The following is a 144,179-nucleotide window of genomic DNA, read 5'->3' on the forward strand; positions in this document are numbered from 1 at the left end:
TAGCCGGGCTACATTTGTGACCCAATGGGGTGATCCACTTGGTATTGACTCAATAGTATACTTGCTATGTCTGGGCAGATGAGTGTATGCAGGTTTGCAGATTGACACAGTGAAATATGATATAATAATGCAGTGTTGGTTGTATGGAGTCCTATTATGTATGCAGCACCGTAGAAATGGATCCACAAGGATCTTGTTATAATCTTCAGCGCTATTGCACAAATGCTGGCAACTCAGTATGCAATTATTAGGACAGGTTCATAGCGCTCTAAAAAGAACTATGTTATACACTTCAGCACTACAGCGCAGGTGTTAGTAATTCAGGACGCTTGAGCATAATATTCCTCAACCAATATGGCGATTTATAGCGTTACTGGGCATGCGCCGAGAAAAAAAATGCCACACAGAGCGTCTGATTGGTCAGAATAGCGATTCTGCTTAGTGATGCGTCTGAGACATGTGCAGTAAGCGGCAAGGAACGCAGACTTACAAACAAATCCTCCTCTATTAGTCCACGTGTGTAACAGGGGTAAGTGGACAGTAATGTATGTAAAACAGATATTGGGGTACTTATTTCAATAATCATGGGTAGAATATGAGGTGAATCTAAGGTTTATGGAAGAGGAATTAGTTTTTATCTGCACAGAAGCACAAGTCACTTTCAGGAACATGAGCACAAGATGATAATATGAGCAAAGGATGAAATATATTTTTAATACATGAGCACAAATTGAATGTAAATTATAATTGGATTAATTAGAAATGTGTTGAGACACGTATAAATGGATGTTAGGTATGGTTACTCACTGCTTGAAAAAGGCTCAGATGGAGCTGAAACGTCGCCCGGCTATGTGGGTTGATTAAAACCTTCCACTTTTTTTCACTTTATGATGGAGTGCTGCCTCTTTTTTTCTATGTGAATTTGGTGCAATCGTTGGACTGGTTGCCTGGGGCCCTGCACCCGAAGTTAAGTACAAGTGTTGTGCTGTTCCTTTTTTCCTAATATATATATATATATATATATATATATATATATATATATATATATATATATATATATATATATATATATATATATATATATATATATATATATATATATATATATATACACACATATACACACACACATACACACATACAGTATTTATGTTTTTACGATTTTTTTGAGAACATGGATCCATTTTATGTCCGTATGTCGGTTTTGCAAGTCTGCGAGAAAATCTCGCAGTACGGATTACATACGGAGGATCCCATGCGCAAAATACGCTGACACACCCTGCCTACGGATGAGATACACTGAAGCTGTAGGTAAGGACTGGCAGCTTATAGAGAGATCATTTCTGTTAAATGGTACAAAACACTTTTTTTTAATGCTTTATTTAAATATATAAAATGTGCCATATATAACAAATATACAGTATCTGCAATTATGATCATAATATTTTTGAACAGTCCACTGAAAAGCATTAACAAAAAATAAGCTGGCAAGTGGTTACAGTCACTGCAGAACTATAAGTTCCAGAATGCCTTGATACAAAAACATGTCCTAGAAATGTATCAGAACAGATTAGTTTCATTGAAGGTAAGGTAAACATATAGGATGAAAAATCCTGGAAATGTGTTTAAAAAAAAAAAATAGAAATAAGGAAGTTACTCAGCTGGTTAACATGAGTCCGCACCTTTTCAAAAATTACAGTACTTGTTATTTTCCAATTCCTCTCTTAAAAATCACCAATAAAAGTAAAAAAATAAATTTGTTTCGTTATATAGTTATTGCTACTTCTGAGAAACCTGGGTGTCAACCAATATGACCTGTATTCGAGCTCAGTGGAGCATCCACCCAGCATTCTAAGACTCCTGAAAAAGCAAATGAGCCCAGTTATGTAGTGAGTGTCAGGGAATCCTGCATAGCTCGGCATGTATGCCATTTAGGAGTCTAGCCGCTCTAATGGAGGCTTTATTGGGGTTGCTCTTCTTACTGAATAGAAAAGAGTTAAAATAAATAAATAAAATGTATAGGTAATTTTTTTTTTATTCTGGAGGGAGATGCTCTTTATATTGCAAATATGCATTTAACGCAACCATGTAGTAAGTAATGCTAACATTAGTTCCCATTACCAATGTCAATAATAATAATAATACTTGAGCATTGTGGTCATATCCCTGTGTAATGGAGATTAAAAAATAGATATCAACCCTGCTCTTATTTTACCACCTCGTTCCCACCAGCACGTACAATTGTGGCATACAACAGAAAACTTCCCACATATACTACCAACAAGATGTAATCTGTAATAAAGAGTGCAGGATGTTGGCAGGATTGTCCTATGAATTCACTTGGTATCTGCATGAATAGGGGTGTTGGTAGGTGATCATGGACAGAGTGGGACATAGCTTAAAAGGAATCTGTCAGCAGGTTTTTGCTACCTCATCTGAGAGCAGCATAAGGTAGGAAAAGAGACCCTGAATCCAATGATGTATCACTTTTCTGAGTGCAGCAGTTATGACACAATCAGAGTTCTGGGATGTAGAAAGCAGCAGAGCTGTGAAAGCTAACCCCATCCACACCAGGCTCTCTATGTACATTGTCTATTGCCAGTGAGCTGCTTGTCAGAGGGGACAGATTTGGACGGCTTGGCACCAGGCAGCTAATCACAGCACTGATAATATCCTAGTGAAAAAACCTTCATTATAAGTAAACAAAAGCACACAGCCTGATAAGTGACACATAGTTGAATTCAGCGTTTTAACTCCTACCTCATGGAGAACGTTTAAAGGGAAAGTGTGGACAGGTTTTTGCTATGTAAACAATTGGCCACATGATGGGGTAGCCAGATATAAAGTGCCCATTGCTAAAGATAAAGTATAACCCAAAAAGAAGGGGAAGACATGTCTGGATCATTCTAATGGAATACTGTTGTGGCATTAGCTTCTTACATTCATTTTGTCAAACAAGAAACAATATATGGAATGCAGAACAGTTAAAATGAACATAAAAACATAGAAAGTTATATCGAGAGAAAACGTCCCCAGCAGTATTTGGTATCATGGTTTCCATGTACAGCGTCTGAACACCAGGACACTGATTATAAAAGTGAATGCTATATGCAATATACATAAAGAAAAAGCCAGATTCATACTGTTTGTGCACTCATCTTAACATTTACGACTGGAGAAACTCCGGGGCAGACACTAACGTTCCAAATTGGGTGATCAGAAACCAACCTGAGAGTAATCTTTCAGTAACCGGAATGCATTATAGCCTGGACCACAATAAATGAAAAATTTGTGATGCAACATAATTTAACAGAGAACCAGCTCTATTACAATTATTTTTTCATATGCAAATACAAGTGATCACATTTTTTTTTAAAAAAAAAGGAAAAGTATTATCTGCACAAATGGAACAGAGTAAATCAAGTGTGATGAAAGTTTAGTGGTTTCCTAAAAAAAAAAAAAAAAAAAAGTGTCAAAATTTAAAATAAAATATTCCACTTAGTGGTTTCCTCCAATCAAGTTTCCAGTTGAATAAGACAAGCAGTTGGGACAACACATTTAGTGCACGTTACTTTGACTTAAAAGTGTACAAAGTGGCATATTTATTGCAGACTCCATTTCACTACTGGCTTATGTGATCAAGACCTTGGTTTATTAGGGACCTCCGCATTGGCGATGGACTTTTTGGGTGAGCAAGCTGTATGGGAGGGAAAAGGAGAAAAAAAAAGTTCTTAATTTCAAATTCAAAAGGCATATAATACAGGGCTATCAAGAGAGAAAGAGAAGTATGTTAAAAATACACATTTTTTCTTTATTAATATCCTCTATTATCAAACCTCCACTTATGCCTCGCTGTCAGGCTGCTCCATTGTTGCATTCGGTTCAGCACAGGACAGAAGGGAGAATTTGTATACTAAAATAATATATAATACAGTTAGGGCCAGAAATATTTGGACAGTGACACAAGTTTTGTTATTTTAGCTGTTTACAAAAACATGTTCAGAAATAAAATTATATATGTAATATTGGCTGAAAGTGCACACTCCCAGCTGCAATATGATAGTTTCCACATCCAAATCGGAGAAAGGATTTAGGAATCATAGCTCTGTAATGCATAGCGTCCTCTTTTTCAAGGGACCAAAAGTAATTGGACAATGGACTCTAAGGGCTGCAATTAACTCTGAAGGCGTCTCCCTCGTTAACCTGTAATCAATGAAGTAGTTAAAAGGTCAGGGGTGGATTCCAGGTGTGTGGTTTTGCATTTGGAAGCTGTTGCTGTGAGCAGACAACATGCGGTCAAAGGAACTCTCAATTGAGGTGAAGCAGAACATCCTGAGGCTGAAAAAAAAGAAAAAATCCATCAGAGAGATAGCAGACATGCTTGGAGTAGCAAAATCAACAGTTGGGTACATTCTGAGAAAAAAGGAATTGACTGGTGAGCTTGGGAACTCAAAAAGGCCTGGGCGTCCACGGATGACAACAGTGGTGGATGATCGCCGCATACTTAATTTGGTGAAGAAGAACCCGTTCACAACATCAACTGAAGAACTGAAGAACACTCTCAGTGAAGTAGGTGTATCTGTCTCTAAGTCAACAGTAAAGAGAAGACTCCATGACAGTAAATACAAAGGGTTCACATCTAGATGCAAACCATTCATCAATACCAAAAATAGACAGGCCAGAGTTAAATTTGCAGAAAAACACCTCAAGAAGCCAGCTCAGTTCTGGAAAAGTATTCTATGGACAGATGAGACAAAGATCAACCTGTACCAGAATGATGGGAAGAAAAAAGTTTGGAGAAGAAAGGGAACGGCACATGATCCAAGGCACACCACATCCTCTGTAAAACATGGTGGAGGCAACGTGATGGCATGGGCATGCATGGCTTTCAATGGCACTGGGTCACTTGTGTTTATTGATGACATAAGAGCAGACAAGAGTAGCCGGATGAATTCTGAAGTGTACCGGGATATACTTTCAGCCCAGATTCAGCCAAATGCTGCAAAGTTGATTGGACGGCGCTTCATAGTACAGATGGACAATGACCCCAAGCATACAGCCAAAGCTACCCAGGAGTTCATGAGTGCCAAAAAGTGGAACATTCTGCAATGGCCAAGTCAATCTCCAGATCTAAACCCAATTGAGCATGCATTTCACTTGCTCAAAGCCAGACTTAAGACGGAAAGACCCACAAACAAGCAAGACCTGAAGGCTGCGGCTGTAAAGGCCTGGCAAAGCATTAAGAAGGAGGAAACCCAGCGTTTGGGGATGTCCATGGGTTCCAGACTTAAGGCAGTGATTGCCTCCAAAGGATTTGCAACAAAATATTAAAAATAAAAATATTTTGTTTGGGTTATGTTTATTTGTCCAATTACTTTTGACCTCCTAAAATGTGGAGTGTTTGTAAAGAAATGTGTACAATTCCTACATTTTCTATCAGATATTTTTTTTCAACCCTTCAAATTAAACGTTACAATCTGCACTTGAATTCTGTTGTAGAGGTTTCATTTCAAATCCAATGTGGTGGCATGCAGAGCCCAACTCGCGAAAATTGTGTCACTGTCCAAATATTTCTGGCCCTAACTGTATATACACTGCTCAAAAAAATAAAGGGAACACTAAAATACCACATCCTAGATATCACTGAATGAAATATTCCTGTTGTAAATCTTTATTCATTACATAGTGGAATGTGTTGAGAACAATAAAACCTAAAAATTATCAACGTAAATCACAACTAATATCCCACGAAGGTCTGGAGTTGGAATGATGCTCAAAATCAAAGTGGAAAATGAAGTTACAGGCTGATCCAACTTCAGTGGAAATGCCTCAAGACAAGGAAATGATGCTCAGTAGTGTGTGTGGCCTCCACGTGCCTGTATGACCTCCCTACAACACCTGGGCATGCTCCTGATGAGATGGCAGTGGTCTCCTGAGGGAGCTCCTCCCAGACCTGGCCTAAAGCATCAGCCAACTCCTGGACAGTCTGTGGTGCAACGTGACGTTGATGGATGGTGCAAGACATGATGTCCCAGATGTGTTCAATCGGATTCAGGTCTGGGGAACGGGCGGGCCAGTCCATAGCTTCAATGTCTTCATCTTGCAGGAACTGCTGACAGCCACACTAGGTCTGGCATGGTCCTGCATTAAGAGGAACCCAGGGCCAACCGCACCAGCATATGGTCTCACAAGGGGTCTGAAGATCTCATCTTGGTACCTAATGGCAGTCAGGCTACCTCTGGCGAGCACATGGAGGACTGTGCGGCCCTCCAAAGAAATGCCACCGCACACCATTACTGACCCACTGCCAAATTGGTCGTGCTTAAGGATGTTGCAGGGAGCAGATCACGCTCTAGGGTGTCTCCAGACTCTGTCACATGTGCTCAGTGTGAACCTGCTTTCATCTGTGAAGAGCACAGGGCGCCAGTGGTGAATTTGCCAATCCTGGTGTTCTGTGGCAAATGCCAAGCTTCCTGCACGGTGTTGGGCTGTGAGCACAACCCCCATCTGTGGACGTCGGGCACTCAGACCATACTCATGAGGTCGGTTTCTAACGCTGAGGTAGCGGTCCTGCTGCTGGGTTGTTGCCCTCCTACGGCCCCCTCCACGCCTCCTGGTGTACTGGCTGTCTCCTGGTAGCGCCTCCAGCTTCTGGACACTACGCTGACAGACACAGCAAGCCGTCTTGCCACAGCTCGCATTGATGTGCCATCCTGGATGAGCTGCACTATCTGAGCCACTTGTGTGGATTGTAGACTCCGTCTCATGCTACCACAAGTGTGAAAGCACAACCAACATTCAAGAGTGACCAAAACATCAGCCAGAAAGCATTGGTATTGAGATGTGGTCTGTGGTCCCCACCTGCAGAACCACTCCTTTATTGAGTGTGTCTTGATAATTGCCAATAATTTCCATCTGTTGTCTATTCCATTTGCACACCAGCATGTGAAATTGATTGTTAATCAGTGTTGCTTCCTATGTGGACAGTTTGATTTCACAGAAGGTTCATTTACTTGGAGTTATATTCTGTTGTTTAAAGTGTTCCCTTTATTTTTTTTGAGCAGTATATATATTTTACACACACATACTGTACATCTCACTCACGTAAAGTTATGCAATCACTGCCCCAAGTGGTCACATGATGTACATGCCACCATCACAACTGAAGCTAGAGACCGGCTGCAGCAGTCAGGTGATTGATGGAGCAAGATCTTTTCCCTATCCTTCCAGCTCACCACCTATTTAACGTCAGTGATTAACAGGACACTTTTCTTTCCAGCAAGTGGCAGAAACCACGTTGGACAGTGGCACAATTGCCACCACCAACGTATCCTCATAAGATTTTATATCATATGGGCATATTGCCAATATCCATCACAGACCACCCTACTTTCTGGCTGATACCCCACGGCTAAAATAAACTTCTTTATGCACCTACAGTACAGGTTATTATTCCGGCTGTCCCCAGAATTTTTGCCCCCTCTTCCACTGGCATATTTCCTGCCATTCCCTGCACTTATATACCTGTGTTCTCAAATACGGACATTTCCCTTATACTGGCTCCACTTACCATAAACAGGTTTATAACCATATAGTAGTCTCTGTATATCGAATCTGAGCAGTCAGTTTACTGATGAAGGTTCATTTATGACCGAAACATCTGTATCCGATTTGTGACTGCATTAAAATTTTCATTCAACTGAGTCCTCGGAGTTGAGCGCCATCATTCCCTGTGCCGTGACTATGAAAGCACAGATCGCTCCCGATGAGGAAGACGGTCAGCGTCTGGCGCCATCTGCATATTTTTTTGTCCTTTTCACTAGGTTAACAGGCGAAGGAGTGAAATGTCTGCTGTGATCCACAAACTAGGACATTCTTCCTCATCAGGAGCATGGCATGTCACTGAAAGAAAGGTGACCAGTCACCACTGACATCAATCAGGTGGCCGACCGGAAGGATAGGGAAGAGAGGCCGATGAGCTGTAAGTGCAGCGCTCACCCACTGGAATTGTGCCTCATTTGCATAAGTATTTAACAGTACATTTCTCTGAGACAAACAGAATACCGAAGTAAAGTTATATATGTAATCAGCATTACAGTGAGCCGCCCATACACAGAGGGCATTAGATAAGGTAGAAAAGCTTCATAAAGGTACCGTCACACTCAGCGACGCTGCAGCGATATAGACAACGTTCCCTTAAAAGACTTAAAAGCAATTGCTATGACTTCCTGGGAATTTCGACTGCTGAAACCTTCAAAATGCCAAATATAAAGTGTACTCACTGTTTTATCAGAAGGAGTTTATCACTAGAGGACTAATAAATCTGATGCCACAGTCGCTTGACTGTACACTGTGCATAGGCAGAAACCTGCCAATCAGTGATGAGGGCGGAATTATACAGAACTCAGAAATGCTAGAACTGCAGCAGATTAACAGTGATTTTAACAAAAAGATATCAAGCAGACCAGTAAGTGACACATTGCTGAATCAGTGTCTCTGCCCCTACATCATGCTGCTGTCTTATGAGGAAGCAAAAAACCTGGTGACAGATTCCTTTTAAATATGGGGAGAAACTCCTATGCTTTGCCAGAAAAAGCTTAGTTAATTACCCGTTTCTATAAGATCAAATTCTGAATTACCTTGAACATGATAAGGTATATTACAAACATAATAAAGGAGCCAGACCTTCTTAATTATTATTTCAACACAAAAAAGATAATTGATAACAAATTCAGCTATGCTACATCTATAACTACAAACTTGCCTGGAATTTCCGCCTTAAAGCCTTTGTCATTAACGGGGTGAGTCCAGTCCCATTCTCCTTGTTTTCTCTGTCATATAGCGGGGTACCTCCTGGACTCCTAAAGAAAAATATCGGGCCATATTTGTGAACACTAGAGTACTTACATTCTGTGTAATACTTTATTCTTCATTTTTTGTGCCACGTGAATGGAACGGGGACATGATACCACAACTCATTTAATACATGACGAGCTCCTGCATACCTTACATCACAAATTTGACCAAAGTAAGAATACTGGCAAGACACGTGCCACTTCTAAGATGCGAGCGATTCACCTTTGAAGCACGCCCCCTCATAAATACAGACTTGCATAATGCTGGTCTTGGTGGATCATTCCCTTTGTCTAATTTTTCAATCTTATGTGCCGTCCTGTCTGTATACTCTCTTGTGTCCTCCCCTGCCCAGGAGCTGTGGTATGATCAGACCATGTTCCTGTACGGTTAGACACAGACAGTACACAGTAGGGGCACATTTATAAGATTGTGGGCAGAATGGTGGCTCAGTGGTTAGCACTGCAGCCTTGCAGCGCTGGAGTCCTGGGACCCCGTGTTTGGGTTTCCTCTGGGTTCTCCGGTTTCCTCCCACATTCCAAAGACATACTGATAGGCTCACAATCTAATTCCCTATCGGGGACAGTGATGATAATGTCAGTAAAGCGCAGAGGAATATGTTGGCGCTATTTAAATAAAGAGATTATTAGATTATCTCAGCACAGGAAGCTTACGGTTTGTTATTTTTAAACACAACCAATTGTGGATTGTATTATTCAAAAATATATTAATTAAAATGTACTTTGTTTATGGGAAAACCCCTTTAATTGTAAAGTTCTGTGCAATATGTTGGCGCTATATAAATAAAATTATATTTTATTAAAGGGACTCTGTCACCTGAATTTGGCGGGACTGGTTTTGGGTCATATGGGCGGAGTTTTCGGGTGTTTGATTCACCCTTTCCTTACCCGCTGGCTGCATGCTGGCTGCAATATTGGATTGAAGTTCATTCTCTGTCCTCCATAGTACACGCCTGCACAAAGCAATCTTGCCTTGCGCAGGCGTGTACTATGGAGGACAGAGAATGAACTTCAATCCAATATTGTAGCCAGCATGCAGCCAGCGGGTAAGGAAAGGGTGAATCAAACACCCGAAAACTCCGCCCATATGACCCAAAACCAGTCCCGCCAAATTCAGGTGACAGAGTCCCTTTAAATACATGTCTGATACTCACAGTTTATTTTTTACGACCTTTAAAATGTTAAATGGTGTTCCCCTTTCCATAAAAAAACAAACTTTTATATATTGGATTTTTCTCTTTGATAAATCATGGATTCAAAAAGCAATGTGGATTGACAGTGGTTTTTATTAAAGTTTTGTTTATTTTAATCATGATTATTGATATTTTCATTTATTTTGTATACTGTGCTTATAAAATCTTTTATGGAGCATTTGAACATGTTCATACAATTGTTTTATTGTGGATATTCCCTATAACTGGTGTTGGTCTATTATCCCCGGTTACAGAAGATCAGCCTCTTCTTTGTACAGCAGATCTGAGAGGGTCTCACAGAACCCAGCAGCTCATGCTCTCTCCCTACACCCAGAGATCTCACAGTCTATGGGTCTGGAGGAGAAAGCACCGTCAATACTTCCTAATCTGTGTACACCGCTCTTGGTCGCACTGTGTATACAGTGATGGAGAAAGTTGACATGATAATAAATCCTGTCTGACACCCCTGCATGGTGTCTAGCTGTATGTGACAGCCGGATCCTTGGCCTCACACTCATCACGTGCAGCTGCTCTACTGTACATTGCAGTGACATTTTAGTAATGTCACTGCAGAGTAGAACAGGGACTGCTGTTTATGTTCGAAGGGCACATCCCTCATCCCCAAAACTTAATTTCAACTAAGCAGATCGTTCTATTGGGAATGTAGCCCTTTAAAAAAAATAATACCTGTTGTCCAGAAAATTATTATTCCTTATGAAAATTAGGGTCGTCTGTGTACCAATGGAATGGCCAAGCTCTCAGTGTACCAATCTGGCCCCTAAATTAGCATGACTTGCTGAATCTTGATTGTCCGTGCTCGCTTGCCCACAGTGAGCGCTGCCTGAACTGATGCTTCAGCCGTGCACACTAAGGGTAAGTTCACGCAGTGCGTTTTTACTGCTTTTTTTTTTTTCTGCAGCAAAACCTGATCATCTAGGCAGGAAAGAAGCTGCGTCAAAAACGCAGGTTTTGGTGCATTTTTGGTGTGTGTTTTTTTCCCTCTTTGTCCAGGCTAATGTCCTTGGATTTTTAGCAGCAAAAACGCAGCAAATAATGATACCTGCGTTTTTGTTGCGTTTTTTTTCAACACCCATTCAAGTCAATGGGTGAAAAAAATGAAGCAAAAATGCTGAAAGAAGTGACATGCTCTATGTCAAAAAAATACAGCAAAGCACAAAATAATGATCAAACAAAAAAAAACAATGTGTGTGCATGAGATTTCTGAAATCTCATAGGCTTTGCTGGTACTGTAAAAAGCAGCTGAAAATTAGCATTAAAAAAACGCAGCAAAAATACGCAGCAAAAACGTCTTGTGTGAACTTACCCTAAGGCTGTGTGCACACAATGCGGATTTAGTGCGGATCCGCAGCGTTTTTTACAGTACAATGTAAATCAATAGGAAAAAAAAAAAAAGCTGTGCTACTGGTGCGGAAAATTCCGCATGAAAAGCGCTGCAGATCAAAAGAAGTAGCATGTCACTTGTGCGGATCTGCAGCGTTTCTGCACCCTTCCATTATTGAAGTCCGCAGTGGTAAAAAACGCATGAAATCCGCATCAAAAACGCACAAAATCCGCATAAAAAACACGTCAAATCTGCACCTGCGTTTTCTGCCAGGAGATGTCCCGCAAATTACACTGACACACCCAAAAGTGCAGCGATGTATGCATTCCCTTGCCTTCTGCACTGTCGGTGTGTGCGCACACAAGACCAAGGATTCAATTTAAAATGTAAGCCCGCAAGGGCAGGGTCCTCTCCCCTCTGTACCAGTCTACCATTGTTAGTTTGTCTACTGTAAGTGATATCTGTGTTCTGTATGTAACCCCTTCTCATGTACAACACCATGGAATCAACGGTGCTATAGAAATTAATAAGCCTCAGCCTCGCCAGGGGAGCCTACAGGACCCTCTCTGCACACGGAATAGAAAACAAAAACAGTTTCTGGACTACAAACATAGCGAAAATTGCACTGCAGGTGTGATTTTTTTTTTTTATATACAAACCTAGACCCCTATCTGCTTAGTTTAAAGGGAATCTGTCACCTCATTTTGGCCCTATAAACTGCGGTCACCTCCATCAGGGGCTTATCTACAGCATTCTGTAATGCTGTAGATAAGCCCCCGATGTAACCTGAAAGATGAGAAAAAGAGGTTAGATTATACTCACCCAGGGGCGGTCCGGGTCCGGTCTGATGGGCGTCGCAGGTTCGGGTCCGCCACCTTCCATCTTCATGCGATGACGTCTTCTGCTTCCTGTCGCTGCTGAGGCGTACTGATTTGCCCTGTTGAGAGCAGAGCAAAGTACTGCAGTGCGCAACAGCAGCAACAGGAAGCAAAGAAGAGGACGTCATCATATGAAGATGGGAGGCGCCGGACCCGGACCGAAGCGGGACCGCCCCTGCGCGAGTATAATCTAACTTGTTTTTCTTATCTTTCAGGTTACATCATGGGCTTATCTTCAGCGTTACAAAATGCTGTAGATAAGCCCCTGATGGCAGTGGCCGCAGTTTATAGGGCCAAATGAGGTGACAGATTCCCTTTAAATTGAGTTTTGGAGTGACAGACTCCCTTTAAGTCCACGTCCCACTATCAGTGTTTGGTCAGTATTTCACATCAGTATGTGTAAGTCAAAACCAGGAGTGGGTGATAAATACAGAAGTGGTGCATATGTTTCTATTATACTTTTCCTCTATTTGTTCCACTCCTGGTTTTGGCTTAGAAATATTCAGTGGAAATACTGACCAAATACTGAACGTGGCCTAAGAATGTTTCTCACAATCTGTAATTATTGCTATTCTGGGTAAAAACACAAGTTTACCTTTCCATATTGACTTTTCTTAAACGTTGCCTGACGTCCAGTGGGCTTTTAAGCTTTTCTCTGTATAAAAATAGAAACACAACAACATTTTCAGCAATAAATCCTAATAATTTAGCTTTGAACATATTCCAAATCAGCAACTTACTTAAAAACATTTGTGAGACACTTTGGTGGCATTTTTGAAGCGATCTTCAGTTTAACCCCCTGCAGTTCTGACACGGTGATCAGTGGAAAGCTCTGACGGCTGACTAATGCCTTCTGAAAATATAATAGGAGTATCAAACAGGATAGAAAAGAAAATAAAAATGGTATATCAGATAAGGCAAGAATTGGACATACTCATTCCTTTGGTCATGTGGAGCGGATAACACCACATGTCAGTAATTTTCTAATGACTTTACCATTTGTTTGTCCATGTGGTCATTGGTCCTTCTTAATTTGACATTCAGAAGATCTTTAAGGGTTATTTGAACGGGTCCTTCTTGTTTCACTGGTGGTGCCTGTAAAATATACGTCGAGTCTTCTCTTTAGATTGCAAAACCAAATCACACACTTGTTTTGGGTGATAAAAAAATAGCATTTAAAATTCAAGGGGTTTTTTTTGGATACGATTAAGCTTCTTACATTTTTTATAAATTATATCCTACCTTTGGGGGTCGAATGCTTGCCATTTTCTTCAAAAGTGGAAAAGGTCGTTCAAGTGGAAAATTGGGTGGTGGAACTGGTGGTGGAGGAGGTGGTGGTGGAGGAGGTGGTGGTGGAGGAGGGGGTGGTGGTGGAGGCAGTAGTGGTACAGATGGCAAGAGACAGTCTTCTGGTGTTTCCACCTTATATTCTGTTATAGAAGGTAAGGTTTTGGCTTGCTGACAACTACGGCAGCAGACACATCCTGATAAACTTGAATTGGTGTCTTTGGTCTGAGAGAAAATAAACACAATGGATAGTAAATGCCCCAATACACACTAGATAGCTGGGAGATGTATGACTGATCAGCCGACAGCCATCTCCCCCAAGTCACTCATACACAGGAACACGTGACTTCGGTCAAGTGTCCTGTATGAGAGAGCTGCTGCCAGACTCTTGGGTTGGCTTATCTCTCCGACAGATATGACATATGGCAGACTTTTCTCCTCTGACATCATCTGTAGAGAGAAGAGTCAGGAGGCACCCCATAACACACGAGATGCCAAGCCAAGTCTGCCAATATCAGAACTCTGGTCTAAATGGTATAGGGGCCGTAAAGGAAATTTCTCACCAGGTTTTTCCACCTAATCTAAGAGCACCAAAATGTAGAGGCTGAGACCAGATTCCAGAGATGTGCCATTTATTGGGCTGTTTTCTGTAGTTTTAATAAAATCATAGTTTTGTCAGCAGGAGATCACTAGAGGACTAATAAACCTGATGCCATGTAGTCCTCTATATTCTGTGATACCCCACACCCACAACTGATTGGCAGCTTTCTGCCTACGCACACAGAATGCTGGTAGATCTGCAACAGAAAGTAGTTTTATCAAAATTACCGAAAGCAGCCCAGTGAGTGACACATTGCTGGAATCAGGGTCTCTAATCCTACATCATACAGCTCTCAGATAGGGTAGCACAAACCTGGTTACAGATTACTGCTAAAGCAGGAGTGATGTTTTTTTCCCCTTTCTTAGATATCACGTACGTAACGTCGTGAAGGTAGTAACATACTCCCTGGCCGCCATCTTCTGTAGTGCTCTGGTTCTTTTTAGGAACACATGACTGTATGAATTATGGAGCGTAAAGGGGTATTGCCATTTCCAACATACTACATCAAAATGTAGTAGGTGTAATAATAATAATAATAATAATAATAGCGAATACCTCCAATTAGAAATGCGGTATAATTCTTCAGATTCACTATGTGCTGGGCACTGCAGTAGCTTAGGTGTTCATGGTTACGACCAGTCATATAGTGACAGTAAGTTGCCAGTGGTCGTAGCCATAAATACCTAAGCTACTGTAATTCCCTGGGATAGGAACTTGGAGATGGGAATACCCATTTAACCCCTAGGCTTGATTTCTTCTAAAAACTGATGACTGAAGTGATTACCTGAAGTGTTAGCTGCAGCTTTAGAAACTCAACTTCAAGTTTATGTAAGCGCCGTTTCAATGTCCGTTGTTCAAGATGGTAGGTGAATGGTGGAGCTATTATATTTTTTACAAAAATGAGTGGCTGAAAGGAAATTACAAAGTGGTGAATAGACTTGAGATCAATAAATACAATTCTTAGGTTGTGCATAAAATTCTAGAATGTAATGTATTCAAAATAGGATTCACAACTATGATAAAGCAGCTTGAAAATTACACACTACCACCCCATGGCTTCATCAATCTCCCCCAAATTATACTGAAATGCACATACCTTCTTTACACAGTCCTGGCTCCACAGACATAGCGATATGAAGGCTTTCACTATGGAGCTCACTATACTTCTTGTACTGGGTAATCCAAGCCATAAAGAATGGACCCAGGCGAGATAACATAGCAGCTCTGCCTCTGTCTGTTCTATTACCCTGCAAATATGAAGCAAATATGTTATACAGTAATGGCTCTTATAGGTGAGATAATATTTGGCAAACGAGTCCTCATTCACCCAATGAAAGAGCCAAACATTTCATAGTTATCCGCAGCATACAACCACCTGTTAACAAGACATCGGTGCCAATAACCCTTAAGCCCCGAGGGAGGTTTGCACGTTAATGACCGGGCCAATTTTTACAATTCTGACCACTGTCCCTTTATGAAGTTATAACTCCGGAACGCTTCAACGGATCCCGGTGATTCTGACAATGTTTTCTCGAGACATATTGTACTTCATGATAGTGGTAAAATTTCTTTGATATTACCTGCGTTTGTGAAAAAAATGGAAATTTGGCGAAAATTTAGAACATTTCTCAATTTTCCAACTTTGAATTTTTATGCCCTTAAATCACAGAGATATGTCACACAAAATACTTAATAAGTAACATTTCCCACATGTCTACTTTACATCAGCACAATTTTGGAAACCACATTTTTTTTTGTTAGGGAGATATAAGGGTTAAAAGTTGACCAGCAATTTCTTATTTTTACAACACCATTTTTTTTTTTTTTAGGGACCACATCTCATTTGAAGTCATTTTGAGGGGTCTATATGATAGAAAATAACAAAGTGTGACACCATTCTAAAAACTACACCCCTCAAGGTGCTCAAAACCACATTCAAGAAGTTTATTAACCCTTCAGGTGTTTCACAGGATTTTTTGGAATGTTTAAATAAAAATGAACATTTAACTTTTTTTCACACAAAATTTACTTCAGCTCCAATTTGTTTTATTTTACCAAAAGTAACAGGAGAAAATGGACCCCAAAAGTTGTTGTACAATTTGTCCTGAGTACCTGGATACCCCATATGTGGGGGTAAACCACTGTTTGGGCGCATGGCACAGCTCGGAAGGGAAGGAGCGCCGTTTGACTTTTCAATGCAAAATTGGCTGGAATTGAGATGGGACGCCATGTTGCGTTTGGAGAGCCACTGATGTGCCTAAACAGTGGAAAGCCCCCACAAATGACACCATTTTCGAAAGAAAACCCCATAAGGAACTTATCTAGATGTGTTGTGAGAGCTTTGAACCCCCAAGTGTTTCACTACAGTTTATAACGCAGAGCCGTGAAAATAAATTTTTTTTTTTCCACAAAAATTATTTTTTAGCCCCCAGTTTTGTATTTTCCCAAGGGTAACAGGAGAAATTGGACTCTAAAAGTTGTTGTACAATTTGTGCTGAGTACGCCGATACCCCATATGTGGGGGGGGAACCACCGTTTGGGCGCACGGGAGAGCTCGGAAGGGAAGGAGCGCCATTTGGAATGCAGACTTAGATGGAATGGTCTGCAGGCGTCACATTGCGTTTGCAGAGCCGCTAATGTACCTAAACAGTAGAAAACCCCCACAAGTGACCCCATATTGGAAACTAGACCCCCCCAAGGAACTTATCTAGCTGTGTTGTGAGAACTTTGAACCCCCAAGTGTTTCACTACAGTTTATAATGCAGAGCCATGAAAATAAAAAATAATTTTTGTCCCACAAAAATGTTTTTTTACCCCCAAAATTTTTATTTTCCCAAGGGTAACAAGAGAAATTGGACCCCAGAAGTTGTTGTCCAATTTGTCCTGAGTACGCTGATACCCCATATGTTGGAGTAAACCCCTGTTTGGGCACACAGGAGAGCTCGGAAGAGAAGGAGCACGGTTTTACTTTTTCAGCGAAGAACTGGGTGGATTTGAGATCGGACGCCATGTCGCGTTTGGAGATCCCCCTGATGTGCCTAAACAGTGAAAACCCCCAATTCTAACTGAAACCCTAACCCAAACACACCCCTAATCCCAACCCTAACCACGCCCCTAACCCTGACACACCCCTAACCCTAATCCCAACCGTAAATGTAATCCAAACCCTAGCCCCAACCCTAATGGAAAAGTGGAAATAATTTTTTTGAATTTTTTTTTTATTTTACCCTAACTAAGGGGGTGATAAAGGGGGGCTTGATTTACTTTTATAGCGGGTTTCTTAGCGGATTTTTATGATTGGCAGCCGTCACACACTAAAAGACGATTTTTATTGCAAAAAATATTTTTTGGCGTTGCCACATTTTGAGAGCTATAATTTTTCCATATTTGAGTCCACAGAGTCATGTGAGGTCTTGCTTTTTGCGGGACGAGTTGATGTTTTTATTGGTAACATTTTCGGGCACGTGACATTTTTTGATCGCTTTTTATTCTGATTTTTGTGAGACAGAATGACCAAAAACCAGCTATTCATGAATTTCTTTTGGGGGAGGCGTTGAAACCGTTCAGCGTTTGGTAAAATTGATAAAGCAGTTTTATTCTTCGGGTCAGTACGATTACAGCGATACCTCATTTAGATTTTTTTTATGTTTTGGCGCTTTTATACGATAAAAACTATTTTATAGAAAAAAAGAAATATTTTTGCATCGCTTTATTCTGAGGACTATAACTTTTTTAATTTTTCATTGACGCTGTATGGCGACTCGTTTTTTGAGGGACAAGATGACGTTTTCAGCGGTACCATGGTTATTTATTTCTGTCTTTATCGCGTGCTATTCCACTTTTTGTTCGGCGGTATGATAATAAAGGGTTGTTTTTTGCCTTTTTTTTTTTTACTATGTTCACTGAAGGGGTTAACTAGTGGGACAGTCTTAGGCTGTGTGCACACGTAGCAGATTTTTCGTGTTTTTTTTGCATTTTTCCACTATAAAAATGCGAAAAAAAAGCATACATTATGCATCCCATCATTTAGATTGCATTCCGCAATTTTTGTGCACATGATGCGTTTTTGTTTCTGCGAAAAAAACGCATCGCGGGAAAAAACGCAGCATGTTCATTAATTTTGCGGATTTCCCACTATATTATTGCATTGGGAACCTCCGGAAAAATCCGCAAAAAAAAAAAAAACCGCACCAAAAATGCAGTAAAAAACGCATGCGGATTTCTTGCAGAAAATGTCCAGTTTTTGCTCAGGAACTTTCTGCAAGAAATCCTGAACGTGTGCACATAGCCTTATAGGTTGGGTCTTTATGGACGCGGCGATACTAAATATGTGTACTTTTATTGTTTTTTTTTTTTAATTTAGATAAAGCTATGTATGTATGTATGTATGTATGTATGTATGTATGTATGTATGTATGTATGTATGTATGTATATATATATATATATATATATATATATAATTTTTTTTTTTTTTATACTTTATAACATTGCCCCAGGGGGAGGGCATCATGTTATAGGGTCAGATCGCTGAACTGACACTTTGCACAGCACTGTGTCAGATCAGCGATCTGACATGCAGGGCTGCAGGCTTACCAGCGCTTGCTCTGAGCAGGCGCTGGTAAGCCACCTCCCTGCAGGACCCGGATGCAGCCCCGCAGCCATTTTGGATCCGGGGCCTGCAGGGAGGAGACGCTCTGCACAAGGTGAGCTCATCGCCTTGTACCGAGGGTCTGAGAGAAGCCCACAGGGAGCCCCTTCCCTGCACGATGCTTCCCTATGCCCCCGGAACGATGCGATCATGTTTGATTGCAGTGTGCCGGGGGTTAATGTGCCGGGGCGGTCCGTGACCGCTTCTGGCACATAGCTGACACCCGGTCGCGCTCCCCCGTGAGCGCAGCTGATCGCGCTGGATGTACTATCCCGTCACTGGGAATCAAGTCCCAGGTCACCTTGACAGGATAGTACCTCCAATGGGATTGAGGGGTTAAAGGGATATTCTCGTCTCCTATATCTTATCCCAATATGTAGTAGGTATAATAATAATAATACTAGCAAATACCTCCAATTAGTAATGTAGTATAGTTCTTCTGATTCGCTATGTCGCTTGCCCCATGTGCAGGCATTGCAGTAGTTTAGCTATCCATTGTTACGACCACTAATATAGCGACAGTTAGGGCTCATACTCATCTGCGTTTAAAACAGACTAGTGCAATTTGATAAAAAAAATATATGTATATATCGGATTGCACTCTGACTAGTGTTAGTCAATGATTCTGTGTTCATCTGTCATTTTTTTTCACAGCTCAGTTTGGACTGAGAAAAAAACTGCAGCATGCTGCGTGTGGCCTCACATATTGGACAAGACTCGGCAATGCAAGTCAAAGGTGCGAGAAAAAAAACAAAACGATTTTTATGCTCCCATATCATAGGAAACCCGACATTTCATCACCCGAGTACAGCAAAATCACAGCATGAACCATCAGAATAGAATACAGTAAAAGAATAAAAGAAAAAAAAAAAATGGCGTGGGGTACACCTTAATTTTCTTAACCAGCTGTCGGCTTTCCCTCAGATAGCTTAGGCTGATGTTTATAGTCTGGGAAGGGGTAATACGCATGGAGCATCCTAGGCTATTAATATCAGCTGTCTGCGCATCCTTTGCTGGTTATTAACAAGGGGGTGACCCCCCTCAAAAAAAAATTATGTGGGGTCCCCCCTATTAAAGGGAACCTGTCACCCCCAAAATCGATGGTGAGGTGAGCTCACCAGCATCAGGGGCTTATCTACAGTATTCTGTAATGCTGTAGATAAGCCCCCGATGTATCCTGAAAGATGAGAAAAAGAGGTTAGATTATACTCACCCAGGGCCGGGTGAGTATACTCCCTGCTCCCATACTCTCTGCCTGGCAGCTGTGCTCTGCTCGTGAGCAGCACATGACATCTCTGCCATGCACTGCTTACAAGCATAAAGCAGTTGCTGGCACCGAAGCAGGACGCTGAAAGGGAGCACCGTGTTGGTGAGTGTAATGGTTTGGAGGGGGGGGGGGGGTTCAATGTTTTCCAATGTGGCCATGCATACCAGGATGGGTGCCAATTATAAGTATGGGGCCATGCATACCAGGACTGGGGCTGGGGGGGAAAATCATACCAAAAAAATAATATTAAAGAAAAATGAATATTCATTGCCCTCCACACCCATGGACGTGGAATGCAGTGAATATTCATTTCTCTTTAGCAGCAGCAACAGGAGTTATCTGCAGCCGCCGACTCCAGCCTCCTGTGACCTGCTGCTCTGCCAATGCCGTTCCCCCACCTCCCCACCGCAGCCAGGGTATACACCGTACCCCACCATACATCTGGTCTATAAGACGCACCCCCCCATTTTTGGAGGAAAAAAGTGCGTTTTTTAGTCCGAAATACGGTATATATCTGTATATAAGATTGTTTTATTAGTTAATTAACTAGCTTAACCCCTTTCAGACATCAGGCGTAAATGTACGCCAATGTCGGACTCCCTCCCTTTGATGTGGGCTCCGGTGGTGAGCCCACATCTTTCCCGGGACATGTCAGCTGTTTTGAACAGCTGACATGTACCTGCAACAGCCGTGGGTGGAATCGCGATCCACCCATGGCTATTAACCCGTTAAATGCCGCTGTCAAACTGACACTGGTATTTAACATGCGCTTCCGGCAATCACGCCGGAAATCCCCTCATTGGTAACGATCGTGGGTCACCGATGGGTTGACATGACAACCAGAGGTTTCCTGCAGACCTCTATGGTTATCACTGCCGGATGTGTACATGGGCTTGGCATGAATATACTCTTAGAAATGCCAGTGTGTCTGTATGTGGTACAGAGTACATAGCTGGCTTACTTCTCAGAACTACGTAAACCTCTTGTCTTCTGTGGTACCCATGGTTTTCGCTTCTTCTGTTTCCCTGGTCTTTTCCGTGCTTGCAGGAACTTTGTCATTATCTATGGAGATACAGAATATTTCAGAACATTTAGGAATCTAATGCCTTAACTGTAATTGTATATTTAGACATATGATTAGCTACTTATGTCCACTGATTGATATTCTTATAGAATAAGATATCAGCTGGTGTGAAAAGGTTTGCTTTAATTTGGCTTAACTAAAGGAGAAAGCTGAGATCTGTACTCGCCATCCCCATCAGTCCCACAGACAATAGATGGAGCGCTGTGATCATTCATGTGCACTACAACCACATTCAGAGGCAAATCGAGGACCCTCGCTCTAGCGATCAGTGGGAGTCCAAGCAAAAACACTCAGCAGTCAAACAATTGTCAACCATCCCGATAAAGGATAAATGTTAACTAAACAAGGAGTTTGCATGTTCTCCCTGTGTTTGTGTGGGTTTCCTCCAGGTTCTCCAGTTTCCTTCCACACTCCAAAGACATAGTGATAGGGAAATTAGATTGTGAGCCCCAATGGGGGTCAGTAATCACAATATCTAAAGCGTTGTGGAATGAATAGCGCTCTATAAGGGAGTAAAATAAATAAATCACTGGACCACCATCTAATGTGTATTTATGGTGGTGTCCTGACTCTCTCTTAAGGCCGTTGTTAGAGGAAATAATGGATTTCAGCAATTTCTTACTTATCCCTTTATTCTAAGCAGAACTTCCGTGGGTATGAGAGATTGCGAGAGGTTGGTGTTAACAGACGGGATGTTCTACCAATAGGTGTTGAAAATGTTTGGCCAGCTTTTGACCGCGTTTAGTTTGTGCAACTGCCTATCTATTAATATTTTTGGTATAAATTTGGTACATATGTATTGGATAATGTATCACTTATTACAAACTATAAGAATATTAAGAGTCAAACACTTCCATAACCATAGAACACTTCCATAACCATAGAAAAGAACAAGAATTGTATAATACATACTGTAACTGCAGAATGATGGAAATGCACATTATAATGCACTACACATAGCATACAGCATATAGGTAGTTTAGGCAACGTTCACACCATAGGAAGGGAAAAGCAGAACTCATGTAGGAAATGGATCAGTCACATGATGGGCACAAAGGTAACAGACAAACCCCGTTAACTGTAATGGGATCACTTTGGTTTCTTTTAGGGTGTCAACCATTTTAATGGGGGGGGGGGGGGGGGAGGAATATGCGGTGAAGATTGATGATATTTGAGAAACAAGTCTCCTATTGGATGTTTATAGGCAAGTGTGAGATTAGGCATACAGAGAACAATGACTCACATTTACAGTATCGGTCAAAGGTTTGGAATCAGTAGGGCCAAAGACTGAAGGCAAAGCACATATGGGAAATCCTTCAAGACTGTTGAAAAGCCAGTCCAGGCGATTACCTGGTGAAGTCATCCTTAAGTCATCTATACGGTCATGCAAATCAGTCAGGTGAATAAAATGATCCCTGGATAACTGCAGTCTGATGTTTTATTCCAGAGAAAAATTATAATTACTTACCGGTAATTTGATTTTCCAGAGTCATGAGGGCGGCACCTCTCTCCTGTTTGTTTCAGAGTATGCAAGGTAACCGCCAAATTAGTTCACCTGTATGTTATTTTATAAGGCCACTCTTATCCACCACCTTTTATGTTTAATAAGATTTTTTTTTGTGTGCATCACACAACCATCACCAAGATAGCACCGCATTAGTTCCCGCCCTGTCATGGCTCTGGAAAATCAAATTACCGGCAAGTAATTATCATTTTTTCCCTTCCCCATGACAGCACCGCACATGAGGGGAAGAAATAGAAGAGACTCCTAGGGTGGGACAACAGCAGATAACACCTTTCTACCAAAAGATAGATTTGAGAGCCCTAGATCTAGCCTGTAGTGGTGGAAGAAAGTGGAGGGTGAAGAACATACTGCTGCTCTGCAAATCTGTTCTACAGACGCATACGCCCTTTCAGCCCAGGATGTGGCAATGGCCCTTGTAGAGTGAGCTGTTACACCAAGTGGGGGAGTCTGACCTGAGGAAGAGTAAGATCGATAAATAGCCATACAAAGCCACCATGCTATAGTCGATTTTGAAGCTTTATTCCCGTTTGTCCCCTGGAAAAAGACAAAAAGGGCTGGCGACTGCCACCATGGTTTTGACATTTCTATATATTGGAGTAGGCAACGTCTAACATCAAGGCAGTGGAAGGCTTGTTCTCCCTGGGATTTTGGATTTGCACAAAATGAGGGCAAAATTATTTCCTGGTCCCTGTGGAATTTTGAATTGACCTTTGGGAGGAAGGCTGGGTCAGTTCTTATGATTACTCTGTCCTCCAGAAAGGTAGTATATAGGGGGGATTTACAGAGGTAGCTTGCCGCTCACAGATAAGCTGAGCTGACGTCAGGGCAACCAGTACTGTTTTTAATGTTAGGGCCTTCTCTGAAATAGAAGCTAGAGGCTCGAAAGGAGGAGAAGTTAAGGCATTCAAAACTAAATTTAGATCCCAGGGAGCCACCTTGGGTAATGATTTTGAGGGTCTGGCTGTAAATGAGGCACGGATAAACCAACAGACCCAAGGGTGGTCTGCAAGTTTTTGGTCAAACAATGAACCTAAAGCAGAGACTTGTACTTTTAAGGTGTTGGTAGATAGTCCTCTTTCCAGCCCTGAAAATTCCAGGAATTTTTCCCATATCTTATGGTACTTGTCTGATATTTGTTTTCTGCTGGCGAGCAGAGTGTCTACTAAAGGATTTGAGAAACCTCTTGCTAGTAACAGTCCCATCTCAAGTTCCAGGTGGTGAAATGGAGTCTGTGCACTTGAGGATGTAGCACTGGGCCCTGGTGTAGGAGATTTGGGATGTCTGGGAGGATCCATGGGTCCAAGATAGACATGCGTCTGAGCCATGGGAACCATGCCCTTTTTCGCCAAAAGGCTACAAGGATTATCCGCGCCTTGTCCTCTCGAATCTTCTTTAGGACTATCAGAATCAATGGAATTGGAGGAAATGCGTACCCCAGATGAAACCTCCACTGGTGCAGTAGTGCATCTACTCCTTCCGGGTGTTCTTTTGGATTCAGGGAGTAGAATCTGTTTAACTTCCGTTTTTTTCTTGTGGCAAACAGATCTACTTCTGGCGTGCCCCAGATTTTCCCAAATACCTCTTGATTCAGAGACCACTCTCCCTGGCGTAATACTTGACGACTTAAGAAGTCCACCACAAGATTGTCCGTTCCTCTCAAGTGCGTTCCTGATAGGGACAAAAGGTTGCTTTCTACCCATTTGAACAGTTCTTTGGCTTCCACCAACAGGGATGTTGATCTTGTTCTTCCTTGTCATTTTATGTAAGCTATGGTGGTACTGTTGTCGGACAGTATTGTGACGTGTTTCCCTTGGACTTCTTTCGCTGCATGAAGAAGTGCTTGCCTTACAGCTGTTAAGTCTTAGGTTGGAGGATGCCGTTCTCATTGAGGGTTCCCACGGACCCTGAAGAATTAGGTCTGACAGGTGAGCTCCCCAGCCTAATGGTCCTGCATCTGTAGTTAATACTACCAGGTTTTGAATTGACCAAGGTACAGCGTTTCTTAGGTTTTTGGTGCTCAGCCACAACTTCAATGATTCTTGTACCTGAGGTGATAGGAGAATCTTTCGATTTAAATTGTATAGATCCACTGACTGTTCGAACAGGATCTGATATTGTAAATCTATTGTTTGTGCCCACTGGACTGCTGATTGTCGCTGTTAGGACACCTAAGAGTGACATCGCCGATCTTATAGAGATAGGTTGACCCAACTGTACCTGGCATATTTTTTGTTGAATGGTGTAGATCTTTTTGTTTGGGAGGACACGTTTTTTGCTCGATTGAATCCAGTTGGATCCCCAGGAACTCCTGTATCTGGGTTAGATTTAGTCTTGACTTTTTGAAGTTTATTATCCAGCCCAAACTGGTCAGTATTTCTAGCACTTTTGTGACTGCCTTTGCGCATTTTTGTTTGTCGTCCACTACAACAAGAAAGTCGTCCAAATAGTGTACCAGCAGTATATCTTCCTTCCTTAAGTAGGACTCCATTTCGGAGATTATTTTGGTAAATATACGGGGAGCTATTGAAACCCCGAAGTGAAGGCACTGATATTGTTGGTGAGTGAGAACTTCAGCAATTTCCACTACCAACCTCAGGTACTGCTGGTGTTCTTCGAAGATTGGTACATGGTACTAAGCATCGGTTAGATCTATTACCACCATGTAGCACCCTGGATTGAGTAGCTTTACCGCTGACTTTAGAGTTTCCATTTTGAAACTCTCCACCCGAATATATCGGTTTAATGCTTTTAGGTTGAATATTGTCTTCATTGAGCCGTCTGGTTTGGTGTAAGAAAAAGGGTACTGTAGAACCCTTCTCCTATTTGGTGATGTGGTACCTTTATCAGTACTTCTTTCTGTAGGAAGATTCAAATTTCTCTTTCTAGTGTGGCTTGATTTTTCTTGGCCACTTGAATGAATATTATCCTCTGCAGCGGGGGGCTGATTAAACTCAGTTGCAGGCCCTCGGATAATAAATTGGTTATCCACTGTGAGGCAGGTAATGCTAACCACTGATGGAGAAAATGTCGGAGTCTTCCCCCCCACCGGGTTTCTGGCATCATTGAGGTTGGAGTGTGATCTAGGGGGAGACTTATTGAAGAGGAATCACCTATCTTTCATCCAGGGTTTTCCTCGCATGGACCTATCGTCTGAGCGTCCTCAGCCACCTCTATTCCCTGATCCTCGAAATGACGTGCGAGCATCACCCCAACGACATTTGGAGAAGGGGGGTGTTGGAAACAGTTTCTTTTTATCCAACGCTTTCTCCAATAGATCGCCTAACGCCTTTCCAAAAAGGTACTGACCTTCACAAGGGACTGAACAGAGTTTTACTTTTGACTGAAAATTTGCAGTCCAGTTCTTTAGCCATAGTGCCCTACACCCTGAATTTGATAGGGCGCACACACAGGCAGCACATCGAACGGAGTCCACTGATGCGTCCGCTAGGAATCCTGCCGCTTTTTGTAAGGAGGGTATTGCCTCTAATAGCCTTTCTCTCGGGCATTTGTTTTGAATTTGTTCAGTTAATTCTTCCAACCACTTGACCATAGCACGAGCTGTGCAAGTGGCGGCAACCCCAGGCTTGAATGACCACGCTGACGCCTCCCAAGCGGATTTTAAGAAAGCATCAGCTTTCTTGTCAAGGGGGTCTTTTAAGGCACCCATATCCTCAAATGGCAGGGCTATTCCTCTAGAAGTGCTGGCGATGGCCGCATCTAGTTTTGGCGCTTTTTTCCCCCCCATTTCTCAGACTTCCTCATCAAATGGGTATTTATGTTTAAGTGTCACCACCGCGCCCAGCTGCTTCTATCCCCACCGTGGACCTCGGCCTCCGGACCGGATTCATCAGAGGGGATCCCTCTGGAGGTATTCTGCTACAGGCAACCGCCTGCAGGAACAGGAAACCAAAATTGAGGAGAGAGGTGCCGGACCCTTTTATCTCTGCTACAGGTTTCCTGTTCCTGGGGGCGGATACCATCTCATGTACGGAAGGGAAAATCCACATTTTTCTTACATATAGATGACCTCTTCCATGTTCTGGGGAGGATGAAGCCTAAAAGATAACTCTGCCTCTAGAGATTATTTTAAATAAAAGGTGGAGATGCCAGTGTGAGACATGCAACTAACACAGAACAGGAGAAATTAGCTTTGTATTCTTGCTAACTTTTTTGCAGCTTTGTGATCTCTGCTGTATTGTAACACAATTGCAGTCCTGTCTGCCTCTGAGATGGAAGCTGAGAGGAACCTGCAGATGAATTTTTCCCACGGCGCTCACGCTGACGTGACAGTTGAACCGAATTTATTAGCTGTGAACTCCCAGGACCTTTCTGACAGCATCGCTAGTGTAGGAACTTTCTCACGTCTGCAGTGAGGTCAGTCAGGTGAAAGGAGTTCACCACAAGGCACTGAGCCGAGTAAGCATGATGCAACAATGCAGCCTGCCATATAGATGTTGCAGAGCTAGACGCTTCACGCGACAAATGGATAATTATATTCTCTCTGCGGACAGGTGAGGAATATGAAACCTAAAACACATGGGCTACTTGCAAAGTGAACAAGTCTGTAGAAACCTGTTCACACCACCAAAGAACTTGAAGACACAAATGCGCACAGAGAGGTAAAAAAATACTCTGTTGTAAAAAAGTCAAAGTAAGCAAGTGCTAGTCAAAAAATGAAAAAATACAGGGTATTTAGTTAATACGTTTTTTTGCAAAAAAAAGTATGTTAAGCTGCTCCACCAATCGCCAAGGTATAATTTTTTGCAAAAAACGTATTAACTAAATACCCTGTATTTTTTCATTTTTTGACTAGCACTTGCTTATTTACTGTGACTTTTTTTTTTTTTTTACAACAGAGTATTTTTTGACCTCTCTGTGCGCATTTGTGTCTTCAAGTTCTTTCTTTGGTGGTGTGAACAGGTTTCTACAGACTTGTTCACTGTGCAAGTAGCCCATGTGTTTTAGGTTTTATAATTGTTCTCTTGTTTCTACAAGACTGGGGAGTTCACCACTCCTCTGTGGGTCATTTGCATTGTAGCTGTTCCATCTTGCAAGTTCTGCAAGTTCTGGGACTATGTACAAAGACAGGACTGCTCTATTAAGGGTATACCTTGGCGATTGGTGGAGCAGCTTAACATACCGTATACACTCGAGTATAAGCCGACCCCCCTACTTTTGCCACAAAAAACTGGGAAAACTTATTGACTCGAGTATAAGCCTAGGGTAGGAAATGCAGCAGCTACCGGTGAATTTCAAAAATAAAAATAGATGCTCCATACCGTTCATTATTGCCCCATAAGATGCTCCATATAAAGCTGTGCCACATATAATGCTACATACCGTTCATTATTGCCCCATAGATGCTCTGTATAAAGCTGTGCCACATATAATGCTCCATATTGTTCATTATTGCCCCATAGATGCTCCATATAAAGCTGTGCCATATATAATGCTCCATACTGTTCATTATTGCCCCATAGATGTGCCATATAAAGCTGTGCCATATAGGGCTCTGCACCGCTAATTATTGCCCCATAGATGTGCCATATAAAGCTGTGCCATATAGTGCTCTGCACCGTTCATTATTGCCCCATAGATGTGCCATAGAAAGCTGTGCCATATAGTGCTCTGCACCGTTCATTATTGCCCCATTGATGTGCCATAGAAAGCTCTGCCATATAGTGTTCTTCCCCTGTTCATTATTGCCCCATAGATGTGCCATAGAAAGCTCTGCCATATAGTGCTCTGCACCGTTCATTATGGTCCCATAGATGTGCCATAGAAAGCTCTGCCATATAGTGCTCTGCACCGTTCATTATTGCCCCATAGATGTGGCATATAAAACTGTGCCATATAGTGCTCTGCACCGTTCATTATTGCCCCATAGATGTGCCATAGAAAGCTGTGCTGCAATAAAAAAAAAAAATGCCAGAGGGCGGCGCGCACACTATATGCGTCATCACGTGTGGAACGTGGACAGGTGAATATGTAATACTTACCTGCTCCCGGCGTCCCGCTCCTTCTCCCGGACAGCTGGTCTTTGGTGCTGCAGCCTCTTCCTCTATCAGCAGTCACCGTTACCGCTCATTAAAGAAATGAATATGCGGCTCCACCCCTATGGGAGTGGAGTCCATATTCATTTCTCTAATGAGCAGTCCCACGTGACCGCTGAACAGGGGAAGAGCTGCGGCACCCGGAGATCGTGGGACTGCAGGGACAGCGCCAGGACCCCGGTAGCAGGTAAGCATGCCTCAGCCCCCTCTCACCCGCCGACCCCACCGCCGACCGTGACTCGAGTATAAGCCGAGAGGGGCACTTTCAGCCCAAAAATTTGGGCTGAAAATCTCTGCTTATACTCGAGTATATACGGTACTTTTTTTGCAAAAAAACTTATTAACTAAATACCCTGTATTTTTTCATTTTTTGACTAGCACTTGCTTATTTACTGTGACTTTTTTACAACAGAGTATTTTTTTACCTCTCTGTGCGCATTTGTGTCTTCAAGTTCTTTGGTGGTGTGAACAGGTTTCTACAGACTTGTTCACTGTGCAAGTAGCCCATGTGTTTTAGGTTTTATAATTGTTCTCTTGTTTCTACAAGACTGGGGAGTTCACCACTCCTCTGTGGGTCATTTGCATTGTAGCTGTTCCATCTTGCAAGTTCTGCATGGATATTTTCTCTCTGAACCCTGTTTACACAGGTACTATACCGATGATCAGGTTTTTAAATACATCAGATAGGGACTATGTACATTAGACAGGACTGCTCTATTAAGGGTATACCTTGGCGATTGGTGGAGCAGCTTAACATACTTTTTTTTCCAAAAAAACGTATTAACTAAATACCCTGTATTTTTTCATTTTTTGACTAGCACTTGCTTATTTACTGTGACTTTTTTTACAACAGAGTATTTTTTTACCTCTCTGTGCGCATTTGTGTCTTCAGGTGAAGAATATGGTTGTTTATTTTAATGATATTTTATTTGTTACAGGACACATTGGCTTCAGTGGACTAGGCATTGACGTTAGTATAGCTGGTTTGGTTTAATTTAGATTTCTAAAGAAGTCTGTGTCATTATTTCAATTGAAAGACTATATTCTGGGTGTTTTTTTTTTAATACAATATCACTATGAGGTTAGTAATGTGGGTGTCTTATAGACACATCTCCATTACTAACCTCTGAACTTTATGTCACCTGACAATACACAGGTGACATCGACCCCTTCAACTATCACCCCACTTGCCACCTCACCAGGGCAAGTGAGAAAAGTGAGGCTAAAGGTACTGTCACACTAGACGATATCGCTAGCGATCCGTGACGTTGCAGCGTCCTCGCTAGCGATATCGTCCAGTGTGACAGGCAGCAGCGATCAGGCCCCTGCTGGGAGATTGCTGGTCGGGGAAGAAAGTCCAGAACTTTATTTCGTCGCTGGACTCCCCGTAGACATCGCTGAATCGGCGTGTGACACCGATTCAGCGATGTCTTTGCTGGTAACCAGGGTAAACATCGGGTAACTAAGCGCAGGGCCGCGCTTAGTAACCCGATGTTTACCCTGGTTACCATCCTAAAAGTAAAAAAACAAACGCTACATACTTACCTACAGCTGTCTGTCCTCCAGCGCTGTGCTCTGCTCTCCTCCTGCTCTGGCTGTGAGCGTCGGTCAGCCGGAAAGCACAGCGGTGACGTCACCACTCTGCTTTCTGGCTGCCCGGAGCTCACAGCCAGACCAGAGAAGCAGAGCGCCGAGGACAGACAGCGGTAGGTAAGTATGTAGCGTTTGTTTTTTTACTTTTTAGGATGGTAACCAGGGTAAACATCGGGTTACTAAGCGCGGCCCTGCGCTTAGTTACCCGATGTTTACCCTGGTCACCGGGGACCTCGGGATCGTTGGTCGCTGGAGAGCTGTCTGTGTGACAGCTCTCCAGCGACCAAACAGCGACGCTGCAGCGATCCGGATCGTTGTCGGTATCGCTGCAGCGTCGCTATGTGTGACGGTACCTTAAGTGCCAGAATTGGCGCATCTTATGGACGCACCATTTCTGAGGTGGCTGAGAGCTGATGCATTAGTCGAGGGGGGGGAGAGAGGGGGGGTGAGGGCAATATCCATGACCTCTTCCTTGTCTATTAAATACCAGCTCGCAGATGTCTGCCTAGCCTTAGCTGGTTATTAATAATAGGGTAACCCCATGTCATTTTTTTGGGGGGTCCCCCATTTATTAACCAGGAAATGCTAAGTATACAGCTGTGAGCTGATATTAGTAGCCTGGGAAGCTCCATGGCTTTTACCTTTTTCCCAGGCTATAAACATCTGCCCCAGCTGTCAGCTTTCCCTCTGCCGGTTAATAAAATATTGGGGAATCCCACGTTTTTTTTTGCCTGAAAGGAATTTACTGAAAAAAACAAAACAAAAAAATGTACATTAATCTACATGCACAAAGCAATAATTCTATATCTCACATATTTATATCTATCGATCTATCTTTCTGTATATCTTTCTAATCTGTCTCTGTATAAAAACATTGAATATGGATATTACTACACTCCACCCTCTCCACCATGACCAAAGAGCTGTCTAAGGACACCAGGGACAAAATTGTAGACGTGCAGAAGGCTGGGATGGGCTAAAGGACAATAGGCAAGCAGCTTGGTGAGAAGCCATCAACTGTTGACTCAATTATTAGAAAATGGAAGAAAAGAAACACAAGATGACTATCAATCTTCCTCGGTATGGGGCTCCAAGCAGAATCTCGCCTCATGGAGTAAGGATGATTCTGAGAAAGGTCAGGAATCAGACCACAACTACATGGGAGGACCTGGTCAATGACCTGAAGAGAGCTGGGATCAGAGTCTCAAACATTACCATTAGTAACACACTACAGTGTCATGAATTAAAATCCTGCATGACACGTAAAGTCCCCCTGCTCACGCCAGCACATGTCCAGACCCGTTAGAACTTCGTCAATGACCATCTGGAAGATCTAAAGGAGGCATAGAAGAAGGTCATGTGGTCAGATGAGACCAAAATAGAACTTTTTTAAATCAACTCCACTCGCTTTGTTTGGAGAAAGAAGAAAAAGGATGAGTACAACCCCAAAACACGGTCCCAAATATGAAGCATGGTGGGGGAAACATCATACTTTGGAGATGCTTTTCTGCAAAGGGGACAGGACAACTGCATCGTACAGAAGGAAGGATGCATGGGGTCATGTATCTTGGGATTTTGGCCAACTTCCTTCCCTCAGTAAGAGCATTGAAGATGTGTCACGGCTGGGTCTTCCAGCATGACAATGACCTGAACCACACAGCCAGGGTAATTAATTAGTGGCTCCTTAAGAATCATTTCAAAGTCCTAGAGTGGCCTAGCCATTCTCCAGACCTGAAACCAATAGAAAATCTTTGGAGGGAGCTGAAACTCAATGTTGCCCAGCGACAGCGCCGAAACATCTGGAGGAGATCTGTATGGAGGAGTGGTCCAAAATCCCTGCTGCAGTGTGTGCAAACAAAGGTTTCTATACGAAATATTAACCCCTTCCCGACCCATGACGCCACGTAGGCGTCATGAAAGTCGGTGCCAATCCGACCCATGACGCCTATGTGGCGTCATGGAAAGATCGCGTCCCTGCAGGCCGGGTGAAAGGGTTAACTCCCATTTCACCCGATCTGCAGGGACAGGGGGAGTGGTAGTTTAGCCCAGGGGGGGTGGCTTCACCCCCTCGTGGCTACGATCGCTCTGATTGGCTGTTGAAAGTGAAACTGCCAATCAGAGCGATTTGTAATATTTCACCTATTCTAACGGGTGAAATATTACAATCCAGCCATGGCCGATGCTGCAATATCATCGGCCATGGCTGGAAATACTAATGTGCCCCCACCCCACCGATCGCCCCCCGATCTGGCCGGTACACTGCTCCGGCTTCCCTCAGTACAGGGCTCCGCTCCCCCCCGTGCTCTTGTCCGCTCCCCCCGTGCTCCAATCACCCCCCCGTGCTCCAATCACCCCCCCTGCACTCCGATCCACCCCCCGGTGCTCCGTTCCACCCCCCCGGTGCTCCATTCCAGCCCCCCCGTGCTCCGTTCCACGCCCCCGTGCTCCGTTCCACCCCTCCCACGCTCCGATTCCCCCCCCCGTGCTCCGATCCCCCCCGTGGTCCCCCCCCACCCCATCATACTTACCGATCCAGCCGGGGTCCCGTCCGTCTTCTCCCTGGGCGCCGCCATCTTCCAAAATGGCGGGCGCATGCGCAGTTCGCCCGCCGAATCTGCCGGCCGGCAGATTCGTTCCAAAGTGCATTTTGATCACTGAGATATAATCTATCTCAGTGATCAAAATAAAAAAAATAATAAATGACCCCCCCCCCCCCCTTTGTCACCCCCATAGGTAGGGACAATAAAAAAATAAAGAAAATTTTTTTTCCACTAATGTTAGAATAGGGTTAGGGGTAGGGTTAGGGGTAGGGTTAGGGTTAGGGCTAGGGTTAGGGCTAGGGTTAGGGCTAGGGTTAGGGCATGTGCACACGTATTCTGGTCCTCTGCGGATTTTTCCGCTGCGGACTTGATAAATCCGCAGTGCTAAACCGCTACGGATTTATGGCGGATTTACCGCGTTTTTTCTGCGCATTTCACTGCGGTTTTACAACTGCGATTTTCTATTGGAGCAGTTGTAAAATCGCTGTGGAATCCGCACAAAGAAGTGACATGCTGCGGAATGTAAACCGCTGCGTTTCCGTGCAGTTTTTCCGCAGCATGTTTACAGCGATTTTTGTTTCCCGTAGGTTTACATTGAACTGTAAACTCATGGGAAACTGCTGCGGATCCGCAGCGTGTGCACATACCTTTAGAATTAGGCTATGTGCACACGGTGCGGATTTGGCTGCGGATCCGCAGTGGATTGGCCGCTGCGGATTCGCAGCAGTGTTCCATCAGGTTTACAGTACCATGTAAACATATGAAAAACCAAATCCGCTGTGCCCATGGTGCGGAAAATACCGCGCGGAAACGCTGCGTTGTATTTTCCGCAGCATGTCAATTCTTTGTGCGGATTCCGCAGCGTTTTACACCTGTTCCTCAATAGGAATCCGCAGGTGAAATCCGCACAAAAAACACTGGAAATCCGCGGAAAATCCGCAGGTAAAACGCAGTGCCTTTTACCCGCGGATTTTTCAAAAATGGTGCGGAAATATCTCACACGAATCCGCAACGTGGGCACATAGCCTTAGGGTTAGGGTTGGAATTAGGGTTGTGGTTAGGGTTGGAATTAGGGTTGTGGCTACAGTTGGGATTAGGGTTAGGGGTGTGGGGGGGTTAGTGTTGGAGTTAGAATTGAGGGGTTACCACTGTTTAGGCACATCAGGGGTCTCCAAACGCAACATGGCGCCACCATTGATTCCAGCCAATCTCGTATTCAAAAAGTCAAATGGTGCTCCCTCACTTCCGAGCCCTGACGTGTGCCCAAACAGTGGTTTACCCCCACATATGGGGTACCAGCATACTCAGGACAAACTGCGCAACAATTACTGGGGTCCAATTTCTCCTGTTACCCTTGTGAATCTAAAAAAATGCTTGCTAAAACATAATTTTTGAGGAAAGAAAAATGATTTTTTATTTTCACGGCTCTGCGTTGTAAACGTCTGTGAAGCACTTGGGGGTTCAAAGTGCTCACCACATATCTAGATAAGTTCCTTGGGGGGTCTAGTTTCTAAAATGGGGTCACTTGTGGGGGTTTCTACTGTTTAGGCACATCAGGGGCTCTGCAAACGCAACGTGACACCCGCAGACCATTCCATCAAAGTCTGCATTTCAAAAGTCACTACTTCCCTTCTGAGCCCGACGTGTGCCCAAACAGTGGTTTACCCCCACTCATGGGGTATCAGCGTACTCAGGAGAAACTGGACAACAACTTTTGGGATCCAATTTCTCCTGTAACCCTTGGGAAAATAAAAAATTCTGGGCTAAATAATTATTTTTGAGGAAAGAAAACGTATTTATTATTTTCACGGCTCTGCATTATAAACTTCTATGAAGCGCTTGGGGGTTCAAAGTGCTCACCACACATCTAGATAAGTTCCTTTCGGGGTCTAGTTTCCAAAATGGGGTCACTTGTGGGGGGTTTCTACTGTTAAGCCACATCAGGGGCTCTGCAAACGCAACGTGACGCCCACAGAGCATTCCATCAAAGTCTGCATTTCAAAACGTCACTACTTCACTTCCGAGCCCCGGCATGTGCCCAAACAGTGATTTACCCCCACATATGGGATATCAGCGTACTCAGGAGAAACTGGACAACAACTTTTGTGGTCAAATTTCTCCTGTTACCCTTGGGAAAATAAAAAATTGCAGGCTAAAAGATCATTTTTGAGAAAATATTTTTTTTTTTTTTCATGGCTCTGCGTTATAAACTTCTGTGAAGCACTTGGGGGTTCAAAGTCCTCACCACACATCTAGATTAGTTCCTTTGGGGGTCTAGTTTCCAAAATGGTGTCATTTCTGGGGGATCTCCAATGTTTAGGCACACAGGGGCTTTCCAAACGTGACATGGTGTCTGCTAATGATTGGAGCTAATTTTCCATTTAAAAAGCCAAATGGCGTGCCATCCCTTCCGAGCCCTGCCGTGCGCCCAAACAGTGGTTTACCCCCACATATGGGGTATCAGCGTACTCAGGACAAACTGTACAACAATATTTGGGGTCCAATTTCTCCTATTATCCTTGGCAAAATAGGAAATTCCAGGCTAAAAAATCATTTTTGAGGAAAGAAAAATTATTTTTTATTTTCATGGCTCTGCGTTATAAACTTCTGTGAAGCACCTGGGGGTTTAAAGTGCTCAATATGTATCTAGATAAGTTCCTTGGGGGGTCTAGTTTCCAAAATGGGGTCACTTGTGGGGTTGCTCCAATGTTTAGGCACACAGGGGCTCTCCAAACGCGACATGGTGTCCGCTAACAATTGGAGCTAATTTTCCATTCAAAAAGTCAAATGGCGCGCCTTCCCTTCCGAGCCCTGCCGAGTGCCCAAACAGTGGTTTACCCCCACATATGAGGTATCGACGTACTCGGGAGAAATTGCCCAACAAATTTTATGATCCATTTTATCCTACTGCCCATGTGAAAATGAAAAAATTGAGGCGAAAAGAATTTTTTTGTGAAAAAAAAGTACTTTTTCATTTTTACAGATCAATTTGTGAAGCACCTGAGGGTTTAAAGTGCTCACTAGGCATCTAAATAAGTTCCTTGGGGGGTCTAGTTTCCAAAATGGGGTCACTTGTGGGGGAGCGCCAATGTTTAGGCACGCAGGAGCTATCCAAACGCGACATGGTGTCCGCTAACGATGGAAATAATTTTTCATTCAAAAAGTCAAATGGCGCTCCTTCCCTTCCGAGCCTTACCATGTGCCCAAACAGTGGTTTACCCCCACATGTGAGGTATTGGTGTACTCCGGAGAAATTGCCCAACACATTTTAGGATCCATTTTATCCTGTTGCCCATGTGAAAATGAAAAAATTGAGGCAAAAAGAATTTTTTTGTGAAAAAAAAGTACTTTTTCATTTTTACGGATCAATTTGTGAAGCACCTAGGGGTTCAAAGTGCTCACTATGCATCTAGATAAGTTCCTTGGGGCGTCTAGTTTCCAAAATGGGGTCACTTGTGGGGGAGCTCCAATTTTTAGGCACACGGGGGCTCTCCAAACGTGACATGGTGTCCGCTAAAGAGTGGAGCCAATTTTTGATTCAAAAAGTCAAATGGCGCTCCTTCCCTTCCAAGCCCTGCCGTTCGCCCAAACAGTGGTTTACCCCCACATATGAGGTATCAGCGTACTCAGGACAAATTGGACAACAACTTTCGTGGTTCAGTTTCTCCTTTTACCATTGGGAAAATAAAAAAATTGTTGCTAAAAGATAATTTTTGTGACTAAAAAGTTAAATGTTCATTTTTTCCTTCCATGTTGCTTCTGCTGCTGTGAAGCACCTGAAGGGTTAATAAACTTCTTGAATGTGGTTTTGTGCACCTTGAGGGGTGCAGTTTTTAGAATGGTGTCACTTTTGGGTATTTTCAGCCATATAGACCCCTCAAACTGACTTCAAATGTGAGGTGGTCTCTAAAAAAAATGGTTTTGTAAATTTCGTTGTAAAAATGAGAAATCGCTGGTCAAATTTTAACCCTTATAACTTCCTAACAAAAAAAAATTTTGTTTCCAAAATTGTGCTGATGTAAAGTAAACATGTGGGAAATGTTATTTATTAACTATTTTGTGTCACATATCTCTCTGGTTTAACAGAATAAAAATTCAAAATGTGAAAATTGCGAAATTTTCAAAATTTTCGCCAAATTTCCATTTTTATCACAAATAAACGCAGAATTTATTGACCTAAATTTACCACTAACATGAAGCCCAATATGTCACGAAAAAACAATCTCAGAACCGCTAGGATCCGTTGAAGCGTTCCTGAGTTATTACCTCATAAAGGGACACTGGTCAGAATTGCAAAAAACGGCAAGGTCTTTAAGGTCAAAATAGGCTGGGTCATGAAGGGGTTAAGTTCTGTTTTACTATAGTATCAAATACTTATTTCATGCAATAAAATGCAAATTAATTATGTAATAATCATACAGTCTGATTTTCTGTTTTTGTTTTTTTTAAGATTCTGTCTTTCACAGTGGAAGTGTACCTACAATAAAAATTACAGACCTCTCCATTCTTTGTAGGTGGGAAAACTTGCAAAATCAAAAGGGTATCAAATACTTATTTTCCCTACTGTACATATATAAATTACAATGATCTAACAGTGAGGCTGGTACAGCGGGGGAAAGGTGTTGTGAATTCTGTGGCAGAGTTCACTCCTGTGGTCACAAGTGGTACTTCGGCTGATTCTCTCTGGGATCTTCCGTTTGTGGAGGAAAGTGGTACTGCAGCTTCTGAGTTTCCTCCCTCGGGTGATCTGGTGAGTTCGTTAGCTTCTTCTCTACTTAACTCCACCTGATGCTTTGATCTATGCTTCCTGTCAATGTTTCAGTGTGGGACTTGTTTTTTCCCTGGATCATTCCTGTGGCCTGCTGCTCTGCAAAGCTAAGTTTTGCTTATGTTATTTTGTTGCTATTTTTCTGTCCAGCTTGCTTTATTGGTTTTTCTCGCCTGCTGGAAGCTCTGAGACGCAGAGGGACCACCTCCGTACCGTTAGTCGGTGCGGAGGGTCTTTTTGTCCCCTCTGCGTGGTTTTTTATAGGTTTTTGTGCTGACCGCAAAGTTCTTCCCTATCCTCGTTCTGTTCAGCTAGTCGGGCCTCACTTTGCTAAATCTGTTTCATCTCTATGTTTGTGTTTTCATCTTACTCACAGTCATTATATGTGGGGGGCTGCCTTTTCCTTTGGGGAATTTCTCTGAGGCAAGGTAGGCTTATTTTTCTATCTTCAGGATTAGCTAGTTTCTCAGGCTGTGACGAGGCGCCTAGGTTCTGGTCAGGAGCGCTCCACGGCTACCTTTAGTGTGGTTTGATAGGCTTAGGGATTGCGGTCTGCAGAGTTCCCACGTCTCAGAGCTCGTTCTATTATTTTGGGTTATTGTCAGTTCACTGTATGTGCTCTGACCTCCATGTCCATTGTGATTCTGAATTGCCTTTCATAACAGAAAGGATCCTGCCCTCATGGGCTTACAACCTACAGGGTAACGGGGAACGAGATAATAGGTGGGAAGGTGGTAGTGAAGTGAAAGTGGGGTTATGGTAGGTTGTTGGCATTCACAAAGTTGTGTTTTCAGGTTATGTCTGAAGGTCCCAAATATGGGGATAATTGTACGTGCTGAAGCACCGAATTCCAGAGGAAGTGGATGCTTGCAAAAAAATCTTGAAAACGGTTGGGTGAGCAACGTACAAGAGCGGAGTAAAGAAGGAGGCCTCGTGGGAACTAGATAGATCTGGTGGTGGGGTTAAGTGAAATGGTGAAAAGATTATAATTTCAGTTTTGGATATGGCTGATAGACACTTTGGGATTCTGGACAACTGAAAAGTGACATTTGAGTTCAAAAGGCAAGTTTGAGTGTCATCAGCATATAAGGCTGGGGTCACACTGCGTTATGGCAGTTCGTTAGATGGACTGTGTTACACCTCGGCATAATGCAGTCCGTTAACGCTGCTATCAACCCCTATTATCGGGCGCATTGCCAACAGATGCCATAATCGGCATGCGCTAGCGATGTGCCGTCATTCAGTGACGGAGCCTCCAGCATCTGAGGCTCCGTCACAGCTAGCACAGATGAATCATCTGCGCTAGCGGTATAGCATAACATGATGGCTTGTATGCTATAGCGTTAACGCAGCGCGTCAACACTATGCATTGAACGGGCTGCTTTAACGCAGTATGAACCTGGCCTTAGTGATACTGAAACGTTATGTGCTGTCTCAGGCCAAAAGCTATAAAAGGAGAAGAGTAGAGGTCCCAGGACAGAGCCTTGAGGGACACGACAGAAGGCGGGGTGAGACAAGGTAGTATAGGAATGGGAAATGCTAAATGTGCAGATAGTGAAGTATGAAGAGATCCAGGAGAGGGCAAGATCTTTGATGACAAAGTTTCCGCTCCCATCAACTCAACTGAAACAGCCCTGACTAAAATCACCAATGACCTACTTACAGCCAAAGCTAAAGGACAATACACTGTACTCCTCCACCTAGACCTATCCTCTGCTTTTGACACAGTTGATCACTGCCTCCTACTACTAGTTCCTCTCCTCCTTTGGCATCAAAGACCTCACCCTATCCTGCATCTCCTCATACCTTTCCAACCGCACATTCAGCGTCTCCCACTCCCACACTACCTCCTCATCCCACCATATCTCTGTTGGAGTGCCCCAAGGCTCTGTTCTAGGACCCCTACTCTTCTCAATCTATATACTTGGCCTGGGACAACTCAAAGTCTCATGGATTCCAGTACCACCTTTATGCTGATGACACTCAGATCTACCTTTCTGGCCCAGACGTCACCTCCCTGCTGTGCAGAATTCCGGAGTGTCTATCAGCCATATCCTCCTTCTTCTCTTCTCGCTTCCTCAAACTCAATGTGGACAAATATGAACTCATCATCTTTCCTCCATCTCATAGATCTTCCTTAGATGACCTATCTATCGCAGTAAAGGACATCACGCTTTCCCCCGTACCGTAAGTCCGCTGCCTTGAAGTAACCCTTGACTCTGCCCTGTCCTTCAAACCGCACATCCAAGCTCTTTCCTCCTCCTGTCGCATCCAGCTCAAAAATATCTCCAGAATCAACCGTCAATCTACTAAAATGCTTGTGCATGCCCTCATCTCCCGCCTTGACTACTGCAACATCCTTTTTGGGGCCTCCCTGCTAACACCCTTGCACCTCTCAAATCCATCCTTAACTCTGCTGCCCGACTAATTCATCTCTCTCCTCGCTACTCCTCCGCAAATCTCTTCACTGGCTCCCATTCCCTCAGCGTATCCAGTTCAAATTACTAATACTGACCTACAAAGCCATCCACAACCTGTCTCCTCCATATATCTCTGAACTAATCTCCTGTTATTTTCCCTCACGTAATCTCCGGGCCTCCCAAGACCTACGGTACTTCTCTCCTCCACACTTATTCACTCCTCACCCAACCTCCTTCAAGACTTCTCCCGAATATCCCCCATCCTCTGGAATTCTGTGCCCCCACACGTCCGACTATCAACCACATTCGGATCCTTCAGACAGAACCTGAAAACAGACCTCTTCAGGAAAGTCTACAGCCTGCACTGACCCCGCTGCCTCCTCACCACTACCGGAGATACTGCCTCACCAACACCAGAGCTCCTGCAACCCTCAACCTACTGTCTCCTTCCCCACCATCCTGAAGAATGTAAGCCAGCAAGGGCAGGGTCCTCTCCCCTCTGCATCAGTCCGTCATTGTTTGTTTGCTTACTGTAAGTGTTATCTGTAATTTGTATGTAACCCCTTCTCATGTACAGCACCATGGAATCAATGGTGTTATATAAATAAATAATAATGACAAGGGAAGAGAGAGATTCTGTAGTGAGAGGAAGGGGTCAACTGTGTTAAAGGCAGAACAGGTTAAGGTGGAGGATAATAAAATACTGTCAGTTTTGGCTGTTAGTAATTTTGGTTAGAACAGTTTCAGTGGAAGAGTGGAGAAGGAGGTTGGATTTAAAGAAGTTGTCCACTACTTAACATTTTTTTTTCATAAATATTGCTATTATGTGCCACTGAAAATATCCACTGTGTTTAATTTAGCAGTATTACCTTTTATCATGCTGTAGCAGCACATCTTCAGTGCTGGATCCAGCTCTCATGGGGTTAATCGACAACTTCCTTTCTCCTGAGTTATTGTGCTCTAATACTACAAGTTCCATGATGCTTTGCACAGGCCTCTAAGCCCAAACCTACCACACCCACTCCAAAACACACCCCAACCCCTCCCTCCTCTCTCTTCAAAAAGATTTGTGATGTCATTTTTGTCCAACCTCCTCTTTTACATTTGTCCAACCCACACTCCATGATAGATAGATCTATGTTTATTTCCATAGATATGTCCATATCCATGTTTCTAAACCCCTTCACTCCTGGAGCTTTTTTCATTTTCGTTTATCGCTCCCCTTCTTTCCAGAGCCATAATTTTTCCGTCAATATGGCCATGTAAGGGCTTATCTTTTTCGGAACAAGTTCTACTTTTGAACAACATCATTGGTTTTACCAAGTCGTGTAACAGAAAATGTGAAAAAAATTCAAAGTGCGATGAAATTGCAAAAAAAGTGCAATCCTACACTTGTTTTTTTGCTAGGTTTACTGAATGCTAAGGCTGTGTGCACACGTTGCGGATTTGATTGCAGATCTTTTTTTGCCGCACGGAATTGCATCAAATCCGCAGTGTTGTGCACAACCAATGTAAGTATGGGAGCCGCAGACTTGTTGTGCACATGCTGCGGAAAAGGCCGCACCGAAACGCAGCTTTTTTTTTCCACAGCATTTCACTTCTTTTGTGCGGAACTGCAGCTGCACCCATAGACTTGCATTGAGTCGGGCACATCCGCAGCAAAACTGCAGATGTAAAAAAGATCTGCAGTTTTGCTGCGGATGTGGCTCCGAGAAACGCTGCAGTTCGGGAGGAAGTGTGTGGGCGGTGACTGTGTGCGGGTGTGTGCGTGTACGGGACTGTTCGGGAGTGTGCAGGACTGTCAGTGTGTGTGCGGGGTTCTTTGAGGGTGTGTGTGTGCGCGCGCGCGCACACACACACACACACACACACACACACACGCGCATCATCCGATGGGACTACAAGTACACAGCATCCAATCTGCAGCTAATCCGGATGTAATCCGGACAGTGGACGCGCACCCTACACTATCCATACATCTATCAATAGATATATCTATTTATCTATCTATCTGTGTGTAATGGAGTGTGGGTTGGACAAATGTAAAAGAGGATGTTGGACAATAATGACATCACAAATGTTTTTTTTTTTTGTTCAATAATACATCTTTATTTAGCTTTCAAAAATGCATACAAAAAAGCATAAAAACCGCACCAAAACTGCATCAAATAAGCATCAAAACTGCACCAAGAAATGAATCAAAACCGCCCCAAAAACTACATCAAAACCGCACAAAAACCGCATCAAACACGCCAAAAAACTGCATCAAAAATGCACCAAAAACTGAATCAAAACCGCGCAAAAACTGCACAAAAAACGCACCAAAAAATTATTCTAAACTGCGCAAAAACACATCAAAACTGCACCAAAAACTGAATCAAAACCGCACAAAAAAAATGCATAAAAAACGCATCAAAACGCGCAAAAATGCATTAAAAATGCAGCTGCATTTTCTGCCAGGAGATGCAGATTTTGTGCAGAAAATGCTGCACCCCAATCCGCAACGTGTGCACACAGCCTAAAACTGACCTGCCATAATTATTCTCCAGGTGATTGCAAGTTAATAGACACCAAACTTGTCTAGGTTATTTTTTTATCTAAGTGGTGAAAAAAAATTCCAAACTTTGCTAAAAAATAAATAAAATAATCGCTCCATTTTCTGATACCCGTAGCGTCTATATTTTCTGAGATATCGGGTTGGGTGAGGGATAATTTTTTTCACGCCGAGCTAACTTTTTTAATGATACCACTTTTGTGCAGATACGTTCTTTTGATCGCCCGTTATTGCATTTTAATGCAATGTCGCGGCAAAAAAAAAACAAAAAAAAAACAATTTTTGCTTTTGATTTTTTTATCTCGCTGCGCCGTTTAGCGATCAGGTTAATCCTTTTTTTTTTTTTTAATTGAAAACAGCTGACATGTTGCGGCTTTGAAGTGGGCTCACCGCCGGAGCCCACCTCAAAGCGGGGGATACTGCCAGCTGACGTACTATTCCATCAGCTGGCAGAAAGGGGTTAATGAACAATGTTTCAGTAAAAAAAAAAAAAATGGCGTGGACTCCCACGCAATTTTCTGCGCCAGAGGGGGAAAGCTGATGGCCGGGGCCAATATTTGTAGCCTGGGAAGGGAGGTAATACCCATGGCCCCTATCTAGGCTATGAATATCAGCCCGCAGCTGTCTGCGTAGCCTTTACTGGCTAGTAAACTAGGGGGACCCCCCGACCCCCCCCCCCAAAAAAAAAATGATGTGGGGTCCCCCTATATTCTATAGCCACAAAGGCTACGCAGACAGCTGCGGGCTGATATTCATAGCCCAGAGAGGGGCCATGGATATTGGCCCCCCCGGCTACAAATACCAGCCAGCAGCCGCCCCAAAAATGGCGCATCTGTAAGATGCGCCAATTCCAGCACTTAGCCCCTCTCTTCCCACTCCCGAGTAGCGGTGGGATATGGGGTAATAAGGGGTTAATGTCACCTTGCTATTGTAAGGTGACATTAAGCCGGGTTAATAATGGAAAGGCATCAATAAGACGCCTCTCCATTATTAATCCTAGAGTAGTGAAAGGGTTAAAAAAAAAAAATAGACACCGCCAGAAAAAGGTATTTTAATATTCTTAATTTAACCATACTTACCATACTCGATCGCCTGCAAAAAAAACGGTTTTTACGTACCGGTAATAGGATTTTACAGAGTCCACGACAGCACCCACAACGAGAGAGGGGATCCGCCCACCTTCCGGACAGGAACCTACAGGTTAAAAAGGGGCGGTCCCCCTCGCCCTCCAGTTTGTGTTCCAGAGTACAAGGGTTACCGCCAATGAATCAGTACATGACAATATTATCTTAAACACTACTAAATACCACCACCTCTATAGAGTGATCTCTAAGGCACACCTTCCAACAGAGTGCAGGAATAAGTAACTAAATACGGGGGGGAATGTATGGGTGCTGTCGTGGACTCTGTAAAATCCTATTACCGGTACGTAAAAACCGGTTTTCCTATCGCCACGACAGCACCCACAACGAGAGACTTTCAAAGACTATTTAACTGGGAGGGACCACAGCACTAAGTACTGAACGGCCAAACTGTAAGCTGGAATTAGCAGATAGATCAAGGCGATAGTGCTTATAAAAGGTGGAAGGTGATGACCAAGTTGCCGCCTTACATATCATTTCAATGGGGACATCTGCCTTCTCCGCCCAGGATGATGCCATAGCCCGAGTGGAGTGCGCCCTGATGCCTTCTGGTGGTGTTACTCCCCTGGCAGAGTAGGCAAGACATATCGCTTCTCTAATCCATCTAGCGATAGAGTTCTTTGTGACACCAGAACCCTTTTTCTGATTCTGGAAAGAAACAAACAGAGCCCTACTCTGTCTCCAGCTTTGTGTCCTATTCAAGTATTCTAATATCGCCCTCTTTACATCTAGGGTATGATATTTTTTCTCCTCTTCTGAACCTGGATTTTCATAGAAAGATGGTAAATAAATCTCCTGACTTCTATGAAATTTAGTTGCTACTTTTGGCAAGTACGGGATCAGGTATTAAGACAATCTTATCCTGGAGAATTATTAGATAGGGAGGATCTACTGATAACGCATGTATATCACTGACCCTCCTGGCAGACGTTAATGCTAAAAGTAGAGCTGTTTTTAAGGTTAAATTTTTCATCGAAATAGAGTCTAATGGCTCGAAAGAAGGTTCAGTCAATGCCTCAAGCACCAAATTTAAATCCCAAGGGGGGTATTCATACAATATGGATTGGGTTAGAACGCTGACATGCCTTAATAAATCTAGCAACCCATCTATTACCAGCTATATCACTGTTATACAGAGCCCCCAAGGCTGAAACATGAACTCTTAGAGTGTTGACTGCTAAACCCAATTCCCAGCCCTTCTGAAGGAATTCTAAAATAGCTGAAATCGGAGCCTTATCTCCTAATGGTTGCTGATAAAACATAAGGAATTTTTTCCAAAATTTTGTGTAGATCTTTGTAGTGACCTCCTTCCTACTTTTCAATAAGGTGGTTATTAAAGCATTAGAGAACCCCCTCTCCTTCAGAAGCTCCCTCTCAAGTTCCAAGCCGTTAAGTGAAGAGTCTCCAAATTTGGATGATGAAATGGACCTTGAGAGAGGAGTTCCGGAACCACTGGCAACACCCAGGGATCGGTCACAGACATTGTCCTGAGGAGAGAGAACCAAGGCCTCCTGGGCCAGAAGGGGGCGATTAAGATCACTCTGGCTCTTTCCTCCCTGATCTTCCTGAGAACTATCGGAATCAGACACATTGGGGGAAAGGCATATGCCAGCTGGAAGTCCCAACGGACACGAAGGGAATCCACTATGAATGGTTGGTCTGCTATGTGTAAAGATGCAAACCTCCTGACCTTCCTGTTCTTCCTCGTAGCAAATAGATCTATTATCGGCAACCCCCACAGATTGACTATCTGATCGAATATCTGTTGGTTTAGGGACCACTCTCCCTGACGAAGGGAATGGCGACTGAGATAGTCCGCCTCTATATTGAGTTCCCCTTTTATATGAACTGCCGACAGGGATTGTAAGTGTTTCTCGGCCAGAGACAATATCTGTGCTGTAGTGGTCATCAGGGATCGAGACCTTGTCCCCCCCTGATGATTGATGTAGGCTACCACAGTCATATTGTCTGTTTGTATCTGTACATGCATATTCCTCAGGGATGGTAGTAAGGAAAGAAGAGCCTGATTGACTGCAGCAAGCTCTCTTAGATTTGAGGAATTCTGGGACTCTTGAATCGACCATCGCCCTTGGGTTAGAATGTCTCCCATATGGGCTCCCCAACCGAACGGACTGGCATCTGTTGTAACTATATTGTCCGGAGTGATGGTCCAGAGAACTCCTTTTGACAAATGTGCTAGATTGAGCCACCATCTCAGATCGTGAAGAGTGGCGGGTGATAATTTGAACTTTCTGCTCAGAGCACCGTGAAGATCTTTTTCTGCTTGAAGAACTTCGTATTGAAGCATTCGGGTATGAGCCTGAGCCCATCTCACCGCCGCTATACACGCAGTCAAAGATCCTAGTAGAGACATTGCGTCTCTTAAACTTAAGTTTGTAACTCTCCTTACTGCCGTGATCCTTTGAATGATCTTCTGCTTCTTCTCTTCTGGTAGGAAGGATGACTGATCTTCTGAGTCTAGAAGAACTCCTAGGAAGATTTGACGTCTTGTGGGGTCCAGTTTTGACTTTTCCCAGTTGATTATCCATCCGAGTTCCTGTAGGGATGATATTATGGCATTTACCCTAGACGTACACTGAGCAATTGAATTTCCAACTATCAAAAAATCGTCTAGATAGGGCACCACAAGGGTTTCCTTTTCCCTGATATGGGCCATTACTTCCGAAACAACCTTAGTAAAAACTCTAGGTGCCATGGACAGGCCAAAGGGCATTGCCAAAAATTGGAAATGTTTAATCTGATGGTTTACCCATACTGCCATCCTGAGGAATTGCTGGTGATTTCTGTAAACTGGAAGATGGTAGTACGCATCTTTTAGATCCAAGACCAACATGTAGCACCTAGGAAACAAAAGCTTAGTTGTTGATTTAATGGATTCCATCTTAAAAGCGTGGTACTGAAGATATTTATTCAATTTACGTAAATTTATGATAGTCCTAAAGGATCCATCAGGTTTAGAGATTAAGAATAGCGGAGAATAAAAGCCCGTCTTCTCCTGATGTTTTGGTACTTCTTCAATAACTCGCTTTGTAAGCAATTGTTGAATCTCTAATTCTAAGGCCTGTTGGGCCGGAGTGTCCAGTGATGTTATCACAAAATGATCTGGGGGAGTTCTCAAAAATTCTAATTTTAATCCTGACTCAACCACCCCCATTATCCAGGCACTCGAAGTAATCTTTTTCCATTTATCTGAGAAGAACTTTAGTCTTCACCCTACTGGTAGATCTGTTTTATCTGTAATTACGCCTACGTCTTGAGAAAGATGAAGGGTTCTTATAGTATCCACCTTTCTTCTTTTGATCCGATGTTTCCCAGTCGCGATTATATCCCTGCTGGTCTGACTGGAATCTTCTGAAGGGCATGCGTCTTCGGAAGGCGTTCCTAAAAGTGGGATTAAACGTTTTAGGAAATCCCTTCTTCCTATCTTCTGCCTTTGCAAGGATGTCATCCAGCACCGGGCCGAATAGGTACTCACCCCTACATGGAATGGAGCACAGTTTAGCTTTAGCCTGAGCATCCCCCTTCCAGGTCTTTAGCCACAGTGCCCGTCTGGCTGCATTCGAAAGACCTGCCGATCTTGCGGCCAATTTCAGAGAATCAATCGAGGCATCCGCTAGATAAGCTGCTCCTTCTCTGACCTGAGACAGGGAATTCAACAATTTATCCCTGGGTACCTTTGCTTTGAGCTGTTCCTCCAGCTGAGTCACCCAGACCATGATTGATCTAGCCGTACAGGTGCCTGCGATAGCGGGCTTAAAGGCTCCAGATGATGACTCCCATAGTTTTTTAAGGAGCATGTCAGCTTTTCTGTCTGAAGGATCCTTGAGGAGCCCTACATCTTCTAACGGAAGTGAGGCTGTTTTCGAAGTAGAGGCTACTGCCGCATCTATTTTCGGAACCTTCATCCACTGGGATAAAGTGTCATCCTCAAAGGGGTACCTTCTTTTTGCGGCTGAAGGTAAAAACCCCTTATCCAGCTTGTCCCACTCCCGTCTGACCAGATCTTTAACTGAATCCAGCACTGAGAAAGCTTTCCGACTTCTCTGGCTCAGCCCTGCGAACATGATCTCCTGGGTTGTTTTCGGTTCTTTACTCTCTGCAACCCCCATAGTTGCACGGACTGCCTTAATTAAGGTCTCCATACCATCCGTGGAAAAGCAAGGCCTTCCCTCCTCATCTGAGGAGGATGCCGAAGAACTTTCCGAGCATTCGCCCTCTTGTACCGAAGGGCTGGAATCGGACACCAACTCCACACTGCTTTTTTCATGCAGTCTGGTTTTAAGGGATGATTTTATTTCTTCCCTAATTACCTCCCTCAAATCCGATACCCGGAGAGGGGCCTCTTCTTCTAACGTACGGCATATGCATGTTTGGCATAATCTCTTTACATAGGTGTCAGGTAGAGGCTCTGTGCATAAAGCACACTGCTTATGCTTAGATTTGGAGACCTTTTTCCCCTACAACAAAGCATAGTATAGAAAAAACAGCTGTATCAGGCAATGGCTTACATATTACACTCACCACTGCTGACAAAATATAGAGTACCGGTTTTTGAGGGGGTGAGGTGCGACGTGACGTCGTGTTGCCAGGGTCCTGCTGCCCACGTTCACCGCTATGAGATCTGTGCTCTCCTATCTGTCGGTGTTCGGTGTCTCCTGCCGAAGACATGTTGCCGCACACACACTCACCTGAGCGCTGCTTCCTTTCAAAAGTCCCGCGCTCCTCCTCCCGGTCTCCTCCGGAAGTTGTTACCTCTACTTCCGGGTCATAAGCGCCGACCTGCTCCTGCAGCGTCACGCGCGTGTGAACGACCCAGGGCGGCGTGCCTTCCCCCGGGAACGTCACCGCTCCTTGCCAGACGAGGGGGGAAGCTGGACACAGGACTTCCCCCGACGCTGCCTCCGGGCCCCCGACTCTGCCGTTCTCCCCGGACACCGCACAGAGGCGTGGCGGACCCGGGTAAGATGAACGAAACCTGTAGGCTCCCGCCGTCCGGACAGGAACCCAAACTGGAGGGCGAGGGGGACCGCCCCTTTTTAACCTGTAGGTTCCTGTCCGGAAGGTGGGCGGATCCCCTCTCTCGTTGTGGGTGCTGTCGTGGCGATAGGAAAATTAAAAATAATAAACCGTATACTCACTTTCCGCCATAGTCCAATTAATATCGAGTATCCCACGACGATCTCCCCTATAGAACAGTGACATCGGGTAATGTCACTGCTCTATAGGACCTTCAGTGACACAATGACAGGAGACAATGGCTCTTGCAGTGCATCACTGAGAGGTTACTGTAGTTCACTGGTCTCACTTTATGGCAATTGCTGCGTGGGAACTTTCTCACTAGGGACTATTTTCTCACAGGGGCGTAGGAATAAATTGTGGGGAATACATTGTGGAAGGATACCTTCGATCATTGTATTCCTGGAGCCCCTAGAGAGCGGTCACATCAGCTGATGAGCTGCTCTCCACGGGAGATCGTCGTGGGACACTCGTTTTTATTGGATTTCTGCGGATCAGGTAGTATAGTGTTTATTATTTTTTATAGGTGACAATGGCTTCGGGGATCAAAGTGACAAGTGATGGTGAGTATGTACTCTATGTTCTATGTACTGTATGTATGTACTGTATGTGGCATGTTGCATGTCGAATGTCACACGTTGCATGTCGAATGTCACACGTCGTGTGGTGTATGTCTGCATGTATGTATGTTGTATGTCTGTATGTATGTTGTATGCACTATATGTGTTTTTTTTTTTTTAACTTTCAACACATTAGCCGGATGATGGGACTACTAATGTCCCATCATTGGCTAACGTGTCACTCACTGTCACTGTAGCAGGCAGAGCCCGATGAAACTTGTAGTCCCGTCGGACGATGCCTGCACGCAGATACACACACACACACACACACCAATGACCCCCCTCCCCCCCCGCCCGAAGCTGACCCCAGCACGGCCAGCGGACCCACCCGCAGACCCCAGTACCGCCCGGCGCCTGCACATCCCGGCGCAGCCGCACTGCCTGGCGCCCGCACATCCCGGCGCAGCCACGCAGACCCCCCCAGCGCCCACACATTCCAGCACAGCGTGCACATCCCTGCCTAGCCCCGCCCACCCCAGCACATCCCTGCAGCCCCCAGTGCCGCCCACAGCTTAGTCACTCTTGATGAGTGACCGCTGACTGTGGAGGCTGGTCACGCCTGCTGCTGACATCACGTCAATTTCCAGAGTCTGGAAATTGACGTGACGTCGGCGGAAATTAGCGGCGGCTGCAGCCTGGGGGTCACGTGACCCAGACTCAGCCGCCGCCATAGCGCCGCTCATAGACGAAAACGGCAACAGAAGGTATTTACAAAATTCATTAGGGGCCCCGGGGGGATACATTGGGTGGTTAATGGAAAGTAGTGGACAACCCCTTTAAGTTTGTCAAAGAGTATTATATGAAAGGTGGGAGAAAAGATCAATGTGAATGTATTGTTCAAGGAGTTATTAAGCTAAATATAGTAACGAAATGGGGAGATAGCTGCACATAGAAGTTATTATTATTTATAGCCAAGAGGTCAGAGATAAGAATGTAAGAGTAAGGTGGTCAGATGGGGGAGAGGTGATGTTGTGAGAGGAGATAGATAACAGAGGCAGGTGACGATGAGGTCTAGTGTCATTCATAGGCTTGGGTTGCTGTGGTGGACCACTGTGTGAGACAAGTTTAGAGGCTGCTGTCAGGTGCGTGCCAATAGGGATGTTGAGGTCACCCATGATGACGGTAGCATTGTCAGTAGAAAGTTTAGAAGCTAGGCAGAAAAATGATCGATAAGTGCAGTGGCAGTGCCAGAGTCAGCATATGAAGGCCACTTAGAGGGAGAGTGGATACGTACCAAGTGAGCTTCAAAAGAAGGGAAGGTAGAGGTGGGATTGGGTTGAAGGTGCATTTGTTAGAAAGTAGGCCAGCTCCTTCCATGAGGACATTACATGTATGATAGTGATCAGGCCACCAACACGCATCAGAATGATAACATTGGTATAGTGATTTTAGTGATAAAGATGTCTGAACAGTTTTATATTAAGTTTATGGTGCTGATTAAGAATGTGACTGGTTCTAGTTTCTGAAATATTTAATACATAATTAATTACAATAATTACTATAGAGTCGCTTTTATAGCATTGTAAGCCTACAAATTGAAATGTAAAATAATTTTATGGGATATTTCATTACCTAAGACACTGATAGAGTCAAAAGTTATTGCATTAGTTACCACACAAGTCGCATTGGGGGAATGCATTATTTTATTCAATTAATTCTCTTCAAAACTAGAACCAATTCTGCAAACGTAATGTTTGTGGGTTGTTTTTTTTTATTATTCCGCACCCTCAAAATACCCTAAATCTATTAAAAAACCTTGGCAGCTGACATTATTTTTGTAGACCCGTGTAATTATACTTGTATGATAGTGATTGGGGGACTTATATGCATCATAATGATAATTATGAATATTTATTTTTAGAGCACCATGATGCAGTACATTAGAAGGGTTACATAAAAAATACAAATATAAATTACAGAGAACAAACTAACAATGACAGACTGGTACACAGGGGAGAAGGCCCCGTGTTCGCGGGCATACAGTCTACCACATAATGGGGAAGGAGACAGTCGGTTGGGGAGTTGCAGCAGATCTTGTAGTGGTGAGGAGGTAGCGGGGTCAGTGCAGGTTGTAGGCTTTCCTGAAGAGATGGGTTTTCAGGTTCCGTCTGAAGAATCCAAACGTGGTTGATAGTCGGACATGTTGGGGTACAAAATCCCAGAGGATGGGGGATATTCGGGAGAAGTCTTGGAGGCGATTGAGTGAGGAGCGAATAAGTGTGGAGGAGAGAAGGAGGTCTTGGGAGGACCGGAGATCACGTGAGGGAAGATATCGGGAGATTAGTTCAGAGATATATGGAGGACACAGGTTATGGATGGCTTTGTAGGTCGATGTTAGTAATCTGAACTGGATACGTTGGGGGAATTGGGAGAAATTGAAGTGATTTGTATAGCGGAGAAACAGAAGAGTAGCGAGGAGAGAGGTGGATTTGTTCGACAGCAAAGTTAAGGATGGACTGGAGAGGTGCAAGAGTGTTAGCAGGGAGGCCACAGTGGAGGATGTAGCAGTAGTCAAGGCGGGAGATGATGAGGGCATGCACTAACATTTTAGTAGATTCAGAGTTGAGGAAAAGACGGATCCTGGAGATATTTTTGAATTGGAAGCAGCACGAGGTGGCGAGAGCATGGATGTGATGTTTGAAGGACATTATACATGTAGGATAGGAATCAGCACCCTTACATGCATCATAATAATTATACATGGAGGATAGGGATCAGGGCGCTTATAATGTAATGTTACATGGAGGGTAGGTAGGGATCAGGACGCACACAGTAATGTAATATTACATGGAGGGTATGTAGAGATCAGGACGCACACAGTAATGTAATATTACATGGAGGGTAGGTAGGGATCAGGGCGCACACAGTAATGTAATATTACATGGAGGGTATGTAGGGATCAGGGCGCTGAGGCTATGTGCACGTGTTCAGGTTTTTTCGCGATAAAAACTCATTAGAAACACATATTATGCATCCTATCATTTAGAATGCATTCTGCATGATTTGTGCACATGATACGAAAAAACCGCATCGCGGTAAAAAAAGCAGCATGTTCATTAATTTTGCGGATTTTCAGCGTTTTCCCCGCTATTCTATGCATTTGGGAAAAACGCACCCAAAACGCGTCAAAAACGCATGAAAAAACGCAAAAAAAAACGCATGCGGATTTCTGGCAGAAATGTCTGGTTTTTGTCAGGAAAATTTCTGCAAGAAATCCTGACGTGTGCACATACCCTTACAGTAATGTAATATTACATGGAGGGTAGGTAGGTATCAGGGCGCACACAGTAATGTAATATTACATGGAGGGTAGGTAGGGATCAGGGCGCACACAGTAATGTAATATTACATGGAGGGTAGGTAGGGATCAGGGCGCACACAGTAATGTAATATTACATGGAGGGTATGTAGGGATCAGGGCGCTGAGGCTATGTGCACATGTTCAGGTTTTTTCGCGATAAAAATCGCTATAGAAATTCATTAGAAACACATACATCATGCATCCTATCATTTAGAATGCATTCTGCATGTTTTGTGCACATGATACGTTTTTTTCCGCGAAAAAAACGCATCGCGGTAAAAAAAGCAGCATGTTCATTAATTTTGCGGATTTTCAGCGTTTTCCCTGCTATTCTATGCATTTGGGAAAAACGCACCCAAAACGCGTCAAACGCATGAAAAAACGCAAAAAAAACGCATGCGGATTTCTGGCAGAAATGTCCGGTTTTTGGCAGGAAAATTTCTGCAAGAAATCCTGACGTGTGCACATACCCTTACAGTAATGTAATATTACATGGAGGGTAGGTAGGTATCAGGGTGCACACAGTAATGTAATATTACATGGAGGGTAGGTAGGGATCAGGGTGCACACAGTAATGTAATATTACATGGAGGGTATGTAGGGATCAGGGCGCTTACAGTAATGTAATATTACATGGAGGGTAGGTAGGGATCAGGATGCACACAGTAATGTAATATTACATGGAGGGTAGGTAGGGATCAGGGTGCACACAGTAATGTAATATTACATGGAGGGTAGGTAGGGATCAGGGTGCACACAGTAATGTAATATTACATGGAGGGTATGTAGGGATCAGGGCGCTTACAGTAATGTAATATTACATGGAGGGTAGGTAGGGATCAGGATGCACACAGTAATGTAATATTACATGGAGGGTAGGTAGGGATCAGGATGCACACAGTAATGTAATATTACATAGAGGGTATATAGGGATCAGGGCAGACAAAGTAATATTACATGGAGGGTAGGTAGGGATCAGGGCGCTTACAGTAATGTGAGATTCCATGGAGGGTAGGTAGGGATCAGGGCGCTTACAGTAATGTGATATTACATGGAGGGTAGGTAGGGATCAGGGCGGGCACAGTAATATTACATGGAGGGTAGGTAGGGATCAGGGCGCACACAGTAATATTACATGGAGGGTAGGTAGGGATCAGGGCACTGACAGTAATGTAATATTACAGAGGGTAGGTAGGGATCAGGGCGGGCACAGTAATATTACATGGAGGGTAGGTAGGGATCAGGGCGCACACAGTAATATTACATGGAGGGTAGGTAGGGATCAGGGCACTGACAGTAATGTAATATTACAGAGGGTAGGTAGGGATCAGGGCGGGCACAGTAATATTACATGGAGGGTAGGTAGGGATCAGGGTGGGCACAGTAATGTAATATTACATGGAGGATATGGCGCTTATTTGCTTTCTAGTGAACCCTACCAGTACACCCATTCATGTGGCACAGACACACTATAGTTAGGCAGCCTGTGGAGCACGGACCGCATGGTGGCACCCAGCCCGCAGTGACGAATGCCAGGCGAGTTCTGTCAGAGTTGCTGCAGGTAATGGCTCTCACCGTGCTTCAGCTGAGAGCCCGCCGTCCTCCGGTGCAGCCACACCAGCCACTGACCGTCTGCACAGACTGCACTTCTTCTATATTCAAACTTACAACTCAACGCTCTGTAGCCAATCACTGCATTCGGGAACACCCGTCCCCGCCCCTATCCGTTAGCTCCCTAGCTATGTGACCAATCACAGGTCGCTCCGCTCCACCTGAGGCCTTTGTACGGAAAATGGGAGGTGTCCATGCGCAGTTCGCTAGGATTCTATCTCCTCTCTCGTGAATGGGTTAAATTATCCGAAGTGCTGAATAACCAATGAGAGAGCAATTCCTCTAACTGCAGCCAATAGCACTACTGTTCTTGATTCTCAGCCAATCACACTAGAAAGTCATGAAGCGGTTTACATTAAGCTCTGGCCAATCACATGCTCGCCACCGTCTACGGCTGACCAATGAAGTGTCAGCATGAAGTGACAGCTGGCCAATGAGCGCCGCCAGCTATTTGCATCCAGTGAGTGTTGCACAAGAAGGGCTCCTCCTTTGTCCCCTCCCCCGCTCGTATTCCCGGGTCCGCCTGAGGAATGTAAACTATTCAACATGGAGACAGCAGTCAATAAGCTGGAGGCTCTGGTAAGACGGCGGCGGGGAGTGCGGCCGGGCCTGCACGGAGAGCGGCGGGTGGAGGATGGGACGACGAGCACTCATCACCTGGCCGTGGCGGCCATCGCCTGCTGCTGACAGGAGCGCGGCTCTGGAGGCGGCGCGCATCGCACTGGGGGAGGGCGGCCGCTCTGCGGGCATCACCGATGGCGCCGAGCAGCGGCCTGGGTGGTCACTACATGGCCGGAGAAATGGCGGGAGCAGGAGCCGCCTCCTCAGTGTGGTGCCCGTGCTGGGCGTCCATGGCCGTAGCTCCACCCGGGATTATATGCCCTAATCCGGGCGCTGTGTCGTGTAATCCCGGCCCCTCCCCCTGTCCTTCACCTGTCACTGCCCAGGCCCCTGTTACCTGCCAGCATGGCTCCTCCCTTCCGTCACTCTCGCACCTGGCCCCGCCCCAGCGCCTCCTCATACATATTACATGCACCCTGCTTTTCTGGGGTGAGGAGCCAGAACATGGTGTCCCCCTCTAAGCAGCCATTACTTATCTCAGTGTGGTAATATGGCGCCTACCATTAATATACGATTACCCTAAGGCCCAAGTCAAATGGGGCTGTTCTGGTGGAGGGTGCAGATCCACAGTGGGTGGGCACACGCTGGATGTGACCCCGTTATGTTCTGCGCAGTCACGCCTCGTGTCAGCATGTCTACAATTCATAGACCTCATTTAAAAAATAATGGCTGCTATCATTGGGAACAGGAGACTGGTCCCCCGTCCTGGTGTCGTGGGGGACCGGAGACTGTTCCTCCGTCCTGGGGGGGGGGGGGGGGGGACTGTTCCTCCGTCCTGGTGTCGGGGGGGGGGGGGGGACTGTTCCTCCGTCCTGGTGTCGTGGGGGACCGGGGACTGTTCCTCCGACCTGGTGTCGGGGGGGGGGACTGTTCCTCCGTCCTGGTGTCGGGGGGGGGGGGACTGTTCCTCCGTCCTGGTGTCGGGGGGGGGGGACTGTTCCTCCGTCCTGGTGTCGTGGGGGACCGGGGACTGTTCCTCCGTCCTGGTGTCGGGGGGGGGAGGGGGACTGTTCCTCCGTCCTGGTGTCGTGGGGGACCGGGGACTGTTCCTCCGTCCTGGTGTCGTGGGGGACCGGGGACTGTTCCTCCGTCCTGGTGTCGGGGGGGGGGGGGGGGGGACTGTTCCTCCGTCCTGGTGTCGTGGGGGACCGGGGACTGTTCCTCCGTCCTGGTGTCGGGGGGGGGGGGGGGGGGGGGGATCCGGGACTGTTCCTCCGTCCGTGTGGGACTGGGGACTCTTCCTCCGTCCTGGTGTCGGGGGAGGGTGGGACCAGGAACTGTTCCTCAGTGCTAGTGTCGGGGGAGGGGGGGACCGGGGACGCTGCCTCTGTCCTGGTGTCGGGGGGACCGGGGACGTAGTTCTTTCACCTGCACAAATAAACCGATCTTTCCATAAGTGGACGGACGGTCCCTGGCCCCAGGTGTGCGGCACGCCAGCACTGAGCACCATGAGGATCCAGCACCTTGTCATTGAGGGGACATCGGGAAGAAGGCGCCATGTACAGTGGGGCAAAAAAGTATTTAGTCAGTCAGCAATAGTGCAAGTTCCACCACTTAAAAAGATGAGAGGCATCTGTAATTTACATCATAGGTAGACCTCAACTATGGGAGACAAACTGAGAAAAAAAATTCCAGAAAATCACATTGTCTGTTTTTTTAACATTTTATTTGCATATTATGGTGGAAAATAAGTATTTGGTCAGAAACAAAATTTCATCTCAATACTTTGTAATATATCCTTTGTTGGCAATGACAGAGGTCAAACGTTTTCTGTAAGTCTTCACAAGGTTGCCACACACTGTTGTTGGTATGTTGGCCCATTCCTCCATGCAGATCTCCTCTAGAGCAGTGATGTTTTTGGCTTTTCGCTTGGCAACACGGACTTTCAACTCCCTCCAAAGGTTTTCTATAGGGTTGAGATCTGGAGACTGGCTAGGCCACTCCAGGACCTTGAAATGCTTCTTACGAAGCCACTCCTTCGTTGCCCTGGCGGTGTGCTTTGGATCATTGTCATGTTGAAAGACCCAGCCACGTTTCATCTTCAATGCCCTTGCTGATGGAAGGAGGTTTGCACTCAAAATCTCACGATACATGGCCCCATTCATTCTTTCATGTACCCGGATCAGTTGTCCTGGCCCCTTTGCAGAGAAACAACCCCAAAGCATGATGTTTCCACCACCATGCTTTACAGTAGGTATGGTGCTTGATGGATGCAACTCAGTATTCGTTTTCCTCCAAACACGACAAGTTGTGTTTCTACCAAACAGTTCCAGTTTGGTTTCATCAGACCATAGGACATTCTCCCAAAACTCCTCTGGATCATCCAAATGCTCTCTAGCAAACTTCAGACGGGCCCGGACATGTACTGGCTTAAGCAGTGGGACACGTCTGGCACTGCAGGATCTGAGTTCATGGTGGCGTAGTGTGTTACTTATGGTAGGCCTTGTTACATTGGTCCCAGCTCTCTGCAGTTCATTCACTAGGTCCCCCTGCGTGGTTCTGGGATTTTTGCTCACCGTTCTTGTGATCATTCTGACCCCACGGGGTGGGATTTTGCGTGGAGCCCCCCAATTCGAGGGAGATTATCAGTGGTCTTGTATGTCTTCCATTTTCTAATTATTGCTCCCACTGTTGATTTCTTCACTCCAAGCTGGTTGGCTATTGCAGATTCAGTCTTTCCAGCCTGGTGCAGGGCTACAATTTTGTTTCTGGTGTCCTTTGACAGCTCTTTGGTCTTCACCATAGTGGAGTTTGGAGTCAGACTGTTTGAGGGTGTGCACAGGTGTCTTTTTATACTGATAACAAGTTTAAACAGGTGCCATTACTACAGGTAATGAGTGGAGGAAAGAGGAGACTCTTAAAGAAGAAGTTACAGGTCTGTGAGGGCCAGAAATCTTGATTGTTTGTTTCTGACCAAATACTTATTTTCCACCATAATATGCAAATAAAATGTTAAAAAAAAAACCAATGTGATTTTCTGGATTTTTTTTTCTCAGTTTGTCTCGCATAGTTGAGGTCTACCTATGATGTAAATTACAGACGCCTCTCATCTTTTTAAGTGGTGGAACTTGCACTATTGCTGACTGACTAAATACTTTTTTGCCCCACTGTAAGGGCCCTCATACTCGTAAGATTAAAGGGCCGCTGTCAGCACAGAGTGACTGTTCATAGCCAGTACAGCCACTCAGTGCTCCATGGCAGGGCCAATCATTTCTATACCCCTTCCCACCTGGGTTTCCATCCATCTCCGCCCTTCTCATGCTTTATAAAGAGAGAGGATGCGGGTTGGAGATGGAAAGGAAGCAATTAGAGTGGAAGGTGAATGTACATGTTGGACCACGCCAAGTGGGCACAGAGCACTTGGCACGAACAGTCATCCTGTGCTGGCAGATTCCCTGTAAATGGCTATTTCCAAAAGAAACAAGGATAGCGGACAAAGGCTGGTCACTGGGGAGGACACATCCACTAGGACCCCAGCAATCCCAAGATCAGAGCTTTGGAACCCTGAGAACAAGATTCCATCCTGTCCTGAATGGCGTGGCGGTGCTCTCGCTTGGCCTACACTCCATTCCTTGTCTATGGGAGTGCCGAGTACAGCATTCAGCTATTACCATTAGTCCTATAGACAATGTGTGGAGCTGAAGCTGCAGATGTACCTCGATCGGTGGGGTTGTAAAGCTCTGATCTTGGGATCGTTGTGGGTCTTATTGGTTGTGCCCATAGTGATCAACATGGGAGGTCAGAACACGTTATAGCACCTTATACAGGCACTAATGTACAGAGGTCCTTGTGTGACAGATCCTCGATAAAATGAGTCCCCCACAGAATAGGCGATGATCATCTGTTCACTTGGACCCCCATGACCCTTAAAACAAAGGACCCAGGCCCACGATTCCACCAATAGAATAAGGAGAAGCGGTCAAGCATGTGCCCTGTCTCTCCATTCATGGAGTATGAGGCTGACACCAACCATGTTATCTGGAACTTAACATCTCCCATGTTTTCCTGTTATTAAAGGGACTCTGTCACCTGAATTTGGAGGGAACAATCTTCAGCCATAGGGGCGGGGTATTTGGGTGTTTGATTCACCCTTTCCTTACCTGCTGGCTGCAATATTGGGTTTAAGTTCATGCTGTGTCCTCTGTAGTACATGCCTGCACAAGGCAATCTCGCCTTGTGCAGGCGTGTACTATGGAGGACAGAGAATGAACTTCAATCCAATATTGCAGCCAGCATGCAGCCAGTGGGTAAGGAAAGGGTGAATCAAACACCCGAAAACACCGCACCTATGGCTGAAGATTGTTCCCTCCAAATTCAGGTGACAGTCCCTTTAACCTCTGACTTTTTCAATACCTTGGTTTCCCTACTGAAGATGGCATTACACGGAATCCGGCGATCTACTGCAGTGGTTTCCATTCCAATATAATACATTTTAAAATTTGCAGCCACAATTCACACTTTTCTGTTGAAAACCATAAGCTTTTTATTGCTCACCACTACATGCCCACTTTGTGGGATTTTTTTTTTGCCTTGCCTTTAGGTAAGAAAATCACAATGAGAAAATTGGCAGATTTATAACAAATTTTAGAAGAAAATGTATGTATTTATTTTTCTTTAATTATTCACAGCACCGTCCATATTTAAAAAGCTCCATAAGAAATGAGAGCTGCGCTGTGAGCGGCTGTAGTGGGCCGCTGACCTGTATTTTTCTTAGATCTCCTGCTATAGTCGCACAATAACAGCAGCGCAAGCCGACAGGAGCCAGGCAGAAAATGCACCAGGTTAATCACAAGTGGCGCACACTGTCTGCTAGATTTGGCGCCTCTTCATACATTTAATTTGCGCCAACATTGAGGCGCACATCATTAATACATTTGGCGCATTTTTGTTCATCTAAAACCCCCCCCCCCCTTTTTTTTTTTTTTTTTTAAAGACGCCTTTGAAAATTGTCTAGTGAGGCTCAAAGCAAAGCTGTCTCTAAACTTTTCTTCTGCAGGCCCGGAGGGTCAATGTAACGCTCTCACCCTGTATTTAAATGCTTCGGCCCAGGCAAAGTGCTAGTGGGTGCCTTTCCCCCTGCACTCGGCACCCATGACCACCCTCCTCCATATCTAAGCCCGTGTCTAAAAAGCATAACAAATCTTTGGCCCGCCATTTTCGGGGTTCTTGAACACTGACGCCTTTAGCATAGTAACTCCCTCCTGTTGATGTTCTCTAAGAATAGTCCGCAACCGGCGAGCAGTGGTTACAACGACGCAGCTTAGACATTTAGGCCATATGGGCCGCCTAAGTCATTGGAAGTGGCCGTAAGTGGTCTCTGGGTGTAAGGACAAAGGGAACATTGATTTATGGAAAGATCTTTTGTGGATTAGCGACTATTGGACAAAACTGACCTCCTCTCAGGCGCGCCATCCCATGGCTAAAGCAATACTGCGTTGTTATATTCTCCCCCCGAGCATGGGCTGTGTGTTTTGCCTGCAATGTGTCTTCTTGATCTTTTTTTTTTTTCTTCTGTAATAAGGCTTTACAGTTTGTTTTTTAATCCGTCACGTACACCTTGAATCTTGCATTTGTGATAATGAAGATTTTTTTTCTTTTCATACCTTTGCTCTTTAGAATCCTGTCCAAGGCCCTTTTTATGTTGTACTACTAGTGGCCTGGCACAAAAAGCAGTGCAATGTTAAAAGGGCATTGGCCAGAGACGCAAGCCTCCGCCTGGATGTCCTGGAAGGCGCACTGTCGTCTGTCGCCCAGATGCTGTTACTTCTTGACCTTCAGATTTCTGCTAATAAGTGCTCTGACTTTATTGCACTACTGTACTATACAGCTAGCAGTGCAATAGTATTGTCAAAGCATTTGGAAGCAGAGGACCCCTTCATGCAACCAGCACTATGGGAGAAGTGTGTATGTTTTCTTGTGATAACAACTTGTAATATGTTCATATTTTCTGAAAATCTGAATTTCAGTTTCAAAAAGCTGAGTCTGATTTGGATTACATTGAACAAAAATTGGAATTTGAAATAAGGAAGAGCCTTCCGGAAGAATCCTCCCAGGTACTTCCCTCATTCGATTTGGTAGTTGCTCTGAAATTTGTAATGCTGGATATGTTTGTGAACGGGGGTCTATTTTAGAGCTAATTTCATTAGCATCATAGAATGTTAGAGTTGGGAGGGACCTCCATAGTCATCGTGCCAACCCCCTGCTCAATGCAGGATTCACTAATCCATCTCAGACAGATGTCTGTCCAGCCTCTGTGTGAAGACTTCCATTGAAGGAGAACTCGCCACCTCCCGTAGCAGCCTGTTCCACTCATTGATCACCCTATCAAAAAGTTTTTTCTAATATCTAATCTGTATCCCCTCTCTCTCCATTTCATTCCATTGCTTCTCCTGTTTGATTTTCTGGACTCGCTTTAGGTCCAATCCTACAACAAAACTGTCGCTTGTATACAGCCTGTTTCAAGACTGTTCACATAGACTGCGTTGTTAATCAGACATACAAGTGTTATTAGTTGTGGTCACACATGAACACTCCTGCCTTCAATGCCCATTAAACCGATGGCTGACTCGTATTCTTTTTTTTTTTTTTTCATGTTGAAGCACAGTCAGATGTGCTGGAATACTGACATCCTATGCATGCTCCCACTTTTCTGTAGGCCAGTGTTTCTCAACTCCGGTCCTCAAGACCCACCAGCAGGTCATGTTTTCAGGATTCCCTTAGTATGGCCCAGACGGTGCAATTATTGCCGGTGCAGGTGATGCAATTATCACCTGTGCAATACTAAGGAAATCCTGAAAACATGACCTGTTGGTGGCTCTTGAGGACCGGAGTTGAGAAACACTGCTGTAGGCCATCGATCTATGGTGATCTGCAGCCTACAAGATAGATGGTGGTCAAGTGTGGAGCCCATGGATCCGTGCTCTACTACAAGGTTTTAACTGTATCCGTGCTATGTGAACGCTGATGCAGGGGGCACAAACCTGGGCATCCAGGTGGGCCCTCTCACTACCTCTCTGCTAGAGGGAGATGGGACTGATGTCTAGAGACACACAGGAAAATGTCTATTTTTCCGATTTGGGGGTGGGCAAAGTTTCTGAGTGGGCCTCTAACCAGGTAACCTTGATCACAACTCGCTGCCGCACCCTAATAGGGGAGGAGAACCTCAGCGGATCACTGGGCTGTTACTGAAGATAATCTCTATTTCAAGACCAACATAGATATTACCGCCATATGGTCAGAGGTAAATACCAGCCCTACAGAACATATAAGAGATCACTGCACAGTTACAGATAATGTCTTACCGCTGACGTTCTTTATGATGGAGTCGTCACTTTTCCCGTCTTTTCCATCTGGCCCAGACCGACATGACAACTTCTTCCAGCAACGACTCAGCTGCAGGGAATACAACAAAGACATATTTCACTTCTCATATTCCAGCCATCACCATCTATTCACAACCTGCACAAACTCCTCATCCTGCTGATACCCCAATACTAAGCCGCTGCTGCCGTATGTGACCCTATTACTGCCCCTGATACCCCAATACTGAGCCGCTGCTGCCGTATGTGTCCCTATTACTGCACCTGATACCCCAATACTGAGCCGCTGCTTCCGTATGTGACCCTATTACTGCCCCTGATACCCCAATACTGAGCCGCTGCTGCCGTATGTGTCCCTATTACTGCACCTGATACCCCAATACTAAGCCGCTGCTGTCGTATGTGTCCCTATTACTGCCCCTGCTTTGTAATTCTGTGTGCCCTCTAAATTCTAAGGCACTCCTCTATAATATAGCAATGCCAGGTGCAAGTGCCCTAGAAAACAGTGCCAATATTTTGCCCCTTTGATAGTCACAGTAACCTGAGTTCCCCTATAACAATAAGTGCCCACTTTACATTGTTTAATGTCCTGAGTCTCCCCATGTACAGCTCCCCTATACACAGTATGATGCCCCCTCAATGTATAGTACCACCCACACAGTATACTGACCCCTTAGTAGCCTCCAAACTGTTTGATAGCTCCAACACTGTAATCCCCACACTGTATGATGCCTCTCTAGATAGTCCTCTACATAGTATAATGCACTCCCCATAGGCCTTCATAGACCATGTAGTATAAGGTAGCACCCGCAGGCAGACCCTGTAGTATAATGCAGACCCCCCCCATAGGCAGACCCTGTAGTATTAGGCAGAGACCCCCCCCCACCTCCATAGGCAGAGACCCCCCCCCCCCCCCTCCATAGGCAGACCCTGTAGTATTAGGCAGACCCTGTAGTATTAGGCAGACCCCCCCTATAGGCAGACCCTGTAGTATTAGGCAGACCCCCCCCCCCCCCATAGGCACACCCTGTGGTATTAGGCACACCCTGTAGTATTAGCAGACCCCCCTATAGGCAGACCCTGTAGTATTAGGCAGACACCCCATAGGCAGACCCTGTAGTATAAGGCAGCACCCCTATAGGCAGACCCTGTAGTATAATGCAGACCCCCCCCCCCCATAGGCAGACCCTGCAGTATTAGGCAGAGACTCCCCCCCCCCCCCCCCCCCCTCCCTCATAGGCAGACCCTGTAGTATTAGGCAGAGACTCCCCCCCCCCCCCCCCCCTCATAGGCAGACCCTGTAGTATTAGGCAGAGACTCCCCCCCCCCCCCCCCCCCCTCCATAGGCAGACCCTGTAGTATTAGGCAGACCCCCCCCCCTATAGGCAGACCCTGTAGTATTAGGCAGACCCCGCCCCCCCCCCCCATAGGCACACCCTGTGGTATTAGGCACACCCTGTAGTATTAGGCAGACCCCCCATAGGCAGACCCTGTAGTATTAGGCAGACACCCCATAGGCAGACCCTGTAGTATTAGGCAGACCCCCCCCCGTAGGCACACCCTGTGGTATTAGGCACACCCTGTAGTATTAGGCAGACCCCCCCATAGGCAGACCGTGTGGCATTAGGCAGATCCTCCTATAGGCAGACCCCCCCCCCCCCATAGGCAGACCCTGTAGTATTAGGCAGACCCTGTAGTATTAGGCAGACCATCCTATAGGCAGATTCTGTACTATAAGGCAGCACCCCTTAAAAAAAACAAAAAAACTCTCCTCTCTTCTTCCTGGTGCCTGCGCTGCTCTGATCTCCTGACAGCGGGCACCGGGCAGTGACTCATCGCGCCCCCTGTCAGCGTCGCCGACGTCAGATGCTGACAGGGGGATGATGGGAGAAGGAGCGCAGCGCTCCTTCCCTCTTCATTGCGGTCAGCTGTATCGGCTAATGCCGATACAGCTGACCCTGCCATGACAGGTGGGGGGACCATTGCTGGCACCGGGCCCTTCCCCCCCCCCCCCGCCTGCTCAGGGGCCCCATAGCGGCCAGGCAGCAGAGCAGGGAGATAGATTCTCCCTGCTCTCCTGCAGAATGTAACTGTATCGGCACGCTGATACAATTACAGTAGCGTAGCTCCAGGGGGACCCCCTCAGAGCATCAGGGCACCCACACCCTCTGCCCCCCGGTAGCTACGGTACTGCTCTCAGATATTGGCTGCAGCGCTGACATCATGTTGGCAGCCAAAATCAAACAGTGGGAGTGGTGGAGTAACCTCTGCGGCGGACCTGAGGAGGGTGAGTAAACTGTTGTTTTTCTAATAAACTGTGCCTAGTGACCTGGATTTTATGAAACAGGACAACTGCTTCATGATGGATCTCTTAATTCTAATTAAACTGTTTAATTTTAGGAAAACCCAACTAAATTGCTGGAGCAGCTGGCCAGTGTGAAGTCACGCTTTAAGGGTTTGTCATCCCAGCTGGATAAGATTGCAGCAGACCAGCAAAAGTCAGTGGAAACTATTCAGGCGACAATAGCAAATACACTGAAAATGGTTCAGCATCTACAGCAGCAAACAGACTTTCAGGTACTATTCAGAGACCTTGTATATTTAGACCTTTGACTACTAAGTAATATTTTGAGCTTTTTACCTCTGAACATTTTTCTTTTTTTCTCCTTTTTTATACAATTGCAACGCCTAAATATTGGCAACCGCTGGTGCCGTTGATGAATTCCTTTACGATCCGTTTATAACTGGGGCTGTGGTTCCAGGGGCTTATACACCAGCAATATGTACCCTTTATTTCTCCTCTTGGCAGTACTGAAGCACAGTAACGTGTCCTAATGTTATATACAGGTACCCCCTTTTTCAGAGGAAGAACTTCGTGCGGTCCAACAATTAGAGACTCTAGCGCTGAAGGGCATGAACATGAAGTAAACAGGTAAGGGTTACCCTTCACATTTCAGTCGTAGCTAGAGTTAACCTGTTAGTGAAGCCGGACTTCTAACTCTTTCTGCCAGCTCAAAGGAAAACTTTGAAATCACAAAAGCTTGTTTGTTTGTTTTTTTTAGGTTATGTTTCACAAGGTTAAAGTACAAGTTCTCGGCCAATGGGTTAAAGTCCAAGTTGCAATATATGTAGAAAATAATAGGAGATGGCGTAATCTATTTTCATGACCCTGGTCCAGGTCAGTATTTCATGGCCATTGCACAGGAGTCCTGGCAACTGCCTCGCCATTTTGCTTTGATTAGCCGGCCTGGTACAACATCATTTTAGTGACCCAACGCCCGACATTGTACCAGACCAGCTAATCAAGAGGAGCCGCAGTTGCTGGCAGATAGGCGGTCCAGCAGCCATGGAATACTGACTTAGACACTGGACCGAGATGCTGTGAATTTCTTCGATTAGGTATAAATTGTCATTGTTATCAACCTTACAGATTTGGGAAATGTCTTTTTCTTAAACCACATGGTCCGTTTATTATAGGCATTTCCCAGACCCATTAAATCACTTACAAATAGTGGACATTGACATGAAATGAAAAAAGAAATGTCTCCTAGCCAGTTACTTACTACGCCAGTGTCGACTCCCTTGTTTCCCACCGGTCTCTGTACTGGGCTCCATCATATAACGAGATAACATGTGACTGTTGCAGCCAATCACTAAGCACATGCCGCATCATCCCTTTCGCGGGGTAAGTGGGTACAGGAGTGGCAGGAGATTAAGGCAAGCATGACTTATTGTTAGTGATGTGCGAATGTGTTCGCATAAGGTGCTATCTGAGCATGCTCGGTCGCGGTAGTGTCACAATGCAACCCCATTCACTTTTTATAATACTGCAATGTGACAGTGGCATCAAGTGAACTTCGGTCGTCTGACATCTGTCTCAGCCAAAGTCACCATATAACCCTAGCCTTGGTCACAATGCAGTTTACCAGACCGGTCTAAGAATATTTTATTTGATGATCGCAACTCCTGAAAATTGACTTTTTTTTTTCCTAGCGTTTCAAAGCATCAAGAAACAGAAAAGATATGTTCAGAAGGTACAACGGTGTAATGCTGAAGAGATTCACCGTCGGAAATTACTCCTAAACTTTGTCAAAAAATGAACATGGACAATGACACTTCTACCATAGGACAACCACCTATTTATTTAAAAGAAAAAAAACCAACCACGTGCATATTTTGTATTTTTGTTCTCCATGTGCCGATTGAATAAAGTAATATAACATGTAGAAAACATTTTGTATAAAGTTTTCTGTAAATTACAACTCCACGTTTCATGTTGCATTTATCGTATGTTATTAATGCAGGTTCAGCTTTTTCAAAGGAACCAAAATCCTGTATTGCTCAAGTTAGTTTTAAGTTCCACACCGTTGGCTTACAAAATGGCAAAAGGCATAGTAAGAAACAATTATTTTACAAAATATTCAACTTCTTATTTTACATATGTTCACTTAACTGGTATTGATTTTTGTAATTGAATAAAATGTAATATACGTTTTATATTAAAGAGTAAAATATTAAACAGAATGATAAATTTGTGTATTTTTTTTTCTACCTTTGAATATTTTTCATGTTATTAAACATAATGTCTTTGCATGCCCATTGCTTATATTCTTATCTTAATCCCCCATGCCATGAGCACATTATTGCCATAGTCATCTGAAATATTCAGCATGAAGGATGACTGCGTCTTTTTTCTTTTTTTTTTTTTTTTGTTAGACCTGGATATATATATAACTGTTTAACATATAGATGCATACATTTCCCATAGTGTGTGTTTTTTTTTTTTTTTGTTTTTTTTTATTATTTTTTTGCAAAATCTTTGTATTGAAAATCCTGTTAACAATGTTTCTTTTTATTAGCAAAATATCCAAGAAAACAGCAACTCCTCTATCCGACTCGATAATGGTAAAAGGGGAAGTGAGTGAGGAGCCAATAATCATTCTTTATGTCCAGTGTGTTTTTCATATTGCTGTAATATTACATTTATATTCCATGCCACTATGATGAAATGGACATTAGAAATCTGCAAAAATCCTGGTGATGGTAATGTGTCCCACAAGGTACTATTAAATATAGAAGACTCCAAATTCAAAAAATGCCAGGATTGGAATCATTACCTTTAACTTAAGTTTTACACTGAGTACAAAATCTAACATATTGTTAAAACAAAGACACATTGGTGGGTGAGTAACTGAAAAGACCCCAAAGTAAAGTTTCCCTTCTATATGGTAAGGCTACGTTCACATTTGCGTTGTTGGGCGCAGCGTCGTTGACGCAACCCACAACGCATATACACAACGCAGCGTTTTCTGACGCATGCGTTGTCATAAAATAGTAAAGTTCAGGAATTTTCCCACTAAAAGAAGAAAAAAGCACCACTCTATATAGTACCGCACACCACTCATAGGTATATATATATATAAAAAGGAAAACTTTATTGATGCAATAACATTAAAAACATTATAAAAACATCCCCACAAAAACCCGAGAGATCCTGCCGAAAATATCACTGGTCAAGACGTTCATAACATAAACATATGAATATATACGACACAATATAATGCCAAAATAACCTGTACACATTACCATGGTTATAATATAGATACAACTAAATTCTCCCCGCGGAGGTAGCCCATGACAACAGCAATGAACCCTCATATAATGTGTACTAACTGGCTACACTCACCAATGCCTGGGGGTAAAAAAAGGGCACCTATATGCCAAAGAAATCAATAGCGATGTAATACACACCAGGCTCCCTGCATGGGAAATATAGTGAAATGGGCAGAAAATGATAAGGCTCAAACAAACCTATGGTCAGGCATGGATAGAAGACCCAATAGCAGAAGAATGGACTGCTCACATGACCCTGGAGAAAGACCGGCGCCCTTTCTGGTGCGTCAAAACGACGCATGCGTCCATGCGCTCCTCCCCCCCACCCCCATGTTAAAGATAGGGGCGCATGACGCACGCGTCGGTATCTGTCGGCGACACTGCGCCCAACAACGCAAATGTGAACGTAGCATAATATGTATATGTTGAGCAATCGTAGAGGCATAATGCAGTACGATTCTGATTGCAATACACAATGATTCTAGGTAACCATATGCATATAATATAAAGAATATCCCACAGTTGAAAGCATTACTGGTTCCCTATATTGATTGTGTATTTCAATCATAATCTTATTGCATAATGCCTATATAAATGCTCAGTATACTCCTATTACTCACCCACCAATGTGTCTTTGTCTGTATTTTGGATTTGACCAATATTTTATAGTTTGTCATGATCTAATGAATATAAAGTGACCAATTGCTTGGTCACAGGCAAAATACTTGTGCTTATGCTATTTACATTTACGAGGCAGTGTACTTTTTATCATTGCTGACCTTGGCGGACATATTTTGCATATAGATAAATATTGAATTTCTCCAATAATTCTTTTCGCCTGGTAACCTCGTCAGTTCATCCCATTTTAGAAATGCCTAACTAGTGATGAGTGAGCATGTTCGGATAAGGTGTTTTCCAAGCATGCTCAAGTCCTAATAGAATATCTTTGGCCTGCTCAAATACTATGTTCAAGTCGCTGCTTCTGCATGTCTCGCGGCTGTCAAACAGCCACAAGACATGCAGCCACGGCATCTTGAACATAGTATTAGAGCATGCCGAGATGTCCAAGCATACGCGAGTGCTAATGGAGTAACACCTTATCCAAATACTGCTAAATATCTAATGTGTAAATTGTGTTTCAGGTGAACGAGCAACACGTCTGTGTCTGCCTTGATCTTTTTCTACCTCCCATCTCCATAGACTTTTATGAGCAGCAATTGTCCTCTCATTCCCCCAAAGAGCTGAAAATCTGTGTTTGGCCTATTTTACTAATGGATTATGAGTAATTAATTAGTCCAGCAAGAGAACGATGTAATTTTTTCTTATTAAATAAGAACGTTTGTAATATATAATTACTTGTACTATTGATTTGTAAAACAATAAACTAAAACATTGGTTATGCTTTACCTTCAAACTTTTATTTTGAATGACTGGTGTGCACCCAGTGAATTTGCTGACTGTACAAGTTAATTCCTCATCCTCTTCTTGCTATGTCCTTTTTCAGCAGGTTACTAAATTCCTGAAATGAGTACACCCCTTGCTGATTCCTAACATCTGTAGTAAGACTAAACTACAGGGTTTGGGTGAAGTTTTGTTTTGGTCAAAAGGATTGCAGTTGTATTAGCTGGGGCGTAAGTGGTTTGTGCCAGTGCTATTTGGTTATCGTGTGGCCATCACTGGTTTCAATTATGGCCCAGCAGAGAATAATACGGTACAGCGCACATACCGTAGGCTGAAGGCTTTACATACACCGCAATCCGCCACATGGGGTGTATCAGAATGAAAGCATCAATCCTGTGTTACCCCCAAGAGGAAGAGCAAAAGAATGTCTAAAAAGGAAACCTTGTTACTCGAAGTGTCACTGGTGACACAGATTACAATCATTGCAGTTAAGATATAGAGGATTTGTTAATTAAATAACATTTATTATTCGTGGGATCGGTGATAATTATCTGTTCACCAATCCCATCCGCTGGGTCCAACCACCATGATCCTAGCTTGGATAGGTGATACATGTCAGTTACCGTAAATCTCCTATGTTCTTATGTCGGATTTCCACTGGACTATGATCTCTATGACAAATGGCTAGTCAGATACTGTAAGACTCTCCCACGGATGAATTGGTCTTGCCGAGTGGTAAAAAGTATGGAACACCAGAAAATAGAATTATTCTTACCGTTAATTCGGTTTCTAGTAACCCACCACGACAGCACACCTGGAGGATGTTACCCCTTTCCTAATAGGGACAGGAAATGACAAGAGGTTAAATAACCCCTCCCTCATCCTCCCCCTCAGTGTTATTATAAAGGACCACAGGAGAAGGAATGCTTCAAATTATATTTATTTTCAGAACGTATATCAAGCAAAGGGAGGGATTACTCCTGCTAACGTTAAGAATAATTCTATTTTCTCTAGTAACCCCCCACGACAGCACACCTGGAGCAGTACCCAAGAGTAATATTTAGGGAGGGACTACAGCACTAAGGACTTTTTCTCCGAAGGCTAAGTCTTCTTTTGACATCAGGTCAAGCCTGTAATGTTTGGAGAATGTATGGACCGAGGACCACGTAGCCGCTCTGCATATTTGCTCAATGGAAGCACTGGCTTTCTCGGCCCAGAAGACCGCTGTTGCCCTAGTAGAATGAGCTGTGAGCTTTTCTGGTGGTGGAAGGCCTTGAATTTGATAAGCCTCCAGGATCGCTCTTTTGATCCAATTCGCAATTGTAGATTTGGAAGTCTTCTTCCCCTTATTCTGGCCGAGAAGATGAATAAACAGATTCTGATCCTTTCTAATCTTCTCTGACGCGTGAAGATAATAAAGTACCATTCTCCGAACATCCAAAGTATGGAAATGTTCCTCTTCCTCATTCTTTGGTTCCTGATAGAAAGACGGAAGAATTATCTCCTGCGACTTGTGGAAATCAGAGACGACCTTTGGGAGAAAGGATGGGTCCAATCGCAGGATAAGCCTGTCCTGAAGAATCTTCATGTAGGGCTCATTGATTGACAGGGCTTGTAGTTCACCAACTCTTCTGGCTGTTGTTATAGCTACCAGGAAGGTGGTCTTCCAGGCGAGTTTATCCATACTTATGGATGACAAGGGCTCAAACGGTGGAAGGGTAAGTCCTTTCAGGACTATATTCAGGTCCCTGGATGGAACTATATTTATGGGTCTTGGAGATATGCGGGATGCCGCCGTCATGAATCTTCTCACCCATCTATGGTCAGCTAAGGACTGGTCAAAATAAGAGCTCAAGGCTGCCACTTGTACCTTGAGGGTGCTGGGTCTGAGACCTTTTTCCAGCCCATCTTGTAGGAAATCCAGGATCCTGACTAGGTTCGGTCTGTCTGGGTTAGGTTGTTCAAGAGCACACCATGTGATAAAAGTCTTCCAGATTTTTTGGTAGATAGAATTAGTTACTGTTTTCCGGCTTTTTTGTAGTGTCTTAATGACTCTCTTTGATAGCCCTCTGGTCCTCAGAATTGAGAATTCAGAAGCCAGGCATTTAGGTGTAACCTCTCGGGATCTGGATGGAGTATCGGCCCTTGGTAGAGAAGGTTCTTGACTGGTGGAAGTGCTATGGGTCCATCTATTTTTAGGCTGATGAGGGCCCCAAACCAACTTCTCTTGGGCCAAAGTGGAGCCACCAGGATCACCCTGAGTTTCTCTGCCCTTATCTTCTGCAGGACTCTTGGTAGGACTGGCAACGGCGGGAAAGCATATGCTAGTGTGAATGTCCATGGCTGGACCAATGCGTCCACAGCTAACCCCGGATTCATTGGGTCTAGCAAGAAGAACTGGTCTACCTTTGTGTTCTGACTGTTCGCGAACAAGTCCACTTCTGGTTGTCCCCATCTTCTGACCAGTATCTGAAAGACTTCCGGGTTTAGGCTCCATTCTCCTGGATGGATCTTTGTCCTGCTCAGGAAGTCGGCTTGTACGTTTATTTCTCCTTTTATATATAGGGCGGATATGGAGAGAACATGTTCTTCTGCCCACGAAAATATTCTCGCTGATATTGTTTTTAGATCCTCGTGTCTTGTACTTCCCTGATGGCGAAGGTGGGCAACTGTTGTCATGTTGTCCGAGTATATTTTTATATGGGAATTCTGCACAAGAGTTACTGCCGCTTTGAGAACTTCTTCTACTGCTTTTAGTTCTTTGAAATTTGAGGATTGCTGTGCTATTTCGGTTGACCAGTATCCCTGGAATATGTGCTGGTCTACCGTAGCTCCCCAACCTTTTCCGCTGGCATCCACTGTTATGGTCACTGCTGGGTCCTGCAACCAGGGAACTCCTCTTATTAAGTTCTCTTTTTGTAGCCACCATGTCAATGAAGACCTTACATGCGGTGGTATCCGGATCTTTTTGTCTAGAGAACCTGGGGATCCATCCCAGCTTGATAGAATATGGGTCTGAAGTATCCTGGTGTGGGCTTGTGCCCATGCCACCATCTGGATGCATGATGTCATGGTCCCTAGAACCGACATGGCCCATCTTAGAGATACTACCTTCTTGTCCCGCAACATTCTTATTTTTGATGTAAGCAGGGACCGCTTTTGTTTGGATAAGAAAGATGTTTGGTTGTGGGAGTCTAAGACCCCTAAAAAGATCTTCGTTGTGGACGGAACCATATCTGATTTTTTGGGGTTTACCACCCATCCCAGGGATGACAAGATCTGGACTGTTGTTTGAAGATGTTCCTGTAGAATTGGAACCGTGGGGGCCACTACCAAGAGGTCGTCGAGGTACGGGATTATGCATATCTGCCGACTTCTGATGTAGGCCATTACCTCGGACATGACCTTTGTGAGAATCCTTGGAGCTGAGGATAGTCCGAATGGGAGGACATTGAACTGAAAGTGGTCTATAGCCTCTCCTCTGGTGACCGCAAACCTTAGAAATTTCCGATAAGTTGGATGGACTGGGACGTGATAATATGCGTCCTGTAGGCCGATGGTTGCCATGACGAAGTCTTGCCCTATTAGGGGTACTGTCGATCTGACGGACTCCATTCTGAATCTTCTGTAAGTTACATATTGATTCAGAGGTCTTAAATTGATTATCATCCGATGGGTTCCGTTTGGTTTCTTTATCAGAAATAGGTTGGAATAATGACCTTTGTTTCTCTCGTTTTCTGGGACTATGGAGATCACATTGTTAACTAAGAGATCCTTTATCCCCGCTATCAATGTGGACTGTAGCTTTGGTGTAGATAACGTTGTCGTTTTTATTCTTCTTTGGGGATATGAAATGAACTCTATCTTCATCCCCTCTTTGACCAATCTTAAAGTCCACTGATCCACACCGATCTCTTGCCAGAATGGGATGAAGTTCGAGATCCGACCCCCCACAATGATAGCGTCATTGCTTTCTCTGATTTTGGGGTTGGGAAAGAAAAAGATTCCTGTCTTTTCCTCCTTTTGGATAACTCCAACGACCTGTTTTTCCCTTCCCTCTGTATTGAGGAGTATGCTCTTGCTGAGCGCGGACGGGTCTTTTCCTAGGGTTCCTAGGTTCTGGTAAGGTCTTCTTCTTGTCTGAAGCCTTCTCCAGAAGATCATCCAAGGCTGGTCCAAACATATACTTTCCTTTGAAAGGAATAGAACACAGCCTCATCTTAGAAGTCATATCACCAGACCAGGATCTTAGCCAGAGTGCACGCCTTACTGAGTTTGACAATGCAGCTGATCTCGCCGTCACTCTCACGGATTCTGCGGAAGCATCCGCTAAAAAACCTGTTGCTTTCTGGAAGATAGGCAACTAGGCTAGAATATCTTCTCTCGGAGTACCTGAGGACAAGTGCTCCTCTAGCTGCCCCAGCCAGCGATGCATCGATCTAGCCACGCAAGTGGATACTGAATTAATGTTCAATAAGGACGCTGACGTTTCCCACGATTTCCTTAGTAGTCCGTCCATCTTACGTTCCAGAGGGTCTCTCAGTTGGGAGGCATCCTCGAATGGTAGCGTGGTTTTTTTGGCTACTCTGGCAAATTGAACGTCCACTTTTGGAGCCTCCGACCAGCATGAAGCTGTCTCGGCATCTACAGGAAATCTGTCCTTAATTTCCGCTGGAGTAGTCAGCTTCTTTTCTGTGGATTCCCACTCTTCCAGAACTAAATCCCGGATATTTTGGTGAATAGGAAACACCTGACGCTTCTTAGAATGAAGCCCTCCGAACATCTCTTCTTGTACTGACTGGGCCGTCTTCTCTTCCTCAATTTCCATAGTCTTCCTCACAGCTGTGAGGAGTTCTTCTATGTCAGTTGAAGAGAAGTAGTATCTCTCTTGCTGGACGGTCTCAGAGTCAAATGATAATTCACCTTCCTCTGGGGGTTCGTCCAATGTCTCCCCCTGAGAGTCCTCCTGCCCTCCGTTCCACCCCCCCCCCGTGCTCCGTTCCACCCCCCCGTGCTCCGTTCCACCCCTCCCGCGCTCCGATCCACCACCCCCCATGCTCCGATCCCCCCCCCCCGTGCTCCCCCCCATTCCATCATACTTACCGATCCTGCCGGGGTCCGTCCGTCTTCTCCCTGGGCGCCGCCATCTTCCAAAATGGCGGGCGCATGCGCAGTGCGCCCGCCGAGTCTGCCGGCTGGCAGATTCGTTCCAAAGTGCATTTTGATCACTGAGATATAATCTATCACAGTGATCAAAATAAAAAAAATAATAAATGACCCCCCCCCCCCTTTGTCACCCCCATAGGTAGGGGTAGGGTTAGGGCTAGGGGTAGGGTTAGGGCTAGGGTTAGGGTTTCGGTATGTGCACACGTATTCTGGTCCTCTGCGGATTTTTCCGCTGCGGATTTGATAAATCCGCAGTGCTAAACCGCTGCGGATTTATGGCGGATTTACCATGTTTTTTCTGCGCATTTCACTGCGGTTTTACAACTGCGATTTTCTATTTGAGCAGTTGTAAAACCGCTGCAGAATCCGCACAAAGAAGTGACATGCTGCGGAATGTAAACCGCTGCGTTTCCGTGCAGTTTTTCCGCAGCATGTGTACAGCGATTTTTGTTTCCCATAGGTTTACATTGAACTGTAAACTCATGGGAAACTGCTGCGGATCCGCAGCGTTTTCCGCAGTGTGTGCACATACCTTTAGAATTAGGCTATATGCGGATTTGGCTGCGGATTCGCAGCAGTGTTCCATCAGGTTTACAGTACCATGTAAACCTATGGAAGACCAAATCCGCTGAGCCCATGGTGCGGAAAATACCGCGCGGAAACGCTGCGTTGTATTTTCTGCAGCGTGTCAATTCTTTGTGCGGATTCCGCAGCGTTTTACACCTGTTCCTCAATAGGAATCCACAGGTGAAATCCGCACAAAAAACGCTGGAAATCCGCGGTAAATCCGCAGGTAAAACGCAGTGCCTTTTACCCGCGGATTTTTCAAAAATGATGCTGAAAAATCTCACACGAATCCGCAACGTGGGCACATAGCCTTAGGGTTAGGGTTGGAGTTAGGGTTGTGGTTAGGGTTAGGGGTGTGTTGGGGTTAGGGTTGTGGTTTGGGGTGTGTTGCGGTTAGGGTTGTGATTAGGGTTATGGCTACAGTTGGGATTAGGGTTAGGGGTGTGGGGGGGTTAGTGTTGGAGGTAGAATTGAGGGGTGACCACTGTTTAGGCACATCAGGGGTCTCCAAACGCAACATGGCGCCACCATTGATTCCAGCCAATCTCGTATTCAAAAAGTCAAATGGTGCTCCCTCAATTCCGAGCCCCGACGTGTGCCCAAACAGTGGTTTACCCCCACATATGGGGTACCAGCATACTCAGGATAAACTGCGCAACAATTACTGGGGTCCAATTTCTCCTGTTACCCTTGTGAAAATAAAAAAATGCTTGCTAAAACATCATTTTTGAGGAAAGAAAAATGATTTTTTATTTTCACGGCTCTGTGTTGTAAACGTCTGTGAAGCACTTGGGGGTTCAAAGTGCTCACCACATATCTAGATAAGTTCCTTGGGGGGTCTAGTTTCTAAAATGGGGTCACTTGTGGGGGGTTTCTACTGTTTAGGCACACCAGGGGCTCTGCAAACGCAACGTGACGCCCGCAGACCATTCCATCAAAGTCTGCATTTCAAAAGTCACTACTTCCCTTCTGAGCCCCGACGTGTGCCCAAACAGTGGTTTACCTCCACACATGGGGTATCATCGTACTCAGGAGAAACTGGACAACAACTTTTGGGGTCCAATTTCTCCTGTAACCCTTGGGAAAATAAAAAATTCTGGGCTAAATATTTATTTTTGAGGAAAGAAAACGTATTTATTATTTTCACGGCTCTGCATTATAAACTTCTATGAAGCACTTGGGGGTTCAAAGTGCTCACCACACATCTAGATAAGTTCCTTTCGGGGTCTAGTTTCCAAAATGGGGTCACTTGTGGGGGGTTTCTACTGTTTAGCCACATCAGGGGCTCTGCAAACGCAACGTGACGCCCACAGAGCATTCCATCAAAGTCTGCATTTCAAAACGTCACTACTATACTTCCGAGCCCCGGCATGTGCCCAAACAGTGGTTTACCCCCACATATGGGGTATCAGCTTACTCAGGAGAAATTGGACAACAACTTTAGGGGTCAAATTTCTCCTGTTACCCTTGAGAAAATAAAAAATTGCAGGCTAAAAGATCATTTTTGAGAAAATTTTTTTTTTTTTTTTTTTTTTTCATGGCTCTGCGTTTTAAACTTCTGTGAAGCACTTGGGGGTTCAAAGTCCTCACCACACATCTAGATTAGTTCCTTCGGGGGTCTAGTTTCCAAAATGGGGTCATTTCTGGGGGATCTCCAATGTTTAGGCACACAGGGGCTCTCCAAACGTGACATGGTGTCCGCTAATGATTGGAGCTAATTTTCCATTTAAAAAGCCAAATGGCGTGCCTTCCCTTCCGAGCCCTGCCGAGCGCCCAAACAGTGGTTTACCCCCACATATGGGGTATCAGCGTACTCAGGACAAACTGGACAACAACATTTGGGGTCCAATTTCTCCTATTACTCCTATTATTATTAAATAGGAAATTCCAGGCTAAAATATCATTTTTGAGGAAAGAAAAATTATTTTTTATTTTCATGGCTCTGCGTTATAAACTTCTGTGAAGCACCTGGGGGTTTAAAGTGCTCAATATGCATCTAGATAAGTTCCTTGGGGGGTCTAGTTTCCAAAATGGGGTCACTTGTGGGGGAGCTCCAATGTTTAGGCACACAGGGGCTCTCCAACCGCGACATGGTGTCCGCTAACAATTGAAGCTAATTTTCCATTCAAAAAGTCAATGGCGCGCCTTCCCTTCCGAGCCCTGCCGTGTGCCCAAACAGTGGTTTTCCCCCACATATGAGGTATCGGCGTACTCGGGAGAAATTGCCCAACAAATTTTATGATCCATTTTATCCTGTTGCCCATGTGAAAATGAAAAAATTGAGGCGAAAAGAATTTTTTTGTGAAAAAAAGTACTTTTTCATTTTTACAGATCAATTTGTGAAGCACCTGAGGGTTTAAAGTGCTCACTAGGCATCTAGATAAGTTCCTTGGGGGGTCTAGTTTCCAAAATGGGGTCACTTGTGGGGGAGCGCCAATGTTTAGGCACACAGGGGCTCTCCAAACGCGACATGGTGTCCGCTAACGATGGAGATAATTTTTCATTCAAAAAGTCAAATGGCGCTCCTTCCCTTCCGAGCCTTACCATGTGCCCAAACAGTGGTTTACCCCCACATGTGAGGTATTGGTGTACTCAGGAGAAATTGCCCAACAAATTTTAGGATCCATTTTATCCTTTTGCCCATGTGAAAATGAAAAAATTGAGGCTAAAAGAATTTTTTTGTGAAAAAAAAGTACTTTTTCATTTTTACGGATCAATTTGTGAAGCACCTGGAGGTTCAAAGTGCTTACTATGCACCTAGATAAGTTGCTTGGGGCGTCTAGTTTCCAAAATGGGGTCACTTGTGCGGGAGCTCCAATTTTTAGGCACACAGGGGCTCTCCAAACGTGACATGGTGTCCGCTAAAGAGTGGAGCCAATTTTTCATTCAAAAAGTCAAATGGCGCTCCTTCCCTTCCAAGCCCTGCCGTGCGCCCAAACAGTGGTTTACCCCCACATATGAGGTATCAGCGTACTCAGGACAAATTGGACAACAACTTTCGTGGTTCAGTTTCTCCTTTTACCATTGGGAAAATAAAAAAATTGTTGCTAAAAGATAATTTTTGTGACTAAAAAGTTAAATGTTCATTTTTTCCTTCCATGTTGCTTCTGCTGCTGTGAAGCACCTGAAGGGTTAATAAACTTCTTGAATGTGGTTTTGAGTACCTTGAGGGGTGCAGTTTTTAGAATGGTGTCACTTTTGGGTATTTTCAGCCATATAGACTCCTCAAACTGACTTCAAATGTGAGGTGGTCCCTAAAAAAAATGGTTTTGTAAATTTCGTTGTAAAAATGAGAAATCGCTGGTCAAATTTTAACCCTTATAACTTCCTAGCAAAAAAAAATTTTGTTTCCAAAATTGTGCTGATGTAAAGTATACATGTGGGAAATGTTATTTATTAACTATTTTGTGTCACATAACTCTCTGGTTTAACAGAATAAAGATTCAAAATGTGAAAATTGCGAAATTTTCAAAATTTTCGCCAAATTTCCGTTTTTATCACAAATAAACGCAGAATTTATTGACCTAAATTTACCACTAACATGAAGCCCAATATGTCACGAAAAAACAATCTCAGAACCGCTAGGATCCGTTGAAGCGTTCCTGAGTTATTACCTCATAAAGGGACACTGGTCAGAATTGCAAAAAATGGCAAGGTCTTTAAGGTCAAAATAGGCTGGGTCATGAAGGGGTTAAGCACCGTTTCTCTGTGACTTCCTTGGATAACTGTTTGACCAACTGTTGGTATTATACATGTTTGTCTGTGTGTATTGGGTTATGTCATTTTTAACTAGTATATTAAATGTTATGTTTTAGGGCACTTTATTGTGCTATTTACAAAAAAAACAAAGTATTTGAAAACAAGGCAAAGCAAATAATAAATATGAAAATGATATAAATCTGAAAATGATGTTATGACCGAAACAGTCAACAATACACAAAAAGACATGATTCAAAGATTTAAAAAAAATAGGAGGAGCAGAATGTCATGATTGTATTAATTGAAATCAGTTCAAGGGGTAAATCTAAGGACAATAAAATAACGGTCCTTGTAAACAAATGACTGATATAAATAAAGGTATAAATAAGAAGCAACATTGTACCATGTAATATTGTTATTGCACAATTTTAGATGTCTATCAAGCCACTGATATTTATTACACAAATCCCAAGAATATAATGAGATATTAGTCAAACTAAAAATAATTATTATTATAGCGCCATTTATTCCATGGTGCTTTACATGTGAGGAGGGGTATACATAGTAAAAACAAGTACAATAATCTTAAACAATACAAGTCACGACTGGTACAGGAAGAGAGAGGACCCTGCTCGCGAAGGCTCACAATCTACAAGGGATGGGTGAGAATACAGTAGGTGAGGATAGAGCTGGTCGTGCAGTGGTTTGGTCTATCTGTGGTTACTGCAGGTTGTACGCTTGTCGGAAGAGGTAGGTCTTCAGGTTCTTTTTGACGGTTTCGATGGTAGGCGAAAGTCTGATATGTTGTGGTAGAGACTTCCAGGGTAGGGGGGTTGCGCGGGAGAGAACAATATAAAGTCTATACTGACCAACGTTCCTTTCATGTTAACTTAACCTAAAGAAGTGAGGTCAGGGGACAAGCGGCAGTGTAGAAATAGTATAAAGGGCAGTACAATGGCTCAGTGCTTAGCACTGTAGCGTTGCAGTACTGCGTTCAAATCCCACCAAGGACAACATCTGCAAGGAGTTTGTGTGTGTTTGTGTGGGTTTCCTCCCATATACTCCAAAGACATACTGATAGGGAATCTATATATGTGTATATCTTCAAAGCGCTGTTGAATATGATGGCGCTATGTAAGAAAAGCATGATAATTTTTGTTTAACATTTGAATAATTGTTATAGTCCTGTATGGTTATGGGGTCTCAGCTCGAATGCCTCTTCTATGAATTTGAAGTGACAGAAATGGCAACACATATACAGCATCTTTCACATAAGAGCTGATTGCTGGGAGTCATGGTGGCCATATATCTTCGAGAACTTTCAGTCAAATGCTTGCTTGGCTGTTATTCCACCTGATCATCCCAATTCACAAGCAAGCTCAGCCAAGCATCTATGTGTTCTCAGTGGGTAAAAAGCAACGTCCAGAATGTTCTGGCACCCTCAATTTTGTGCATAAGAAAAGCGAGTTGACAGACAGCTAAACTCTTCCTATCAATGCATTGAGGTACTTTTATTGATAGGATCAGTGTAAAACTGTAAGAAAAAATCGTAGTTACTTACCGATAACGGTGATGGCACCACGGAGATAGAGGGGTCCGCCCCCAGGGACCGGAAATCTACAGGTGAAAAAGGGTGTACCTCTCTCCCACATCAGTTGGTTTACAGAGCCTTATACAGAACTTCAGCTGCAACTCAACATTTGCACAAATTAAACTTAACCAATTTAACTTAACAGAGGCACCGTGACTAAAGCTAACGACTAGTAGATTATAGTGTGCACACCTGTGTGTGTGAAAAGGGAGGGAATATACGGGTGCCATCATGGGATCAGAGAAATACCGTTATCAGTAAGTAACTACGATTTTCTCTTTCCCCCATGATGGCACCACGGAGAGATTTGCATAGATTGTAACTCTTAGGGAGGGACCACTGCCTCTAGAACCCTTCACCCAAAGGTGAGATCAGAGGAGGTCAAGTCTAAACGGTAATGTTTGAAAAATGTAGATTGGGAAGACCAAGTGGCAGCTCTACATATCTGTTGTATTGAAGCGCTAGCTCTCTCCGCCCAGGATGATGCCACTGCTCTGGTTGAATGGGCTTTTATATTCTCCGGGATGGTTGTCCCACAGGATGAGTAGGATAGGGTGATGGCGTCTCTTATCCATCTCGCTAATGTGGCTTTCGATGCTTTCTGTCCCTTCCGTGGACCCTGGAAGCAGACAAACAGAGCCCTATCCTTCCTGCACTCCCTAGGGGCTGATAGATATTGGACCAGACACCTTTTTACGTCTAGGGTATGCAATGTTTTTTCCCCCTCATTTTTGGGGCTGGGAGAAAAGGAGGGCAAAGAGATCTCTTGGGATCTATGAAATTTTGACGCGATTTTAGGGAGGTAAGCTGGGTCAGTTCTAAGAATGACTCTGTCTTCGAGTATCTGAGTAAAGGGTGGGCATGCAGACAGCGCTTGTATATCGCTAACGCGGCGGGCCGAGGTTAGGGCCACCAGGAGCGTGGTTTTTAGAGATAAGATTTTTAAAGGAGCGTCTGCCAGAGGCTCAAAGGGAGGTTTGGTTAGAGCATTTAGAACAAGGTTTAGATCCCAGGGAGGAGTAGTATGGAGAGGAATAGGCCTGGACCTACTTGAGGCTCTAATGAATATCATGTTCCAACGATTTCTGACTAGATCACGGTTGTACAAAGCTCCCAAGGCTGTTACCTGAACCTTTAGAGTGCTTGTAGCTAGACCTTTTTCCAGTCCCTTCTGCAGGAACTCAAGGATTTAATCTATTGGGATTTCCCTGGTTGGGTCTGCGCTGGATACTGACATAAACTTTTTCCACACTTTCCCATATATTTTGGTGGTTACAAGTTTCCTACTCTGTAATAGAGTGGATACTAGATTGGGGGAGAAGCCTTTATCGCTTAATAGCTTCCTTTCAAAAGCCAAGCTCGATTGAGCAGAATGTTTTTACTTTCTGGTTTTGACTGTTCGCAAACAGGTCTATTTCTGGATGCCCCCAAAGTTTTACGATCTGGTTGAATACTGATTGTTTTAGCTCGTACTCCCCTTGTTTTAAGCATGTCCTGCTCAAGAAATCTGCAGTTCGGTTTTCTGAGCCTTTTATGTGGAGAGCTGTCAAGGACTTTAGATTGTGTTCTGCTATGTGGAAGTTGGATTGGGTTACCTCCATTAATGCTCGAGACCTGGTGCCCCCTTGGTGGTTTAGGTATGCTACCACTACCTGGTTGTCCGAAAAGATTTTTACGTGATGGGAGTAAATGAGTTTTAGAAAGTGCGTTAGGGCCAATTTTACCGCTAACAGTTCTTTCATGTTTGAAGAGGCTAGCTTTTGATTTTGGCTCCAATTCCCCTGTGCCACTTGATCGTCTATGTGTGCTCCCCACCCCCAGGGGCTTGCATCCGTCGTTAGGATTTTTTCCGTCGGTAGTGCCCAAGGAACCCCCTTGGTTAAATTCACTGGGTCTGCCCACCATACTAGAGAGTGTATCGTGCTTGACAAGATACTTAATTGCCCGTCTAAATTTCCGCGCAGAGAAATGCTTGAATCTAAAGTTTCCCATTGCAGGTCCCGGGTATGACATTGTGCCCACTGCACTGCCGGGATACAAGCTGTCATGGATCCCAGCAGGGACATCGCTTTTCTCAGAGTAGTGACCGGGAACATTGTCATCTGTAACGCTACCTGTGTCATTTTTTGGATCTTCCCCTGAGGAAGATAGCATTTCTGCGTGATCGAGTCTAGGACTATCCCTAAGTACTCCTGTACCTGCGTTGGCACTATTCTGGATTTGGGTATGTTTAGTAGCCAACCTAGCCTCGTCAGTGAAGCCATGACCAACTCCAACTGTTGTTTGCAATGTTGGGATGAGGTCCCTACCACCAGGAGATCACCCAGATAGGGAACTATTAGGACATTCTGTTCCCGTATGTGGTGTTGTGAATTCTGTTGTCGAACTCCCTCCTGTGGTCGTGAATGGTACTTCGGCGAGTTCTGTCCATGGACTCCCTCTGGTGACTGTGAGTGGAGCTGCTGCTTCTGAGGTTCCTTACACAGGTGACCTGGTTTATCCTTTGGTTGGCTGCTCTATTTAACTCCACTCAGATCGTTACTCCATGCCAGCTGTCAATGTTCCTGCATTGGTTCAGTTCGCTCTTGGATCTTTCTGGTGACCTGTCTACTCCAGCAGAAGCTAAGTTCCTGCTAGTTATTATTTGTTCATTGTTTCCTTGTCCAGCTGGATATCATGATTTTGCCTTGCTAGCTGGAAGCTCTGGGATGCAGAGTGGCATCTCCGCACCGTTAGTCGGTGCGGAGGTCTTTTTGCACACTCTGCGTGGTCTTTTGTAGTTTTTTGTGCTGACCGCAAAGATACCTTTCCTATCCTCTGTCTGTTTAGTAAGTCTGGCCTCCCTTTGCTGAAACCTGTTTCATTTCTGCGTTTGTGACTTTCATCTTTACTCACAGTCAATATATGTGGGGGGCTGCCTTTTCCTTTGGGGAATTTCTCTGAGGCAAGGTAGGCTTTATTTTCTATCTCTAGGGCTAGCTAGCTCTTAGGCTGTGAAGAGGCGTCTAGGGAGTGTCAGGAACGCTCCACGGCTATTTCTAGTTGTTGTGATAGGATTAGGGGTTGCGGTCAGCAGAGCTCCCACATCCCAGAGCTTCTCCTGTGTGAGTTTAACTATCAGGTCGTGCCGGGTGCTCCTAACCACCAGGTCCATAGCAGTACAGCTGGCCCAAAGTATTAATGCATCTCAATAGAGGGATAAGAGAAGTTCTGAGACCATTTTTTTTTTCTTTGCACTGTGTTTTGTCTTTCTTTTCCCCTAAACCTTTGGGTGGTTCAGGACACAGGTGTAGATATGGACATTCAAGGTCCATAGATGTGGAGTGTTATGATCTGGTGGCCTAGGAGCAGCATGAGACGGACTCTGGAGAAGGTGGTCCCTGTACTGACCGCAAAACCCTGAACCTAGCAGCGCAACTAGAAGTAGCCGTGGGGGGTACCTAACACTCCCTAGACCCCTCGGCACAGCCTCAGAACTAACTTCCCCTAAAGACAGAAACAGGAAACCTATCTTGCCTCAGAGAAAATCCCCAAAGGATAGATAGCCCCCCACAAATATTGACGGTGAGAGGAGAGGGAAATAACACGCAGATATGAAATCAGATTTTAGCATAGGAGGCCACACTAGCTAAAAAGAAAGAATAGAACAGAGTACTATGCGGTCAGTATTAAAACACTAGAAAATATCCACCACAGAAAATACTAATCACCACATCTGACTGAAGACATGGGGGGTATATCTGCATCTCCAGAGACACAGCTTGGCTGCAAAAAATCCTTCACAGACAAAGCTGGACAAGACAAAAACATGAATATGCACAGAACTATAAGGTCCACAGCAGGTGGACAGCAAAAACAAAGCCATGACTTATCTTTGTAGAAAAGCACAGCAAACTGGAGAGACCAGCAGGGAAGTGAATCCTCCAAAAACAATGGACAACTGGCAGGGACTAAAGAGTCCTGCAAAGCTATATACCCCAATCAGTTTTGCAATTAGTAGATACACCTGTCCAATCCTGCAGTCCAGGCACAACTGCATTACCCTCTACAACCACCGGAGGGAGCCCAAAAGCTGAATTCACAACAGTGGAGCGTATATCTGCAACTCCAGAGAATCCAACAAGACTGAGAAAACACTGACACAATCAAAGGTGGACAAGAGAAAACAAATGAATAGCACAGAATTATTAAGCACACAGCATGTGTGCCACAGAAACAAAAACCAGACACTTATCTTTGCTGAATTGGCAGCAAGGCAGGAGGAACCAGACAAAGATCCAAAACCTCCCAGAACCATGGACAACTGGCAAGGACTAATGAATCCTGCACACCTAAATATCCCAGTCAGAACTGCAATCAGCAGATACACCTGGCCAGGTCTGCAACTCAGGGACAACTGCATTCCCACCTACAACCACTGGAGGGAACCCAAAAGCAGAATTCACAACAGTACCCCCCCCCCTTGAGGAGGGGTCACCGAACCCTCACCAGGGCCCCCAGGACGATCAGGACGAGCCAGATGAAAGGCACGGACCAAATCAGCAGCATGGACATCAGAGGCAAAAACCCAAGAATTATCCTCCTGGCCATAACCCTTCCATTTGACAAGGTACTGAATGTTACGGCTGCCGCTGCTCGTCCGCGTCGCGCCGCTTCTGGCCGCCGGCGCGCTGCCCCTGCTTGCGCTGGCCGCACTTCGTTCGGGTCCCAGCACGTCATTCCTCCTGCTTCTTCTGCGGCGCCGGCTCCTTCCGCCGCTGCTCGTCCCCGCCGCGTTACTTCCGGGGGACGGCGCGCTCGTCGTCTGCTGGCCCCGCCTCCTCCTCGTCTTGATGGGGATGTTCGGTGTCTGCGCCGGAGCGCGGGGTTCTCTGGAGGGCGCCTGCGCTCCTGTCTGGTTTCTCCTACTTCCGGGATCCGGCACTCCAACCAATCCCGGTGAGACCCTCACTATTTCAGGCCACCTCCCCTGCTAGGAGGTGCCTGAGTGTCAATTGCTTTTTGCTTTGTCTCTGGCCTCTTCTGCTCTAGTGCTCGTACCTTCCGGTACTTCTTGTGTTCCTTCCGCCTGTGTGTCTTTACGTTTTCCCGTCATCCCTTCCGTTTTTTCTTTGCAGTTTCGCCTTCGTCTCCTGCTTCCCTCTAGTTCAGCTTGTCTGCCAGTCTTCGTGTCTTCCATTGTGCTCCAGCTTCCTGCCTCCGTGTATCCCGCTCCTGTGTTCCGTTCAGTGTCTTCCTTTATTGTTTCTCCCTGAGCCGTCCCTTCTGGTATCTGCTACCGTGGTAGGGTCTTCTTCGGGTCTGCCCCAGCCAATCCCTGTATAGGGGTTGGTTAACACCTGGTCCGCTCGCCCGGAGGTAGTACCTTGCCACGGTCCAGAGGGTCCACTCTCGCTTTCGTCTCAGATAGCGTAACAGAACACTCAGGCCATGGACCCCGCAGGTGCCGCGTTTTCTGCCCAAAAGGAATTGGGACATTTGCGCGACAATCAACAGCGCATCATGTCATTTTTGAAAAATATGGAGTCCCGTTTGACCTCATTACAGGCCGCCGACCCAGTTAGTGCTTCACATCTAGCGAGCCTTCAGCAAGAGCTCTCCCAGCAGCGTGATACGCAGGTACGCATGCTCACTTATATGGCCTCCATTGACAACCGTTTATTCAACCTGCAGTCTGTCCCTACGCCCCCTATTCAGGTGGTGTCACAGGACCCAAACTGTTGTGAATTCTGTGGCTGAATTCACTTCTGTGGTCACAAGTGGTATTGCAGTCTCTGGGCTTCCTCACTCAGGTGTTTTGGTAAGCTCGTTGGCTGCCTTGCTATTTAGCTCCACCTGAGTCTGTCTTCCTTGCTCCTTGTCAATGTTCCAGTGTTGGATCTGAGCTACTGCATCTTTCCTTGGGCCTGCTGCTCTGCTAGATAAGTGCTTCTAGTTTGTTTTCTGTTTTTTCTGTCCAGCTTGCTATTAACTTTTGCTGGAAGCTCTGAGAAGCAAAGGGGTGCACCGCCGTGCTGTTAGTTCGGCACGGTGGGTCTTTTTGCCCCTTTGCGTGGTTTTCGTTTTAGGGTTTTTTGTAGACTGCATAGTTCTCTTTGCTATCCTCGCTCTGTCTAGAATATCGGGCCTCACTTTGCTGAATCTATTTCATTCCTACGTTTGTCTTTTCATCTTGCTAACAGTCATTATATGTGGGGGGCTGCCTATTCCTTTGGGGTATTTCTCTGAGGTAAGTCAGGCTTGTATTTCTATCTTCAGGCTAGTCAGCTCCTCAGGCAGTGCCGAGTTGCATAGGTAGTGATAGGCGCAATCCACTGCTGCTTATAGTTGTGTGAGGATAGATCAGGTACTGCAGTCTACAGAGATTCCACGTCTCAGAGCTCGTCCTATTGTTTTTGGTTATTGCCAGATCTCTGTATGTGCGCTGATTATTGCACGCTGTGTTGCCTGATTGCCAGCCATAACAGTACAAGGAGCCACCCAATGATTCCCAATAGAGGGAAAAAAGAAATCCTGACATCATTTTTTTTTCTTAGCTCTGTCTTCAGTCTTTTTTTTCCCCTAGACATTAGAGTGCTTCAGGACACAGCTGTGGACATGGATATTCAGGCTCTGTGCTCCTCAATGGATAATCTCGTTGTAAATGTACAAAAGATTCAAGATACTATTGATCAGAAATCGATGCTAGAACCAAGAATTCCGATTCCTGATTTGTTTTTTGGTGACAGAACTAAGTTCCTGAGCTTCAGAAATAATTGTAAGCTATTTTTGGCCTTGAAACCGCATTCTTCTGGTAATCCTATTCAACAGGTTTTGATTATTATTTCTTTTTTGCGCGGCGACCCACAGGACTGGGCGTTTTCTCTTGCACCAGGAGATTCTGCATTGAGTAATGTTGATGCATTTTTCCAGGCGCTGGGATTGCTTTACGATGAGCCTAATTCAGTGGATCAGGCTGAGAAAAATCTGCTGGCTTTATGCCAGGGTCAGGATGATGTAGAAGTATATTGTCAGAAATTTAGGAAGTGGTCAGTACTCACTCTGTGGAATGAATCTGCGCTGGCAGCTTTATTCAGAAAGGGTCTCTCTGAAGCTCTTAAGGATGTAATGGTGGGATTTCCTATGCCTGCTGGTTTGAATGAGTCTATGTCCTTGGCCATTCAGATCGGTCGTCGCTTGCGCGAGCGTAAATCTGTGCACCATCTGGCGGTATTGTCTGAGAGTAAACCTGAGCCTATGCAGTGCGACAGGACTATGACTAAAGTAGAACGGCAAGAACACAGACGTCTGAACAGACTGTGTTTCTATTGTGGTGATTCTACTCATGCTATTTCTAATTGTCCTAAACGCACTAGGCGGTTCGATAGCTCTGCCGTTATTGGTACTGTACAGTCAAAATTCCTTTTGTCCATTACCTTAATGTGCTCTTTGTCATCGTATTCTGTCATGGCGTTTGTGGATTCAGGCGCTGCCCTGAATCTGATGGATTTGGATTATGCTAAACGTTGTGGATTTTTCTTGGAGCCTTTGCGGTGTCCTATTCCGTTGAGAGGAATTGATGCTACACCTTTGGCCAAGAATAAGCCTCAGTACTGGGCCCAGCTGACCATGTGCATGGCTCCTGCACATCAGGAAGTTATTCGCTTTCTGGTACTGCATAATTTGCATGATGTGGTCGTGTTGGGGTTGCCATGGCTACAAACCCATAATCCAGTATTGGATTGGAACTCTATGTCGGTAACCAGCTGGGGTTGTCAGGGAGTACATGGTGATGTTCCATTTTTGTCTATTTCGTCATCCATTCCTTCTGACATCCCAGAGTTCTTGTCGGACTTTCAGGATGTATTTGAAGAGTCCAAGTCTTATGTCCTACCTCCGCATAGGAATTGTGATTGTGCTATCGATTTGATTCCTGGTAGTAAATTCCCTAAGGGTCGTTTATTTAATTTGTCCGTACCTGAACACACCGCTATGCGCAGTTATGTGAAGGAGTCCCTGGAGAAGGGACATATTCGCCCATCGTCGTCACCATTGGGAGCAGGGTTCTTTTTTGTAGCCAAGAAGGATGGTTCGCTAAGACCGTGTATTGATTACCGCCTTCTTAATAAGATCACTGTTAAGTTTCAGTATCCCTTGCCATTGATTTCTGACTTGTTTGCTCGGATTAAGGGGGCTAGTTGGTTTACTAAGATTGATCTTCGTGGTGCGTATAATCTGGTGAGAATCAGGCAGGGAGATGAATGGAAAACGGCATTTAATACGCCCGAGGGTCATTTTGAGTATCTGGTGATGCCGTTCGGACTTGCCAATGCTCCATCTGTTTTTCAGTCTTTTATGCATGACATTTTCCGTGAGTATCTGGATAAATTCTTGATTGTTTACTTGGATGACATTTTGATCTTCTCAGATGATTGGGAGTCTCATGTGAAGCAAGTCAGAATGGTTTTCCAGGTACTGCGTGCTAATTCCTTGTTCGTGAAGGGATCAAAGTGTCTCTTCGGTGTGCAGAAAGTTTCATTTTTGGGGTTCATCTTTTCCCCTTCTACTATCGAGATGGATCCGGTTAAGGTTCAGGCCATCCAGGATTGGACCCAGCCGACATCTCTAAAAAGTCTGCAGAAATTCCTGGGCTTTGCTAATTTTTATCGTCGCTTCATCTGTAATTTTTCTAGCATTGCCAGACCATTGACCGATTTGACCAAGAAGGGTGCTGATTTGGTTAATTGGTCTTCTGCTGCCGTGGAAGCTTTTCAGGAGTTGAAGCGTCGTTTTTGCTGTGCCCCTGTGTTGTGTCAACCTGATGTTTCTCTTCCGTTCCAGGTCGAGGTTGATGCTTCTGAGATTGGTGCAGGGGCGGTTTTGTCACAGAGAGGTTCTGGTTGCTCAGTGTTCAAACCATGTGCTTTCTTTTCCAGGAAATTTTCTGCTGCTGAGCGTAATTATGATGTGGGCAACCGAGAGTTGCTGGCCATGAAGTGGGCATTCGAGGAGTGGCGTCATTGGCTTGAGGGTGCTAAGCATCGCGTGGTGGTTTTGACTGATCATAAGAACCTTACTTATCTTGAGTCTGCCAAGCGCTTGAATCCTAGACAGGCCCGTTGGTCGTTATTTTTTGCTCGTTTTGATTTTGTGATTTCATACCTTCCGGGCTCTAAAAATGTGAAGGCGGATGCTCTGTCTAGGAGTTTTGTGCCCGACTCTCCGGGGTTATCTGAGCCGGCGAGTATCCTCAAGGAAGGAGTCATTGTGTCTGCCATCTCTCCTGATTTGCGGAGAGTGTTGCAGAAATTTCAGGCTAATAAACCTGATCGTTGTCCGGCCGAGAAACTGTTCGTCCCTGATAGGTGGACTAGTAAAGTTATCTCTGAACTTCATTGTTCGGTGCTGGCCGGTCATCCAGGAATCTTTGGTACCAGGGAGTTGGTTGCTAGATCCTTCTGGTGGCCGTCTCTGTCGCGGGATGTGCGTGCTTTTGTGCAGTCCTGTGGAATTTGTGCTAGGGCTAAGCCCTGCTGTTCACGTGCCAGTGGGTTGCTTTTGCCCTTGCCGGTCCCGAAGAGGCCTTGGACACATATTTCGATGGATTTCATTTCTGACCTTCCCGTTTCTCAAAAGATGTCGGTCATTTGGGTGGTCTGTGATCGCTTTTCTAAAATGGTCCATCTGGTGCCCTTGGTTAAATTGCCTTCCTCCTCTGATTTGGTGCCTTTGTTCTTCCAGCATGTGGTTCGTTTACATGGCATTCCTGAGAATATTGTTTCTGACAGAGGTTCCCAGTTTGTCTCGAGGTTCTGGCGAGCCTTTTGTGGTAGGATGGGCATTGACCTATCTTTCTCCTCGGCCTTCCATCCTCAGACTAATGGCCAGACCGAACGAACCAATCAGACCTTGGAAACATATCTGAGATGTTTTGTTTCCGCTGACCAGGATGATTGGGTGTCATTTTTGCCGTTGGCTGAGTTCGCCCTTAATAATCGGGCCAGCTCGGCTACCTTGGTCTCTCCATTTTTCTGCAATTCAGGGTTCCATCCTCGTTTCTCTTCAGGACAGGTTGAGTCTTCGGACTGTCCTGGTGTGGATTCTGTGGTGGACAGGTTGCAGCAGATCTGGACTCAGGTAGTGGACAATTTGACCTTGTCCCAGGAGAAGGCTCAGCTTTTCGCTAATCGCAGACGCCGTGTGGGACCCCGACTTCGTGTTGGGGATCTGGTTTGGTTATCTTCTCGTCATATTCCTATGAAGGTTTCCTCTCCTAAATTTAAACCTCGTTTTATTGGTCCGTATAGGATTTCTGAGATTCTCAATCCGGTGTCTTTTCGTCTGACCCTCCCAGACTCCTTTTCCATACATAATGTATTCCATAGGTCGTTGTTGAGGAGATACGTGGCACCTATGGTTCCATCTGTGGAGCCTTCTGCCCCTGTTTTGGTGGAGGGGGAATTGGAGTATATTGTGGAGAAGATTTTGGATTCTCGTGTCTCTAGACGGAAACTCCAGTATCTGGTCAAATGGAAGGGTTATGCTCAGGAAGATAATTCCTGGGTTTTTGCCTCTGATGTCCATGCCCCAGATCTTGTTCGTGCCTTTCATGTGGCTCATCCTGGTCGGCCTGGGGGTTCTGGTGAGGGTTCGATGACCCCTCCTCAAGGGGGGGGTACTGTTGTGAATTCTGTGGCTGAATTCACTTCTGTGGTCACAAGTGGTATTGCAGTCTCTGGGCTTCCTCCCTCAGGTGTTTTGGTAAGCTCGTTGGCTGCCTTGCTATTTAGCTCCACCTGAGTCTGTCTTCCTTGCTCCTTGTCAATGTTCCAGTGTTGGATCTGAGCTACTGCATCTTTCCTTGGGCCTGCTGCTCTGCTAGATAAGTGCTTCTAGTTTGTTTTCTGTTTTTTCTGTCCAGCTTGCTATTAACTTTTGCTGGAAGCTCTGAGAAGCAAAGGGGTGCACCGCCGTGCTGTTAGTTCGGCACGGTGGGTCTTTTTGCCCCTTTGCGTGGTTTTCGTTTTAGGGTTTTTTGTAGACTGCATAGTTCTCTTTGCTATCCTCGCTCTGTCTAGAATATCGGGCCTCACTTTGCTGAATCTATTTCATTCCTACGTTTGTCTTTTCATCTTGCTAACAGTCATTATATGTGGGGGGCTGCCTATTCCTTTGGGGTATTTCTCTGAGGTAAGTCAGGCTTGTATTTCTATCTTCAGGCTAGTCAGCTCCTCAGGCAGTGCCGAGTTGCATAGGTAGTGATAGGCGCAATCCACTGCTGCTTATAGTTGTGTGAGGATAGATCAGGTACTGCAGTCTACAGAGATTCCACGTCTCAGAGCTCGTCCTATTGTTTTTGGTTATTGCCAAATCTCTGTATGTGCGCTGATTATTGCACGCTGTGTTGCCTGATTGCCAGCCATAACACCAAACTCTTCCTCCTTATCTCACCCACCGCCTCGTCTCGGCAAACCTCCCAAGTATTGCGGTGATCCCAAACTCTGTAGGGGGTTCCTAAACCAGTGCCGTCTCCACTTTGAACTTCTTCCCCAGCAATACCCGACTGATCGGGCCAAAGTGGCTTTTATTTTTTCCCATTTAGAGGGAGAGGCCTTAGCCTGGATTAATCCCCTCTGGGAGCGGGACGACCCCATAGTCTCTCAGTTAGCATTTTTTCTGGAAACCTTTCGCAAAGTTTTCGATGAGCCCAGGCGATTAGCTTCCACTACGGAGTCTCTTTTTAGTCTCCAGCAAGGCTCTCTAACGGTAGGCCAATATGCTATTCGCTTCCGCACTTTAGCCTCTGAGCTGGGGTGGAACAACGAGGCTTTAGTCGGGGCTTTTTGGCGTGGTCTGTCCAGTCGGATAAAAGATGAATTGGCTGGACGAGATACTCCCACCTCTTTGGAGGACCTCATAGCCCTCGCTACGCGCATCGATCTACGCTTCCAAGAGCGAACCCGTGAAACCGCCAAGGAGAGGAAACCTGTTCGCTCCCTACCACCAGTCCGTAGGCCGGGGAGTCCGCACCCTGTGACGTCCTCTGCTGCCTCTGGACCTGAGCCCATGCAAGTAGATCGTGTCAAGATGGCAGAGCAGCGTCGTCGGGAGAGACGTTCCCAAGGGCTCTGCTTTTATTGTGGTAGCGCTGCTCACTTGTTGCGATCCTGTCCTGACCGTCCGGAAAACTCCTCCGCCTAGGACAGGTAAGAGAGGCCTCCCTAGGTGTTTCTGATTCCTCTCTACCCCTGTTTTTCTCTGTCTTACTTATTCTTAATCTTAAACGATTTTCCGAGGTTGCGTATGTGGATTCGGGTGCGGCGGGCAACTTTATCAGTCTTGAGGCAGTTCGGAGACTTCGCATACCAGTTATCTCTTTGGATTCCCCTCGTCTGGTTGCTTCCGTGGATGGGATACCCTTGCAAGACGCCATCACCCTAATTACGGAGGAGGTCGAACTACAGATCGGGGCCCTACATCGGGAGAAGATCACCTTTTATGTCTTGCCTCAACTTGCCCATACTTTGTTACTTGGGTTGCTGTGGCTTCGAACTCATGAACCCACTCTGGACTGGCATTCGGGTGATGTGCTCCGTTGGGGATCTACTTGTCAAAAGCGATGCCTATTGTCCGTTAGTCCTGTAGTTCCTCCTCAGACAGTTTCCATTCCCTCCGGATTGCCCTCTCCTTATTGGACTTTTGCCGATGTTTTTGATAAAAAAGAGGCTGAGACTCTTCCGCCACATCGTTCCTATGATTGCCCGATCGAACTTCTTCCCGGTTCCATCCCACCTAGAGGAAGAATTTACCCACTTTCTTCAACTGAGACCAGAGCGATGTCTGAATACATTCAAGACAACTTGACTAAAGGTTTCATTCGTAAGTCCTCTTCCCATGCAGTTGCGGGATTCTTCTTTGTCAAGAAAAAGGATGGTTCGCTTCAACCCTGCATCGACTACAGAGGCTTGAACAACATTACAGTCAAGAACAAGTACCCTCTACCCCTCATTCCAGAGCTCTTTGATCGACTTAGAGGGGCCCGAATTTTTACTAAGTTAGATCTCCGGGGAGCGTACAACCTTGTCCGTATTCGTGCCGGCGATGAATGGAAGACTGCTTTTAACACCCGAGACAGCCATTATGAATACCTGGTCATGCCGTTCGGCCTCTGCAACGCTCCAGCAGTCTTCCAGGAGTTCGTTAACGATATTTTCCGTGACCTTCTCTACTCTTGTGTTGTGGTGTATTTGGATGACATCCTGTTTTTTTCTGTGGATCTGCCATCCCACAGAAGAAGTGTTCGTTTGGTCCTGCAACGATTGAGAGAGAATCGTCTTTATGCTAAATATGAGAAGTGTCTCTTCGAACAGACCTCACTGCCCTTTCTTGGTTACATAATCTCGGATTCCGGTCTCAAGATGGACCCTGAGAAAGTGAATGCCATTCTCAATTGGCCACGTCCCTATGGAATAAAGGCTATCCAACGGTTCCTGGGATTCGCTAGTTACTACAGGCATTTCATATCCCATTTCTCGTCTGTGATTCAGCCGCTTTCTGCTCTCACCCACAAGGGTTCCAACCCGAAGATTTGGACCCCGGAGGCCGAGAATGCCTTTGTTCTTCTGAAGCAGTCTTTTTCGTCCGCTCCAGTATTGCACCATCCTGAGGTTAACAAGCCATTCGTTCTTGAGGTGGATGCTTCCTCCACGGGAGCTGGAGCGGTGCTCTCTCAAAAATCCTCTACGGGTCGACTGGTTCCTTGCGGATTCTTCTCTAAAACATTTTCTGCCTCTGAACGCAATTATACCATCGGAGACCGTGAACTTTTGGCCATCAAGTTGGCTCTGGAGGAGTGGAGACATCTTCTAGAGGGAGCAGTTCATCCTTTCGTTATTCTTTCTGACCACAAGAATTTGGCCTATCTTCAAACTGCACAGAGACTAAATCCACGACAAGCTCGATGGTCTTTGTTCTTTGCTCGCTTCGACTTTGAGCTTCGCTTCCGGCCAGGTGACAAAAATATCAAGGCCGACGCACTTTCCAGACTTTAGCAGCCTGAGGAGGTCGATGAAGAACCAGCTTATATTCTGGATCCTTGCAAAGTCGTCACGGTGGCTCCTGTAAGCATGATCCATCCTCCTCCGGGTAAGACCTTTGTGGCCGAGGGGGACAGAGAGAGGGTGCTTCACTGGGGACATTCCTCGAAGTTAGCAGGCCATACTGGCATAAAGAAGACCCACCTTCTCATTACCCGCTACTACTGGTGGCCAGCATTACGTCAAGATATCGAGGAGTTTATTGCCTCTTGTTCTTCTTGTGCTAAGAATAAAGTGCCTAGACGATCTCCTCACGGAGGACTGCTTCCTCTTCCCGTCCCGTCTAGTCCATGGCAGCATATAGCCATGGACTTCATCACCGATCTACCGAATTCCTCAGGTTGTACAGTCATCCTTACAGTGGTGGATCGGTTTTCCAAGATGGCTCATTTTGTTCCTCTGTCTGGTCTACCTTCGGCTCCAAAGTTGGCGAAAATCTTTGTTTCAGAAATCTTCAAACTTCACGGTTTTCCTCAAAACATCGTGTCTGACAGAGGTGTACAATTTACATCTCATTTTTGGAGGGCTTTATGCAAACTCTTAAAAGTGACTTTAGACTTTTCTTCGGCCTACCATCCTCAGACTAATGGACAAGCAGAACGAACAAATCAAATTGTGGCTGCCTACCTTCGTCACTTTTCTAACGTCCACCAGAATGATTGGGTCAGTCTTCTGCCTTGGGCTGAGTTTGCATACAATAATCACTCCCATGAATCCTCTGCTAAGTCTCCTTTTTTCATTGTGTTTGGTCAACATCCGAATATGCCTCTCCCAGTTTCCTCAGCGTCTGCAGTACCAGCTGCTGATGCAGTAATTTCGGACTTTTCTTCTATATGGGGAGAGGTTAAAGAAGCACTTGAGATGGCATCTCTGAGGATGAAAAGACATGCGGACAAAAGACGTTTAGATTCTTCCCCGTTTTCTCCCGGTGACAAGGTCTGGCTTTCTTCACGGTACATTAGACTTAAGATTCCTTCTTGTAAACTTGGTCCTCGCTACATCGGTCCTTTTGAGATTCTGAGTCGAGTCAACGATGTCGCCTACAAGCTGAAGCTGACCGCCTCGCTCCGTATTCCCAATACCTTTCACGTATCTTTGCTCAAACCTGTTATTTTTAACCGCTTTCATCCATCTTCCTGTATCTCTCCTCAGCCCGCTCGTGCTGATAACGTTTTTGAGGTGAGAGATATTTTGGCTATGAAGAGGGTTCGAGGGAAAAAATTCTTTTTGGTGGATTGGATGGGTTTCGGTCCCGAGGAGAGATCTTGGGAGCCGCTGGAGAATATTAATGCACCTCGTCTTCTAAACAAATTTCTATCCAGTTTTGGGAGAGGGGATCTTAAAGAGGGGGGTACTGTTACGGCCGCCGCTGCTCGTCCGCGTCGCGCCGCTTCTGGCCGCCGGCGCGCTGCCACTGCTTGCGCTGGCCGCACTTCGTTCGGGTCCCAGCACGTCATTCCTCCTGCTTCTTCTGCGGCGCCGGCTCCTTCCGCCGCTGCTCGTCCCCGCCGCGTTACTTCCGGGGGACGGCGCGCTCGTTGTCTGCTGGCCCCGCCTCCTCCTCGTCTTGATGGGGATGTTCGGTGTCTGCGCCGGCGCGCGGGGTTCTGGTTTCTCCTACTTCCGGGATCCGGCACTCCAACCAATCCCGGTGAGACCCTCACTATTTCAGGCTACCTCCCCTGCTAGGAGGTGCCTGAGTGTCAATTGCTTTTTGCTTTGTCTCTGGCCTCTTCTGCTCTAGTGCTCGTACCTTCCGGTACTTCTTGTGTTCCTTCCGCCTGTGTGTCTTTACGTTGTCCCGTCATCCCTTCCGTTTTTTCTTTGCAGTTTCGCCTTCGTCTCCTGCTTCCCTCTAGTTCAGCTTGTCTGCCAGTCTTCGTGTCTTCCATTGTGCTCCAGCTTCCTGCCTCCGTGTATCCCGGTCCTGTGTTCCGTTCAGTGTCTTCCTTTATTGTTTCTCCCTGAGCCGTCCCTTCTGGTATCTGCTACCGTGGTAGGGTCTTCTTCGGGTCTGCCCCAGCCAATCCCTGTATAGGGGTTGGTTAACACCTGGTCCGCTCGCCCGGAGGTAGTACCTTGCCACGGTCCAGAGGGTCCACTCTCGCTTTCGTCTCAGATAGCGTAACACTGAAGCCTCCGCCTCAAAAACGAGAATCCAAAATCTTCTCAACCACATACTCCAACTCTCCATCAACCAACACAGGGGCCGGAGGATCAACAGAGGGAACAACGGGCACCACATATTTCCGCAATAAAGATCTATGGAAGACATTATGGATAGCAAAAGAGGCCGGAAGCGCCAATCGAAAAGACACCGGATTAATAATCTCAGAAATCTTATAAGGACCAATAAACCGAGGCTTAAACTTAGGGGAAGAAACCTTCATAGGAACATGACGGGAAGACAACCAGACCAGAACCCCAACCCGAAGCTGGCAACCAACACACCGACGACGGTTAGCAAAACGTTGAGCCTCCTCCTGAGACAACACCAAATTGTCCACCACATGAGCCCAAATCTGCTGCAACCTGTCAACCACAGAATCCACATCAGGACAGTCAGAAGGCTCAACCTGCCCAGAAGAAAAACGAGGATGAAAACCAAAATTACAAAAGAAAGGCGAAACCAAAGTAGCCAAACTAGCCCGATTATTAAGGGCAAACTCGGCCAATGGCAAGAAGGCCATCCAATCATCCTGATCAGCAGACACAAAGCATCTCAAATAAGTCTCCAAAGTCTGATTAGTTCGCTCGGTCTGGCCATTTGTCTGAGGATGAAATGCAGAAGAAAAAGACAAATCAATGCCCAGCCTAGCACAAAAGGCCTGCCAAAACCTAGAAACAAACTGGGAACCTCTGTTGGACACAATATTCTCCGGAATACCATGCAAACGAACCACATGCTGAAAAAACAACGGAACCAAATCTGAAGAGGAAGGCAATTTAGGCAAAGGCACCAAATGAACCATCTTAGAGAACCAGTCACAAACAACCCAGATAACAGACATCTTCTGGGAAACCGGAAGATCGGAAATAAAATCCATAGAAATATGCGTCCAGGGCCTCTCAGGGACTGGCAATGGCAAAAGCAACCCACTAGCACGGGAACAACAAGGCTTGGCCCGCGCACAAGTCCCACAGGACTGCACAAAAGAACGCACATCACGTGACAAAGAAGGCCACCAAAAGGACCTAGCAACCAAATCTCTGGTACCAAAAATACCAGGATGACCAGCCAACACAGAACAGTGAACCTCAGAAATCACTCTACTAGTCCATCTGTCAGGAACAATTAGTTTCCCCACTGGACAGCGGTCAGGTCTGTCAGCCTGAAATTCCTGAAGAACCCCTCGTAAATCAGGGGAAATGGCAGAAAGGACCACCCCTTCTTTCAGAATGCTGGCCGGTTCAAGGACCTGAGGAGAATCAGGCAAAAAATTCCTAGAGAGGGCATCAGCCTTAATATCCTTAGAACCCGGAAGATACGAAACTACGAAATCAAAACGGGAAAAAAACAAGGACCATCGAGCCTGTCTTGGATTCAGCCGTTTGGCAGACTCGAGGTAAATCAGATTCTTATGATCGGTCAAGACCACAATATGGTGCTTAGCTCCCTCAAGCCAATGTCGCCACTCCTCAAACGCCCACTTCATAGCCAACAACTCCTGATTGCCGACATCATAATTGCGTTCAGCAGGCGAAAACTTACGAGAAAAGAAGGCACACGGTTTCATCAAGGAACCAACAGGATCCCTCTGAGACAAAACGGCCCCTGCCCCAATCTCAGAAGCGTCTATCTCAACCTGAAACGTAAGACAAACATCCGGTTGGCGCAACACCGGAGCAGAAGTAAATCGGCGTTTAAGCTCCTGAAAGGCAGAGACAGCCGCAGAGGACCAACTCGCCACATCAGCGCCTTTCTTCGTCAAATTGGTCAAGGGTTTAACCACGCTAGAGAAGTTAGCAATGAAACGGCGATAAAAATTAGCAAAACTCAAAAATTTCTGAAGGCTCTTCACGGATGTGGGTTGAATCCAATCATGAATGGCCTGAACCTTAGCCGGATCCATCTCCATAGATGAGGGAGAAAAAAATGAAGCCCAAAAAAGAAACCTTCTGCACCCTAAAGAGACACTTAGACCCCTTCACAAACAAAGCATCGTCACGAAGGATCTGAAAAACCATCCTGACCTGTTGCACATGAGACTCCCAATCATTGGAAAAAATCAAAATATCGTCCAAATATACAATCAAGAATTTATCAAGATAAATCCGGAAGATATCATGCATGAAGGACTGAAAAACAGATGGAGCATTAGTGAGCCCAAATGGCATCACAAGATATTCAAAATGACCTTCAGGCGTATTAAACGCAGTTTTCCATTCATCACCCTGCTTAATACGAACAAGATTATATGCCCCTCGAAGGTCAATCTTAGTAAACCAACTAGCCCCCTTAATCCTAGCAAACAAATCAGAAATCAAAGGTAAAGAGTATTGAAACTTGACCGTGATCTTATTCAAGAGGCGATAATCAATACAGGGTCTCAAGGAGCCATCCTTCTTAGCAACTAAAAAAAATCCCGCTCCCAACGGTGAAGAAGATGGCCGAATATGCCCTTTCGCCAAAGACTCCTTAATATAATTCCGCATGGCGGTATGTTCAGGCACAGACAGGTTGAAAAGTCGGCCTTTAGGAAACTTACAGCCTGGAATCAAGTCAATAGCACAATCACAGTCCCTGTGCGGTGGAAGGGAACTGGACTTGGGCTCATCGAATACATCCTGAAAATCAGACAAAAACTTAGGAATTTCAGAAGAGGAGATTGACATCAAAGGAACATCATTATGAATCCCCTGACAACCCCAACTAGTCACAGACATAGACTTCCAGTCCAACACAGGATTATGTACCTACAACCACGGAAAACCCAGCACGATAGCATCATGCAAATTATGCAACACCAGAAATCGACAATCTTCCTGATGGGCTGGCGCCATGCTCATGGTCACCTGTGTCCAAAACTGGGGCTTATTTTTAGCCGAAGGTGTAGCATCAATGCCCCTTAAAGGAATAGGGTTCTGTAACGGCTGCAAGGAAAAACCACAACGCCTGGCAAATTCAAAGTCCATTAAGTTCAAGGCGGCGCCTGAATCCACAAATGCCATGACAGAAAATGATGACAATGAGCAGATCAAGGACACAGATAACAGAAATTTAGGTTTTACAGTACTGATGGTAAATGAACTGGCGATCCTCTTTGTCCACTTAGGGCAGACAGAAATGACATGAGACCACAATCGAAATATAGAAAGGACAGCGCCACACCAGGAAGTGACAGACAGTAACTTTCTTTATTCTGCCTCCTGCGGCGACGTTTCGGTCCGTGGACCTTTTTCAAGCACGGACCGAAGCGTCGCCGCAGGAGGCAGAATAAAGAAAGTTACTGTCTGTCACTTCCTGGTGTGGCGCTGTCCTTTCTATATTTCGATTGTGGACTCTTTTGCTGGGACGGACCCCCTGGTATGGACGAGCGCCCTGATGTCCATGGAGACAGTGTCAGTATTGGGTGCGGTCTAACACATTTGTTGGATACTTAGAAATGACATGAGAAGCATCGCCACAATAATAACACAACCTATTCTGACGTCTGAAACCTAGTCGTTCCGTTCTAGACAGAATCCTATCACACTGCATTGGCTCAGGAATTTGCTCTGAGGACAACGCCAGAGCGCGCAAAGTTCTGCGCTCCCGCAAGCGCCGGTCAATCTGAATGGCCAGAGACATAGAATCACTCAGACCGAAAGGCGTGGGAAACCCCACCATAAAATCTTTAACGGATTCAGAAAGACCCGTTCTGAAAATTGCCGCCAAAGCATCATCATTCCATTTAGTCAACACAGACCATTTTCTAAATTTCTGCAATACAATTCTGCCGCCTCTTGACCCTGAGACAGGGCCAACAAGGTCTTCTCCGCTTGATCCAGAGAATTAGGTTCATCATATAATAATCCAAAAGCCTGAAAAAAGGAGTCTACATTAAGCAAAGTCGGATTCCCAGATTCCAGGGAAAATCAACAGAGGATCGAGGTCTCAGAGCAAAAAACAGTTTACAGTTGTTTTTAAAACTCAAAAATTTGGACCTGTCACCAAAAAACAAATCAGGAGTAGTAATCTTCGACTCTAAAACAGGAGTCTGAACAATATAATCAGAAATACCCTGTACCATAGCAGCAAGCTGGTCCACACGAGAAGCTAATTCCTGAATATCCATGCTGGCACAAGACTCCTCAGCCACCCAGAGATAAAGAGGGAAGAGAAAGCAGAGTGCAGAGAAAAAAAAATGGCTCAACACCTTTCTTCCCTTCTTCTGAGATGCATTTAACTCATTATTGGCAAGTTGTACTGTTATGATCCGGTGACCTTGGAGCCGCATGGAACTTTCTCTGAGTTGGTGGAACCTGTGCTGACCGCAAATCCTGAACTTAACACCGCAACTAGAGTTAGCCGTGGGGTGTACCTAACAAATCCTAGACACCTGACACAGCCGGAGGACTAAATACCCCTATAGATGGAAATAGGAAATCTACCTTGCCTCAGAGCAGAACCCCAAAGGATAGGCAGCCCCCCACAAATATTGACTGTGAGTAGTAGAGGAAAAGACACATAGTAACATAGTAACATAGTTAGTAAGGCCGAAAAAAGACATTTGTCCATCCAGTTCAGCCTATATTCCATCATAATAAATCCCCAGATCTACGTCCTTCTACAGAACCTAATAATTGTATGATACAATATTGTTCTGCTCCAGGAAGACATCCAGGCCTCTCTTGAACCCCTTGACTGAGTTCGCCATCACCACCTCCTCAGGCAAGCAATTCCAGATTCTCACTGCCCTAACGGTAAAGAATCCTCTTCTATGTTGGTGGAAAAACCTTCTCTCCTCCAGACGCAAAGAATGCCCCCTTGTGCCCGTCACCTTCCTTGGTATAAACAAATCCTCAGCGAGATATTTGTATTGTCCCCTTATATACTTATTCATGGTTATTAGATTGCCCCTCAGTCGTCTTTTTTCTAGACTAAATAATCCTAATTTCGCTAATCTATCTAGGTATTGTAGTTCTCCCATCCCCTTTATTAATTTTGTTGCCCTCCTTTGTACTCTCTCTAGTTCCATTATATCCTTCCTGAGCACCGGTGCCCAAAACTGGACACAGTACTCCATGTGCGGTCTAACTAGGGATTTGTACAGAGGCAGTATAATGCTCTCATCATGTGTATCCAGACCTCTTTTAATGCACCCCATGATCCTGTTTGCCTTGGCAGCTGCTGCCTGGCACTGGCTGCTCCAGGTAAGTTTATCATTAACTAGGATCCCCAAGTCCTTCTCCCTGTCAGATTTACCCAGTGGTTTCCCGTTCAGTGTGTAATGGTGATATTGATTCCTTCTTCCCATGTGTATAACCATACATTTATCATTGTTAAACCTCATCTGCCACCTTTCAGCCCAAGTTTCCAACCTATCCAGATCCATCTGTAGCAGAATACTATCTTCTCTTGTATTAACTGCTTTACATAGTTTTGTATAATCTGCAAATATCGATATTTTACTGTGTAAACCTTCTACCAGATCATTAATGAATATGTTGAAGAGAACAGGTCCCAATACCGACCCCTGCGGTACCCCACTAGTCACAGCGACCCAGTTAGAGACTATACCATTTATTACCACCCTCTGCTTTCTATCACTAAGCCAGTTACTAACCCATTTACACACATTTTCCCCCAGACCAAGCATTCTCATTTTGTGTACCAACCTCTTGTGCGGCACGGTATCAAACGCTTTGGAAAAATCGAGATATACCACGTCCAATGACTCACCGTTGTCCAGCCTATAGCTTACCTCTTCATAAAAACTGATTAGATTGGTTTGACAGGAGCGATTTCTCATAAACCCATGCTGATATCCAGTTAGGCTACGTTCAGACTAGCGTTGTGCTAGTGTGCGTCGGGTTAGCGTCGGGCGACGCAGCGGCGACGCACGCGTCATGCGCCCCTATGTTTAACATGGGGGACGCATGCGTTTTTGTTTGTTGCGTTTTGCGACAATTGCGTCTTTTTTGCCGCAAGCGTCGGACCAAGAAAACGCAACAAGTTGCATTTTTCTTGCGTCCGATTTTCGGGAAAAAACGACGCACGCGTCGCAAAACGCAGCGTTTTTGCGTGCGTTTTGCCACGTTTTTGCGTGCGTTGTGTGTTGCGTCGCCGACGCAGCGGCGCACAACGCTAGTCTGAACGTAGCCTTATAAACAGTTATTCTCATTGAGATAATCCAGAATAACATCCCTCAGAAACCCTTCAAATATTTTACCAACAATAGAGGTTAGACTTACTGGCCTATAATTTCCAGGTTCACTTTTAGAGCCCTTTTTGAATATTGGCACCACATTTGCTATGCGCCAGTCCTGCGGAACAGACCCCGTCGCTATAGAGTCCCTAAAAATAAGAAATAATGGTTTATCTATTACATTACTTAGTTCTCTTAGTACTCGTGGGTGTATGCCATCCGGACGCGGAGATTTATCTATTTTGATCTTATTTAGCCGGTTTCGCACCTCTTCTTTGGTTAGATTGGTGACCCTTAATATAGGGTTTTCATTGTTTCTTGGGATTTCACCTAGCATTTCATTTTCCGCCGTGAATACCATGGAGAAGAAGGTGTTTAATATGTTAGCTTTTTCCTCGTCATCTACAACCATTCTTTCCTCACTATTTTTTAAGGGGCCTACATTTTCAGTTTTTATTCTTTTACTATTGATATAGTTGAAGAACAGTTTGGGATTAGTTTTACTCTCCTTAGCAATGTGTTTCTCTGTTTCCTTTTTGGCAGCTTTAATTAGTTTTTTAGATAAAGTATTTTTCTCCCTATAGTTTTTTAGAGCTTCAATTGTGCCATCCTGCTTTAGTAGTGCAAATGCTTTCTTTTTACTGTTAATTGCCTGTTTTACTTCTTTGTTTAGCCACATTGGGTTTTACCTATTTCTAGTCCTTTTATTCCCACAAGGTATAAACCGCTTACAGTGCCTATTTAGGATGTTCTTAAACATTTTCCATTTAATATCTGTATTCTTATTTCTGAGGATATTGTCCCAGTCTACCAAATTAAGGGCATCTCTAAGCTGGTCAAACTTTGCCTTCCTAAAGTTCAGTGTTTTTGTGACTCCCTGACAAGTCCCACTAGTGAAAGACAGGTGAAACTGTACAATATTGTGGTCGCTATTTCCTAGATGCCCGACCACCTGCAGATTTGTTATTCTGTCAGGTCTATTAGATAGTATTAGGTCTAAAAGTGCTGCTCCTCTGGTTGGATTCTGCACCAATTGTGAAAGATAATTTTTCTTGGTTATTAGCAGAAACCTGTTGCCTTTATGGGTTTCACAGGTTTCTGTTTCCCAGTTAATATCCGGGTAGTTAAAGTCCCCCATAACCAGGACCTCATTATGGGTTGCAGCTTCATCTATCTGCTTTAGAAGTAGACTTTCCATGATTTCTGTTATATTTGGGGGTTTGTAACAGACCCCAATGAGAATTTTGTTACCATTTTTCCCTCCATGAATTTCGACCCATATGGACTCGACATCCTCATTCCCTTCGCTAATATCCTCCCTTAAAGTGGACTTTAGACAAGACTTTACATAGAGACAAACCCCTCCTCCTCTCCGATTTTTACGATCCTTTCTAAACAGACTGTAACCCTGTAAGTTAACTGCCCAGTCATAGCTTTCATCTAACCATGTCTCGGTTATTCCCACTATGTCAAAGTTACCTGTAGATATTTCTGCTTCTAGTTCATCCATCTTGTTTGTCAGGCTTCTGGCGTTTGCGAGCATGCAGTTTAGAGGATTTTGTTTTGTTCCAATCTCCTCGCTGTGGATTGTGTTAGAAATGTTCTTACCTCCCTTCTGAGTATGTTTTCCTGGGTCTTCTTTGTTCGAGTCTAATGTTTTTCTTCCCGTCCCCTCTTCTTCTAGTTTAACGCCCTCCTGATGAGTGTAGCAAGTCTTCTGGTGAATGTGTTTCCCAGGTTTGTTGAGGTGTAGTCCGTCTCTGGTGAGGAGTCCATCGTACAAGTAATTCACACTGTGGTCCAGGAATCCGAATCCTTGTTGTCTGCACCATCGTCTTAGCCAGTTGTTCGCATCAAGGATCCTGTTCCATCTCATGGTGCCATGCCCGTCTACTGGAAGGATAGAAGAAAAAACTACCTGTGCATCCAGTTCCTTTACTTTCTTCCCCAACTCTTCAAAGTCCTCGCAGGCAGGAAACAGGATTTAGCAAAAGAGGCCACTCTAGCTAAAATAGGAAAGGATAGGACAGAATACTAAGCGGTCAGTATTAAAACCCTTCCAAAAATATCCACAGCAGAAAATACAAAAAATTCCACCATCTAACTAAAGATGTGGAGCGTATATCTGCAACTCCAGAGAATCCAACAAGACTGAGAAAACACTGACACAATCTAAGCTGGACAAGAGAAAACAAATGAATAGCACGGAATTATTAAGCACACAGCATGTGTGCCACAGAAACAAAAACCAGACACTTATCTTTGCTGAATTGGCAGCAAGGCAGGAGGAACCAGACAAAGATCCAAAACCTCCCAGAACCATGCACAACTGGCAAGGACTAATGAATCCTACACACCTAAATATCCCAGTCAGAACTGCAATCAGCAGATACACCTGGCCAGGACTGCAACTCAGGGACAACTGCATTCCCACCTACAACCACTGGAGGGAACCCAAAAGCAGAATTCACAACATTGTCGGGCTTTTGTTGAACATAAAGCCTTTGTTCTTATTCCTTTTGTCCTCCCATCCATCTTTGTTCCCTTTTGGGGGTCTCCTCCACATGAACTTTCTGATCCGAAAGGGACGCCTGTAAGACTGATTGGGGAACCCGGAAAAAGATTTTTTCTTATCTCCGGCTTTGTCTAGGATATCGTCTAATGTTGACCCAAATAAGAATTCGCCTTCACATGGTATTGAGCATAGTTTAGTTTTGATTTGCAAATCCCCTGGCCAGCATTTTAGCCACAGGGCACGTCTTGCGGCATTTGAGAAGGAGGCTGACCTAGCCGCCAATCTAGCTGAATCTACCGATGCGTGAGCCAAAAAGTCTGCCGCACCTTTCATCACAGACACTGAATTTTGAATTGTCTCTCTTGAGACTTTTTCTTTTAATTGGGAATCTAAGTGCTCGAGCCATACCATTAAGGCGCGGGCCGTACAAGTGGCCGCAATGGCCGGTTTTAATCCACCCCCTGCCGCTTCCCAGGAGCTTTTCAAGAAAGTCTCAGCTTTCTTGTCCATTGGGTCTTTTAAGGTACCCATTTCTTCGAAGGGCAGGGCGAATTTTTTAGAGGCCTTTGCTATGGCCACATCCAATTTTGGCGCCTTACTCCAAGATGAGCAGGCTGGGTCGTCGAAAGGGTATTTTCTCTTGGGAGTTAAGAGAACTTTTTTGTCCAGTTTCTTCCATTCTCTTTTAAATAGAGAGTCAATTTTTTCATTTATTGGGAATGCTCTACTTTTCTTTTGTTCCAGACCATTGAACATTATATCATGCGCCGTTTTTTTAGGGCGTTCATCTACCAGACCCATTGTTGTCCTGACGGCTTTTACGAGAGCGTCTGTCTCTTCGATAGGGAAGCAACTGCGTCCCCCTTATGAAGATAGCGAAGAGGTCTCGGAGGCTGATGAATCACTAGAATCAGATATTTCGCTCTCTGACTCGTCCACACTGGATTCAGGGGACCTATGGCTTGATTTGCGTTTTTTCTTTGAGGTCTTAATGCCTTTCAGGGCACTCTCAACCTGGCTCTTTATTAGTGACTTTAGGTTTGAGGCAAACGCCGGGGATTCTTCCTGAATTGTTTTCTCTATGCAAGTGTTGCATAGCTTTTTCTCCCATGAGGAAGGTAGCTCTTCCGGGCATATAGCACATACTCTGTGCTTTGATTTGGCTACACATTTATTTCCCTAGAAGAAAGAGTAACTCCGTATTAAACTCATGACTTTCACGTAGGTCACTCACCCCCTGTGGACAAGAGATACTATCTCGGGCCTGGGGACTATATCCACCGCTGGATTCGTCACAGGTTGCGTTGTTTTTGCAGAGGTTCGGCTGCGTTGCGACCCCGAGCGTCCACTGCTGCTGCGCTGCTGAGAGGAAGTGTTTCCCTTGCGCTGATGATGTGTATGCTGGTGCTGCTGTACCTGCACTTGCTCAGGAGATAGTTGTATAGTCTCCTGTGCATCTTGCTGCTCCTGGTCGCTCATAGTGACCTCCACACTGTGATTAGTGCAAAGGAGATTGAAAAATCCCCATTTTCCCGCCTGGAGGTGCTACCTTTATGCCTTGCGCCGCCGGCGGAAGTGGTGATCTGTGCATGCACACTGCTCGTTCACCTAGGGGAAGGTATAAGCGGGGACACGCTCGCACATGCGCCTCCGTTCTGTCTGCCGGCGCCCACTCGCACACACGCCCGGAGTCTCCAGCCCAGGCGGCAATGGTGCCAGCGTTTCAGCGGTTCCACGTGTTCGGCGCTTCAGCATTCTGTCTGCGCCTGGGACCCCATGGGACGGTAGCCGCCGCTACCCCGATGCAACGCTGTGCAGCGGTACAGAGGTTATCCCGGTGACCACCGCCACCTGCCTCTTTCCTTTTTTTTTCTTCTTGGGGAAGGCAGACTTGATCCTCCTTCACTGCCTCCCCCTCCCCACTCACCCTCAGGTCCGCCGACCTCTGCGGTGGTGCTTCAGGGAAGAAAAAAGGGGAGAAAAACCGCTCGACCCAGCCGTGACAGGGCGCCCCCTGCCAGAAACCGAACTGGATCAGCCCCTGGTATCCCACGAAGGATCTTCAGGTACGTGCTGTAGGTTCCCCGTCAGGGACAGGAAACCAACTGATGTGGGAGAGAGGTACGCCCTTTTTCACCTGTAGGTTTCCTGTCCCTGGGGGCGGACCCCTCTCTCTCCGTGGTGCCATCATGGGGGAAAGAGAAAATGAAAGTACTCAGTACAAGGCATACAACATATGTAAAAACATAGTATGTATGGTACAGGACATTCACAGTGTAATTGCACAACATGGCGGTAGTATAAACATCTGTAACATCACAAGACTACGTTGATATTATTTATTTATATAGCACCATACATATTACAGATATCACTTACAGTAAGCAAACTAACAATGACAGACTGATACAGAGTAGAGATGACCCTGCCCTTGCAGGCTTACATTCTACAGGATGGTGGGGAAGGAGACAGTCGGTTGGGGAGTTGCAGCAGATCTGGTAGTGATGAGGAGGCAGCGGGGTCAGTGCAGACTGTAGGCTTTCCTGAAGAGATAGGTTTTCAGGTTCCGTCTAAGGCCGGCCTCACACTCAGCGTATAAAAATACGGTACGTAATTTACGGCCGTAATACGCGGAAAAGTCCCCAAAATAGTGGTCCGTATCTCATCCATAGGCAGGGTGTGTCAGCGTATATTGCGCATGGCATCCTCCGTATGTAATCCGTATGGCATCCGTACTGCGCGATTTTCTCGCAGGCTTGCAAAACCGACATGGACAATGGATCCATGTGCTCAAAAAATCGTAAAAACATATATACTATATATATATATCTATATATATAATTGTCTAAGGGTTTTTCCGTCTGTCTGTCTTTCTGTCTGTCTGTCTTTCTGTCTGTCCTGGAAATCCCGCGTCTCTGATTGGTCGAGGTCGCAAGGCCTCGACCAATCAGAGACCGGCACAGCATCGACGTAGAAATCCCGCGTCTCTGATTGGTCGAGGCCGCCGGGCCTCGACCAATCAGCGACCGGCACAGCGACGATGATGTCATAAAGGACGTAGACATCCCGCGTCTCTGATTGGTCGAGGCGCACAGCGACGATGATGTCATAATGGTTGCCATGGCGACGATGATGTCATAAAGGTTGCCTCGACCAATCAGCGACGGGCACAGCGACGATGATGTCATAATGGTTGCCATGGCGACGATGATGTCATAAAGGTTGCCTCGACCAATCAGCGACGGGCACAGTATCGACGTAGATGTCATAATGGTTGCCATGGCGACGATGATGTCATAAAGGTTGCCTCGACCAATCAGCGACGGGCACAGTCTGCAGCGAATTCTGGAATCATCATTGTCCATATACTACGGGGACATGCATATTCTAGAATACCCGATACGTTAGAATCGGGCCACAATCTAGTGTATATATATACATATATATATATATATATACACAGTGCCTACAAGTAGTATTCAACCCCCTGCAGATTTAGCAGGTTTACACATTTGGAATTAACTTGGCATTGTGACATTTGGACTGTAGATCAGCCTGGAAGTATGAAATGCACTGCAGCAAAAAAGAATGTTATTTCTTTGTTTATTTTTTTTTTAAATTGTGAAAAGTCTTTTCAGAGGGTCATTTATTATTCAACCCCTCAACCCACCAGAATTCTGTTTGGTTCCCCTAAAGTATTAAGAAGTAGTTCAGGTACAAAGAACAATGAGCTTCACATGTTTGGATTAATTATCTCTTTTTCCAGCCTTTTCTGACTATTTAAGACCCTCCCCAAACTTGTGAACAGCACTCATACATGGTCAACATGGGAAAGACAAAGGAGCATTCCAAGGCCATCAGAGACAAGATCGTGGAGGGTCACAAGGCAGGCAAGGGGTACAAAACCCTTTCCAAGGAGTTGGGTCTACCTGTCTCCACTGTTGGGAGCATCATCCGGAAGTGGAAGGCTTATGGAACTACTGTTAGCCTTCCACGGCCTGGACAGCCTTTGAAAGTTTCCTCCCGTGCCGAGGCCAGGCTTGTCCGAAGAGTCAAGGCTAACCCAAGGACAACAAGGAAGGAGCTCCGGGAAGATCTCATGGCAGTGGGGACATTGGTTTCAGTCAATACCATAAGTAACGTACTCCACCGCAATGGTCTCCGTTCCAGACGAGCCCGTAAGGTACCTTTACTTTCAAAGCGTCATGTCAAGGCTCGTCTACAGTTTGCTCATGATCACTTGGAGGACTCTGAGACTGACTGGTTCAAGGTTCTCTGGTCTGATGAGACCAAGATCGAGATCTTTGGTGCCAACCACACACGTGACGTTTGGAGACTGGATGGCACTGCATATGACCCCAAGAATACCATCCCTACAGTCAAGCATGGTGGTGGCAGCATCATGCTGTGGGGCTGTTTCTCAGCCAAGGGGCCTGGCCATCTGGTCCGCATCCATGGGAAGATGGATAGCACAGCCTACCTGGAGATTTTGGCCAAGAACCTCCGCTCTTCCATCAAGGATCTTAAGATGGGTCGTCATTTCATCTTCCAACAAGACAACGACCCAAAGCACACAGCCAAGAAAACCAAGGCCTGGTACAAGAGGCAAAAAATCAAAGTGTTGCAGTGGCCTAGTCAGTCTCCTGACCTTAACCCAATTGAAAACTTGTGGAAGGAGCTCAAGATTAAAGTCCACATGAGACATCCAAAGAACCTAGATAACTTGGAGAAGATCTGCATGGAGGAGTGGGCCAAGATAACTCCAGAGACCTGTGCCGGCCTGATCAGGTCTTATAAAAGACGATTATTAGCTGTAATTGCAAACAAAGGTTATTCCACAAAATATTAAACCTAGGGGTTGAATAATAATTGACCCACACTTTTATGTTTAAAATTTATAAAAATTTAACTGAGCAACAAAACTTTTTGGTTTGTAAGATCTATGCATCTGTTAATAAATCCTGCTCTTGTTTGAAGTTTGAAGGCTCTAACTTATTTGCATCTTATTAAACCTGCTAAATCTGCAGGGGGTTGAATACTACTTGTAGGCACTGTATATTAATATATCATACAGCGCTAGATAGCTTAAAAGCCGGTAATTCAATTGTCGGCTTTGCCTATCTCCTCAAACCCGACATGATATGAGACATGGTTTACATACATTAAACCATCTCATATCCCTTTTTTTTTGCATATTCCACACTACTAATGTTAGTAGTGTGTATGTGCAAAATTTAGGCGCTATAGCTATTAATTTAAAGGGTTAAATCTCAGAAAAAATTGGCGTGGGCTCCCGCGCAATTTTCTCTGCCAGAATGGTAAACCAGTGACTAAGGGCAGATATTAATAGCCTGGAGAGGGTCCATGGTTATTGGCCCCCCTGGCTAAAAACATCTGCCCCCAGCCACCCCAGAAAAGGCACATCTGGAAGATGCGCCTATTCTGGCACTTGGCCACTCTCTTCCCAATCCCGTGTAGCTGTGGGATATGAGGTAATGAAGGGTTAATGTCACCTTGCTATTGTAAGGTGACATTAAGCCAGATTAATAATGGAGAGGCGTCAATTATGACACCTATCCATTATTAATACAATAGTATGAAATGGTTAAAAAACACATTATTACAAAATCTTTTAATGAAATAAATACACAGGTTTTTGTAATATTCTATTATACTGGTAATCCACCTGAAGATCCCCAACAGGAATAGGAACAGGTGGATATTCTGAAAAGTTCCCAGGCTCGAGTTCATATGAGGACATCCAGCAGAGGGCGCATCACCACAACTGAAGGTAACTACAGGTCATTGACCTACATTCCATTCATTCCCTGGGGTTTTACAGGCAGGAGCACAGCTGCATTAGCAGGCTTCTGCTTGTAAAATTAGTTAACCCCTTCAGATGGATTTATATCGTTGGACGTGACAGAACGACGGAAGGTATGGGATAGTGTTGTTTTTTTATTTTCCTTTTTTACAGAACGAGGGTCTTCAGGTGGATTACCAGTATAATAAAATATTACAAAAACCTGTGTATTTATTTCATTAAAATACTTTGTAATAATGTGTGTGTGTTTTTTTAACCATTTCATACTATTGTATTAATAATGGATAGGTGTCATAATTGACGCCTCTCCATTATTAATCTGACTTAATGTCACCTTACAATAGCAAGGTGACATTAACCCTTCATTACCCCATATCCTACCGCTACACGGGAATGGGAAGAGAGTGGCCAAGTGCCAGAATAAGTGCATCTTCCAGATGTGCCTTTTCTGGGGTGGCTGGGAGCAGATGTTTTTAGCCAGGGGGGGCCAATAACCATGGACCCTCTCCAGGCTATTATTATATCTGCCCTCAGTCACTGGCTTTACCATTCTGGCGGAGAAAATTGCGCGGGAGCCCATGCCAATTTTTTCCGCGATTTAACCCTTTAAATTAATAGCTAGAGCAGACAAATTTTGCACACACACTACTAACATTAGTAGTGTGGAATATGCAAAAAAAAGGGATATGAGATGGTTTACTGTATGTAAACCATGTCTCACCATGTAGGGTTTGGAAAGGAGATAGCAAAAGCTGGCAATTGAATTACCGGCTTTTAAGCTATCTAGCGCTGTATGAAATCTTAATATATATACATACAGTGGGGCAAAAAAGTATTTAGTCAGTCAGCAATAGTGCAAGTTCCACCACTTAAAAAGATGAGAGGCGTCTGTAATTTACATCATAGGTAGACCTCAACTATGGGAGACAAACTGAGAAAAAAAAATCCAGAAAATCACATTGTCCGTTTTTTTAACAATTTATTTGCATATTATGGTGGAAAATAAGTATTTGGTCAGAAGCAAACAATCAAGATTTCTGGCTCTCACAGACCTGTAACTTCTTCTTTAAGAGTCTCCTCTTTCCTCCACTCATTACCTGTAGTAATGGCACCTGTTTAAACTTGTTATCAGTATAAAAAGACACCTGTGCACACCCTCAAACAGTCTGACTCCAAACTCCACTATGGTGAAGACCAAAGAGCTGTCAAAGGACACCAGAAACAAAATTGTAGCCCTGCACCAGGCTGGGAAGACTGAATCTGCAATAGCCAACCAGCTTGGAGTGAAGAAATCAACAGTGGGAGCAATAATTAGAAAATGGAAGACATACAAGACCACTGATAATCTCCCTCGATCTGGGGCTCCACGCAAAATCCCACCCCGTGGGGTCAGAATGATCACAAGAACGGTGAGCAAAAATCCCAGAACCACGCGGGGGGACCTAGTGAATGAACTGCAGAGAGCTGGGACCAATGTAACAAGGCCTACCATAAGTAACACACTACGCCACCATGGACTGAGATCCTGCAGTGCCAGACGTGTCCCACTGCGTAAGCCAGTACATGTCCGGGCCCGTCTGAAGTTTGCTAGAGAGCATTTGGATGATCCAGAGGAGTTTTGGGAGAATGTCCTATGGTCTGATGAAACCAAACTGGAACTGTTTGGTAGAAACACAACTTGTCGTGTTTGGAGGAAAAAGAATACTGAGTTGCATCCATCAAACACCATACCTACTGTAAAGCATGGTGGTGGAAACATCATGCTTTGGGGCTGTTTCTCTGCAAAGGGGCCAGGACGACTGATCCGGGTACATGAAAGAATGAATGGGGCCATGTATCGTGAGATTTTGAGTGCAAACCTCCTTCCATCAGCAAGGGCATTGAAGATGAAACGTGGCTGGGTCTTCCAACATGACAATGATCCAAAGCACACCGCCAGGGCAACGAAGGAGTGGCTTTGTAAGAAGCATTTCAAGGTCCTGGAGTGGCCTAGCCAGTCTCCAGATCTCAACCCTATAGAAAACCTTTGGAGGGAGTTGAAAGTCCGTGTTGCCAAGCGAAAAGCCAAAAACATCACTGCTCTAGAGGAGATCTGCATGGAGGAATGGGCCAACATACCAACAACAGTGTGTGGCAACCTTGTGAAGACTTACAGAAAACGTTTGACCTCTGTCATTGCCAACAAAGGATATATTACAAAGTATTGAGATGAAATTTTGTTTCTGACCAAATACTTATTTTCCACCATAATATGCAAATAAATTGTTAAAAAAACAGACAATGTGATTTTCTGGATTTTTTTTTCTCAGTTTGTCTCCCATAGTTGAGGTCTACCTATGATGTAAATTACAGACGCCTCTCATCTTTTTAAGTGGTGGAACTTGCACTATTGCTGACTGACTAAATACTTTTTTGCCCCACTGTATATATGTCTCAGTGACATATATATATATATATATACCCCTATGCTATGTGTAGACATTTATTTTAGCTATTCTATTCTAACCTGTCAGTGGGATTTTACTGTACACCGCACTGAATTGCCGGCTTTTCGCTAGAACACCGCTGCATATTTCTCGCGAGTCACACTGTTGGTCCATGCGGAATCCGTATTTTTCAGGCTCTCATAGACTTTCATTGGTGTTTTTTTTGCGCAATATGGTGACAAACGCAGCATGCTGCGTTTTTCTACGGCCGTAGAACACCGTATAATACTGATCAGTAAAATACCGCTGATAGGAGCTGGGGCATAGAGAAGCATTGTACCGTATGCAATCCGTATTTTCAGCACCTCTCTTACATCCGTAAAACACGCTAGTGTGAGGCCGGCCTAAAGGATCCTAACGTGGTTGATAGTCGGACGTGTTGGGGCAAAGAATTCCAGAGGATGGGGGATATTCGGGAGAAGTCTTGGAGGCGGTTGGGTGAGGAGCGAATAAGTGTGGAGGAGAGAAGGAGGTCTTGGGAGGACTTGAGATTACGTGAGGGAAGATATCGGGAGATTAATTCAGAGATATATGGAGGAGACAGGTTATGGATGGCCTTGTAGTTCAGTATTAGTAATTTGAACTGGATGCGCTGAGGAAATGGGAGCCAGTGAAGAGATTTGCAGAGGGGGGAAGCGGAGGAGAGAGATGAATTAGTCGGGCAGCAGAGTTAAGGATGGATTGGAGAGGTGCAAGGGTATTAGCAGGGAGGCAACAGAAAAGGATGTAGTCAAGGCGGGAGATGATATAAAACATAGAACAGAGCAGCTACATAATAAAATATGATGAGCTCTAACAAGGGGAAAATAACTCACCGCGGAGCCCTGCATCAAAGCAGGGGAGCTGACATCGGACGTACTATACCGTCCGATGTCAGTAAGGGGTTAAATATTAAATTGCACAGTAAGCAATGAAATTGAAAGTAAACTGTAATTAGAACATTGTCAATAGATGGCGCTGTTGGATAAGTTATCACAATACACCACAGTTCAATACAAGAATAGCAAAACCGATTATATGCATTTGTATAAAGGCATGACACTCCGCGTCTGGTATCCAGGGGAAGCCAAGTAAACTTTAAACTGTAGAGGAAAAGAATAAGTTCAGAGACAGATCTAAGAAACAGTTTTCCGTTTTGCTTGGGGATCTTGATCTCCACCTTCCGGACCTGTCCATCTTGACTTGGGAAGACTTTGGTTACCAATCCTAGAGGCCACTCGTTCCTTTTAGACTGAGTGTTCTTTACTAGGACAACATTTCCAGGTTCCATGTCGGGCTTACTAGCTTGCCATTTGTCTCTTGTCTGTAACGTAGAAAGGTATTGATTTTTCCACTTGGTCCAGAAAAGGTCAGCTAGCATTTTTACTTTCTTCCACTGGGATTTGTACAAGTCTTTAGTAGAAAACTCCCCGGCAGTCTGCATGCTTACTTTAAATTTCTGGGTGAGGAGAGTTGAGGGAGTAAGCAGAGAAGGGTCTTCAGGAGCATTGGATATGGCAACCAGTGGTCTAGCATTTATAATGGCTACTACCTCGGCCATGAAGGTAGTGAGAGTCTCATGGGTGAGCTTTGAAGGACCTAGTTGTAAAAAGATTGAATCGAGGATTCTGCGAGCAATGTTGATCATGCGCTCCCACACGCTTCCCATATGAGATGAGTGGGGACTATCTTTAGGGACATCTCTGTGATTTTGGAGGGCATCCAGAGTCTGTGTATAAGCCTTACGCTGGACACAACGTATGATAGCAAGAACTCATCCACTGAGTAAACTTTACGACAATGATGCCAGACTTTGCATAGAACTGACCTTGTTTGTGTAATTTCAAAATATCTAACAACATGAATCAGGCAAGCTAATGCTCTGTAAACTGACCTCCAGGTGGAGAATCTGAGGAGCTCTGGTTGCATGGTCTGCAGAATTTTGGTACATATCTCCACTGAGAAGGCTGTGAAGACTTCCTAATTCTGAGTACTCGGTTGTTTACATAGATGTAGAATCTATTAGTCTCGTTAAGAATGTAGCCTAGCACTACTTTGCTATCAGTGAAGAATTCTGTGTCTTCAAGCTGTAGGTCGAGTTCCGATAAGTTCAGCAGTTATGTGGCAAGAACAGCAGCGCAGAATTCTAGTCTGGGTATGGTAGATGCAGGACATGGTGCCAGCTTGGCCTTACCCATGAGGAACCCTATGTGGATATTACCCATAACATCTATAGCTCTCAAGTAGGCGACTGCGAGTGTACAATTAATTTGCGTAGCAAAGTCTTACCTTGAATGATCACCGGTTCAGTGAATCCAAGGGGATCATATAGACTACGGATTATGACAGGACATCTCGTCGTGTAAAGGGTTTTTGCTCTAGATCAGTGTTCCCCAACTCCGGTCCTCAAGAGCCACCAACAGGTCATGTTTTCAGTATTTCCTTAGTATTGCACAAGTGATAATTGCATCATCTGCACAGACAATAATTCCATCACCTGTGCAATACTAAGGAAATCCTGAAAACATGACCTGTTGGTGGCTCTTGACCGGAGTTGGGGAACACTGCTCTAGATTGACCTGAAATGTAAAGGTATCAGACTTTAAGTCCCAATTGAGCTCTATGAAAAAATGAGAGCGTTTAGCGCATAAATTGTCCAATTCATGAGTACCTGTTAGCCACATTAGGGCATCTCGTATACCAGGTCCTAGACTTTCCTTTCCTCGCTGAGAATAAATGTCTTCATCTGAATGCGTACCTGTGAAACCTCTTCTTAGACTAAATTTCTCTCTCTCTGTGGAAAGGTAATGGACCTGCTGCGATTAAAACACCTGTGGCTAAGAGGCGGAGTGCTCAGTCAGAAGGTTAATGAATATAAATTTCAAAAAACTGACTGTCACATCCAAACTATTACCCCTCCACACAGAGAGAGAAATTTAGCCTAAGAAGAGGTTTCACAGGTACCCATTCAGGTGAAGACGTTTATTCTCAGCGAGGAAAGGAAAGTCTAGAACCTGGTATACGAGAGATGCCCTAATGTGGTTACCAGGTACACATGAATTGGCCAATTTATGTGCTAAACGCTCTCATTTTTTCATATTTCTAGTGCAGTAATGCAGTTTAATTTTCATGTTTGCATGTTTTAGCACCGCAGTGTACTGCCTTATTTATTTGACTGTATATGAGTTGGTGACTCTAGGTTCAGCACCTGTTCACACTTAGTCTATGTTTGGATGTGACGGTCAGTTTTTTTTAAGCTGAATTGAGTTCTAGACTGCGTTGTACAGGAAGAGAGAAGCGATTCAAAAGGGCCAGGCACTTTAGTGCAGGCTCGTTGTTGTTAGGAAGACGGGGTCTCTGTGGCTTGAACGGTAGCAGAGCCACCCAGCTGTTTTCATCCTTGTGAAATCCTTGATCCATTATTTCCAGGAAGGTCTCATCTTCGATGGAACAAGGGTAATTTATAATCTTTATTCCTTTGGAAGACAGCACACCCTAGGTGATCTTTGTGTCCGTCGCACAGGTACTCCTTGGCATACCTGTCTTCCCTGTTGTTCAAGTGTGCCAAGTTGGTGAGCTTCTCCTTTACAAGGAATTTGTTGGAACCATGTAGGAAAAGAGATGGACGCCCACCCTCTAATGTGCTCATGTAGAGTTCACATTTGTGAGCGTTTCCTAGGCAAACGTCCCTTAGGATGACCATCCCAGATCTAGCTTCTGAGCTTAGGGCGAGTTATGAGGATCGATTATCTACTTCCTCACCCTGTGGACTCTGATGATATCTCTCCCCAGCAAAAGAACCAACTTGGCTTGAGGATTGAGAGCGGGAATGAGAAGCGCTATGCTTTTCAAGTGAGGATGATGTAAAGTTGCTTCTGGTGTGGAAATTTCTTCTCTATTGTTCGGGATAGAATTACACAATCAATGTGGGAAGGGGTAAGGATATTTGCCCATCCAGGAATTCAATTTGATAACCTGTGGCTCTTCTGCCAGATTCTTCACTCCTGTGCATGTTTTAAGTGAGTGGGATGAGCTGAGTCCGTAGATTTTAAAGATGTCCAGGAAAGCTGAGCTGGCAAGCGACCTAATGCATTGATCATCGAGGATAGTATAGAGTTTGGCCACCTTTTCTCTATGGCCTGTATGGTAAACTGTAACAAGACAAATCTTTGAGAAGGATTTGTTACTAAGACCTTCTCCGCAAACTTGAGTGCACTGGGGTGACACTTCGGGAGGTACGTAGTCTTTCTCCTCCCCGCCGTGCTCTGTAGGTTGGTCTATGGGCTAGGGAGTCTGTTGTGCTGGCGCTGGGTGTAGAGCTGTATTGTGCTCCTGGCTGTTACACTCTGAACAAGTAATGTTAACTTTGCAGTCTCTAACTAAGTGAGATGTAGATGCACATCTGTAGCATATGTTGCTCTCTTTGAGGAAGGTTCTTTAAGGGATTTTTCCCTAAAACTCCTGCACTTTTGTAGTGGGTGAGGACTTTTATGCAGCGGATACTCCTTGTCTGGGTCTTTTGTCAGTGACCCTTCAGTTTCTGCTGAACTGTGGGTCTTGTGTGATGAATCTGTAGAAACATTTGTTTTGTGCACAGTGATAGGCGTAACCCTCTTGGGTTACAGATTGGGGCCGGCTTATCTGTTCTTGGGTTGACAGGATCTGCGGTGGAGAGGTCGAAGCTGGGATCATTCCTGATCTTGGCCTGCTGGCGCACAAAATCTACAAAGAACCAGAATGGAGGGAACGGCACGTTGTGTTTCTGTTTGTAATCTGAACCCCGGTTGATCCGTTTTTCTTGCAAACTGTAAGGTAATTTCTTCACTATGGGTTTGATGCCCCTGGCTGTATCTAAGGACGAGAGGCCTAGCAGGTCTCCTTCAGTCTTGGCGACTTGGAGTTCTGTCAAGAGGTCACTCAATTCTCTTAATTAACATGTGAAAGCTCTTATTAGAGATTTTAGGGAAGTCTAACCTTTTAAAGAGGGATTCTTCTGGGGGCGTGGCCTGGCTCTTGAGATGTGAGCACACAGGAGCTTAGAGCTCCCACATAAACCCCTATATAAAGCTACAAAAAGTGAATTTTGAGACCCAAAAACGTCTTTCTCAGGACTTTATTTCAAAGTATAAGTCCCAAGGACCAAAACGATACCAAAACTAGGTCTCTAGAACAAGGGAATCCTGAGATATGGGACATTGAAGTCTGTGACCTTTCAATACCATCCCCTTCTCCTCAGCAAGAGGGAACCGCCATATTGTGAAGACCTGTGAAAGGAAGCAGCTCCAGCTTTGGCATCTAATAACCCTCTAATAGGAGAAGCTGCCACAGAGAGGTGAGCCACAGCAGATTCTAAGAAGATCACCGCATAATTTTATTGCACAGGGACTGTGTCCCCAGCCGCTGGTTCTGAGCAGTGGAGAGACCTTTCCTCTCACCCAACAAGCGACACAGAAGCAGCCACAGGACAAGATCCACAGCGCTACTAAGCGCCGAAGAAATCTGTGCCGCTGACTGCCGCAGTGACTATGCCATGTGAGTTCCCGCCGGAGAAGTGAAGCACCCTGTGACACAGACGCTCACCCAGCCGACCGGAGCCGAGGAGGCAGAGGTCCTGCCATCACCGCCGCCGGAAAAGTCTCCTTCACAGCAACTCTACAGCCGCCCCTGTCCACCGCCGAAGAAATCGCTCCTGCCCGCCACCGCAACACCAAAGCACAGCCGCTGGAATGACTCAGCAGTCCGGATCATCGCAGCATCACCGCCTTTCCAGCTCGTCGACTTGGGAGGTAAGTCCTTTACCGGGAATCCCCCTGGCACTAACGAGCAGAAGCAAAAGCTGAGGACACAAAGGGAGTGATCTCCCCAAGCTGAGCGGCGGGGGCCATCGCTGTGGAACAAGTGTTAATTTTATAAGTGAGGAGCTGGTGCTGTGGAACAATTTGATTTGTTTAAAGAGTGACTTTATTAAACATGGGAATGGGGGCCAATGCTGTGGAACTAGTGACTTGGGCAGGAGCCAAGGAAGAGGTGCGCAGACAAGCACAAATCATTAAAGAGCAGGCACTAGGACACATAAAAAAGGCGGGAAGCAGCACTGTGGAACAAGCTAATTGTAAACAAGCTCCTTATACTGCGAGGTGGGGCCAGTGCTGTGGAAAAAATACATTAAGCGGGAAGCCATTGCTGTGGAACAGACTGCCACATAAGTGAGTGGGAGCCAGAGCTGTGGAATATATCTCTGATTTATAGAGCGTATTGCCCTCATCAGTGCAGTGGGAGCCAGCGCTGTGGAACAAAACTTTCAGCACATAAATATCGCTACACCACAGAGTGAAACTGAGTGGTGGGACAACCCTTTTATATATAAAGACTTATACCCTCACGGGAGTAGCTGGGAGCCAGCGCTGTGGAACAGAATTATTCTATAGAACTTTCCCCAAGTTACAGAGCGGAAGCCAACACTGTGGAACATTTCTCCCAGATAACGCTTATTTCTCTCATAGGTGGGGGAGGGAGCCAGTGATGTGGAACCTAATTTATACTATAGAAAGTTCCCTGAGCAACTGAGTGGAGCCCAAGCTGCAGATAGAATATTCTCTTTAATTATTCTCAATAAGCACAAAAGTTGTGGATCATATAAAAGCTGAAGGTTTATCATATTAAAAGGAAATTTATGCGGTGAAATAAATCTACAAACTGCAAACTGTTTTGTCTGCTTCTAAATATACAAAGGCAATATCCACAATAAGCCTTTGAATAATAACATTTAAAGAGACAATAACCAATTTCTGGTTAATCAGCCTATACACTATACTTCAAATGTTACAATTCAAAACCAAAGATCTGAAGTTAAAAAATCCTCCTCCAGATCATGTGGATATCCCTAGCCTGTTAAGTCCAAATAAATCTAGATCTCTGCAAAAGGGGGATGACCACAAAACAAATAAAATAACACAATCAAACAGTAATAAAGCAACCTCACAAAAAAAACACTTCAGCACAATGTTCTAACAGCGTCAAAACGAACATAGAAACGAAAAATAAAAACACTTCCTCTTTAATTGCTGTCAATCCATCTGTGACACAGATGATGGACACATCTATTTCAACAAAAAGAAGGTGGCGGCGGAAAAGGAAATAGTTCAGGAATCTGAAAGCAAATATAAAAGAGACCGTCCAGACTCAGAACAGATTATGTCAAAAATGAGTCACGAGGAAGTATTTTTTAAAAAAATTATATCATTAATTGATGATAAACTGAATATCGCATCGCAAAACATAACTCTTCCTTTGAAGAAGTTTGCAGAGGTATCACTCAAAAATTGGAACAAAATAAATAAAAAATTATTGAATTGGAACACAAAACAGACTCATTAATTAACCGAAACACTGTCCTAAAAAAATAAATCAATGACCTTAGATCCCAAATGGCAGACTTAGAGGACAGAAATCGGAGAAATAACTTGAAAATAAGAGGAATTCCAGAAGAAGTTAACCTAACCAATCCGATTTACCAGAGATTGTTAAAATTATATTCAAAAAACCATACCAAGTTTCAACAGTCTCAAACTCTGCATTGATAGAATCCATAGACTGCCAAAACCCAAAGGCATACAAGCAGATAAACCAAGAGACACAATCCTTCGCCTACATTTTTTCAGTACCAAGGAAAACATCCAAAACTATATAAAAAACAAAGGATCGCTACCAGAACCTTACCATCATCTAAAAATTTTTACATACCTTTCAAAGCATACTCTAGATACACGCAAATCATTTAAACCTATAACGGATATATTGAAAGGAAAAAATATTCAATACAGGTGGGGATTCCTAACCCAACTGATGTTCCACTACAGAGACAAATTCACAGTGATTAACTCTTTGGAAGAAGGATTGTCATTTTTTTAAATCTGCCACCTGATTTACGTTAATGTCCAAAGATATATTGAATTTGATCAATCATATTCGATACATGGTACCATTAATATTGTTGTCTCAAAAAAACTTGGGGGTTAATGAGGGAGAATAAACTTTTCATGAACTTTCCCCCGTTAGGTCAAGACTCCCTTTGGGAAAAGACCCGGAATTGAACATTTTCGTTTACATCGGTTATACTGTTTTGTATTTGATAAAACTGTTCAATTTCTTGTTTGTTAACTTTTCTATTTTGTTCTTAGTGTTCCTACAGCTCCTATAACAACCTAACAGATGCAGTTAAAGTTTATGTCCTATAATGTCAGGGGGCTTAGTAGCCCATGGAAGAGATATACGTTGTGGAAAGAAATAAAGAATCAAAATTTTAAAAAGGTAATCACCCAAAATTTCTCCCACAGGGATTTTCTATATCACTTCTCATCTTCTGCACAAAAAAAGAAGGCAGGGATAATCACTCTAATAAAAAATACAGTACCTTTCCAACTCATAGAGGAAATAGTGGACCCAGGTGGCAGGTATCATGCTTTGATATGCAAAATTAACTCGACCCTATGTACAATTGTAAACATATACTGCCCCAATACAAAACAATTGAATTTCCTTAACAAAGTTATTAAGAAGGTTCAATTGAAAAAAAAGGGCAACCTATACATCTTGGGGGATATTAATATGGTGCCTGACGGGAATCTAGATTCTACATCTCCAACACGTCAACTTTCAAATAATCTCAACAAATGGATCCAAAACAATGAACTATATGACACATTTAGGTGTCTAAACTCCTCATCTAGAGAGTATTCACACTTTTCATCAGTACATAAATCTTCTGCTAGAATAGATCGGTTTCTTACAGATGTTCTTACCCTTACTAAAATAAAAAAATCACTCATTTTAGATAGATCAATATCGGATCATTCTCCCATCATAGCCGAATTGTGGATTGGCCCATTCTTTAAAAACTCAGCTTTATGGTAGTGTACGTAATAATTTTTTATCAAACACTCCAGAATATAGAAACAAAATTGATAACTCACCAAAGCTATATTTCAAAGAAAATGATACAGAAGGAATAAATCCGTTCACAATCTGGTGCACTCACAAGGCGGTGGTAAGAGGGAGAATGATTCAAATCGCAGCAAAACACAATTTAAATAAAGAGAAAAAATAAAATCCATTCAAACACAAATAAATATAAAGGAAAATAGTCTCAACAACAGATATCCAAAACCTTAACAAATATACACAGAAATTCTCAGTTTGAGACAGGAGTTAAACAAAGCCATCCTTGATAACTTTGAAAAAATCATTAAAACATCCAGATTTAAAGTTTACTCTGAGACAAACAAACCAACAAAATTCATGATGTCCAAGTTAAAGAAAGAAAGAATCCGTAATAGAATAAATAAGGTAAAAAGCACAACTGGGGACACAAAACAACACCCAATGGACATTGTAGAGGAATTTGCAATTTACTACAGAAATTTATATAATCTAAATAAAGATAATGTAAATCCCCAACCAGACCCCCCAAAAATAACAGATTTCCTTAACAGGCTACAACTCCCAAAAATTAGCCCATCAGACTTATCCAACCTCAACCTACCCATCTCAATCTCTGAAATCACAGAAACTATATGAACATTAAAATTACAAAAATCACCGGGCCCAGATGGTCTAAGTAATGAATACTTAAAAATATTTGCAGAAATACCCCTTACATGGCAAAAATCTTTAACCAAGCTTCACAAATTGGGAATTTCCCTAAAGAAATGTTGGAGGCTACCCTCATCATGATCCCCAAACCCCAAAGCGACCCGGAAGAAGTTAAAAATTTTAGACCAATCTCTCTTATCAGATTTAAACATTTTTTAAAAAAATATTAGCCACAAGATTAAGAGGAATCCTTCCAAAATTAATATATGACGACCAATCAGGCTTTATTGAAGGCAGGCAAACATCTGATGGTTCCAAAAGACTCCTCAATATTATTAACAGAATTACCTCTACTCGTACTCCATCAATCCTTCTGACACTAGACGCCGAGAAGGCGTTCGACAAGGTCAACTGGATTTATCTAAAAACAGTTTTATTAAATATTGGGTTCAATAATGAATGGATAAAATCAGTATTTACTCTGCACTCCCATTCAAGTGCCAGAATATGCATAAATAATAATTTATCCAAACCTTTCCACATAAATAACGGAACAAGACAGGGATGCCCCTTATCACCACTCCTTTTCACCCTGACAATTGAACCGCTAGCTGAAGCGATTTGTATAAATAAAAACATTACAGGGATTAACACACATCGACCAGACAATTCAAGTTTATTTGCAGACTATATGCTGTTAACACTCACAAACCCGACCCAATCCATTGCAGCACTACTTTAAATTTTAAGAGAGTTTTTATTACTATCATATTTTAAAATTAATAACTGTAAATCAAAGATTCTTCAATTCAACCTCACAATCACCACAATCAACTCTATACAAAATTTAGCAGAATTCTATTGAGAAAAATAAAAAAATTTCCAACCTAGGCATTGTATTAAAAAAAAACAATACACACTACAATTAGTGCAAACTGCTAATCCTTTTTATCTACTATCCCAAAAGACCTACAACCTTGGGAAAATATAGGATTGTCATGGATGGGCAAAGTCTTGGCAATAAAAACTGTAATCCTCCCGAAACTATTGTATATTTTCAGAGCTCTACCCCTAATCTTGCCAGCAATATTCTTTAAAAATTGTAATAAAAAACTTATCTCATTTATCTGGAATGGGAAGAGAGCTAGAGTAGCCAGGATCATACTTTATAAAAATAAATACAATGGAGGAATGGGGATACCAAACCTCCAAGCTTACCACCACGCCTGCTTAATCAAACAGAGCCAACATTGGATAACTGATGGTATAAAACCAGCATGGATAGAGCTGGAAAAATCTCATTACATATCCAATTCTCTAAAAGGCCTTCTTCTCAACCATAATATTTAAACGTAACAAATACAAACTGAACCATCCTATCTTTTTAGCAATTACCCAATCATTGGGAATATCTTGCCACACAAAAAAAACTGAAAAATCAAAACTAAGGGAAAATTTCCCAATGGCCCTAATTGCTTCCATTTACGGAATCTCTATCCCAGAAAACTGGTTAAAAAAGGGCATCCGGAAATTGGGAGACATTTTTACAAATAATAAGCTAACTAAATTTTCCGAGATTAGAATTAAATTCAATGTTCCTTCCTCAGATTTTATGCACTACTGCATAATCAAAGATTGTCTCCAAAATTGTATCAGTAAGGTCCCCCAAAAAACAGAAATTATTCATCTTCTCCTTAACAACACTAACCATAAAATTTTTTGGAGCACAAAATTTATCTATAATTCCTTTAATAAAGATAGTGAATTCAAAAAGAATTAATACATGTTCAAATGGGAGAAGGATCGCCAAATTAATGAAACACAGGAACAATGGGAAAGCGCAAGAAAAAACTCATACTCTTCAAATATTTTAATACCTCTACACGAATCGTACTACAAATTATTGACTAGGTGGTACCTAACATCCTCTAGACTTGCACACTTTAATTCTAACGCATCCCCGCTGTGCTGGAGAGGATGTGGGCTCAAAGGAGACTTGATGAATATTTTCTGGACATGCCCAAAGCTCACGGATTTATGGAATCAGATATCCAAATATATCGGTGAACTTCTTAACAGAAACTTTGTTCTTTCTCCACTTTCTCCACTCCGCTGTGACCAGTGGGGTACCGCAGGGGTCGGTATTGGGACCTATTCTCTTCAAGAATTTATTAACGATCTGGTAGAAGGTTTACACACTAAAATATCGATATTTGCAGATGATACAAAACTATGCAAGGCAGTCAACACAAGAGAAGATAGTATTCTGCTACAGATGGATCTGGATAAGTTGGGAAATTCGGCCGAGAGGTGGCAGATGCAGTTTAATAATGATAAATGTAAGGTTATACACATGGGGAGAAGGAATCAATATCACCATTACACACTGAACAGGAAAGCACTGGGTAAATCTGACATGGAGAAGGACTTTGGGATCCTAGTTAATGATAAACTTACCTGGAGCAGCCAGTGCCAGGCAGCGGCTGCCAAGGCAAACAGGATAATGGGTGCATTAAAATCCAGCGCCCCAGAGTCCTGGTTTGTTGCAGTAATGTTGTTCTTCCACCAGGGGGAGTGATGTTATCCACCAGGGGGAGTGATGTTACATCTGAAGGCAATGAAGGAGATCTGCTGTCCAGGTATCACAGCCACACACACACTTCACACGCCAGTCCACCAGGGGGAGCTAAGGGTTCTATCTATTAGGCCACTCCTCACATAGGGTAAAACTGGGGGGCTGGTGAGGAAGTTAGTATCAGAAGGAGGAGAGGAGAGTTCCTGGCTGGGGACCGACGAGGAAAGGTCTCACTGTCGAGCTGGCTGGGGTGATCCCTGGTCAGATCCAGACTGAAGTCTGAGGAAGAGAGAAGGAAGGACACGGAGCTGCGCCTGCAACCCATGCGGCAGCATCCTAAGAAAGGACAAGAAAGGAATTGTGCTGTAGTGAGTGAGAAAAGAAGTCATAGCAACATAAGTGAAACATCAGTGGGAGACCAGCTAGAAGCAGGCTGCCTCCATCTGAAGCGCAGATCCGGTGGCCAGAATACCGAGGGAGTAAAGAGCTCTATGCCGTTACTTCAGAGACTGGCAAGGCAGTTAATTCCAAGTTGGCTGTCCGACCTTTATACCTAAGAAGACACGGTGGCAACTTGTGGGGGTCGGGGCGTCTCTAGGGTCCCTATAAATAAGCCTCAGGCCATCAGTCATACGGGTTTTGTCCTATCTGTACCATCTGGGGGACAGAGAGTGAAGTAACAACAGTGAGGACCTTATGGTAGCTTATGCAGGTAGGGACCTACTATGTTACTGTGCGCAAGGGGAAGGCTATTGAATTCCTCCTGGACAAGGGGACTCCGGATTTGCCTTCAGACCGGCCGGACTCTGCCTACCCTGTGGTCCCTACTCTGGACTGTGGATGCTGTACCTTCAGTAAAAGGTAAAGAGACTGCAACTCTGTGTCCTCGTTATTCACTGCGCCTTACACCATCCACCAACTACACTCTGGGAAGCCCTGGGGACATACTTCACCTGTGGGAAGGCATACCATCTAGCTGCCATAACATCACCTGTTATGATGCGGTGGTTTAGGAGCAACATGGAACAAGCTCTGAAGGAAGTGGTAACTGTACTGTTGTGAATTCTGTAGCCAAGCTCCCTCCAGTGGTCGTGAGTGGTACTTCGGCTGGTTCTGTCTATGAGCTTCCTTTGGTGGATGAGAGTGGTACTGCGGCTTCTGAGTTTCCTTCCTCAGGTGATGAGGTTAAGTCGTTAGGTGCTGCTCTATTTAACTCCACCTAGTGCTTTGATCCTGGCCTCCAGTCAATGTTCTAGTATTGGTCTTGCTTTCTCCTGGATCGTTCCTGTGGCCTGTCTATCCTGCATAAGCTAAGTTTTGCTTGTGTTATTTTTGTTTGCTATTTTTTCTGTCCAGCTTGCTATATTGGTTTTTCTTGCTTGCTGGAAGCTCTGGGACGCAGAGGGAGCACCTCCGTACCGTTAGTCGGTGCGGAGGGTCTTTTTGCCCCCTCTGCGTGGTTGTTTGTAGGGTTTTGTGTTGACCGCAAAGCAATCTTTCCTATTTTCGGTCTGTTCAGTAAGTTGGGCCTCACTTTGCTAATTCTATTTCATCTCTGCGTTTGTATTTTCATCTCAACTCACAGTCATTATATGTGGGGGGCTGCCTTTTCCTTTGGGGTATTTCTCTGAGGCAAGGTAGGTTTATTTTTCTTTCTTCAGGGCTAGCTAGTTTCTCAGGCTGTGCTCGAGGCGCATAGGACTGGTCAGGAGCGCTCCACGGCTACCTTTAGTGTGGTTGGATAGGATCAGGGATTGCGGTCAGCAGAGTTCCCACGTCTCAGAGCTCGTCCTATGTTTTTGGTAATTATCAGGTCACTTTGTGTGCTCTGAACTACAAGGTCCATTGTGGTTCTGAATCACCTGTCATAACAGTACTGGAGGCCCAAAGTACTAATGCTTCTCAATAGAGGGAAAAGAGAAGTTCTGAGACCATTTTTTTTTCTTTGCACTGTGTTCTGTCTTTCTTTTCCCCTTTACATCAGGGTGGTTCAGAACACAGGTGTGGACATGGACATTCAGGGTCTGTTCTCTTTGATGGATAATCTCGCTATAAATGTACAGAACATTCAAGATTTAGTGGTTCAGAATCCTATGTTAGAACCTAAAATTCCTATTCCTGAGTTATTTTCTGGACATAGAGCTAAGTTTTTGAATTTTAAAAATAATTGTAAACTATTTCTGGCTTTGAAACCCCGCTCCTCTGGTGACCCAGTTCAACAAGTTAAGATCATTATTTCTTTATTACGTGGCGACCCTCAAGACTGGGCATTTTCCCTTGCGCCAGGAGATCCTGCATTATGTAATACTGATGCGTTTTTTCTGGCGCTCGGATTGCTGTATGAAGAACCTAATTCAGTGGATCAGGCAGAGAAAAATTTGCTGGCTCTGTGTCAGGGTCAGGATGAGATAGAGATTTATTGTCAGAAGTTTAGAAAGTGGTCCGTGCTCACTCAATGGAGTGAATGTGCGCTGGCAGCTATTTTCAGAAAGGGTCTCTCTGAAGCCCTTACAGATGTCATGGTGGGATTTCCTATGCCTACTGGTCTGAATGAGTCTATGTCTTTGGCCATTCAGATCGGTCGACGCTTGCGTGAGCGTAAATATGTGCACCATTTGGCGGTATTATCTGAGCATAAACCTGAGCCTATGCAGTGCGATAGGACTTTGACCAGAGCTGAAAGGCAAGAACACAGACGTCAGAATGGGCTGTGTTTCTACTGTGGTGATTCCACTCATGCTATCTCCGATTGTCCTAAGCGCACTAAGCGGTTCGCTAGGTCTGCCACCATTGGTACGGTACAGTCGAAATTTCTTTTGTCCGTTACTTTGATCTGCTCTTTGTCTTCCTATTCTGTCATGGCATTTCTGGATTCAGGCGCTGCCCTGAATTTGATGGACTTGGAGTATGCTAGGCGCTGTGGGTTTGTCTTGGAGCCCTTGCAGTGTCCTATTCCATTGAGAGGAATTGATGCAACGCCTTTGGCCAAGAATAAGCCTCAGTATTGGACCCAGCTGACCATGTGCATGGCTCCTGCGCACCGGGAGGATATTCGCTTTCTGGTGTTGCATAATCTGCATGATGTGGTCGTGTTGGGGTTGCCATGGCTACAAGTCCATAACCCAGTATTAGATTGGAAATCAATGTCTGTGTCCAGCTGGGGTTGTCAGGGGGTACATGGTGATGTTCCATTTCTGTCTATCTCATCATCCACCCCTTCTGAGGTCCCAGAGTTCTTGTCTGATTACCGGGATGTATTCGATGAGCCCAAGTCCAATGCCCTACCTCCGCATAGGGATTGTGATTGTGCTATCGATTTGATTCCAGGTAGTAAGTTTCCTAAGGGTCGACTGTTTAATTTATCTGTACCTGAGCACGCCGCTATGCGGAGTTACGTGAAGGAGTCCTTGGAGAAGGGTCATATTCGCCCGTCATCGTCGCCATTGGGAGCGGGGTTCTTTTTTGTGGCCAAGAAGGATGGTTCGCTGAGACCTTGTATTGATTACCGCCTTCTAAATAAAATTACGGTCAAATTTCAGTACCCCTTGCCGCTGCTGTCTGATTTGTTTGCTCGGATTAAGGGGGCTAGTTGGTTCACCAAGATAGATCTTCGTGGTGCATATAATCTTGTGCGTATTAAACGGGGCGATGAATGGAAAACAGCATTTAATACGCCCAAAGGCCATTTTGAGTACCTGGTTATGCCATTCGGGCTTTCTAATGCTCCATCAGTGTTTCAGTCCTTTATGCATGACATCTTCCGAGAGTACCTGGATAAATTCCTGATTGTATACTTGGATGATATTTTGGTCTTCTCGGATGATTGGGAGTCTCATGTGAAGCAGGTCAGAATGGTGTTCCAGGTCCTGCGTGCAAATTCTTTGTTTGTGAAGGGGTCAAAGTGTCTCTTTGGTGTTCAGAAGGTTTCATTTTTGGGGTTAATTTTTTCTCCTTCTACTATCGAGATGGACCCTGTTAAAGTTCAGGCCATTTATGATTGGACTCAGCCAACATCTCTGAAGAGTCTGCAGAAGTTCCTGGGCTTTGCTAATTTTTATCGTCGCTTCATCAATAATTTTTCTAGTATTGCTAAACCGTTGACTGATTTAACCAAGAAGGGTGCTGATGTGGTCAATTGGTCTTCTGCTGCTGAGGAAGCTTTTCAGGAGTTGAAGCGTCGTTTTTCTTCTGCCCCTGTGTTGTGTCAACCAGATTTTTCGCTTCCGCTGCAGGTCGAGGTTGATGCTTCTGAAATTGGAGCAGGGGCGGTTTTGTCGCAGAGAAGTTCTGATTGCTCGGTGATGAAACCATGCGCCTTCTTTTCCAGGAAGTTTTCGCCTGCTGAGCGAAATTATGATGTTGGCAATCGAGAGTTGCTAGCCATGAAGTGGGCATTCGAGGAGTGGCGTCATTGGCTTGAAGGAGCTAAGCATCGCGTGGTGGTCTTGACTGATCACAAGAACTTGACTTATCTCGAGTCTGCCAAATGGTTGAATACTAGACAGGCTCGTTGGTCGCTGTTTTTCTCCCGTTTTGACTTTGTGGTTTCGTACCTTCCGGGCTCTAAAAATGTGAAGGCGGATGCCCTGTCTAGGAGTTTTGTGGCTGATTCTCCGGGTTTGCCTGAGCCGGCGGGTATTCTCAAAGAGGGGGTAATTTTGTCTGCTATCTCCCCTGATTTGCGGCGGGTGCTGCAAAAATTTCAGGCTAATAGACCTGACCGTTGCCCAGCGCAGAAACTGTTTGTCCCTGATAGGTGGACGAATAAAGTTATCTCTGAGGTTCATTGTTCGGTGTTGGCTGGTCATCCTGGAATCTTTGGTACCAGAGATTTGGTGGCTAGATCCTTTTGGTGGCCGTCTCTGTCGCGGGATGTGCGTTCTTTTGTGCAGTCCTGTGGGATTTGTGCTCGGGCTAAGCCCTGCTGTTCTTGTGCCAGTGGGTTGCTTTTGCCCTTGCCGGTCCCGAAGAGGCCTTGGACACATATCTCTATGGATTTTATTTCGGATCTCCCCGTCTCTCAAAGAATGTCGGTCATTTGGGTGGTTTGTGATCGCTTCTCTAAGATGGTCCATTTGGTGCCCTTGTCTAAATTGCCTTCCTCCTCTGATTTGGTGCCATTGTTTTTCCAGCATGTGGTTCGTTTACATGGCATTCCAGAGAACATCGTTTCTGACATAGGTTCCCAGTTTGTTTCGAGGTTTTGGCGAGCCTTTTGTGCTAGGATGGGCATTGACTTGTCTTTTTCCTCGGCTTTCCATCCTCAGACAAATGGCCAGACTGAACGAACCAATCAGACCTTGGAAACATATCTGAGATGTTTTGTTTCTGCTGATCAGGATGATTGGGTGTCCTTTTTGCCTTTGGCTGAGTTCGCCCTTAATAATCGGGCCAGCTTGGCTACCTTGGTTTCGCCGTTTTTCTGCAATTCTGGGTTCCGCCCTCGTTTCTCTTCAGGGCAGGTTGAGTCTTCGGACTGTCCTGGTGTGGATACTGTGGTGGATAGGTTGCAGCAGATTTGGACTCATGTAGTGGACAATTTGACTTTGTCCCAGGAGAAGGCTCAACGTTTCGCTAACCGCAGGCGCTGTGTGGGTCCTGTTGTGAATTCTGTGGTCGAGCTCCCTCCTATGGTCACAAGTGGTACTTCGGCTGATTCTGTCTATGGGCTTCCGTTGGTGGATGTGAGTGGTACTGCGGCTTCTGAGTTTCCTTCCTCAGGTGATGAGGTTAAGTTGTTAGGTGCTGCTCTATTTAACTCCACCTAGTGCTTTGATCCTGGCCTCCAGTCAATGTTCTAGTATTGGTCTTGCTTCCTCCTGGATCGTTCCTGTGGCCTGTCTGCCCTGCATAAGCTAAGTTCTTGTAACAACCCTGTCGGCATCACTGCATGGCCTTCCATTCCCCACCTGCCTGCTACATCTACTCACTCACCCAGTGCCATGCTGTGAGATCTGTCTGCTGCTGGTTCCATGCCATGTGCTTCATGGTGGCCTGCTCTGTGTACACTTCTTGGCCGTGTGCATAGGGGGGCGGCGCCAGCCATTCCGGATTCTTATTGAGACTGTGTGCACCTCCCTAAGGTGCTTCTGGCCAATTGCCAAGAGGCCTCCTGTATATAGTGCAGCTCCACCCTGTGCTCTGGGCCTGTGCAATGTGTTTGCTCAGTTAGTATTTTGCTTCTGAGTTTGCCAGGTCTAGCTCTATGTTACTCCCTCTCTGGAGGCTTTTCTCTGTGCATTTGCCTTGATCTTTGTCCGCCCTCCAGGAGGCAGAATATCCTGGTCCCTGTGTCTTTGTCCCTGTGTCTTTGTCCTTGTGTCTTGTTCCATTGCCTTGTCTGTACTTAGTCTTATCTCGGTCTCCTTGCCTGTGGCTTCCTTCCCTGCTGTGTCTTTCCTTGTGTTCTCAGTCTGTTTACACTCCGCACTCTTGCGGCTCTGCCTGCTCTGCATCTTGGTGGCTTTACCGCTGCTCCGCACTTCTGCGGTTCTGCTCCGTCTTACTCTGCTCCGCTCCCGTTGCTGCAGAAACCTCTTGCTGCAGTTCCTCTCTGCAATCCTTGCGGTTCCACTTTGCTTAGCTTCTGCAGTATCTCTTGCTGCAGCTTCTCTCCACATTTTTTGTGGCTCTGCTCAGCTTTTGTCGCTACGCTACCGCTTGCTGCTTTTCCATTCCTATCTGCAGTCTTTCACTCCTCTCCTGTGTGAACAGGTCCCTACCTGTTCCTCCAAACTATATATCCCTACCTGTTCCTTCATCTCACTCACAATTGGACTGCACTCGGGTGTCATCTGAGTGCAGCCTGATTCTAATATCTCATCAGCTAGTCCTGTGTTTCCTGCCGTCCTAGCCAGTCCTGTCTCCTGCTGTCCTAAGTCAGTCCTGTGTCTCCTGCCGTCCTAGCAAGCCCTGTGTTCTCTGACGTGTCTCTGCCAGCCCTGTGTTCCAAACTACATATCTGTACCTGCACGTCCAGTGTGAACAGGCCCTTACCTGTTCCTTCATATACCACATCAACCAATCCTGTGTTCTCTGCCGTGCTTCCCAATCCTGTGTTCCTGCCAGTCCTGCTGTTCCTGCCCTGCCTTCCAGTCCTGTGTTCCTGCTGTCCTAGCCAGTCCTGTCTCTGCCAGCCCTGTCTCAGCCGTGCCAGCCTACTCGTCTGTGTTCCAGCCGTGCTCTTCTGCCAGTCCTGCCTAATGCCCGCACCAATCCTGGTGTTCCTGTCTCCCAAGTGGGATCAGCAGCCACAGCCAGACACCACCCTGGAGTTGCACCTGGCAGCTGCCTGCTGCACAAGCCTGTCCTCACCATCAGAGGCTCCAGTGAAAACCCAGGCAGCTGTTATAGTCACGCCCCTTCCAGGGTAGTTTGGTTTGTGGCACAGTGGGGCCACAAAACCCCCGAGCTCACGCCCACCAGTCAGGGCGTGAGCGTAACAGTTTGCACAGGCCATGGCCTCCGCTGTATCCCATGTCTTACCGCTCTCTGAACATGATGAACTTTCTGCCTACCAGTATGAGCAAGCTGAAGAATTTGTTCCGCGCTGTGTCGTTCCAATTGAGGAGACCTCGGGCCCAATCATAATTTCAAATGCTCTCTACAACCAACTTCTGGCCTATGAGGAAGAGCACAACCCAGCAGACCCACCTAGGTTCTATGGGAATCCAGAGGAATGCCAAAGCTTCCTGGAACAGTGCTTGCGCTACATCCTGCAGAATGCAGCTTGTTTTCCCTCTGACCGGATTAAGGTGGCCTACATCATGTCCTACCTAGCAGGAGATGCTTTATTATGGATTTGTCCCCTCTGGGAAGCAGGGGATCCTATCGTCATGAGTCTTGGGGCCTTCCTGGTGGCCTTCCGTAAAGTCTTTGACAAGCCTCGTCCTGCTGCTCCTGTGAAGTCTTCCCCATCTAGATCTGAGAGGCGGTCCAGACGGGCGAAACCCGTGAAGAAATCGTCACGTCTGACCAAGTCCGTCCAAGATCCACCTGTGGCTCTACCTGTCCCAGCAGCTACCCAAGCAAAACCCCAGAAGGCTGATAAAATTGGGCTGGCAAAGCAGCAGCCCAAATCCAGCCGCAAGAAGGGAACGCGGTATCGCTGCGGTTGCAAGGAACATCCTGACGGTCTCTGCCCTGTAGATCTTAAACTCCAAAACCCTGGGCCAGCAGGAGAGGCTGCCCTAGGTGAGAGTTCCTCCTCTCCATTAAAATCTAAGACTGTGGACTGTGTCTCTGTTTTCCTGGGAGCTTTGGTGTGGTAAAGACGCCAACCATTCAGAGTTGGTGTGTGGTCTCCGTCATACAGCTCCAGAACCCGGTAAGGGCGTTGTCTGAAGTTGGTCAAGCCCTACTCAAGAGCAGTCTAGTCCTGCAAGGACAACTGCAGCTCCAGGTTGGAGCCTTATACACGAAGAAGTTTATCTACCATATGCTGTCTGTTATGCCCATGGGTCATTCTGAGCCTGGAACTCTACCACCCGCTCTGGTCAAGAGTTCCTGCAAAATACTTCGTTTGAATTTACCCAGTCATGAGAGGTGTCCGGTTCCCATGCATCAAGGACAGTCAACTGTGTTGTCTTCTTCTTCAGCTGGTCTGCTAGTCTTCGAGTCAAGGTGTGTTGATGTCACCCAAGATGGGGAAGCGGTGATTATCTCTCCACACGTCTCCAGTGACTATACCAAGAACCCCTTAGTCATCGAGTCAAGGAGTGCTGATGTTACCAAAGATTGGAAAGTGGTGTCAATCTCTCCTCACTACTCTAATGACTATACCTGTAACCAGTTCGTGGAAATACCTCCGCCTCTTGGACGTTTTTTTCTGGATAATCGGCAAAAAATGGTTCCTATGTGGGTGCCTTCATCGTCCATATGGCCGGTTGGTGAAGATTCCAAAACAGAAGTTTTCTCCTCTCAGTTTTTTCCTGATCCGGTGGAGTTATTATTCTCCACCCTCCGCTCCAGTGATTTTTCCTGTGTTCAGTACTCTGGAACATTTCAGCTACCTGAAAGTTCGTCTCTGGATATCGGGCAGAAGGTGTATCCTGTGAGTGTTCCCTCGGCTTCCATGTGGCCGGCTGGTGAAGATTTCAAGACATCTCTGCTACCTGTAAATTTGTCTCTGGATATCGGGCAGAAGATGTATCCTGTGAGTGTTCCTTCGGCTTCTAAGTGGCCAGCTGGTGAAGATATCAATCCAGTAGCATCCAGGTCCCTGCTTCTTGTCTACCCAGAGGAAATGGTCCAGTCCTTTGATGAAGCTAACCCTGTTGGGCACAAAGAGACTTTGTCTTCTGAGATTCCTGGTGACCCGTTTGCCTTATCCTACTCTAAAGATGTTAAGACTTGGACTGTGAGTGGTTTCTTTCTTCTTCTATGGATCATTTTAGCGGGTTTGAAGAAGAGGGGGCGTAAAGGAGGGGGTACTGTAACAACCCTGTCGGCATCACTGCATGGCCTTCCATTCCCCACCTGCCTGCTACATCTACTCACTCACCCAGTGCCATGCTGTGAGATCTGTCTGCTGCTGGTTCCATGCCATGTGCTTCATGGTGGCCTGCTCTGTGTACACTTCTTGGCCGTGTGCATAGGGGGGCGGCGCCAGCCACTCCGGATTCTTATTGAGACTGTGTGCACCTCCCTAAGGTGCTTCTGGCCAATTGCCAAGAGGCCTCCTGTATATAGTGCAGCTCCACCCTGTGCTCTGGGCCTGTGCAATGTGTTTGCTCAGTTAGTGTTTTGCTTCTGAGTTTGCCAGGTCTAGCTCTATGTTACTCCCTCTCTGGAGGCTTTTCTCTGTGCATTTGCCTTGATCTTTGTCCGCCCTCCAGAAGGCAGAATATCCTGGTCCCTGTGTCTTTGTCCCTGTGTCTTTGTCCTTGTGTCTTGTTCCATTGCCTTGTCTGTACTTAGTCTTATCTCGGTCTCCTTGCCTGTGGCTTCCTTCCCTGCTGTGTCTTTCCTTGTGTTCTCAGTCTGTTTACACTCCGCACTCTTGCGGCTCTGCCTGCTCTGCATCTTGGTGGCTTTAGCGCTGCTCCGCACTTCTGCGGTTCTGCTCCGTCTTACTCTGCTCCGCTCCCGTTGCTGCAGAAACCTCTTGCTGCAGTTCCTCTCTGCAATCCTTGCGGTTCCACTTTGCTTAGCTTCTGCAGTATCTCTTGCTGCAGCTTCTCTCCACATTTTTTGTGGCTCTGCTCAGCTTTTGTCGCTACGCTACCGCTTGCTGCTTTTCCATTCCTATCTGCAGTCTTTCACTCCTCTCCTGTGTGAACAGGTCCCTACCTGTTCCTCCAAACTATATATCCCTACCTGTTCCTTCATCTCACTCACAATTGGACTGCACTCGGGTGTCATCTGAGTGCAGCCTGATTCTAATATCTCATCAGCTAGTCCTGTGTTTCCTGCCGTCCTAGCCAGTCCTGTCTCCTGCTGTCCTAAGTCAGTCCTGTGTCTCCTGCCGTCCTAGCAAGCCCTGTGTTCTCTGACGTGTCTCTGCCAGCCCTGTGTTCCAAACTACATATCTGTACCTGCACGTCCAGTGTGAACAGGCCCTTACCTGTTCCTTCATATACCACATCAACCAATCCTGTGTTCTCTGCCGTGCCTCCCAATCCTGTGTTCCTGCCAGTCCTGCTGTTCCTGCCCTGCCTTCCAGTCCTGTGTTCCTGCTGTCCTAGCCAGTCCTGTTTCCTGCCGTGTCTCTGCCAGCCCTGTCTCAGCCGTGCCAGCCTACTCGTCTGTGTTCCAGCCGTGCTCTTCTGCCAGTCCTGCCTAATGCACGCACCAATCCTGGTGTTCCTGTCTCCCAAGTGGGATCAGCAGCCACAGCCAGACACCACCCTGGAGTAGCACCTGGCAGCTGCCTGCTGCACAAGCCTGTCCTCACCATCAGAGGCTCCAGTGAAAACCCAGGCAGCTGTTATAGTCACGCCCCTTCCAGGGTAGTCTGGTTTGTGGCACAGTGGGGCCACAAAAACCCCGAGCTCACGCCCACCAGTCAGGGCGTGAGCGTAACAGTTCTGCTTGTGTTACTTTTGTTTGCTATATTTTTTCTGTCCAGCTTGCTATATTGGTTTTTCTTGCTTGCTGGAAGCTCTGAGACGCAGAGGGAGCACCTCCGTACCGTTAGTCAGTGCGGAGGGTCTTTTTGCCCCTCTGCGTGGTTGTTTGTAGGTTTTTGTGTTGACCGCAAAGCTATCTTTCCTATCCTCGGTCTATTCAGTAAGTTGGGCCTCACTTTGCTAAATCTATTTCATCTCTGTGTTTGTATTTTCATCTTAACTCACAGTCATTATATGTGGGGGGCTGCCTTTTCCTTTGGGGAATTTCTCTGAGGCAAGGTAGGCTTATTTTTCTTTCTTCAGGGCTAGCTAGTTTCTCAGGCTGTGCCGAGTTGCATAGGGAGCGTTAGGCGCAATCCATGGCTACCTCTAGTGTGGTGTGATAGGATTAGGGATTGCGGTCAGCAGAGTTCCCACGTCTCAGAGCTCCTCCTATGTTTTTTGGTTATTGTCAAGTCACTTTGTGTGCTCTGAACTTCAAGGTCCATTGTGGTTCTGAATTACCTATTCATAACAGTACTGGAGGCCTAAAGTACTATGCTTCTCAATAGAGGGAAAAAAGAAGTTCTGAGACCATTTTTTTCACTGTGTTTTGCCTTTTTTTTCCCCTAGACATTTGGGTGGTTCAGGACACAGGTGTAGTGATGGACATTAAAGGTCTGTCTTCATGTGTGGATCATCTCACTGCAAGAGTACAAAATATTCAAGACTTTGTGGCTCAGAATTCTATGTTAGAACCAAGAATTCCTATTCCTGATTTGTTTTCTGGAGATAGAGCTAAATTTCTGAGTTTCAAAAATAATTGCAAACTGTTTCTGGCGTTGAAACCTCGCTCCTCTGGTGACCCAGTTCAACAAGTTAAGATCATTATTTCTTTATTACGTGGCGACCCTCAAGACTGGGCATTTTCCCTTGCGCCAGGAGATCCTGCATTATGTAATATTGATGCGTTTTTTTCTGGCGCTCGGATTACTGTACGATGAACCTAATTCAGTGGATCAGGCAGAGAAAAATTTGCTGGCTCTGTGTCAGGGTCAGGATGAGATAGAGATTTATTGTCAGAAGTTTAGAAAGTGGTCCGTGCTCACTCAATGGAATAAATGTGCGCTGGCAGCTATTTTCAGAAAGGGTCTCTCTGAAGCCCTTACAGATGTCATGGTGGGATTTCCTATGCCTGCTGGTCTGAATGAGTCTATGTCTTTGGCCATTCAGATCGGTCGACGCTTGTGTGAGCGTAAATATGTGCACTCTTTGGCGGTATTATCTGAGCATAAACCTGAGCCTATGCAGTGCGATAGGACTTTGACCAGAGCTGAAAGGCAAGAACACAGACGTTAGAATGGGCTGTGTTTCTAATGTGGTGATTCCACTCATGCTATCTCCTAAGCGCACTAAGCGGTTCGCTAAGTCTGCCACCATTGGTACGGTACAGTCGAAATTTCTTTTGTCCGTTACTTTGATGTGCTCTTTGTCTTCCTATTCTGTCATGGCATTTGTGGATTCAGGCGCTGCCCTGAATTTGATGGACTTGGAGTTTGCTAGGCGCTGTGGGTTTGTCTTGGAGCCCTTGCAGTGTCTTATTCGATTGAGAGGAATTGATGCTACACCTTTGGCCAAGAATAAGCCTCAGTATTGGACCCAGCTGACCATGTGCATGGCTCCTGTGCACCAGGAGGATATTCGCTTTCTGGTGTTGCATAATCTGCATGATGTGGTCGTGTTGGGGTTGCCATGGCTACAAGTCCATAACCCAGTATTAGATTGGAAATCAATGTCTGTGTCCAGCTGGGGTTGTCAGGGGGTACATGGTGATGTTCCATTTCTGTCTATCTCATCTTCCACCCCTTCTGAGGTCCCAGAGTTCTTGTCTGATTACCGGGATGTATTCGATGAGCCCAAGTCCAATGCCCTACCTCCGCATAGGGATTGTGATTGTGCTATCGAGTTGATTCCTGGTAGTAAGTTTCCTAAGGGTCGACCGTTTAATTTATCTGTACCTGAGCACGCCGCTATGCGGAGTTACGTAAAAGAATCCTTGGAGAAGGGTCATATTTGCCCGTCGTCATCACCATTGGGAGCAGGGTTCTTTTTTGTGGCCAAGAAGGATGGTTCGCTGAGACCTTGTATTGATTACCGCCTTCTAAATAAAATCACGGTCAAATTTCAGTACCCCTTGCCGCTGCTATCTGATTTGTTTGCTCGGATTAAGGGGGCTAGTTGGTTCACCAAGATAGATCTTCGTGGTGCATATAATCTTGTGCGTATTAAACGGGGCGATGAATGGAAAACTGCATTTAATACGCCCGAGGGCCATTTTGAGTACCTAGTTATGCCATTCGGACTTGCCAATGCTCCATCAGTATTATAGTCCTTTATGCATGACATCTTCCGAGAGTACCTGGATAAATTCCTGATTGTATACTTGGATGATATTTTGGTCTTCTCGGATGATTGGGAGTCTCATGTGAAGCAGGTCAGAATGGTGTTCCAGGTCCTGCGTGCTAATTCTTTGTTTGTGAAGGGATCAAAGTGTCTCTTTGGTGTTCAGAAGGTTTCATTTTTGGGGTTCATTTTTTCCCCTTCTACTATCGAGATGGACCCTGTTAAGGTCCAGGCCATTTATGATTGGACTCAGCCGACATCTCTGAAGAGTCTGCAAAAGTTCCTTGGCTTTGCTAATTTTTATCGTCGCTTCATATGTAATTTTTCTAGTATTGCTAAACCATTGACTGATTTGACCAAGAAGGGTGCTGATGTGGTCAATTGGTCTTCTGCTGCTGTGGAAGCTTTTCAAGAGTTAAAGCGTCGTTTTTCTTCTGCCCCTGTGTTGTCTCAACCAGATGTTTCGCTTCCGTTCCAGGTCGAGGTTGATGCTTCTGAAATTGGAGCGGGGGCTGTTTTGTCGCAAAGAGGTTCTGATTGCTCGGTGATGAAGCCATGCGCCTTCTTTTCCAGGAAGTTTTCGCCTGCTGAGCGAAATTATCATGTTGGCAATCGAGAGTTGCTGGCCATGAAGTGGGCATTCGAGGAGTGGCGTCATTGGCTTGAAGGAGCTAAGCATCGCGTGGTGGTCTTGACTGATCACAAGAACTTGACTTATCTCGAGTCTGCCAAACGGTTGAATCCTAGACAGGCTCGTTGGTCGCTGTTTTTCTCCCGTTTTGACTTTGTGGTTTCATACCTTCCGGGCTCTAAAAATGTGAAGGCGGATGCCCTGTCTAGGAGTTTTGTGCCCGACTCTTCGGGTTTGCCTGAGCCGGCGGGTATTCTCAAAGAGGGAGTAATTGTGTCTGCCATCTCCCCTGATTTGCGGCGGGTGCTGCAAAAATTTCAGGCTAATAAACCTGATCGTTGCCCAGCGGAGAAACTGTTTGTCCCTGATAGGTGGACGAATAAAGTTATCTCTGAGGTTCATTGTTCGGTGTTGGCTGGTCATCCTGGAATCTTTGGTACCAGAGATTTAGTGGCTAGATCCTTTTGGTGGCCGTCTCTGTCGCGGGATGTGCGTTCTTTTGTGCAGTCCTGTGGGATTTGTGCTCGGGCTAAGCCCTGCTGTTCTCGTTCCAGTGGGTTGCTTTTGCCCTTGCCGGTCCCGAAGAGGCCTTGGACACATATCTCTATGGATTTTATTTCGGATCTCTCCGTCTCTCAAAAAATGTCGGTCATTTGGGTAGTTTGTGATCACGTCTCTAAGATGATCCGTTTGGTACCCTTGTCTAAATTACCTTCCTCCTCTGATTTGGTGCCATTGTTCTTCCAGCATGTGGTTCGTTTACATGGCATTCCAGAGAACATCGTTTCTGACAGAGGTTCCCAGTTTGTTTCGAGGTTTTGGCGAGCCTTTTGTGCTAGGATGGGCATTGATTTGTCTTTTTCCTCGGCTTTCCATCCTCAGACAAATGGCCAGACTGAACGAACCAATCAGACCTTGGAAACATATCTGAGATGTTTTGTTTCTGCTGATCAGGATGATTGGGTGTCCTTTTTGCCGTTGGCTGAGTTCGCCCTTAATAATCGGGCCAGCTCGGCTACCTTGGCTTTGCCGTTTTTCTGCAATTCTGGGTTCCATCCTCGTTTCTCTTCAGGGCAGGATGAGTCTTCGGACTGTCCTGGTGTGGATACTGTGGTGGACAGGTTGCAGCGGATTTGGACTCATGTAGTGGACAATTTGACCTTGTCCCAGGAGAAGGCTCAACGTTTCGCTAATCGCAGACGCTGTGTGGGTCCCCGACTTCGTGTTGGGGATTTGGTTTGGTTGTCATCTCGTTATATTCCTATGAAGGTTTCCTCTCCTAAGTTTAAGCCTCGTTTCATTGGTCCGTATAGGATTTCTGAGGTTCTTAATCCTGTGTCTTTTCGTTTGACCCTTCCAGATTCTTTTTCCATCCATAACGTATTCCATAGGTCATTGTTGCCATGTTGCCATGCTGCCGATCTTGTTCGTGCCTTTCATATGGCTCATCCTGGTCGGCCTGGGGGCTCTGGTGAGGGTTCGGTGACCCCTCCTCAAGGGGGGGTACTGTTGTGAATTCTGTGGTCGAGCTCCCTCCTGTGGTCACAAGTGGTACTTCGGCTGATTCTGTCTATGGGCTTCCGTTGGTGGATGTGAGTGGTACTGCGGCTTCTGAGTTTCCTTCCTCAGGTGATGATGTTAAGTTGTTAGGTGCTTCTCTATTTAACTCCACCTAGTGCTTTGATCCTGGCCTCCAGTCAATGTTCTAGTATTGGTCTTGCTTCCTCCTGGATCGTTCCTGTGGCCTGTCTGCCCTGCATAAGCTAAGTTCTGCTTGTGTTACTTTTGTTTGCTATATTTTTTCTGTCCAGCTTGCTATATTGGTTTTTCTTGCTTGCTGGAAGCTCTGAGACGCAGAGGGAGCACCTCCGTACCGTTAGTCGGTGCGGAGGGTCTTTTTGCCCCTCTGCGTGGTTGTTTGTAGGTTTTTGTGTTGACCGCAAAGCTATCTTTCCTATCCTCGGTCTATTCAGTAAGTTGGGCCTCACTTTGCTAAAACTATTTCATCTCTGTGTTTGTATTTTCATCTTAACTCACAGTCATTATATGTGGGGGTCTGCCTTTTCCTTTGGGGAATTTCTCTGAGGCAAGGTAGGCTTATTTTTCTTTCTTCAGGGCTAGCTAGTTTCTCAGGCTGTGCCGAGTTGCATAGGGAGCGTTAGGCGCAATCCACGGCTACCTCTAGTGTGGTGTGATAGGATTAGGGATTGCGGTCAGCAGAGTTCCCACGTCTCAGAGCTCGTCCTATGTTTTTTGGTTATTGTCAAGTCACTTTGTGTGCTCTGAACTTCAAGGTCCATTGTGGTTCTGAATTACCTATTCATAACAGGGTCCCTGTTAGGGCTGGCAATCAGGCAACACAGCGTGCAGTAATCAGCGCACATACAGAGATCTGGCAATAACCAAAAACAATAGGACGAGCTCTGAGACGTGGAATCTCTGTAGACTGCAGTACCTGATCTATCCTCACACAACTATAAGCAGCAGTGGATTGCGCCTATCACTACCTATGCAACTCGGCACTGCCTGAGGAGCTGACTAGCCTGAAGATAGAAATACAAGCCTGACTTACCTCAGAGAAATACCCCAAAGGAATAGGCAGCCCCCCACATATAATGACTGTTAGCAAGATGAAAAGACAAACGTAGGAATGAAATAGATTCAGCAAAGTGAGGCCCGATATTCTAGACAGAGCGAGGATAGCAAAGAGAACTATGCAGTCTACAAAAAACCCTAAAACGAAAACCACGCAAAGGGGCAAAAAGACCCACCGTGCCGAACTAACAGCACGGCGGGGCACCCCTTTGCTTCTCAGAGCTTCCAGCAAAAGTTAATAGCAAGCTGGACAGAAAAAACAGAAAACAAACTAGAAGCACTTATCTAGCAGAGCAGCAGGCCCAAGGAAAGATGCAGTAGCTCAGATCCAACACTGGAACATTGACAAGGAGCAAGGAAGACAGACTCAGGTGGAGCTAAATAGCAAGGCAGCCAACGAGCTCACCAAAACACCTGAGGGAGGAAGCCCAGAGACTGCAATACCACTTGTGACCACAGAAGTGAACTCAGCCACAGAATTCACAACAGTACCCCCCCCTTGAGGAGGGGTCACCGAACCCTCACCAGAACCCCCAGGCCGACCAGGATGAGCCACATGAAAGGCACGAACAAGATCTGGGGCATGGACATCAGAGGCAAAAACCCAGGAATTATCTTCCTGAGCATAACCCTTCCATTTGACCAGATACTGGAGTTTCCGTCTAGAGACACGAGAATCCAAAATCTTCTCCACAATATACTCCAATTCCCCCTCCACCAAAACAGGGGCAGGAGGCTCCACAGATGGAACCATAGGTGCCACGTATCTCCTCAACAACGACCTATGGAATACATTATGTATGGAAAAGGAGTCTGGGAGGGTCAGACGAAAAGACACCGGATTGAGAATCTCAGAAATCCTATACGGACCAATAAAACGAGGTTTAAATTTAGGAGAGGAAACCTTCATAGGAATATGACGAGAAGATAACCAAACCAGATCCCCAACACGAAGTCGGGGTCCCACACGGCGTCTGCGATTAGCGAAAAGCTGAGCCTTCTCCTGGGACAAGGTCAAATTGTCCACTACCTGAGTCCAGATCTGCTGCAACCTGTCCACCACAGAATCCACACCAGGACAGTCCGAAGACTCAACCTGTCCTGAAGAGAAACGAGGATGGAACCCAGAATTACAGAAAAATGGAGAGACCAAGGTAGCCGAGCTGGCCCGATTATTAAGGGCGAACTCAGCCAACGGCAAAAATGACACCCAATCATCCTGGTCAGCGGAAACAAAACATCTCAGATATGTTTCCAAGGTCTGATTGGTTCGTTCGGTCTGGCCATTAGTCTGAGGATGGAAGGCCGAGGAGAAAGATAGGTCAATGCCCATCCTACCACAAAAGGCTCGCCAGAACCTCGAGACAAACTGGGAACCTCTGTCAGAAACAATATTCTCAGGAATGCCATGTAAACGAACCACATGCTGGAAGAACAAAGGCACCAAATCAGAGGAGGAAGGCAATTTAACCAAGGGCACCAGATGGACCATTTTAGAAAAGCGATCACAGACCACCCAAATGACCGACATTTTTTGAGAAACGGGAAGGTCAGAAATGAAATCCATCGAAATATGTGTCCAAGGCCTCTTCGGGACCGGCAAGGGCAAAAGCAACCCACTGGCACGTGAACAGCAGGGCTTAGCCCTAGCACAAATTCCACAGGACTGCACAAAAGCACGCACATCCCGTGACAGAGATGGCCACCAGAAGGATCTAGCAACCAACTCCCTGGTACCAAAGATTCCTGGATGACCGGCCAGCACCGAACAATGAAGTTCAGAGATAACTT

General features: G+C 45.1%; 2 protein-coding genes across 2 annotated transcripts; one reads left to right on the forward strand and one right to left on the reverse strand.

The window, feature by feature from the left end:
• Window positions 1-3,377: 3,377 nt before the first annotated feature.
• On the reverse strand, window positions 3,378-54,439 carry PRR11 (proline rich 11). Its single transcript, XM_069757338.1, has 10 exons — window positions 54,303-54,439; window positions 21,052-21,152; window positions 15,271-15,421; window positions 14,959-15,081; window positions 13,529-13,798; window positions 13,283-13,381; window positions 13,027-13,139; window positions 12,882-12,941; window positions 8,765-8,861; window positions 3,378-3,697 (listed from the first exon to the last, which is right to left on the reverse strand). The coding sequence occupies exons 2-10, from the start codon at window positions 21,147-21,149 to the stop codon at window positions 3,623-3,625; spliced, it is 1,086 nt and encodes a 361-aa protein (XP_069613439.1). The 5' UTR covers window positions 21,150-21,152; window positions 54,303-54,439; the 3' UTR covers window positions 3,378-3,622.
• A 337-nt stretch (window positions 54,440-54,776) lies between these two features.
• SKA2 (spindle and kinetochore associated complex subunit 2) lies at window positions 54,777-69,297 on the forward strand. Its single transcript, XM_069757339.1, has 5 exons — window positions 54,777-54,917; window positions 60,926-61,012; window positions 64,679-64,855; window positions 65,126-65,210; window positions 66,272-69,297. The coding sequence occupies exons 1-4, from the start codon at window positions 54,885-54,887 to the stop codon at window positions 65,204-65,206; spliced, it is 378 nt and encodes a 125-aa protein (XP_069613440.1). The 5' UTR covers window positions 54,777-54,884; the 3' UTR covers window positions 65,207-65,210; window positions 66,272-69,297.
• The last annotated feature ends 74,882 nt before the right edge of the window (window positions 69,298-144,179 follow it).

Source organism: Ranitomeya imitator, chromosome 3, assembly GCF_032444005.1.
Source record: "Ranitomeya imitator isolate aRanImi1 chromosome 3, aRanImi1.pri, whole genome shotgun sequence".
Taxonomy (NCBI): Eukaryota; Metazoa; Chordata; class Amphibia; order Anura; family Dendrobatidae; genus Ranitomeya; species Ranitomeya imitator.

What these genes read in the sequence shown, in the direction of transcription:
- PRR11 (XM_069757338.1), bottom strand. Translation starts at nt 21,149, where the DNA reads ATGACAAAGTTCCTGCAAGCACGGAAAAGACCAGGGAAACAGAAGAAG. An exon ending in GGTTTACGTAGTTCTGAGAA is followed by an intron (nt 15,422 to 21,051) that starts GTAAGCCAGCTA and finishes TCATATTTGCAG; the next exon opens with GGTAATAGAACAGACAGAGG. An exon ending in AGCTGCAGCTAACACTTCAG is followed by an intron (nt 13,799 to 14,958) that starts GTAATCACTTCA and finishes ATTTTCTCTCAG; the next exon opens with ACCAAAGACACCAATTCAAG.
- SKA2 (XM_069757339.1), top strand. Translation starts at nt 54,885, where the DNA reads ATGGAGACAGCAGTCAATAAGCTGGAGGCTCTG. An exon ending in TTCCGGAAGAATCCTCCCAG is followed by an intron (nt 61,013 to 64,678) that starts GTACTTCCCTCA and finishes GTTTAATTTTAG; the next exon opens with GAAAACCCAACTAAATTGCT. An exon ending in AGCAGCAAACAGACTTTCAG is followed by an intron (nt 64,856 to 65,125) that starts GTACTATTCAGA and finishes TGTTATATACAG; the next exon opens with GTACCCCCTTTTTCAGAGGA.